The sequence below is a fragment of the Oryzias latipes genome, chromosome 8 (genome assembly GCF_002234675.1).
Source record: "Oryzias latipes chromosome 8, ASM223467v1".
Classification (NCBI taxonomy): Eukaryota; Metazoa; Chordata; class Actinopteri; order Beloniformes; family Adrianichthyidae; genus Oryzias; species Oryzias latipes.
In genome coordinates this window covers 26080412-26224590 of record NC_019866.2, presented here as the reverse complement: position 1 = coordinate 26224590, position 144179 = coordinate 26080412, and the positions used below count along the sequence as shown (strand labels likewise).

General features: G+C 42.6%; 1 protein-coding gene and 2 long non-coding RNA genes across 5 annotated transcripts; all 3 read left to right on the top strand.

Moving 5' to 3' along the window:
- Window positions 1-29074: 29074 nt before the first annotated feature.
- Window positions 29075-30506, top strand: LOC111947717. The gene is made up of 3 exons (XR_002873611.1): window positions 29075-29127; window positions 29773-29829; window positions 30238-30506. It is a non-coding gene; the product is annotated as an uncharacterized LOC111947717 (long non-coding RNA).
- Window positions 30507-42321: 11815 nt separating this feature from the next.
- Window positions 42322-44621, top strand: LOC111947716. Its single transcript, XR_002873610.1, has 3 exons — window positions 42322-42508; window positions 42840-42935; window positions 44292-44621. It is a non-coding gene; the product is annotated as an uncharacterized LOC111947716 (long non-coding RNA).
- Window positions 44622-55072: 10451 nt separating this feature from the next.
- On the top strand, window positions 55073-129107 carry LOC101156875 (neuronal-specific septin-3). Of its 3 annotated transcripts, XM_011473071.3 has the most exons (11): window positions 55073-55291; window positions 77710-79161; window positions 102491-102838; window positions 106398-106526; window positions 108695-108776; window positions 109567-109704; window positions 115453-115570; window positions 116166-116261; window positions 116366-116462; window positions 116726-116777; window positions 127945-129107. In XM_011473071.3, exons 1-11 carry the CDS (start codon window positions 55240-55242, stop codon window positions 128105-128107), a joined length of 2727 nt encoding a protein of 908 aa, XP_011471373.1. In that variant the 5' UTR covers window positions 55073-55239; the 3' UTR covers window positions 128108-129107. The 3 variants fall into 3 exon arrangements, with proteins under 3 accessions (XP_011471373.1, XP_011471374.1, XP_004086483.2); XM_011473072.3 differs by lacking the exons at window positions 55073-55291; window positions 77710-79161 and adding an exon at window positions 88696-88808; XM_004086435.4 differs by lacking the exons at window positions 55073-55291; window positions 77710-79161 and adding an exon at window positions 93094-93247.
- Window positions 129108-144179: the final 15072 nt, after the last annotated feature.

The window sequence follows — 144179 nt, the reverse complement described above, 5'->3', positions numbered from 1 at the left end:
TTTTTTTTTTGTTCAATTCTTCCTCCTTTCCCTTTCTTAACCCCCTTAGCACCCATGAATCATTGTAAGGCTTGGTAGCCAAATGGTAATGGTAACCACCTTTCATGCAGGCATCCAGGGTTCGAATCTGGACTAGGCAGACTGATGGTTGGAGTTTGAATTCCTCTTCACTTGTTTCACTGTTCATTCAATATTAAAACATTTTTTTTTGTTGTTATTTGTTTGTTTTCCCCTTTTTCTTCAGTACAGCAGGCCAGTGCAATCAAAATACAAACGTATTTCTGCAAACCCCAACCCTAACCCAACCCTAACCCCTAACCCTAACCCTAACCCTAACCCTAACCCATCGGGGGCATATTGAGCTCCTAAAAGCAAAAAGATTGACTTTGGAGCGCCTGCTGGATTCTAAAGTTCAGGGGGCATTGGTTCGGTCCCGGTTTCAGGATGTTTCTGAAATGGATGCTCCCTCTAGCTTCTTTTTTGGTCTGGAGAAGAAGCATGGACAGATGAAGGTGATGCACTCCTTGTTGTCCGACACCGGAGAGGAGCTGCCTGGACCTGACCAGATCAGACAGAGGGCTGTGGACTTTTATTCCTCACTCTACACCAGTGAGTGTGATGGTGATGACAGCCTGTTGGATGAGTTCTGCAGTGGATTGCCTCATGTCGCCGAGGAGATGCACTCTCAGTTGGACTGGCCTCTCCAGCTTCTTGAACTGTCCGCTGCCCTTCGGAGCATGAAGGCCCCGAAGGCTCCTGGGATCGATGGCCTCACTGTGGAGTTTTACAAAGCTTTCTGGGACATCTTTGCTCCTGACATCTTGGAGGTTTTCAATGACTGTTTGCTCTCTGGTGCTCTGCCGACGTCCTGTCGCAGAGCTGTTGTTGCTCTCCTGCCAAAGAAAGGGAACCTCCAAGAAATTAAGAATTGGCGACCCATTTCTCTGCTGTGCGTAGACTGCAAAATTTTATCCAGGACCTTCTCCAACAGGCTTAGGGATGCTAAGGAGCAGATCATCCACCGGGACCAGACCTACTGTGTCCGAGGTAGACTCATGGTCGATAATGTCTTTTTAATTCGAGATGTTTTGGAGGTCTCTGAGCTTTTGGGCATACGAACAGGTCTGATTTCTCTTGACCAGGAAAAGGCTTTTGACCGCGTTGAACACAGCTTCCTTTGAAAAGTTATGGAGAAGTTTGGGTTCTGCGCTGGTTTCATTGCCAAAATCAGAGTATTTTACGCCGAGGCTGAGAGTGTGCTGAAGGTGAACGCCGGTATGAGTGCTCCTTTTAGAGTGGGTCGGGGCATACGGCAGGGCTGTGCTCTGTCTGGCATGCTCTATGCTCTCTCCCTGGAGCCCCTCCTCCATAAGATCTGTGCAAGTATTGAGGGTTTGTGTTTGCCTGGTTTCCAGAGGAACATTGTTTTATCAGCTTATGCTGATGATGTGATTGTTTTTGTTCAAAATCAGGCAGATGTGAATGTTTTGGTAGATGCAATACATGCCTTTTCTAAATTGTCATCTGCCAGGGTTAACTGGCACAAGACTGCGGGCCTTGCAGTGGGAAAGTGGCAGGATGCTCTCCAGACTCTCCCATCCAATGTGACATGGAAGAAGGATGGTTTGAAGTACCTGGGAGTTTTTCTTGGTAGTCCTGTCACTGTAAAAAAGAACTGGGAGGATGTTGTCCATAAACTGGAGCGGAAGATGAACATATGGCGATGGCTGCTCCCCCAGATGTCTTTTAGGGGGAGAGTTTTGGTCATCAATAACCTTGTTGCTTCCCTGCTTTGTCACAGGCTGATGTGTTTCGACCCCCCTTCCGGGTTACTGTCTCAGATTCAGTCCAAACTGGTCAATTTCTTCTGGGACAGTCTACACTGGGTGTCAAGTGTATTTGTAAACTGCGTGCTCCCACACTTGCAAAGGGACAGGACTGGACCAAGGATTTCACTCTTTCCAAGTCTTTTATTAGCAACAGTAGTAGTAGTTGGCAGTAGGTGGTAGTAGTAGGAAGTAGGAAGTAGTGGGGGTAGGAAGTAGGTGAAAACCCTTTAAAAAATCAAAACAAAACCTTTAAACAATCAATAAACAGTTCAGCATATTTAAATAAAACATAAGGTAAACCAGGTAAATCAATTAAAATGAAATCTAAACCAACAATTTGTAACCAAGAAAATTAAACCAACAACTCAGTTGTAAATTGTAGGAAACTTAAATACAATTTATCTCAACTTAAGTAGATTATTTTACCAATAATTATCTTTTTCCAGGTTAACAAATATATATAATTTCAATACAAACATTTGTAGGACATTTTACAACATTTAATTATTTTTTCTTTTAATCCAAGACAACAATGTGACATAATAAAGTCCAGCTTACCAGTAGCCCTTTATAGTCCAAGTCCCACTCACGCAGTGGTTTGGGTTTAGCGTCCAAGTTCATAGAAACTGCCGTCATCCAGCTCAGTTCTTTCACACAGCGCGGTGAAACGCTGTTTTAAGCGTTCCCAGCTTCCGCGCTGATTGCCTTCATTCAGTTCAGCTGGTAACGGCGCGCGTGTATTGTCCTCTGTGCTGAGCGCCCGCAGGCTGCTGCGCGTGTGTGAGGTGCTGCGCGTTCATGTGAGGCGCTGCGCACTCCAGGTCACAGCGAGGCATGGTAGCCATAACTCTCACGCTGAATGGCGCCCAGGACTGTCTGACTGTCGACAAGATGAAACCACTCCTTGACGTCGATTCTGCAGTGTCTCTGGAAATAGTTCTTCAGTCGAGCTGCAAAGACTGCTCCACATATCTCTGCTTTAACAGGATCACCTTTGTGGTCAAGAGGGGTCAGCTTGGCTTTGGACTCTACCAGTCTCACAACGACACCATCGCTGCAGCTCCAACGAAGGTACATCACAGCACCATATGCGTGTTCGCTGCCATCTGAAAAGGTAATGCCAGTTGGTTGTGCGCATGGATCTAATGGAGTCAGGGAGCGAGTGAATTGAAGTTGGCTCAGGACAGCATATTCTTCGAGCAGTTTTATGGCGTCTTCTCTGAGTTCTTTGGATAAGGCAGCATCCCAGGTGTCTTCTTCTAAAGAGTACTTTGCTTTTGCTTCCTGAAAGGGGTCCAAGGGGGTCATATAGTCCAGAGACTTGGCTCAGTAGTTGTCTTCTTGTCAGCGGATCTGGAGTTTGGTTTCTTACTTCTTCCTTAAGCAGGTCTTGGCCGAGGCGCATCTTTTTCTTCTTTTTAGAGAAGTTTACTGCAGCCATAACAAGGAGTTTGTCGTCTATTGTGTAGCCTAGGCCAAGGGCTTTGTTGTCATCTTTGGTGAGCTGGTTCGGCAGGATCATAACCTCTGGGTGCTCTGTCTTCTCATCTCTGGGCTACCTCCCACTTTGACCTGAATAGACCCAAGGCTTCATGTAGAACCCGCCTGCTCTCAGGATGCGTTCGATGTTAGACGTGAGGAGGTTTAGATGGTCAAGGTTGTTGTGAGAAGTTAAGATGTCATCCACATATGCATCTTCTTCAAGCACACGTCTTTCGTCTTTTAGGTGACTGAATGGAGGTAGGTTGGCAGTCTCTCACATGGCAACCTGGGCGATGCAACCGGCAGGTTTATCCCCGATGTTTACCCTAGTGATAGCATAGTCTTCTATCTCAGAATCTTCCGTGTCACGCCAGAGAAATCGATGCAGATGGACCTCTCTCTCCTCCAACCAGACAGAGTTGTACATCACAACAACCACCGCCAGCTCATCACAACAACCACCGCCAGCTAAGGACCCAACCGCAGAACCACAACAACAACCACCAGATTTGGCCCCAGAAATACCACCATCTGACCAGCTGTGGGCGCCCCCTGCTACATCTACTCCCAGTGAAGACTCACTTTCCTTTTCGTCCCCCCCACTTTCACCATGGCCCTACCTAGCCATTTTGATAGCCTCATTAAGTCAGGAATTAAGATGGCTCCCCTAACACCTGTGAGCCTCACACCACAAAGGAGCTCTCCTACTCCTCCAGCGCCCCCTCCTTATCCTTCACCCAAAGTCCCTCCAACACGTCCTTCATCCAAAGCCCCTCCAACACGCCCCCTCCGTCGTTCACCCAAATCCCGTCCAGCTCCCGCTCCTCCTGGTCCATCACCCAAACTACCCTCAACTCGACCTCCCCTGTGCGCCTCTAGACGTGCTATCCCCCAGAGCTAGGATGAAACGGGCCCCCAGTGTCCTAGGAAAGGTTATGTCAAACTGGGGCCCTGTGATGAACAGCTTCCTTCTGGTGCTATACCTGTAGTTGCACCACGTAGAATGCAAAAAAGGGCAGTTGGACTGTCCAATCAAAGAAATCTAGTTGATATCCCTTGCAAGAAGGTTTTGACCAGTCCCAAGGAAACTAATCTCAAACTTGCTGCACTCAATGTCAGATCTTTATGCAACAAATCATTTTAATCAATAATCTTATATCTTCTTTTAATCTTGATTTTATGTTTTTAACTGAAACATAAATCGAATCAACTCCCCCCAACTACAAACATGTATCGGAAATACGAGAAAATAAAAAGGGTGGAGGCGTTTCTGCACTGTTTAGAGATAATATTGCAACCCGCAGACTATCATTTGGTGTGTTTTCATCATTTGAGTATGTGTCCTTTAAGATTGAGTTAAAACAAACTCCTCCCTTACTCTGCATAGTCATGTACAAACCTCCTCAGCACAGCCAAAGTTTCATTGATGATTTCACTGAAATGCCCTCAGTTGTGTGCACAGACTTTGATGGTCTAGTCATTACAGGTGATTTTAATGTTCATGTTGATAATGTCAATGACAGAAATGCAAAAGAGCTCAATGCTGTCCTTGAAACCTTTGATCTGATTCAGCATGTAAGTTGCCCCACCCACAGCAGAGGGCACACTCTGGACCTGCTCATCACAAAGGGGGTTAATATTTACAATGTCAGTGTGGTTAATGTCGCCCTCTCTGATCATTTCTGTGTATTCTTTGACCTGTCTGTTGCTCCCAAACCACCGCCTGGCCCTGCAGTTGTCCAAAGGAGACAAATAAATGAGAGCACTAGGGCACAGTTTGTAGAAATGATAAACCCTGAAAATGCCTCTGGTGCCAATGTTGATGAAATGCTGAATTCTGTTACTTCTAGCATCTTGAATGTTCTGGATGCCATTGCCCCTATGAAGGTTAAATTGAGAAAACATAGACAGAAAGCTCCCTGGAGGAACGATGATCTAGTCAGGGCACAGAAACAACAGTGCCGCAGAGCTGAGCGAAAGTGGCGCAAGTCAAAACTCCAGGTTCATTATGAAATGTATAAGGGGGAGTTGTACGCTTACAACCAGATCTTATGCAGAACAAGGGAAAGGTACTTCTCTGAAATCATTGGAAGTTGCAGCAGCAACTCTCGTGTCCTGTTCACAACAGTAAACAGATTAACTAACCCTCCAACCCAGCTACCAATAGAACTGGTTTGCACACCCAAATGTAATGAGTTTGCTGTATTTTTAATGACAAGGTTCACGGCATTAAAAAAGCCATCAACTCCACAACACATATAACTATCGAACGGCCACCTACTCACTCTAAGCTGACTCACTTTGTACCTGTCACTGACCAAACTGTCCAAGAGACCATCGCCCGTCTGAGCCCGTCTACATGCTGCCTTGATGTGTTACCCACTAGATTTCTAAAGTCTGTCCTGAACAGTGTGTTGCCATCAATTACTCAAATAGTTAACATGTCTCTTCAATCTGGAATATTCCCAGAGGCCTTAAAAACTGCAGTCATTAAACCTCTCCTGAAGAAAAGCGGTCTTGATCCCACTGTACTGAATAATTACAGACCTATCTCTAATCTGCCATTTTTAGGAAAAGTCCTTGAAAAAGTTGTCTACCAACAGCTCACTGATTTTCTCTTATTAAACAATTCATTTGATGTTTTCCAGTCAGGTTTTAGACCCCATCATAGCACAGAAACTGCTCTTATCAAGGTAACCAACGACATCCGCCTGAACACTGATGATGGCAAAGTCACTGTCTTAATCCTGCTAGACCTGAGTGCTGCCTTTGATACTGTTGATCATGGGATCCTTTTGCACAGACTCCAAGACTGGGTTGGCATCTCTGGATCTGCCCTAAGTTGGCTCAAGTCTTATCTGGAAGACAGGAAATACTTTGTTGAAATTGGGAGTTGTGTCTCAGACTACATGGCCTTGACTTGTGGTGTGCCCCAGGGATCGATCCTGGGACCCCTTCTGTTCAACCTCTAGATGCTGCCACTAGGGCAGTTAATACGCAGTAATAACATATCTTATCACAACTATGCAGATGATACTCAGATCTATGTGTCACTGACAACAGGTGAATATGGGCCGGTGGATTCACTCAGCCAATGCCTCCAACAGATCAGTGTGTGAATGCAGAACAACTTTCTCCAGCTAAACTCAAACAAGACCGAAGTTATTATTTTTGGCCCACAGAAACAAAGAGAAAGTGTCAGCAGCTACCTTCATTCTCTGTCTCTTAAACCCTCAAATCAAGTCAGAAATCTAGGGGTAATTATGGACACTGACCTGAACTTTAACCACCATATCAAGTCAGTAACATCAGCGGCATTTTATCATCTGAAAAACATTGCCAAAATCAAAAACATAGTGTCAAAGCCAGACCTGGAGATACTTATTCATGCATTTGTCTCCAGTAGGTTAGACTACTGTAACGGCCTGCTCACCGGCCTCTCCAAACGAGCTGTAAAACAGCTTCAGTACATCCAGAATGCTGCTGCTCGAGTCCTGACCAGAACCAGGAAGTATGATCACATTAGTCCTGTGCTCAGGTCTCTGCACTGGCTCCCTGTACCTCAAAGAATAGACTTCAAAGCAGCTCTGCTTGTGTACAAGTCTCTCCATGGCCGAGCACCAAAGTACATCTCTGACATGTTAGTGCCATATGAACCATCTCGTACTCTGAGGACTTCAGGGGCCGGGCTCCTGTTGATTCCCAGAGTCAGAACTAAACAAGGGGAATCAGCGTTTCAATATTCTGCAGCTAAAATCTGGAACAGCCTCCCTGAAGTCGTAAGACAGGCCTCTTCTGTGTTCATGTTCAAATCTAGACTTAAAACATTTCTGTTTAGCCGTGTATATGACTGAAAGGTCCTATCTGCACTTTTCTTTCCTTTCCTTCCTTTATTTTTAAATCAATTTTCAATTTTTTTTTCTTTTAAAGTAAATTTAACGTTGATTATTTCTATGATGTAATGTGATTTTAATGCATTTTCTGTTTTGTGAAGCACCTTGAATTACTTTGTGTACGAATTGTGCTATACAAATAAACTTGCCTTGCCTTGCCTTGCCTTACCTTACGGATGTCACCAAGCGCAGCAAAGACCCCAGCACGAAACCTCAGCAGGACGGCTCTTGTTGGATTCAGGACGTCTGGACCTTTGATCAGCATGTCGTTCAGGCTGAGACCTCTGTACTTCTGACTACTGTTCCACACCAATCTCACTGGGGTGGAGACAGAGTGTGGGTTTGGTGCAATTAAGTGGCTGACATACCACACTGGCCCAGTCCAGCTCTGTAGAAGTTTTTTGGACAGCTTCACTGCAGCTTTACGAACGATCATTTCGTGAACTTGTGAAGTGTAGGCTGTCTTCCACTCAGATTCTTTTGACAGTTGTTTCTCTGTCCTGAGGAAAGTTGCTTCTACTGCTCTTCTGTTGTTCGGCAGAGATCCGGCTCTTCGGTCCACAGATACTTTGCGTGCCAGTGTGGTTCAGGGCTGTGTTCATCTCCGGTCACATAAGTCAGGCCATTTTTTATGATTTTTACTGCTCTTCTGTTGTTCGGCAGAGATTCCGGCTCTTCGGTCCACGGATACTTTGCGTTCATGTGAGGCGCTGCGCACTCCAGGTCACAGCGAGGCAACCACCTCCGCTGATCAGCGTGACACTGGGTGCCACAGGGAGTGTTATTTCTTCCCAGGGAGGAGGGGGGACAGGGCCTAGTGCACCTGGCCAGCAGAACTGCCACCTTCAGGATCCAGTTCCTGCAACGTTTTTTGACTGGGCAGACAGATTTTAATGTGGAGGGAACTGGATGGCTGCATCTTGAGGCGTGTGAATGCTGGATGATGCTCTGATTTTAATGGACACCAAATTTTTTTAGATGTACGTGGGTTGCCTCCTTTTTATCAGGGTGTTTTCTCTCTCTCTCTCTCTAAACCCCCCCTCTGGTCATTTTTCCTTTTCCTAACCCTTGTCCCTACCCTTCCACACCACATCACACATAACAATGAACTGGATCGGATTGTTCTGTTCCATTACACCCATACGACATTCTTACAGATTTTTTTTCTTTACACCACACTAGTTTCTGTCTACCAGACTCACGGGATTTATCCCTTTGCACCTCACTTTTGATAGTCTACCGAACTGCTCTTCCGTTTCTCATCTCATAACATCTTTCTAATTCCCCCCCCTTTTTTCCCCTCCCATTCTTTTATTTCCCTTAAATTACCCTTAGTATGCTCCTTATTCTGCTGGATATCCTGTTTTCAACCCTAGTTTTACAAGGAACAAACAGCACGAACTTCTCACAGATGTGACTACTCTAAAACCTTAGACCTCACCACACTTAGTTTCACCATTTCTTATCCACTTGGTACTTGTATGATGTCCGTTGTCTCGACTGAATAGAAGTGAGTGTGCCCCCCCCCCCTCCTTTCTATGTCTCAAGGCCGCAAGGCTGACATGGCTGGGCTCGAGTTTCGCTTCGCAAAACTCTCGCAAAACATCTAACCCTAACCCTACCCTAACCGTAACCCTTAACCCTAACCCTAACCCAGAATCCCTCGACCTAACCCTAACCCTAACCTAACCCTAACACTACACACCCCGCCCAGTTATTTACAGTTAAACCCTGGTCTATACATGTTAGCCTTACATGAAATAACAAAATTAACATTAATCGATCTAACTATAAGGTAATCAACACAGCTTCAAGCAGACAGCTGCTGGAACCCTCAAAAAGAAAATAGATTTTTTTTTTTCATTCCAGACTTATTTTCATGACGTCAGCAGTAAAGTTTGGTCTGTTTACGACCTCAGACAAGAATTCTCTGAGCAGTAGTTATTTCAAACCGTTTTTATCCAGGAACTCCTCTGCTGCCTGTGCGCTCCTGAAGGACCGCTCCGCTCCTTTAAGGCTGAAGCAGAGCATGGTGGGGTAGCGCATGAAGAACCGGACCCCTCCCTTGATCAGGCGCTGGCACGTTCCGTTAATCTTCTGTCGGGTTTCACGCACCTGAGCCGAGAAGTCCAGACGAATGTAGATCCTGCTGCCTTTGCAAATGATCTCTCCTTTCTTCCTGGCCGCTGTAAGGATCCGCTGTTTGTCAGTGAAGTTATGCAGCTTGATGATGACGGGTCTGCAGCGGTCCTCCTTTGGCGGGTCGAGTGCGCAGTGCGCCCTGTCCAACTATATAACTCCGCGCTTGGTCTCCATCCCTAGAACCTCTGGGAGCCAGGATTCGAAGAATGTCACCGTAGATTGTCCCTCAGAGCCCTCTTTCAGACCGATTATCCTGATGTTTTCCCTGTGGCTGATGGCTCTCCCCATCGTCACACCGGTCCATCAGAGTTTTCACTTTCTGCTGGAGTTCACTGACTTGGTTCTCCAGGGATGTAATACGGTCTTCATCTTCAGAAATCCGGTTCTCTGATTTGGTTATCCTCCTGGTGTTGTCAGCTATACGACCATTCAGTCTGTCCAGGGTAGATCGCAGATCCAGGAATTTCTCCTCCATCAAATCGCCGATCCTCTCTGTCACAGTTTGGGCGATGGAGGCTGCAGTGCTGCTTTCCAAGCTAGCATTTAAGCTAGCTGGCTGCGGCAGCGACGATTTGGACTCAGAGCGACTTTTCTTCGACATTTTTTGTATCAAATATAGATTGTTCAGGTTGAAAAAAGGTTTAGAAAATGGAAATGTAAAAGATTTCCGGGATTTAAAAAAAAAGCAGGTTAAATTTGAACTTGTGGCGTGAGGCTGGAAACGTATGTCCTCTCCCTCAAATAGCATCACATGACCCCCCACTCATGTTATTTTTAAAAAACAAAAATTGAAAACCATGTTTGGCCTCACTTTTGGAGTCCATGCATTGCTCCTTCCCCACTAAAAGCTCTATGATCTGTTGGAAAAGTCTTCCTTATTTTCGTTTAGTTTAACAAGTATCTCCCTCTCAATGGAAAAACACGTCCCTACTCTGTTTTTACTGCAACAGTGTAGCTACAAAGTAGTTGTCATCTCAGCCCTGCCCCCTGCTGGTTTAGGCTCGCCTGATCTGAAGCCTTTTCTGTGGGCATATAGAAGGCTTTGACCGCATGTGTCTGTTAAAATTGAGTTCTGCAGTTAGCGCTCCTGAACGTCAGAGTTTCTGCTCCGTATACGATTGCTCAACATTCAAATTCTGCGATTTTAACCTCAGAAACTGTGGAAGACGTGTTGAGTTAACTGAAAATGCATCTTGAACACAGATCAGTGGAAAATATTTACTTAATTTACTTTTTTTTTTTTTTCGTTTTTCTTTTTAACTTGTCCTGTCCAACAGCTAGGCAGACAGATGAGAGCTGAGGGCCTCTTGTGTTGGACATATTTTACTTTAACAAGAGGGGTTATTAATCTTCAGACAAACCAAAGGTATGTCTGAATAAACCCCTTTTGTAATTGAGGCCAAACTTTATTAATTCCAATCATGTTTGAAAATCTTTGGTGTTGGACCGGACGGAAAAGGAAAGAGGGGAAGAAGACAAAGGGACGTTAGAGAGGGGGGGGGGTAGGAGGGTGATAATAGGAGGGGAAGGGGGGTAAGACCATGAAACAGCATAAAGCAACAAGTTTACTGGTTGTTAATCATTATGGTAAGGTTTAAATGTAGTTCAAAAAGGGCGGGGCCTATCCACACACACTCGAATATTATCAACACACCTGCTAGCTGCAAAAATGCAAAAATGTCCACCTGTCGACATGTACACAAAACAGATAGTGTTCCAACACATACTTATGCCTTAAAACCAACTAGTGTGAAATATTTCAGTCATTCAATCATGCAAACTGTTAGTGCAAAGGTGAGCTAACACCTGTGCTCAGGTGAGTGTTTATGTTCTTCTAAAATGGATGGTGGAACGTGACAAGAAGGAGGGAGAGTGCCCAGCCATCCCCACCCCAAGACCCCCACCGCAGCAGCAGCGGCAGCCGAAATCCCCCCAACGCCACACGGGAACCGGCAGGGAACAACCGCCGTCCCGGCGACCAAGCCCGCCACCCAGGCCAGGGCCAGCAGGACCGCCGCAAGGCCCTGGCCCGCCACCCAGGCCAGGGCCAGCAGGACCGCCGCAAGGCCCCCAGAGCCAGAGAGCAGGGAGGCACGGAGGGAAAGAGAGCGCCGCCCCAGCCCAACCAGGAGAGCAGCCCCTCCGCCGCGCCGGGAGCGCCCAACGCAGGGCCCCACCGGAGAAGGACGCCCACAGCCCCAGACGAGCACCCCACCACCACCCAGGAGTTCCGGGCATCCCCTCCCCCTACCCCAGGTACGAGCCAGGACCCCCCAAGGGAGACCCGCTCCGCACTCCAGGCAGCCATCCGCCCGGCCCACGGTTGGTCCAGAGAGGAGCAAGGCAGGGGCCCGCTGTGGAGGAACCCCGGGGAAAAAAGAGGGCCCACAAGGGGTGTTATAAATATGGCCCGACCAGGCTCGGCCATGTTGGAAGTTTGGCGGGGCCCAGCGCTCAGGGGCAAGGACCAGGACCCACCCCCCAGGGACACGAACACCCCCGGCTCAGGTGTAATATGAACCCCCCCACCATGCGGAGAGAGCACAGCCGGGCCCAGGGAGCCAGCACCCAAGGGACACGGCCGCCATCGCCAAGGGGCCCACACCCCCCACCAGGGAAGGGGTAGGGGACAGATGGACCCAGGTCCCACCTTCCTTGCAAAATGTGTGTGCGTGTATGTGTGTTTGAAAGGGTGTGTGTGTGCATGTGTGTGTGTTTATGTTGGAATGTATATATTGAAGGGGGAGGGGTGTGTGTACTTAGGGGGGTGCAGTTAAAATTGGCGAGTAGGGCACTAAGGGGACATCTCCTGATTACTCACAGTGATGTCCCCTCACCCTCCCCACCAAGGGGCCCTAAATGTCTAAGGTGCGGTTAAAATTGGCGGGTAGGGTGCTAGGAGGACATCCGCTGCTTGCTGGCAGTGATGTCCAAGCACCCCCCCTACCAAGGACCCTACATGTCTAAGGTGCAAATAAAACCAAAAGAGGGGGGGCCCACTCCATACGGCAACCATAGGAGGGGGGCCACTGCCAAGTAGCCCACCCCCAAGGCGCATCGCAGGCTAGACCCCCCCACCCCCTCACCCTAATATGAGGTTATATGAGGAAGGGGGTAAGTTGGGGACAGCTGGTAGACTGTCCTCCGGTGGTCAAACAGCTGTCCCCCAGCCCCCCCCCCCCCCCCCCCCAGCAAAGGGGCCAGGGCCACCCAGCCCAGGGGCCCCACCCCCGGAGGCGCCGACACCCCAGGACCACCAGCACCACCCACCCCACACAGAGAGAGAGGAGCCAAAAAGCGTCGCCCCCCCCCGGAGCCAGCCCAGGCCCCCACCCCCAAACGCCGGCCCTAGAAGAGCTCTGGTCAGGCCTCGACGGGACCGAGGCAGCCAACCGGCCGGGGAAACCGCCGATGGCCTCAGCGGAGACCCCGACCCGTCAACCCCCCCTGCCCCATATACCCCTGACCCGTACCAATAGTGCCCCCCCCCTCCCCCAGAATGCCCCCCCACAGGACAGGGCCGACAAGACCCCCCCCCCACCCCACCCCAGACCCCGCAGCCGAAGCGGATGACACCCAGAGCGACCGGGAGCCCCAAGAGGGCTGTCCCGTCCCGCCCCAGAGCCAGGGAAGGGCCGATCCCAGCCCCAGGTGTAGATGGACAGCCCATCCGGCGCCGCTGGGCCCCCCCCGAGCAGGGCCCCCCGCCAACCCCCCCAGCACAGGCAAAGGGACCACCCCCCCAAGCCAAGCCAGACCACCACCCCACCCCCCCACCACGCACCCCCACACCCAAGCCCAGAGGACAACGCAGCACCCCAGCCCGCCCCACCCAGGCGCCGGACCCGACCCCCCGACCAACAGAGCCCCCACCACCCCCCGCCAGGCACCGGAGGCCCCGACCCCCACCCCAGCCCACGGCAGAAGGGCAAGGAGCAACGACGACCAGGCCCCCCCTCCCCCTAAGTCATGGAGTTAGCTATGGGAGACCAAAGAGACCGAATTCTTTCAAAGTTACTTGAACTTTGGGCTGACATTTTTTCCAAGCTGATATGATCAAGCAGCAGATTTCTGTGTTGACTTATATTTATATTTTTCCTGCTTTTACAATTTATTAAAATAGTTTTTTTTAGCAATGCAAAGAGTTATGAAAATGATAGAGCCTAATCCTCCTTCTACATCGATGGCACTCATGTCACCAAGCACACAAAGTGACGATGAAGCTGTGATTGAAGCCTTAAGCCAGACTGATAGATCGGCACATACCTGCTGCCAGAGAGCCTGGACAGGCGTGCAGAACCATAGTGCATGCATGTAATTGTCGGGCAGATTACCGTCACAGTGCTGACAAATGTCTGTGTTGCTGAGACCCATCTTGTCCAGTGTAGTAAATTCTGTGTAGAGTTTTCAAATGGATTAGCTGCAGATTTGGACTTTTTGTCAGTTTAAAGGTGTTTCGACAAAGTTCTGACCAAAAGCTTTCATCTGTGCTGATGCTCAAATCCGCATCCCATTTTGTTGTCGGAAGTGAAATATTATTATCTAAATTACATAAAAGTTTGTATATTTTGGAGAGAGTTTTATTCATTGAGAAATTGATCAGAGTGGTAACTACATCTGGTAGCTTTAAATCGTTGTCTCTGTATTTAAACTTTTTAGTAATAATTGATTTAAGTTGCTGATATTCCAAGAAGTTATTTATTCCATGTTTGTCTTGAAGTTCCTGGGGAGTTATGAATCTTCTATCAATAATTATGTGCTCTAGTTGTTTTATGCCCCCTGCTTGCCAAGCTGAGAAGTGGATAATTTTTTTGTTTATGAGGATGTCTGGGTTGTTCCAGATGGGTGTCATTTTGCACGGTTGAATTGATAATTTTGATATTTTGAGAAATTCCCACCAGGCTGTTAAAGTGGCATTTATATTAATACTTTTGAAACAATCCTGTTTTTTAACTGTTTGGCTAATAAATGGAAGATCTGACAGGTTGATCTTTCCACATAACGCCTGTTCCAAGTCTAACCATGAGTTGGTTTCTGGATTATTTTTTAACCATTTTAAGATGTATTGTAATCTATTTGCAAGAAAGTAATTGTGGAAGTTAGGTAATTCTAATCCTCCACAGCTTTTTGCAGATTTTAAAGTTTTTAGACTAATTCTTGCAGGTTTATTGTTCCATAAAAAGCTTGATATGGATGAGTCTAATGTTTTGAACCATTTTAATGGCGGTTGTGTGGGAATCATTGAGAAGAGATAATTAACTTTGGGTACGATTTTCATTTTTACCGTGGCTACCTTGCCCATAAGGGACAGAGGCAGGTTGGTCCAGCGTGTTAGATCGTCCTGTATGTTTTTCAGTAATGGGGTGTAGTTTAGCTGCACCAGTTCTGATATTTTGGGGGAAAAATTGATACCTAGATATTTGATATTTCCTGATTTAACTGGTATTGTGAGTCTTTGCTCCGCATTATTGTTCAGTGGTAATAAAACAGACTTATTCCAATTAATGGAATAGTCTGATATAGAGGAGAATTCATTAATGATTGTTGCCGTTTCATTTACAGAATGTAAATTACTTAAAAACAGTAATATGTCATCTGCATAGAGACTAATTTTATGATGGCTGTGTTTGGTTTTAATTCATTTAATGCTCTCATTCTGTCTTATTGCTGCAGCTAGAGGCTCAATAAATATAGCAAAAAGAGAAGGAGAGAGTGGGCAACCCTGTCTGGTTCCTCTTCCAAGAAAAAACCTGTTGGAAGTCTGTTTATTAGTTCTAACTGATGCATTGGGGTTGTGGTATAATATTTTGATCCAATTGATGAATGATTCTCCAAACCCAAACTTATGGAGGGCAGCAATAAGGAACTTCCAATTTACTCTATCAAAGGCTTTTTCAGCATCCAGTGATAGTATAGTCATTTCCTGTTTTTTGATGGTGGCAAAGTCTATTATGTTAACGAGTCTGCGGACATTATCATCCGAGTGTCTGCCTTTGATGAATCCAGTTTGATCAAAGTCAATTATGTGAGGAGTGACTTTTTCTATTCTCTGTGCTAGTGCTTTGCAGATAATTTTTACATCTGCATTAATTAAAGAAATGGGGCGATAGCTTGAAGGACTAGTGGGGTCTTTGTCTGGTTTTAGAAGAAGGATAATGTTGGCGGAGTTCATGTTAGGTGGTAGAGATTGGCTTTCATTGATAAATTTTACCGTTTTATAAAATGTTGGTGCCAGTTGTTCCCAGAATTCCTTATAAAACTCTGCAGGAAAGCCGTCAGGCCCTGGTGCTTTACCATTAGGCATAAGTAACAGAGCTTCATGAAGCTCAGACAACGAGAGCGGAGTGTCTAAATTTGTGATTTGATCTTCGTTTAACCTGGGCAGGCTTACATTGTTGAGAAATGTGTTGATGCTTTGTTCTGATGGATTGATCTGTGGAGTGTATAAGTTTTGATAAAAGTCTTTAAACGCATTATTATTTTTTCCGGGTCATGGGTGACATTCCCTGTTTGGTCCATAATAGAAGTGATTGTTGATTTTTCTTTATTAATTTTAAGCTGATTAGCTAGAAATTTGCCTGATTTATTTGAGTTTTCATATCTTTCCAGTCGAAGCCTTTGTATCTGGAATTGTGTTTGTTTATTGATGATGTCATTTAACTGCAGTAACGCCCAGTATGTGTTCCTGTGCAGAAGTAGCATAAGCAGTCTCCAGGGTTTTGATTTTTTTTTCTAGTTCCAATAAATCTGCTTTCTCTTTGCGTTTTTTATGCGTTGAATAAGAGATGATTTTCCCTCTCATGACTGCTTTTGCTGTTTCCCAAAGAACACTTGGTGATATTTCAGAAGTATTGTTGAATTCTAAGAAGGTTGCCCACTCTTTTTTAAAGAATTCAATAAATTCCTGGTCTTTTAACAGAGATGCATTAAACCTCCAGATTGAATCCGAGGGTGTGGGTACTTCCCTTGAAATAGTAACAGAAACTGGTGCATGGTCACTGATAATAATTGGATGAATGTTGGAACTTTTAATTTCTTTCAAAAGGGAGTTACTGACTAATAAATAATCTAAACGAGAGTGTGAATGGTGAACTGGAGAAAAAAAGGTGAACCCCTTAGCGTTTGGATGACATGAGCGCCAAGCGTCGCAGAGACCCAGATCATTCATGTACTGCTGTAGGATACATGCAGACCGCCATGTACGCTGGTTTGCTGCTGTGCTGAGTCTGTCAAGTTCAGGGTCCAAAACAAGGTTGAAGTCTCCTCCTATAATGATTGTGGAGTCAGAGTGAACTGAGAGTGAGGTGAAGAATCTGTGAAAGAAGGAAGAGTCGTCAACATTCGGGCCATAGATACTGGCTATGCAAAAGTCCTTATTCTGAATGGATATATTAATGATTACAAATCTGCCTTCTGGGTCAGTAACTGTATCCTTATGAGTAAATGTAACATTTTTATTAATCAAAACTGCAACCCCTCTTTGTTTGGAGTTGAAACCGGCAGAATACATAACTGGATACTGGGAACAGCACAGGAGATGACCAGCTGATAAAGATAAATGGGTTTCCTGCAGTAAAGCTATATCTGCTTTAAGATCATCCAGGTGATTTAACACTTTCAATCTCTTTGGCCCAGAACCAAGTCCACGCACATTCCAGCTAACGATGTTAAGACTGTTCATAGCTGTTCTAGCCGGGAGAGTGCAAGGCTAAATAGTGCGTGTGCCCGTCCGTGTGCGCGTGCACGCTGTGCGTTCCTGCTACACTGACAAGCGCTGTGCGTTGTGGGTGAACGTGTCTTGGCTGTGAGTTGCATGTTGCGTGCATCCTGTGTGAGCCCAAGTGAGGTTTTTGCAGTTTATCAACGTATGTGTGCGGGATCGCGTGTGCATGCTCTTATGCGCGCTAGTATGCGCGCTCGTTCCGTGCATAAATAAATACTCACCGTGGTTGCGTTGACTTAACCTGATTCACATATGAGGACATGGGAAGGGGGGGGGACAAGAGAAAAGAGAGAGGAAAAGAGAAAGAAAAAAAAACAAAAACAACGAAACAACAACAGAAACATGAATGTGAGAGAAAGAAAAGACAGTTTTCCTGAGAGGTGTGGATTATTGATGATCTGATTATTTCCTATTCAATTAAAAAAGTTTGCGGGTTTCTTCTGGGCAGCGCAGATGTCAGTGCGCCTCTGAAAGCCTTCAGCACAGCCAGGGTGTTACCTCTGGGTCCCGGAACAGCTTGCCGTTCACAAAAAGTTTATCAACCGCAACCACCGCGCGGGCTCCAGCAGACAGGTGCTTCCTCCTCAGCGGGAAGAGGATTTTCCGCCGGCGGAGGATCTCGCCTGGAAACTGATCATTCACGCTATAATGTGTGCCTTTCAGTTCTCGTCCTCTGCTTTTTACCAGCTCCTTTTCTTTGTAATGTTCAAATTTAGCAACAATAGGACGGGGACGCTGATTGTCCGGCCTTTTTCCTCCGAGCCGGTGAACCCTGTGAAAGGAGATCTTCTGGACCTCTTCCTTGGGGAGCTTCAGGTGGACCTCTATGAAGGACTTAACAATGTTCTCCGGGACTTCTCCTGCCTCTTCTGGAATCCCTGCGATCACAAGATTGTCCCTCATGCTCCTCGCCTGAAGATCCAGGAGGGTTTCTTTGATGGATCGGTTTTCCTCAGAAAGACGGGCGGTGTCGTTACCCAGGGTCTTCACGGTCTCTCTGAGGGCCTGGTTCTCCGCTGCGAGCTCCTGCACCTGATGTTGGCTGAACTCCAGAGACTCTCGCAGACCTTGGAATTCCTTATGGAGGATCTCCAGCAGATTTAAACGACAATCAAGGCTGGAGAGCTTTTTATCAATTGAATCCAGGATATCACTCATGTTGCTGCCTGGGGAGGAGGCAGCCCCCGGGGAGTCTTCGGGACGGTTGCGTTTGGTGGACGGAGTGGCGGTGTTGGATTTCCTCATGAGGCAGGTATTGAAACACTCGTCGATGTAATTCTCCAGATCCTCCAGGTCCTCCAGGTCATCCAGGCTGGCAAATGCTTGACAAACTTTTTCAGATTTTTATTTTTTAACTTTCTGGATTATTTAAATATGGCGGTGTAATGAAATAAATCAAAAATGTTTGTTCACAACTTACGCGCCGCCAAGTAAACTCACCACACTCCTCTCGTCGGCTCTCGCGATACTACAGCATCACGTCCACTACAGCATCACGTCTACTACAGCATCACGTCATTTACTTTTTTCTATTTTATCACGATCATGACAGCTGAGGCTGTGCCTCACTTGCCTTATCTGACCGCACGTCACTGATTGGTACCTAATATGTAAATATAACACAGAACTGATCATTTCCAATACTGGTTAAGCAGTGAGGGGGACAAACAGTTCTACCATCTGGATAGAATTAAAAACGCTGGTGACAGTGTTGAGAGAAGGACAGAGATGCATCTAAATATCTAAGTAGGCCTGCACAATAAATCGCAAATTTATCGTTATCGCAATATCAAGCTGTGCAATATGCATATTGCAAAAGAGGGCAGAATTCGCAATAGATGGTTAGCTTAAATATGCTAAAACAATCTTATGGATGCTTGAAGTATTTCACGAATCAAACAAATCCCTGTATGTATTTGAACAATCGAATGGACTCGGTTATTTCATAGACCAATCGGATGGAGCCCTTTTATGTTAGATGTTTGTCTACTATGTAGATGTCCTTTGGAGTCTAATGTTTAAACTCTTGCATTGAAATGGAAATCATGTCTTTGGTTGTTTTGCTATGTGTTCATATACTACAAGTTATATCGTCATCGCAATATTAATCACTAATAACGCATATCGCAAGTTTTCGTCTTATCGTGCAGCCCTATATCTAAGTAGCAAAAAGTTGTTTGATTGTGAGATATTCATTTTTGTGAAACAATAGCAACCAGCTGTAAAAAATATTAGCAGAACTATTATGACGACTACTGTCGGTTTATGGCAGAGATATAATGCCAGATCGGTACCTCAGCTTTCAGATTGATCAAGAGATTGAGCTGTAACCTCATCTGGTGGAACGTCAATCTCCATCTCCCCATGGCACAAGAAATTGTAGCACCATGTTTTAAGGAAGTTTGGTGCAGGGCCTCCTTGGGCCAAACTCAACTCCACTCAACTCAACTCATTTTTATTTATATAGCACTTTCAATCAACAGCAGCCGATACAAAGTGCTGAACACGAGAAATGAAGAAAACAAACACTAAAACATCTTAAAACAGAAGATTAACAACCCTCTCGGGGCCCCCGGTCGCTCTGGGTGTCACCCGCTTCGGCTGCGGGGTCTGGGGTGGGGTGGGGTGGGGGGCTTGTCGGCCCTGTCCTGTGGGGGGGCGTTCTGGGGGGGAGGGGGGGCCCATTATTAGTACGGGTCGGGGGGGCTAGCGGGTCGGGGTCTCCGCTGAGGCAATCAGTGGTTGCCTCGGCCGGTTGGCCTCCTCGGTCCCGTCGAGGCCTGACCAGAGCTCTTCTAGGGCCGGCGTCTGGGGGTGGGGGCCTGGGCTTGCTCCGGGGGGGGGCGACGCTTTCTGGCTCCTCTCTCTCTGTGTGGGGTGGGTGGTGCCGGGCCTGGGGTGTCGGCGCCTCCGGGGGTGGGCCCCTGGGCTGGGTGGCCCTGGCCCCTTTGCTGGGGGTGGGCTGGGGGACGGCTGTTTGACCACCGGGGGACAGTCTACCAGCTGTCCCCAACTTACCCCCTTCCTTATATAACCTCATATTAGGGTGAGGGGGTGGGGGGTTTAGCCTGCGATGCGCCTTGGGGGGGGGCTACTTGGGAGTGGCCCCCCTCCTATGGTTGCCGTATGGAGTGGGCCCCCCCTCTTTCGGTTTTATTTGCACCTTAGACACGTAGGGTCCTTGGTAGGGGGGGTGCTTGGACATCACTGCCAGCAAGCAGCAGATGTCCTCCTGGCACCCTACCCGCCAATTTTAACCGCACCTTAGACATTTAGGGCCCCTTGGTGTGGAGGGTGAGGGGACATCACTGTGAGTAATCAGGAGATGTCCCCTTAGTGCCCTACTCGCCAATTTTAACTGCACCCCCCTTAGTACACACACCCCTCCCCCTTCAATATATACATTCAAACATAAACACACACACATGCACACAAACACCCTCTCAAACACCCATACACGCACACACAGTTTACAAGGAAGGTGGGACCTGGGTCCATCTGTCCCCTACCCCGTCCCTGGTGGGGGGTGCGGGCCCCTTGGCGATGGCGGCCGTGTCCCTTGGGTGCCGGCTCCCTGGGCCCGGCGGTGCTCTCTCCGCACGGTGGGGGGGTTCATATTACACCTGAGCCGGGGGTGTTCGTGTCCCTGGGGGGTGGGTCCTGGTCCTTGCCCCTGGGCGCTGGGCCCCGCCAAACTTCCAACATGGCCGAGCCTGGTCGGGCCATATTTATAACATCCCTTATGGGCCGCCCTTTTTTCCCCGGGGTTCCCCCCTCCTGGGCGGGGGCGGCGGGCCCCTGCCTTGCTCCTACCTGGACCAACCGTGGGCCGGGTGGGTGGCTGCCTGGAGTGCGGAGCGGGTCTCCCTTGGGGGGTCCTGGCTCGTACCTGGGGTCGGGGCGGGGGGATGCCCGGAACTCCTGGGTGGTGGTGGGGTGCTCGTCTGGGGCTGTGGGCGTCCCTCTCCGGTGGGGCCCTGCGTTGGGCTCTTCCGGCGCGGCGGGGGGCTGCTTTCCTGGCTGGGCTGGGGCGGCGCTCTCTTTCCCTCTGCGCCTCCCTGCTCTCTGGCTCTGGGGGCCTCGCGGCGGTCCTGCTGGCCCTGGCCTGGGTGGCGGTCTTGGTCGCCCGGGGGGCGGTTGTTCCCTGCCTGTTCCCGTGTGGGGCTGGGGGAATTCCGGCTGCCGCTGCTGCTGCGGCGGGGGTATGGGTGTGGGGGTGGCTGGGCGCTCCTCCTCCTTCTTTTCACATTCCACCATCCATTTTAGAAGAACATAAACACTCACCTGAGCACAGGTGTTAGCTCACCTTTGCACTAATAGTTTGCATGATTGAATGAATGAAAGATTTCACACTAGTTGGTTTAAAGGCATAAGTATGCGTTCGTGAACACTATCTGTTTTGTGTGCATGTTGACATGTGGACATTTCTGCGGCTAGCAGGTGTGTTGATAATATTTGAGTGTGTGTGAACAGGCCCCGCCCTTTTTGTACTACATTTGAACCGTACCGTAACGATAAACAACCAGTAAACCTGCCTGCTCTATGCTGCTTCATGGTCTTACCCCCCTTCCCCTCCTATTATCACCCTCCTACCCCCCCCCTCTCTCTAACGTCCCTCTCTCTTGTTCCCCTCTTTCCTTTTCCGTCCGGTCCAACACCAAAGATTTTCAAACATGATTGAAATTAATAAAGTTTGGCCTCAATTACAAAAGGGGTTTATTCAGACATACCTTTGGTTTGTCTGAAGATGAATAACCCCTCTTGTTAGAATAAAATATGTCCAACACAAGAGGCCCTCAGCTCTCATCTGTTTGCCTAGCTGTTGGACAGGACAAGTTAAAAAAAAAAAAAAAAAAAAAAAAAAAAACAGAAGATTAAATATAGAGAGATAAAAACAATAAAATCAGTACAGCAACACAGCAATAACAGAAGTTTCATGTTGAATTAAAAGCCAGAGCATAAAAATGGGTTTTCAGGCAGGTTTTAAAAATGGGCAGTGATGGAGCTTCTCTTATGGACAGTGGCAGAGAGTTCCAAAGCTTTGGAGCAGCGACAGCAAAAGCTCTGTCCCCTCTGAGCTTCATCTGGACCTCGGTACCTCCAGAAGCAGCTGATCAGCTGATCTGAGGCACCGGGCTGGCGAGTAAGGAGAGAGAAGTTCAGAGAGGTACAGCGGGGCAAGATCATCTAAACATTTAAAAACAAATAAAAGAATCTTAAAGTGAACTCTAAAATGCACAGGCAGCCAGTGGAGCGAAGCTAAAATTGGCGTGATGTGATCTCTCTTACGTCCTTCAACCAGAAGACGGGCAGCAGCACTTTCAACACGTAGACATGAGAGAGACGACTGGCTGAGTCCAACATACAGAGAATTACAGTAATCCAGCCAGGACGTGATGAACACGTGGATCACTGTTTCAAAATGTGCAGCTGTTAAAAAAGGTTTTACCTTAGCAAGTTGGCGAAGATGAAAAAAGCTTGACTTCACCACTGAGCTTATCTGCTGATCCAGTTTAAAATGACTGTCTAGTTTAAAACCCAGATTAGAAAAAAAAATTTTAAAAAGTTAGTCAAGGGACCCAAATCACCTTGGGAAGGTTCACTAAAATCACTTGGTCCAAAAAAATAGAACTTCTGTTTTATTTTCATTAAAACTGAAAAAAGCTAAGGTTAAACCAGTTCTTAATGTCCTGAAGACATGACAGGAGCTGCTTCATGGAGAGATCATCTTTTTTTAACGGCAGATAGATCTGGCTGTCATCTGCGTACAAATAAAAAGAAATGCCGTTACTCAAGATTGACCCTAAGGGTAACAGATACAGAGAGAACAAGAGTGGCCCTAGAACCGATCCTTGTGGAACCCCATAAGAAACCAGAGTTGTGGTAGATTCAAAACCACCCAAGCTGACACACATGGCTCTTTCTGCCAGGTAAGATTTAAACCAGTCCAGTGCTGTACCATGGATCCCCACAGAGTTCTGGAGCCTAGATATTAAAATATTGTGGTCTACAGTGTCAAATGCTGCTGTTAAATCCAGCAGAACCAGGACGACATAGTCTCCATCATCATTTGCCAGTAGAATGTCATTGCTGACTCTTAGTAATGCTGACTCTGTACTGTGCAAGGGCCTAAAATCAGACTGGAAGACTTCAAGAATTTGATGTTGGATTAGGAAGTCCTCTACCTGCGAGTAGACCACTTTCTCCAGGAGTTTAGAGATGTAGGGCATCTTGGAGATGGGTCTAACATTACCCAACACAGTACTATCCAGGCTGGGTTTTTTAAGTAGAGGCTGGACTGTTGCATGTTTAAAAACAGCAGGGACTACACCCGCAGCCAGACTGCTGTTGATGATTGAAAGGACCATCTGTGCTATGGTTGGGAAAACCTCCTTGAAAAAGTTGGGAGAGATGCAATCTAGGGGAGAACCTAATGGTTTTCTTTGACTGACCAACTCATTTAAGAATTGAAGAGACACTGGCTCAAAGTCTTTGAAATAGGCTGAGCAACAAAGATAAGTTGAAGGGTCAGAAGAAGGGAGAATAATGCCAGCCCTTATGTTCGAAACCTTAACATTAAAAAATTCTAGAAACATATTGCACAGGTCGGGTGAAGCTTCAAGAGACTCTGCCTGTGGAACACTCAGAACAGAATCCTTTTTTTTTTTTTTTCATTCATTTTCTGTAATGCTTTGTCCCTTTCGGGGTCACGGGGCTGCCGGAGCCTATCCCGGCTACTTGGGCGTAGGCAGGGGATGCCCTGGACAGGTTGCCAGTCTATCGCAGGGTAGAACATCCACAATCACACACCCATGCACTCTCACACTCACACCTATGGACAATTTAGAGTTGCCAATTAACCTATGAAGCATGTTTTTGGACGGTGGGAGGAAGCCGGAGATCCCGGAGAAAACCCACGCATACACGGGGAGAACATGCAAACTCCACACAGAAAGGTCCCCCATTGATGTATTTTTCATGTCCCCCAGCCGGGACTTGAACCAGGGGCCTTCTTGCTGTGAGGCAAGAGCGCTAACCACTGCGCCACCGTGCAGCCCAGAACAGAATCCATCATTTTAAAAAGCACCTGTGGGTTGTGCTGATTAGAAATAATAATATTGGCCAAGTACCCTTGTTTTAGCCTGTTTTACAGTGTCTTGATAAAAATTCCAAATGTTCTTAAGGATGTGTAGAGAGATCTGTAATTTATCCTTCTTCCAGTGACTTTCCGCTTTTCTACAGGCCCTCGGAGCTGCCCGGGCTCTCTACTTGAACCAGGGTTCAGGTTTAGAACGAGGCTCTAGTATCTTTAGAGGAGCCACAGATTCCAGGATGTCACTGCAGGAGGAATGAAACCAGGAACTGAGCTCCAAAACATCAGCAGCAGAGGAGGGAGCAGTGAGCTGGTTAAAAGCAGAGGAAAATTCACCAGCAGTGGAAGGGTTAAAAATCCTGCGGCGCTGAAGAGGAGCGGTAGATTTAACTGCAGCATGAAAAAGTTCAGCTTCAAACACCACAGGCATGTGGTCTAAAATAGCTAAGTCACAGATCTCCATATTAAAAACAGGCAATCCATAAGTCAAGTCAAGTCAACTTTATTTATAAAGCGCTTTTAAAACAGCAGAAGCTGACCAAAGTGCTGAACAATGCAGAATAAAAACAAAACAACAAACTAAAACAAACAGAATAAAATCAATAAAAATCGATACATTAAATAAAAATAAATAAAACCAATAAAAAAAATAAAAAGAATAAATAAATAAAACCAATAAAAACATCAACTCACACTGAGTTAAAAGCCAGGGAGAAAAGGTGAGTTTTTAACTTGGATTTAAAATCATTCAGAGAACGGGCCCGCCTAACCTGCATAGGGAGTGCATTCCACAAGCTGGGGCCAGCAACGGCAAATGCTCTACCCTCTCTGAGTTTCTGCTGTGTCCTTGGCACATCTAGGAGCAGCTGGTCAGCTGATCTAAGTGAGCGGGAAGGGGAATGCAGATGTAGCAGCTCAGAGAGGTAGGGCGGAGCCAGACCATTTAAAGACTTAAAAACAAATAAAAGAATTTTAAAACAAACTCTAAAATGGACAGGCAGCCAGTGGAGAGAGGCCAGAACTGGTGTGATATGCTCTCTCTTCCACATTCCAGTTAACAAGTGTGCAGCAGCGTTCTGCACCAGCTGGAGACGGGACAAGAATGAGTGAGGGGCACCAAAGTAAAGATAGTTACAGTAATCCAGCAGAGTTGTAACAAAGGCGTGGATTACTGTCTCAAAGTGCTTCTTGATAAGAACGATTTGACTTTAGCCAGCTGCCTTAACTGAAAGAAGCTGGATTTCACCACCGAACTGATCTGCTTGTCCAAATTAAAACCAGTGTCAATCTTCACTCCTAAGTTTGTGACAGTAGATTTCACTGATTGAGTGAGAGAACCCAGAGCTATAGGGTGTGACTCACTGTTGCCACTGGGACCAAAGACAATCACCTCAGTCTTTTCCTCACTGAGGTGGGGAAAATCAAGAGCCATCCAGATTTTCAATTCCTCCAAGCACTCAATTAAAGGGAAGATGGAGGGGGCATCCTTCTTTGTTATTGGCACGTATATCTGGGTATCGTCCGCATAGCAATGAAATCACAGTTATGCTTTCTAAGAAAGGAACCCAGGGGGAGTAAGTAAAGGGAGAAAAGCAGAGGCCCAAGGACTGACCCCTGCGGGACCCCATACAGTAAAGGAGCAGAGGAAGATTGAACATTATTGAGGTTTACACAAAATGTTCTATCTTCTAGATATGACCTGAACCACTGCAGAGCAGTGCCACGGATGCCTACAAGTTGCTGTAACCGGGAGATCAAGATGTTGTGATCCAGTATGTCGAAGGCAGCCGTAACATCTAGTAGTACCAGAATCACATGGTCTCCAGCATCTGTAGCTAAGAGGATGTCGTTAAACAATCTGAGCAGAGCTGACTCGGTGCTGTGTAGAGATTTGAAGCCAGACTGGAAAACCTCAAGGTTGCCATTTTCATCTAAAAAATCCTTCAATTGGACATACACAATTGTTTCCAGAATCTTCGAGAGGAAAGGGAGTTTGGAAATGGGCCTAAAATTGGACAGCACAGAGGGATCCAGGTTAGGCTTCTTGATCAATGGCTGTACTGTAGTATGTTTGCAGTTTCTAGGAAACACACCAGAGGAAATGCTGCCGTTTACAACAGCAAGAACTGCAGGTCCCAGAGTAGTGATAACCTCTTTAAATAATCCGGGTGGAACCGCATCAGAGGGGGAACCTGGGGGCTTCAGGTGTTTCACAGTCTCATATAAAACTGACAGAGTCACTGGTTCAAACTGGTCAAAGGTTACAGGGCAAGACACAACAACTCAAACTCAAACTCAAACTTTATTTATTTATATAACGCCTTTCATTTTGGTTAAAAACACAAAGCGCTTAACATAAAAACAGATAAAACAGTCATAAAAAGTGAAAGTTATTAAAAACAGAAAACAAAGGACAATCACACAAAGAAGGTACCCCTCCCTCACCACCCCCCGCCCCACCCCCACCCCCACCCACCCAGTTACCCCAGTAGAACTGTGAACAGAAAAAGAACTGCAGTTGAAGAAGGTCTGGCTTGGTACTGCTGCGAGGAAACGATATCATGGGGATCCATTCATTCCAAGGCCCAGCCGGACCACAGGGGCCATTACCGCAGCGCCCGCCCAACACAGGGCAGCCCAGGGCCCCATCCATGGCTATTAGACCACAGAGTGGGACCCCAGCCCGTCCAACCAGAACGGGCACCACAGCAACGGAACGCCCTACAGGTCAAGCTGGTGGTGCCCAAGAACGATGGATCCCCCAGAGGAAACACTGGAGTAAAAAACATCAGAATAAAAAATAAAAATGATCATAAAATAACAACAATAAAAATAGAAAAAGATAAAAAATAAAATAAGATATAAGAATGTTAGTAATTAAAAAATAAAAAAAATAAAAACGTCAGTGATTAAAACATAACCTAAGAATCATGTTAGGTTTGGAGTTGCTGGACCCAAAAAGGCAGACGAGGACTTGGTTTGATTTGAGTTTTATTGTAGGATGAAACAGATGAAGTTGGGCGTTGGATTCTTGGTGTTGGTCTTGGTTCTTTTGGGTTTTTGTCCTTTGGAGGAGGATTCAGAGTTTCTTGCGAAATTTTGATCTGGAGGCTTGGGTTCTTGCGGCTTCGGTTCTGGTGGCTTTGGAGTGGACGTTGGCTTTGGCGTTGGCTTGGGCGTCGGCTTGGCTTGGTGTGGGCTGTGGGCGTTAGCTTTGGCTTGACTTGGCTTGGCTTGGCTTTGGATTTGGCTTGGGTTTCGGCGTAGGTTTTAGCGTAGACTTCGGCTTTGGCCTTGGCGAGGGCTTTGGCGTAGGCTTCAGTTTGGCTTTGGCTTGGATCGGCGAGTCCTTCGTTAGGGCAGACGAACCGACAATGGCTGGAGGGCCAGATGGACTAAATAGGGTCCCTGATTGGATGTTGAACAGGTGTGCGAGACCGGATCATCACGCAGGTGTGCGGGGACGACCCCGACGCCTGACAAATCATTGGTAAAATAACAATAAAAAGAATTGCATATTAGAAACAAAGATAATAATAGTCCTTACAAGAAAATAAATAATTAAATATGTAAATAAATACCTCAATTAATAAATAGATGAATAATAAAAGACATAAGGAATGATCAAAGTCATATAAAAGCCAGACTAAAAAGGTGGGTCTTGAGCCTCTTCTTAAAAACCTCTACAGTCTCTGCGGCCCTGAGGTTCTCTGGCAGGCTGTTCCACAGGCGAGGACCATAATGGCAGAACGAAGCCTCACCATGTGTCTTGGTCCTTACCCATGGCCGGCCCTCCCTATACGTGAATTACGCAGCCGCGTAGGGCCCCCGTCACCAGCAGGGCCCCGAAGTGGCGACAAAAATTAAATTAAAAAAGACCCAAATCTGGCAACCCATTTCATAGAACTTCCTTACCAACGTGTGCTCTGAATGTTGTGCAAAAGAAAGTTGCCTGCACTTTAATGATCCCCCCTGTCAGCACACATGAACCAATTTGGCAACCCAAATAATGACGTTACACCATTTAGCAACGATTGGTCAACATAATTGCATCTGAGTCTGGCACGGTGTGCATTTACGAGCGCATTTTGTTTCAATAAAGTTGGGGAAAAGAAAAAAAAACAGCACATTTTGTCACGCTGATCAAAGCGACAACAAGAAAACGTCATGCCTCAGAGACTTTATCCACCACCAGGAGCTAAAAAAAGATAAAGAACTTCAACATCCATAACAAGGTAAGTTTGGAGGATGTTGGGGCTTTATTTTTACATTATCCAGCATTTCTGTGCAGCTGCGCAATTTACGTAAAATACGAAGCGATCTGAGGTGAAGTTTGCACATAAACGACCCCCTTTGTCGTAATTTCCCATGGAAAACTCGAAAATAATTTTGATACCCAAGTTTCCAAGATGAGGTTGGACATGACCTTCTAAAACGGCGGAAAGTAAAGAAAAGTAAATAATGACAACTATATGGTGGCTGAAAAATGTTTTAACTCACGTTATCGTTTTGTTTCATTGTTTTGCTAACACATATTTAGTGCGTTCTGCATTCTCCGGTTTATTACAGCATAAAAACTGCTGTTTATCTGTTATAGACAGGTAGTCAGGTAGTCTGAGTTTTACAACAATGAGTGTGTCATAAATCTTGCATCGGCATGAAATATGGAGAATAAAAACTACCAAATACATAGGAAATAAAGGTTCTCATCTATAAATGACAAACAAAATAAATGTACTAATTTTAAAATTATGAACATACAAAATAATACAAAAAGAAGTGTATAAAAGGCTTATATTTCCACTTATTCTCAAATTAGTGTTCACGTTTTATTATTTATAAGTAGGTACATTTATTTCTTATTTGTATTTTGCAGTTTTGATTCTACATAATGATGATGTTTTGCACAGTTCCGTCTCAGCCGACAGTTTCTTCTGCTCTCAAAAAGCATCAAAAGTATTGGAGGTGGGGATGGCTGGGCACTCTCCCTCCTTCTTTTCACGTTCCACCATCCATTTTAGAAGAACATAAACACTCACCTGAGCACAGGTGTTAGCTCAACAGACTGAATGACTGAAATATTTCACACTAGTTGGTTTTAAGGCATAAGTATGCGTGTGAACACTATCTGTTTTGTGTACATGTCGACAGGTGGACATTTTTGCAACTAACAGGTGTGTTTATAACATTTGAGTGTGTGTGTGGACAGGCTCCGCCCTTTTTTTTTGTTTTTTTTTACATTTGAACCTTACCATAATGATTAACAACCAGTAAACTTGCTGCTTTATGCTGCTTCATGGTCTTATCCCCCTTCCCCTCCTATTATCACCCCCTACCCCCCCTCTCTCTAACGTCCCTCTCTCTTCTTCCCCTCTTTCCTTTTCCGTCCGGTCCAACACCAAAGATTTTCAGACATGTTTGAAATTAATAAAGTTTGGCCTCAATTACAAAAGGGGTTTATTCAGACATACCTTTGGTTTGTCTGAAGATTAATAACCCCTCTTGTTAAAGTAAAATATGTCCAACCCAAGAGGCCCTCAGCTCTCATCTGTCTGCCTAGCTGTTGGACAGGACAAGTTAAAAAAAAAAAAAAAAAAAAAAGTATTGGAGGTGGTGCAGCGTCCACATCCCAAGATGTTCCTGACTTCACTGAAGATTTCATCTCAGGTAATTTTAAAAGCATGTAAAGTAATAAAAAAACAGTGTCTGCATAAACCCTTTTTTTCATAAACAGCAGCTGAAGAGTATGGAGCTCCAAACTGTTCATAATTAAATTAATGAAATATGACCTTATGCAAATATACAATCAAACAATAAACCTCTCATAAATATATCAAAAGATCATGAAATTGTGAAAAACCTGCACACAGATTTTAAATGAGCCACTAAAGTATTATTAGTATTCTGCTAAAGATATTTTATTAGCTTTATCATTGATTATTGTATAATAATAATTCTTGTTTTTTAGCTGCAGAAGAAACTGCTGTCACCACATCTACTGTTGAAAGGGGAAACATTTGACTGTTTGACTTTTCACTGTTTGCTTTTATTGAAGTTCTGTCTTTTATGTTCCAGGGGCTCCAAGAGAGGCGTATATGGAAGAGGAGCCGACTGGATCCAAAATTCCACCTACCTCAAATCCAGTTGGTCCAGCTGAATGTCTAACCACACTCTCTGATCCAGTAAGAATGGATTTGGTGCAAAGAGGTCCTTTTCAGTCTGAGAAAGACTCTGACTTTCCAAACTCCCCCTCATTGAGCTGTTGTTTTCTTTATGTTGTATTGTTTTATTGTCATTTGATTTGCTATTAAGTTGCTGTTTTTAATAAGTTGGAGTTTTGTGAATGTCATTTGTTGACTGCCTAATAATACATTAAAAAATATATATCTATATATCTATATACATTTTTCATTGATTTTTTTTCTTTGCATTTAAAATTTGTTTGGCACCACTTAATGTGCATCCAACATCCAGGCAATATACTGTATTCAATTATTTGGCAGCAACCATAATTCACAAATGTATTAATAGAGATATCTCATTTATATTACAACAACAGTTGCGTATTTTGGTGCTGCTGACCAGTTAGAGGGCCCACAAATTAAATTTCGCTTAGGGCCCCCAGAAGACCAGGGCCGGCCCTGTCCTTACCTTAGGGACAACTAAGAGGCCAGTGCCAGAGGACCTCAGGGTCCGCGAGGGTTCGTATTTTAAAATAATATCATTTAAATAAGAGGGCCCAAGACCATCCACTGCTTCATCCCCCTTTGAAACAGGTTTTCCCTCGTTACCGAGATGTTAAATGTCATGGAAGCATCCACCCTATTTTCAAGTGCGACGAGGATGTCTGATACACTAAAACAGCCACATAAAACCATTTTTTATAACATGGGTTCAATTAAACATCACAGACGGAGATGGATGTCCATCATTTTATCTTCATGTAACAAAGTTCATTCCACTGCATACCTGCTGTATTGTCCATGCATGTCTTTGCAAACTTCAACTTTTTCTGTGATGTTACTGTAAGAAAAATTGAGACAAAAGAAAAAGGGTTACAACTTGTTTTATTAAAAAAAAACTTTTTCCCTGCCTATGAGGAAAATCACTGTTGTTACCTCTCCCCACAAACATTTGCGTGTGCACATATTTCCTCCTTGGTAAAAGGTTGACAACACAGTGAACAAGCAACCTATGAAAATAATGAGTCTAAGTTATAATCACTTAGTACTTAATTGTTGCACTTGTAGCACTTATGTCAAATAAATATAATAATGGTACTTTATAATGTGTACTGTGGTGTGCTCACCTTACTCTCCAAAACTTGTGTCGGCATTTCTAGTGGGATCTGTAACAGTTGTTTGTATAAAACATAATTCAACACTACTTACTAATCAAACTTCCTTGTAATTTAGCTTGTACCATACAAATGTTTGTAATGGACAAATGTAACTTTTTGTTTGGTGTCTATTTTATCTATCTGACAGAGAAAACCCAAAGAGTGGGAGACAAGCACAATTTCAGGTGCTAAAGAAATTAGAGGAAAGCATTTGCAATATCAACTGTGACATCTATTTGCAAGAACCAAAAGAAATGAACAATTCTAGACTTCACGAAATCAACAATTATAATTATATATTTTTTTAATTATTAACTCACCACATCATCATCCTCATCAATATTGGTTTCCTCTGCAGGTACTGTCTGTACAAATTAACATAAGATAGTGGAATAAGACAAAAAGAATTGGACAGTGCCTTAACTTGAATGCACGCCTAATGATTCTAGATGATGTATTAGACAAGGTTCTGCCAAAGCAGCGCGGATTGAATACAATTCAAAAGTAAAAAATATATGGTTTTAAATGAAGGTAGATGCCTTCCTTGTTGACTTAATGGTCACTGGGCCTCACTTCAAGGGTAAGATATTTTGGCCAGGTTCAACAAGAGGAGTAGGGGCTATCTACTGACCCATTACAGAGAACATATCTATTAGCTGGTCCAAAAACCTTTTGGTGTTTCACACAAGGAACTAGAGGAAGGTTTAGGAAAAAAGACATGGAAATCTCTGCTAAGAATGCTGCTCTATTGACTTGAAGTGGGACAATGACTATAACATAGGACATGTTCGTATAGTGATACAAACCAACATCAAAAGAAAGGCTTGATTTCACATTGTATATTTTACCCTGAAAGCCATTCCTCATAATTGCTGTTGATGCTGCAGTCCTTGACATGCAGCCCCAGGAGTTGCAGTGGCACATAGCTCAGACATGGGCAGCGGAGTGGTGTCAAGAGTGTGCTGGATAGGCATAATATACAGCCAAGACTTTCCTGTCTTGGTAATGCTGGTCCCAGAGTACCCCTCATCGTCAGGTGGCACAAGGATAAGTTTCCATTGGCCTAATCCTCCTGTTTCCATCAACATTAAAAATCATCAGCTCTTTGTTCAGAGAAAAATTCTCAAACACACCTTCTTCAGTAACAAAATCAATTCAGACTGAGATACATTTAAAAAGAAACAACAAAGTTTTACCCATGGCTTTGTAAAGCATCCATGCCCTTTCGAGTTCACTCATTTTGGGGTACACCTCACACAGAATGTCTGCGATCCTTGGGTGCCTGTAATAAACATTTTAATCAAACATCCCCCCCCCTGCACCTAAATCCACTTTTTTTAGTAGTTTGATGTGAGGTAACGTACCAGCTTATGGCCAGCATCCTCAGGAATATTAATAGCCCCTTTTCCCAACCCAGCCTGTAAGAGCATGAGCTCCTCTGAGGGTTTAGGACTTTTTTCCGAGGCACTCGGCAGTAGGCAGAACTGGACAGAGGACGTTTTACTGCAGAGCCTTTTATTGGTCATCCTTAACTTGGGTCTTGCATTGGTCCTGTGTTTAAATAACCCGGGGTAACTTCTAAAATAATTTGGGGGTTGGGGGGGGGGGGGGGGGATTAAAGATGTGTCATCTGTACAACCAAACTTATCTCTTACTTACCACTTATCTCTCTAACAATAATAATAGTAATAGTAATGTGGCACTGTAATTTAAAGCACAAACCTGATTTACCTTCAGTTACATTTACTCACTCGTTTCGTAATTAATTTATTTTAAGTTTATTTATACAGCACTACTAACAACCTCAGTTGCCTAAAGAGCTGTACAACATATAAACAAGAGAAATAAGCAATAACACAAGCAGATCTATCTTAATGAGAATTAGATAGACATATCTTTTGACTAACAACAACCGAACCTGGCCACGCTTTGCTGCACAGTGCTGCCTGAAGGCCCCTGCGTAGGTACTGTCAAAGACATCTGTTGAGATGGTCTCTCTGATGTCTCAGGCCTGGAGTCCCTAGCTGCCTGTGCTGCCCCTCAACTTAATGAATAATACATTGAGCATTAACATCATCAACTCAGTAATCCAAAAGTCTTGCTGTTAAGTTAATCAGGGATGTTTCTCATCAACAGCTCACCTACAGTCGCATTAATCATTGGTATAAAAAACTTTCAATTGCTTTTGATACTTACTTGATGGTGGATTATTCAAGGATCTTCTAAGCATTTGTAGCAAACTAATTGCAGCGCTGCGCAAGTCATCCTAAAGAAATTCAGTGAAATTAATAAATGCACTGGCAGACAACAGTGACTGAAATGTAGATCTATATTCCTTCATTACGGTTATAACCTTTACCTCTTTCGGGTCTGTCATTTCTGGGAAGATAAGCAGGAAATTAAAAGTTAAGTGAGTCACCAATAACTAACAAGCATATAACAAGCATATAACTGAATAAACATACAAAAAGGGCAAAAATAATAAACAGTGAAATAGGACTGGGCGATATGGTCTAAAAAAAAAAAATCTTTGATTTCCGACCCCCCCGACCCCCCCCCCCCCCCCACTTAAGGAAAGCAATAAGTACAAACGGCGGACAACTTAAAGCAAATTTTGCTTTTATTTAATCAAACGCAAGACAAATGTAACCCCCATTTCTGGGATGAATTATAAAGTAATAACACACACTTGGAATCAAAGATTTTTCTTCTTGTTCCCTTTTGGACTTGTCTTGTTTTATATAATTTTGTCTTGTTTTTGTCTTATTGTGTTATTCTACACATCACAAATAAGAAGGCTACTTACTTAATGTCCCAGCTGTGTTTTAAGTCATACTTTGTCGTCTAGACTAAAAGCAGACAAACATTCACTGTGAGAGAAGCACCATTTTCTAAAGGATCATCAATACAGCTCATATCTGGGGTCTAAGGTTTTAAATCAATTAATAAACCCGTCTTCTACACGGGGAAGATGATGAAGCAGTGGGAGTCGCAGTCAGACACCCCCACCCCCCGCCTCCGAACACAAAATACGCGGTACAAGTAATGATTACAACGCAGTATTCTTTATCAACAAATAACAGTAACATCTATCTAAATAATGAACTAACTATATAGGCGTTGTAGAATGAGTATGTGTGTGTAATTTTTAGGCAATGTTGCAGCGTGGGGTCTCTTGCTCCTCGTCTGTGGCAGTAAACCCAGACCAGTTCCAAACAACAGACGATTTTATTCCTTTCTTGGGAACAAACTTCCCACTCTCACTGGTAGCCATGTTGTTGCTTGTTATTTCGTGTGTGCTATAATGTTGTTTGTCGCTTGCGACACCGCCGTGTGAAACCAACGCTACGGAAGCTCTGGGAAGCCATAAATGCAACATTACACAAAAACTTCATTTATTCTTTTTGAAAAAAATTTAGAATTAATTCATTCAATCGATTTATCGCCCAGGCCTACAATGATTTGAAACCAAATTTAAAGCTATTGATTAAAAATCAAGCAGTAAAAAGAAAGATTCGTTTGATACTACATCATGAGATGCTGCTAGATTGTTAGCATTTGTTAATAACATGCTAATACACGCTTCCTGTATGTTGAGTTGCGTAGCAGCTCTGTCTCGGGTTAACTGAAGTGTACATGTATATTTAATAAAGTAATTTCACATGAGAAAAACGTACAGTACAAAAAAAACGCTGGACTTTCTTACCTTGTTCCTTGTTCCTTCCTTATGGCAATTTGTTTACGTTTTCACCCACGTTTTTCTTTCAAAGCCTCAGGAAAATGAAAGTCCCGCCCCGCGTGGCTTGCCGTTTTTGAAATGCAAATTTCGGCCAATCAGATTGACCAGAAAGGTTTCCGCCCCAAGTGACAAAAACGCCCCTTAACACTGAGCATAAATCCAGGTGAAATAGGAACTGACCACGCGGGATCCCCACTCTTTCAGGATTGCAGCCATGCAGTTTAGAATGGCGCCTGCGCGATTATAAGGTTCGCTCACTCAGTTCCTAAATATGCCCGCTCAGTTGTTTTTACGCCCTTTCACTTAATGCCAGAGATGTAATCCCATACGACTCCGTCTCTCTGGCTGAGTGAACACCGTGAGCACATACACACACACACCCACACAGGTTGGTGCATGTGTCCACGTCATAATCAAAACTCTTCTGTTGTGAAACCATAGTTTCTTACAATTCACCCTTCATTTTAGGGCTGCACGATATGAGGAAAACTTGCGATATGAGGGATTAATATTGCGATAACGATATCATTTGCGGTATATAAACAAATAGTGAAACAACCAAAAACATCACTCCCATTTTATTGCAACAGTTTAAGAATTGTACTCCAAATGACCCTCGTTGACATAGGATGGAACATCTAACATAAAAGGGCTCCATCTGATTGGTCAACAACGCTAAAGAATCTATCCGTTTGGTCAAATGCATAAAGGGATTTATTCGATTCGTTAAATTATTTAAGCTGCCATAAGATTGTTTTAGCACATTTAAGGTAACCATTTATTGCAATTTTTGCTGTGTTTTGCGATATGCATATTGCACAGCCTGATCTTGCGATAACGATAAATTTGCGGTATATTGTGCAGGCCTACTTCATTTCTACAGTTTAGTCCTCGGGTGCACATACAAGCATGCACATATAAGCGCTAACTGACGGCAGCCCAGCAGCAGCGGTGTCTTAGCCACGCCCCCTTCACTGACAGCCAACCCGGGGATTTGTTTGTTCTGTTTATATATTGTTGTCAGTCTTTGAAACAGCTGTTCCTAATTTATCTTGTTTTTGTTTCTTGGTTTTTTCTTTGTATAGTTTAAGGGGAATTATTTGTGGTTGAAGTAAATGTGATGAAGGATAATAGTGAAATGTATTGAATTCAATTCAATTTGTTTGTATAGCCCAAAACAGTCGTCTCGATGGGCTTCGAAGTAAACATGAACTCAAAAGGATCATGAATACAAAGAGTTCAATAGGAAAATACTAAAATGAACTAACAAACTGACTAAGCTATACTGGCATCCCTGCCCTTAGACCCCCCTTCGCGGTAAGGAAAAACTCCCAAAAAACCGGATTCCGGAAAAAACGAAGAAACCTCAGGGGTGCCCACATGAAGGAAGGATCCTCCCCCAGGACGGACAGGCGATTTACCAGAACTCTTAGAGAAGAATTAACTTATCTAAATCTACTACTACATATATAAAGTCCAGCAGACGAGCTTCATCCAGCCGTGGTTGGGGGGACAGTCAAAGGCGCGAGTCGAGCCGGAGACAGGAACCACAGCCAGGTGAAGGAGCAGGGGCAAAGGCGAGGTAAACGGTCAGGAACAGGAGCACGGATGAGCCAACTGGAGTCTGGAAGCACTCCCCAGGAGGGGAGAGGGAAAGAGTGACAATACATGAATCGCACTGCACCAAACAGCGGCATGGAAAACTAAATGATGAATTATGATCAAGAATAGAGGAGAGGAAGGGTAGAAGGAAATGTGGAATATTTCATGAGAATAATTTTCTTTATATTTTTTTTCTGAGTAGAGTGCCTAATTAGGTGGGAGTGGCAAAAGAAGTACATAAGAAGGTGCCTCACTCTCACAATGGCAGAGGAAGCCTCACTCTCATCATGGCAGATGGACTGAGAGTTTGAGAGATACATGGGCAGAAGGAGTGCCAGACTGAAGCGAACACAAGGAAGGTGAATTGTTCTGGAACCAGAATAATTTATGTTGTTTTTGCCCTCATCCCTGCTTTAAGTTTTTTTTTCGGAGCCAGATAAGAGGAAGCCAACGCTCCACCCAAAGAGAAGAGAGCCCTCCTCCCATTCAAACCAGCACCTCTATCATTAAGGGCAGAGGGTACCACACAGTCACCCCTGCCACTCTTTCCAAACTGCGATCCAGCGTACAGTCCCGACTAGCTATTGAACCTGCAGAACAGACGACAACTTCTGAAATGCAGGTATGTGCTCCATCGCGACATGGAAACACCACAATTCACGAAATGGCACCTGCACATTAATCAGAAGACTGTCATTGTGGGAGACTCCAACATCAGCCGCCTTCCACCTTGGAAGGTTGGGAAGGGTGGGAACGTACAAATGGACAGTTTCCTGGAGCCAGAGCATCACGATCCTCGTCCCTCACGTCAGCTTTTCACCTCACCTTTCACAGGAGGAAAAATCCTTCCTTATCCATCTCAATCAGCATATCCAGGAACAGATTACATCCCTCCATTTAGTGGCATCTTTGAGACCCAAACTGACAACATCCGCTGGACTGCAGTAACAGCCAAGAGGTTGCTGGAGCACTGGGGTTCCTGGTTAAACTAACACTTCCCCTAAACCTGTCACAGAGGGAGGGGAAAAATGGATTTATTAACCTATGTGATACTTTTGTACTTTCTTTAACACAGCTCTCCCTGCTGAGCAGAGGTCTTACCTTCATCCCATCCAAATGAATCGGTTAGTTCAAAAGGGGCCCAAGTCCAAGAGGTTTGTTTTTCCAGGAAATGCTTTTAAATGCATAGCTTAAAGGGAGGTTGCACCAAATGATTAATACTTTACCCAGATTTAGCACCAGTTCATAGCTTACAAATGCTATAATATAAAGCACCGCACTTTTGTAATTTCAGAGGACTAGCAAACTGAAGTCTCTGGACTTGGGCCCTTCTTGAATTAAACAGGGGTGCTGCCATATTGGATAACTAGTGCTGCCATCTATGGGATAAAGCTAAACCCATGCAACAGAGGCCCAAGTCCAGGAATTTTGCACTTCATGCATTTTAAACGTCAAGCAGTACATTACAACAAGCAATACATTACAACAAGCAATACATTACAACGGACTTGGAACTTTTTTTTCACATCATTAGACAGCTTTTCCCTTGAAGACCATAGAAGATATAATGTGGACTTGGGCCCCTTTTGAACTAACTGATTCAAATGTAACAGTAAGAATTTGATCCTTCTATCCAGACATGACTTAAAGGAATACCACCGTAGGATTAAATTAATCATTCACTATTAGGACAAGGACATCATCCAACCTCAGCCATTCACGCAGAAATCTGATTGGACACCCTCTTCTGCTACTCTTCCCCCACAAATTAACTCCTTAATTGACCAGGATATTTACTATTTTGAAAATGATTTTAAAATTATTCATAACGCACCAAAATTGAGCGGGATGAAGCTAGAGCTTTAAAAGAATTGGCCCAAAATAAAGACATAGTGATTAAACCAGCCGATAAGGGCAGTTTAACAGTAATTATGGATAAAACAGATTATTTACATGAAGGTTACAGACAGTTAAATGATGTGACTTATTATCGTAAACTCAATAAACCCATTTATCTAGACACATTAGTAGATAAAATTATTAATAATTTACTGAAAAATAAATGTATTAATCGAAAAGAAAAAACTTACCTCCAGGGCACTTTGCAACTGAGGCCCAGACGTTTTTACATGTTACCAAAAATGCATGTGGCCCCCGAAATTGACAATTCCATTTAAAATTCCTCCAGGCAGACCCATCGTTTCAGACTGGGAAAGTGAGACTTATTACTCAGCTGAATATTTGGACTTCTTTCTAAACCCACTATCCAACAAACATGACAGTTACCTTAAAGATAAGTATGATTTCATTGAAAAAAATTAAACAGCTAGCAATCCCAACAGATTCCTTACTCTTTACTATGGATATTGATAGTTTATATACAAAGATTGATCACAAAGAGGGAATAGACAGTATTAAGAGAATTTTTCAAAAATATCCTGACAAAGGGTGATCGTATAAAGAACTGTTCGTATTATTACAAATTACTCTGAACAGAAATGATTTTGAATTTAATGGGGAATTTTTTGTTCAAATTAAGGGCACAGCTATGGGTAAAAAAATTGCACCTGCCTGTGCCAAAATATTCATGGCAGAGTGGGAATCCTCTCCATTACAGAAATGTGCTTTTAAGCCGCTCTGTTATTACAGGTACCTCGATGACATCTGGGGCGTGTGGACTCACTCTCAGCAGAAGTTTGGAGTTTTCCTGAGGACTCTCAACAGTCACAACCCTTCCATCAAACTCAAGCAAACATGCCACGCCTCCTCAGTTGATTTTTTAGACACAACCACATTTAAAGGAAGTAATTTCCACATCACACACAAATTAGATATTGAGGTATATTTTAAACCCACTGACACACATGCCCTGCTATACAAGACCAGTTTTCGTCCCAAACACACATTTGCAGGCCTGGTTAAATCCCAGCTGCTCCGATTCCACAGAATCTGCCCCCAACAGTCAGACTTTCAGAAGGCCACCAAAATTCTTTTTTCTTCATTGTACACAAGGGGCTATTCTCACTCCTTTTTACGAAAATGCTTCTTGTCATTTCAACAAATTAAAGCAATAGATTTATCCCCCCTTTTACCTATAATCATAACATATTCTGCAGCCACGTGCAAGATGGTGAGACTCATCAGGAAAATCTCCAGGATCTGGTTCAGAACCAGGGACTGCTCAAGGAGCATAGATTTCTACCAGCCTACAGAAGAAATAAAAATCTCAGGGACATCCTAGTTAGAGCCAAGCTTCCTCCCCTTACACAATTTAAATCTAGAGCACTCAATTCTTTTTTCAAACATTTGGATTGGATATGCAGCCACCACAACAAAAATGTGTTTCCGTCTCTATACAGAGGGAGCCCTCAATCTAACCCTAAACCTTACCTGGTCCAACATTTCATCTCGCATGGATGGGATTCAGTTAGAGCAACAGTCATGCAGACTAATCCCAGATGGTCAACCCCAGAGAGAAGGAGACATGAGAGAATTCAGATTTCTAAATTAGACATTCTATCCTAGAAGTCTGAATGAGAAAAAAACATCATTGTTCTCATGATTGATGCTTAAGCGTTCTTCCTCCCTTCGTCCAGCAGAGGGAGATGCTAGACATTCCTTCTGCAACACCATATTGTCTAACCCTCTCTAATTTCTTTGTCCAGCAGAGGGAGACTAAGAATTGCCATAATCCATCTCAATATGGCCTTACCCTAAAGGTTTCTGGCCCTGACCCTAACCGTCTTTAACTTGAGGGCCCTAACCCTAATTAGATTGTGAGAACCTGGGGTCAACACAAAGAAATAAAATGACTGGTTCTATATTGCTCGGAGGGGAGAGCGAGATCTGGGTGGGGACAGAAATGGCCTGTGCACATGAGGGCTCCAGGCATACAGCGTGGAGCTCTCGCCCTAACCCTAACACCTAACCCCTAACCCTTCAACCGACATCCTACCACAACCCCTAACCCTAACCATTTTGACCGTTTAAAAAAAATGTATTTTACGTTTTTGAGTGTTCAACCCGCGTTGCAGATACAATATGGTCCTTGCAGTCAGTGACTGCTGCTGCGGACCATAATAAACCATTCACATTGGTTCCTGAAGTGCTGGCATGATACCACACATATTGAGCACAAAGGTTGGCATGCCCAGGTGAGTTAGAAAAATAACTGTACACTGTAAACACGAAAAGTCCATTGAGCTCAAAAGTTTTATAATCTCTGAACTCAAAAGTAACAAACAAGTTGAGTCAGCTTAAAACCTATAAGCCGATTCAAATTTGCCACAGTTATATCTTTATTGGACTAAAACATTTTGAGTAAATGAAACCTTGGAGTCAAAACTTATGAGTAATGAGACGTGTTGACGTCATAACGTACGCCCATGAACGTGAACTCAGCCACAGAAGTCTTCAAGATGGCGGAGGTCTGATGCGAGTGGCAGCTGGAACAAGTTGATAACTCACATACGTCTAGGTAAGTCGTATTATTTTATTTTTTATTTATGACTTTCGCCTCTGTATGATATATTTGTTGCTTCTTTTGATGTTCCTTCTAGTATATCCTTTTTATTCATGACGTGCTCCACGAGTTTGTATCTTCGAATATTTGTTCTGAATTAAACAATTGTGTATGTTTTGCAGTATCATGTCATCAGAGAATTATTGCTTGTGGTTAAAAGAAGTTATTAGGGCAAAATTTCAAGTTTTATGTTTACCGAGTTGGTTGGCGCACATTTTAAATTATCTAACCGTTACTCCTTGCTAACCGTTACTACAAGCTAACCGCTAGCTCTGGCAGAGCGGCTGCCACAGCCAGATATACGAGTCAGTGGGAATTGCCTTTTTTTCTACTACTTTTTACCACAGGCTCTGTGATTTGGTAATCGTTATGTTTTTGTGTAACTTGTATTTCACGTAGTAACCTAATAAATGCAAATGTGGGCTAAGCTAGCTGCCTCACGCTAACGTGTTCTCGTATCTTCTTTCAGTGAACCAGCGGTGCGTTTGAAAAATAAGAGCGGAGGTAAGTTTTGATTGTAATTAACATGGTTGCAATATTTAAGACACGAGCAGCTCCCAGTCCAATGAATCCTCTGGCTATGGAGAACATTTGACCTTATTGACAAATTAAATTAATTATAAATAAGTAAAAATGTTCAAGCTACCTTAATGCTATGTAGCAGTTATAACTTTGTCCTGAATTGGGCTCGAGTTAAAGTACTAAATGTATCATATAGTTTGCTTAATACTCAAAAACTGTATTTTGGCCCATGGTTTGGTTGTGATTTGTGTTTCACAATGTCAAATATTTTAATATAACTGTTTTGTCTCTTCCTAAAACATCCTCTGAAATATTCTAGCTAATGCACAAACATTAATATGCATCCTAGATTACATATTGTGGACAGAGTACTGAGGCTATTGTAAAATGCAGCAGTTTTTTCAAGCTACCACTAGCTTGAAAAAGCTTTAAATTGTGTTTAACATTTTAATTTTTTTTTGTAGATGTGAGCTGAGTTTCATCGCATCACAAATGTCAACCTGTGAAAATAGCTTTATTTTGACCTGGACAGACAGACGCCACGGATGCTGATCTTGTTGAGACAGAAGGCAGCACGAACCGGAAGGCTCTATGCGACATTCTTCACCTCTATGATAAACAGGTGAGGTGTAACTGCATGGCATAATCCAGATTATGCATTAGTATAGCTAAAAGAAGGGGCTGACTTGGATCGGTTCATATTAATCATTGAGTGTTTCTAATTCAGTGACTGACTGTAAATGTTTACTTCACTGGAGAAACAAACATCAACGTTGATCCCAATGCATTTGTAAATATGAATGTAATGTCATCTTATGTTTATTGTATTTTTTGAAATAACTGTACAATTTTAAGATAATTAAAAAGACTAGATGAACTGAACTGAGCCAGACCAAAGGGTGCAGTCATTTGAAATATGTTTGCCATATTAATTTGTATTTGTCTCTGTGCAGCAAGAACAGACTGCTGATGTCAAAGGTACTCCTGTCCTGTACTGGCTTCCCATATACAAACGTGAGGAGGACCCACAGTTCTTCAAAGTTTGGAATGTAAGTACTTTATGATGGATAATGTTTTATTCACTAAATAGTACCAGTGACAGTGTGCTGGTTAATACTCCAGCGGTGTGGGTAATACAACTTAACCAGAAAGTCATGCCAAAGCAATGTTATGTGACAAAGCACATACTCTCCTAAAATATTGCACTCCAGCTCATCTGTGCTCCTGTACCTGACCGTGGACCTCGCCTCTGACTCGTCTGGGGCCCACAGCCGTCCCCTATTTCATCTGGATGACGCCAATCTGCTGGAATTTAAAAATGCAGTTGTTGAACTAGAAAATGTAATTCTTCTCTAATAGTTCTGGTACATCGCCTGTCCGTCCTGGGGGAGGAGTCTTTGTTTGTTTTTTTTAAGGAGTTTTTCCTAACTCTGTAAGAGGGTCTAACGGCAGGGATGCCCAGTTTAGTTTAGTCTGTTTAATTTAGTTTAGCCAATGCCTAATGTATTATGATTTCATTTTCTTGTACAATTGCCGGTATGAAGCCCATGGAGACGACTTTTGTTGTGACATTGGACTATATAAATAAAATTGAACTGAATCTCTGCTCTTAAGTTGCATTGGCAAGAAGGTGACATTCTTTCCAGCAGTTTGTGTCATTTTTATGGAGATGTTCTGAGCTGTAGTTGAAAAACTGCCCCATAACAAAGACACAACCTGGTGGAGAGTAACGAGTGCTAACTGTGAGAGCATGACATCAGGAAAGAGTTCCAGAGGGTGAATAGTAGGTAAGAACCTGGGGCGGATGGAATTCCTGGACGTGTCCTGAAAGGTACTGACCATCTAGCACAAGCTGAGAGTTATGTTGGTGAAACTGGTTAGGTGGAGGGAGGGGTTGGGTTTGGGTGAATAAATGTGATCCTGTTTTCAGGTTGTCATGTTAAAAAAGCTTTTTATTTTTTTGTGTACAGTGCCTTATGGAATGATGAAGACTCTTATACAAATAGTCTTATTTTGATTTCATTTGATTTCGTATTATATAAGCTCTGTTCTTCCTAGTCCTTTCCAAGCAATAAATCAAGCTCTACATGACTTTAGTTAATGATCACTGTATTTAATTAAGGAAATGTGATTTAAGTGGCTTTTATGTTTTGTTTTATTTTCTGTCTTTTTAATCCATGCATTTAATCATTTCTGTAATGAGTTTGATAAATATCTGTAAATTATTTATTGCTTTGACTACAATCCTTGAAATCATTAATTTAAATCAACTTTAATAATTTTCCTGATGTGTAATTTCTTTCTTCTCTTAAAATGTCAATTTCAGGTTGTAGTTTTTGCATAAAGTTTTCTTCCCTCAAACGATCAAGTGTCTTTAATACTACACTGTTTTTTTTTCTATGCAGATTAAAGAGTCACCAGAGGCAGACATCAGCAACACCTCTGTTGGCATTCTGACCGTCAGCAACAACAATACAAGTTCAGTGCATTTCTGTCCGCTCAGTACAGCAGTTGTGGTGGAAGATGAGCTTGTGGTAGGCGACATTCCTAAATGGGTATTTTTTTTAGCGCTAATGTTTGTAGGGAAAGGGCAGCCTAAGAAAATGCAGTTTTATGTGGGAAAAGTGTAAAAAAAAATGCTGATACACAATTTTTGCTTTTCTTGAAATGTAAGAATGCTCTTTTTTATAAAGTTGTATAAGGAAATGGTGTAAAAAAGATTGGTGCTCATTTTTTTGCTTCACGTGAAGACTGATGTATTTTTTTATGGCTTTTGCACTTTTTTTTTACACAAATTGTGCAGTGTTTTACATTTTCTAGTACCACAAGTTGTTATAATGTACTTGTGTAAGGTGGTTTAAAAATAAACTTGCAATTACAATTCTGCCTCAGTTTTTCTTTTGTAAGAATGGCCCTGACTAAGAAGGACAAATAAGACTAGTTTAGACTGATTAATTTTGAGATGAGATATATTAAAGTTTTTTAGTTAATTAGCTAATGTATTAAGGTTCAATAAAATCAAAATATTCTAGTTCAGTAAAGTAAGAATCTTTATGTTAGTTAAATAAAAAGTTATAGTTTATTTTTAGTTAAATTGTTTTATTTTATTCAACTCAAAGATTTTAAGTTCAAATAACTTATACTTTTTAACTAAGATAACTGAAAAATTATTATGTAATCTGTTTCCTCAAAAATTTTGAGTTCACTGAACTTATTCGGGTTTACAGTGTAGAATGAATGTTAATAAAAGATTGTTATTATACACAATTTTAGAAATTATGTTTTTTTTATTAACATTAAAAATGCTGGTAAGAACATGTTTTTCTGTTGCAAGGCATTATTATTAATAATGTGAACGCAGCATGAGAATAACGATCATTTTTGTAAAACTGAAGAAGAAATTGCAGCAGTGTGATAAAGGAGCCAATAGCATCATATTCTTCAGCCTTTTATGGCAAATAACATCCTTGTATATGATAATATACTACCTTGGGTACACAAAAGAATGATATTTTATGAAATATGAGTTCTTTTCAAGGCCAATTTTCCTACCCAAAAGTAAAACGACTAGATCTCTGAGGCTCCGCCTTTCACTCCTTGTGGGTCGTCCATTTCATGACATCATCCTAGAGTCGGCCTCAGCAGCGTGTCTGCGTTTCTCCCACGAAACAAACATCATCTGAACTTTTACTAAGATGGATGTGCAGATTGTTTATTGAAAATTAAATCGTTTAGCCGCTAGCTCCATAGAGAAAGTGGGAGTGTCTGATAGCCTGGGGCGGGGCTGGCAGCACAGACTCTTCGTGGAAAGGGCGGTTCTCACTTGTCTACATCAGTGTTTTTCAATCTTTTTGAGCCAAAGCACACTTTATCCTTGACAAAACTCCCGAGGCACACCAGCATCCAAAAATTGAAAAAAGGAGAAACACTATAGTCTGTATTGATGTACAGCCCCTCCACAATCTCACATGCTTTTATGTGATAATTGTGGCAGAAAAAGCTGGAAGTTGCAGCTGTTTTTTCTAAAAGTTGTAATAAAAGTTAAGTAAGTTTTTAGTAATAATTTTCAACTAAATTATTTGAAATTTTACCCTGCTAGTTATTTTTCCTTCATTTTATTAACATGCAATTTTATGTAACCTAACAAAAAACAAATCCATTATTTCTGAATAATGACACATATTTTTTTAGATTTATTTCAATGTTAGTGTAAAGACAACTGTAATTTTTGAAAAATATGATCACAATGTTTGATAAATTTTACACAAAAAAACTAACATCATATTTATGTTTATTGTAGCTGCACAAAAAGTGAACATGTTGAAGTTTTATTCGTTTTTCTTTTGTCTTAATCAGAGATGATAGAACAATTTTTTTTTATTTCTTTTTAGATGATTAAATTGTTTCAATTTAGTTCAATTGTGTCTGTTGGCCACTTCACCTTAATCCTGTTTCTTAAATGTTGTTCTTACTTCTTCTTAAGTTTAACATCTAAAATAACCCAGACGTTATTAGAAAAGTGTTTCAGTTAGAAAGATGACTTGGACCAAACTCTGGAATTTTTGGCTGTTGATAAACACAAACCTTGAAGGAGAACTAAACTGTTGACCTCTGAACTCTGATTTCATCAAGAAGATTGAAAAACTGACTCATTGTGCGCTGAGATGCTGTCACTTTAACCCAATGCATCATGGGAGATGTAGTGATGTCAGACAGACTCTCTTCTCTGAGCTTCATTGTTTTGTTCACTTGTTCCACGGTCTGACACCGGATTCTGTGGAAAGCTACACAGCTAAAGACGAGCTTTAGCTGGTATTTTTGTTTGAACTGAGCGACTTTATCAGCAGAATTAAGAACAAGGAAGTGAAGACTTTAACCACTTATGATTGGTCAGACTGATGACGTGTGATTAGGGGTCCAAGAATGATTGGTGGAGACAGTTAAAGGGGGGGGACTTTGCCGAAAACATTGCTGTAGCTGCGGCTAACTCGCGGTACTGTCAATGTATCAAAACTGTCTTTTTTTTTTTTTTTTTTTTTTTTTTTTTTTTTTTTTTTTAACTTGTCCTGTCCAACAGCTAGGCAAACAGATGAGAGCTGAGGGCCTCTTGTGTTGGACATATTTTATTTTAACAAGAGGGGTTATTCATCTTCAGACAAACCAAAGGTATGTCTGAATAAACCCCTTTTGTAATTGAGGCCAAACTTTATTAATTTCAATCATGTTTGAAAATCTTTGGTGTTGGACCGGACGGAAAAGGAAAGAGGGGAAGAAGAGAGAGGGACGTTAGAGAGAGGGGGGGGTAGGAGGGTGATAATAGGAGGGGAAGGGGGGTAAGACCATGAAGCAGCATAGAGCAGGCAGGTTTACTGGTTGTTTATCGTTACGGTACGGTTCAAATGTAGTACAAAAAGGGCGGGGCCTGTTCACACACACTCAAATATTATCAACACACCTGCTAGCCGCAAAAATGTCCACATGTCAACATGCACACAAAACAGATAGTGTTCACAAACGCATACCTATGCCTTTAAACCAACTAGTGTGAAATCTTTCATTCAATCATGCAAACTATTAGTGCAAAGGTGAGCTAACACCTGTGCTCAGGTGAGTGTTTATGTTCTTCTAAAATGGATGGTGGAATGTGAAAAGAAGGAGGAGGAGCGCCCAGCCACCCCCACACCCATACCCCCGCCGCAGCAGCAGCGGCAGCCGGAGCCCCCCCAACGCCACACGGGAACAGGCAGGGAACAACCGCCCCCCGGGCGACCAAGACCGCCACCCAGGCCAGGGCCAGCAGGACCGCCGCGAGGCCCCCAGAGCCAGAGAGCAGGGAGGCGCAGAGGGAAAGAGAGCGCCGCCCCAGCCCAGCCAGGAAAGCAGCCCCCCGCCGCGCCGGAAGAGCCCAACGCAGGGCCCCACCGGAGAGGGACGCCCACAGCCCCAGACGAGCACCCCACCACCACCCAGGAGTTCCGGGCATCCCCCCGCCCCGACCCCAGGTACGAGCCAGGACCCCCCAAGGGAGACCCGCTCCGCACTCCAGGCAGCCACCCACCCGGCCCACGGTTGGTCCAGGTAGGAGCAAGGCAGGGGCCCGCCGCCCCCGCCCAGGAGGGGGGAACCCCGGGGAAAAAAGGGCGGCCCACAAGGGATGTTATAAATATGGCCCGACCAGGCTCGGCCATGTTGGAAGTTTGGCGGGGCCCAGCGTCCAGGGGCAAGGACCAGGACCCACCCCCCAGGGACACGAACACCCCCGGCTCAGGTGTAATATGAACCCCCCCACCGTGCGGAGAGAGCACCGCCGGGCCCAGGGAGCCGGCACCCAAGGGACACGGCCGCCATCGCCAAGAGGCCCGCACCCCCCACCAGGGAAGGGGTAGGGGACAGATGGACCCAGGTCCCACCTTCCTTGTAAAATGTGTGTGCGTGTATGGGTGTTTGAGAGGGTGTTTGTGTGCATGTGTGTGTGTTTATGTTTGAATGTATATATTGAAGGGGGAGGGGTGTGTGTACTAAGGGGGGTGCAGTTAAAATTGGCGAGTAGGGCACTAAGGGGACATCTCCTGATTACTCACAGTGATGTCCCCTCACCCTCCACACCAAGGGGCCCTAAATGTCTAAGGTGCGGTTAAAATTGGCGGGTAGGGTGCCAGGAGGACATCTGCTGCTTGCTTGCAGTGATGTCCAAGCACCCCCCCTACCAAGGACCCTACATGTCTAAGGTGCAAATAAAACCGAAAGAGGGGGGGCCCACTCCATACGGCAACCATAGGAGGGGGGCCACTCCCAAGTAGCCCCCCCCCCAAGGCGCATCGCAGGCTAGACCCCCCACCCCCTCACCCTAATATGAGGTTATATAAGGAAGGGGGTAAGTTGGGGACAGCTGGTAGACTGTCCCCCGGTGGTCAAACAGCCGTCCCCCAGCCCACCCCCAGCAAAGGGGCCAGGGCCACCCAGCCCAGGGGCCCACCCCCGGAGGCGCCGACACCCCAGGCCCGGCACCACCCACCCCACACAGAGAGAGAGGAGCCAGAAAGCGTTGCCCCCCCCCGGAGCAAGCCCAGGCCCCCACCCCCAGACGCCGGCCCTAGAAGAGCTCTGGTCAGGCCTCGACGGGACCGAGGAGGCCAACCGGCCGAGGCAACCACTGATTGCCTCAGCGGAGACCCCGACCCGCTAGCCCCCCCCGACCCGTACTAATAATGGGCCCCCCCTCCCCCCCAGAACGCCCCCCCACAGGACAGGGCCGACAAGCCCCCCACCCCACCCCACCCCAGACCCCGCAGCCGAAGCGGGTGACACCCAGAGCGACCGGGGGCCCCGAGAGGGTTGTCCCGTCCCGTCCCAGAGCCAGGGAAGGGCTGATCCCAGCCCCAGGTGCAGATGGGCAGCCCATCCGGCGCCGCTGGGCCCCCCCACCCGAGCAGGGCCCCCCGCCAACCCCCCCCAGCACAGGCAAAGGGACCACCCCCCCAAGCCAAGCCAGACCACCACCCCACCCCCCCACCACGCACCCCCACACCCAAGCCCAGAGGACCACGCAGCGCCACAGCCCGCCCCACCCAGGCACCGGACCCGACCCCCCGACCAACGGAGCCCCCCACCGCCCCCGCCAGGCACCGGAAGCCCCGACCCCCACCCCAAACCACGGCAGAAGGGCAAGGAGCAGCGACGACCAAACCCTCCACCCCCTAAGTCATGGAGTCAACCACAGGAGACCAGAGAGACTGAATTCTTTCAAAGTTACTTGAGCTTTGGGCTGACATTTTTTCCAAGCTGATATGATCAAACAGCAGATTTCTGTGTTGACTTATGTTTATATTTTTCTTGTTTTTCCAATTTATTAAAATAGTTTTTTTGGCAATACAAAGAGTTATGAAAATGATAGATGCTAATCCTTCTTCTATATCGATGGCACTCATGTCACCAAGCACACAAAGTGACGATGAAGCTGTGATTGAAACCTTAAGCCAGACTGATAAATCGGCACATACCTGCTGCCAGAGAGCCTGGACAGGCGTGCAGAACCACAGTGCGTGCATGTAGCTGTCGGGTAGATTATTATCACAGTGCTCGCAAATGTCTGAGTTACTGAGACCCATCTTGAACATCCTCTGTCCAGTGTAGTAAATTCTGTGAAGAGTTTTGAGATGGATTAGCTGCAGATTTGGACTTTTTGTCAGTTTAAAGGTGTTTAGACAAAGTTCTGACCAGAAGCTTTCATCTGTGCTGATGCTCAAGTCTGCATCCCATTTTTTTGTTGGAAGGGCAATATTGTTATCTAAATTACATAAAAGTTTGTAAATTTTGGAGAGAGTTCTATTCATTGAAAAATTAATCAGAGTGGTAACTACATCTGGTAGCTTTAAATCGTCGTCTTTAATTTTATACTTTTTAGTAATACTTGATTTAAGTTGCTGATATTCCAAGAAGTTATTTATTCCATGTTTGTCTTGAAGTTCCTGGGGGGTTATGAATCTTCTATCAATAATTACGTGCTCTAGTTGTTTTATGCCCCCTGCTTGCCAAGCTGGGAAGTGAATCATTTTTTTGTTAATAAGGATGTCCGGGTTGTTCCAGATGGGTGTCATTTTGCACGGTTGAATTGATGATTTTGATATTTTGAGAAATTCCCACCAGGCTGTTAAGGTGGCATTTATATTAATGCTTTTGAAACAATCCTGTTTTTTAACTGTTTGGCTAATAAATGGTAGCTGTGACAGGTTGATCTTTCCACATAACACCTGTTCCAAGTCTAACCATGAGTTGGTTTCTGGATTATTTTTTAACCATTTTAAGATATATTGTAATCTATTTGCAAGAAAGTATTTGTGGAAATTAGGTAGTTCTAATCCTCCACAGCTTTTTGCAGATTTTAAAGTTTTTAGACTAATTCTTGCAGGTTTGTTGTTCCATAAAAAGCTTGATATGGATGAGTCTAATGTTTTGAACCATTTTAATGGCGGTTGTGTGGGAATCATTGAGAAGAGATAATTAACTTTGGGTAAGATTTTCATTTTAACCGTGGCTACCTTGCCCATAAGTGACAAAGGCAGGTTGGTCCAGCGTGTTAGATCGTCCTGTATGCTTTTCAGTAATGGGGTGTGGTTTAGCTGCACCAGTTCTGATAGTTTGGGGGAAAAGTAGATACCCAGATATTTGATATTTCCTGTTTTAACTGGAATTGTGAGTCTTTGTTCCATATTCCTGTTGAGTGGTAATAAAACAGACTTATTCCAATTAATGGAATAGTCTGATATGGAGGAGAATTCATTTATGATCATTGCTGTTTCATTTACAGAATGTAAATTCCTTAAAAACAGTAATATGTCATCCGCATAAAGACTAATTTTATGATGGCTGTGTTTGGTTTTTATTCCTATAATGCTCTCATTCTGTCTTATTGCTGCAGCTAAAGGCTCAATGAATATAGCAAAAAGAGAAGGAGAGAGTGGGCAGCCCTGTCTGGTTCCTCTTCCAAGAAAAAAACTGTTTGAAGTCTGTTTATTAGTTCTAACTGATGCATTGGGGTTGTGATATAATATTTTGATCCAATTGATGAATGCTTCTCCAAAACCAAACTTATGGAGGGCAGCAATAAGGAACTTCCAATTAACTCTGTCAAAGGCTTTTTCAGCATCCAGCGATAGTACCGTCATTTCCTGGTTTTTAATGGTGGCAAAGTCTATTATATTAACTAGTCTACGGACATTATCATCCGAGTGTCTGCCTTTGATGAATCCAGTCTGGTCGAAGTGAATTATGTGAGGAGTGATTTTTTCTATTCTCTGTGCTAGTGCTTTGCAGATAATTTTTACATCTGCATTGATTAGAGAAATAGGGCGATAGCTTGAAGGACTAGTGGGATCTTTGTCTGGTTTTAGAAGAAGAATTATGTTGGCTGAGTTCATGTTAGGTGGCATTGATTGGCTCTCATTAATAGATGTGACAGTTTTATAAAATGTTGGTGCCAGTTGTTCCCAGAATTCTTTATAAAACTCAGCAGGAAAGCCGTCAGGCCCTGGTGCTTTACTATTAGGCATAAGTAACAGAGCTTCATGAAGTTCAGACGGCGAGAGCGGAGAGTCTAAGTTTGTGATTTGATCCTCATTTAGCCTGGGTAGGTTTACATTATTAAGAAATGAGTCAATACTTTGCTCTGACGGATTGATCTGCGGTGTGTACAGGTTTTTATAAAAGTTTTCAAATTCGTTATTAATTTTGACCGGGTCATGGGTGACATTTCCTGTTTGGTCCATAATAGAGGTGATTGATGATTTTTCTCTGTTAATTTTAAGCTGATTAGCCAGAAATTTGCCAGATTTATTAGAGTTTTCAAATCTTTCAAGTCGTATCAAAACTGTCTTTAATAGAATCAAATAAACACAAAGAAAATAGTATTTTATGATTTCATATTCCTAACTACTCAGTGTTTTATCATGGCCTGTTTGGATGAACACAGATATCCTGGTAAACGTTTTAAGATCACTGAATGGGTTATTTCCTACAGCACACCTGACCATCTCCCACGACACACTAGTGTGCGGCAGTACACCGATTGAAAAACCCTGGGCTACATCATCTCTTGAGCACCACTCGTTTTGGTGGGTTGGGAGGGGCTGGTGCTCAGAGAGCAGGTTTTTAGAGTAATACTCAGATGTGTGGATGGATCAGAAAAACGCTTTGGGGTTTCTTTTGGTGAAGAATGAACATTATAATGTACAACTGAGCAGGGGCGAACCTACCCAATTTCATAGGGGGATGCGGCCACAGTGATACCAACAGACTGAACAAGCTGATCAGAAAGGTGGGTTCTGTCATTTTTTGCAAATGGGAAACTTTTGAAGCAGTGATGGAGAGCTGAACAAGCTCTTGTCCATCATGGACAATCCAAACCCTCCTCTCCACCCTGTTCTGGACAAACAGTGGAGCTCCTTCTCTAGGAGACTCAGACAGCTCCTCTCCAAAACTGTCCGATACCAGAAAGCCTTCCTACTAACACTGTACAATAATTCACAGGGCAGCGGATAACCTTTGCACATTTTCTCTTTTGCACATTTTTCTTTTTTGCTCATCTTTGCTGGTACTGTCTGTAAATAGCTCTTTAAATTATACCACCTTATTTGTTTACATTCATGTTACATTTTTTGTTTTTTACATTCTATTTTCTCTTATGTCTACTATTCTTCTTTTACTGCAACAGTGACAAACAAATTTCCCACGTGTGGGATCAATAAAGTCTTTCTGATTCTGCAGTTTTATTTTTACCTACCTCTCTGTGGAAAGTAAAACCTACACAGCAAAAAAAAGTGTCTGCACTGAACAGTGAGAGGCTCTCATTTCACTCTATGCGCGTGTGATGCGAATTGTACATGTGTATACTGACAATAAATGCATTCTATTCTATTTTATTTGTTTGATTTATGATTTAAATCCAACAAAGGAGCTTAGAATTTATGTTAAGTCCTTGCTGTGTTCCCTTTTGTACTGATGCTGCACTTTGGTTATTTATTTATTGGGTATTTTTTGGTGAATTGAACTGAGTGCCTGTTGTTGATGCTCCAAATGTATTTTCGTTGTTCCACTGACAATGACAAATAAATCTCTTGAACTATGTGGCTGCATGGTGGGGCAGTGGGTAGTGCTCTTGCCTCTCAGCAAGAAGGTCCCTGGTTCAAGTCCTGGCTGGGGGACCTGAACCCCCTCTCTGGGGACTCTGGCTTCCTCCCACTGCCCAAAAATATGCTTCATAGGTTCAGTGGTGACTCTAAATTGTCCCTAGGTGTTTATGTGATTGTGGTCCCGTGACAGACAGATCTGGATGTCCCTTGCCTTTGACCACAAGTGGCTAGGATAGGCTCCAGCAGCCCCATGACCCCAGAAAGGAACAAACAGATTTAGAAAATGAATAATGATTTATTTATTGATGGGGGACTTGCAGGATCTCTGCAGCCCGTTGATGAAGACATCGGTGTCCCTGAAGCTGTCAACTTCAATCCTTTCTTCCTCCATGAAACCAAGATCTCTAAGTCTGTGTGACGCTTCTCTCAGAGGAGGAGCATTTTTTGGCATTTTCAACGTTCTAATGCTAATATAACAGACTATTTTTATTCCTTGTTGTTTTGTGTGGAAACGAGATGTTTCATCTGGAGGAGGCAGCGCAGGTAACACTGTTTTAAATACCCTTTGGTGATCCGTGTGACAAATGGACTTCTGGGTATGTGAATGATCAGGATAGAATTAAGTAGCAGTCCTCTTCACCCAAATGTGTCTCTGAGCTCCTTATTTTACATATGGAACTCTGCATTAGCCAGACTAAGAATAATTTGGTTTTAAGGTTGCCAAAAAGTTCAGAATTTCTTTGTTTTTTAAACCTATCCAGTAACTGGAGTAACTGGAGCCTGGTCCAATTACCAGGTATACAGTCAAGTTAGTCTCCTTTGACTTCAATGTAAGAAATATGTAACTTTACATCAGAAATAAACAAACTTGGTAGAGCAGGGCGATATGGCCAAAAAATGAAATCTCAGATTTTTTCAATCCACATTAGATTCCATTTTAATCAAACTTTTTCTACTTTTTTTTATTAAGCTTCACAAAACGCTCCACATCTTTTATCTATGGGCATGGCTCTGGTAAACAGACATCTTTGGTGTTTTTTCTTAGTAATTCATGACTTTTTTCTCATAAATGTGTGTTTAAAGTTGTAAATTTATTAATTTTTAACACGTAAATTTACAGGAAAAAAGACATCTATTTAGCTTATGACTTTTCAAGTCATAAATATTGAACTTTATTTGTCTAATTTAACAGTTATGACTTTTTCTTGTGAATTAGGACTTTAAATAAATGTTTTGTTTGTAAACTGGCTCTAAATCTCCGTCGTTATAATACACAGCTCCAAAAATGGATATAGCGTTGTCCAGGCCCTTGAAGCCTAAATGAACGCAGCCGGAGCAGAAACAGGAGTAACAGTCAGACTGTCCACCTGTAGAGGAGGCGTGGCCTCAGCCTGACAACAACCACCTCTTTGTTAGCAACAGAACATCTCTGTCTGACATGACAGAGGGGTTTGTGTGTACGAGACAGGTGAGGGGTGTTGGGGCTCCAGGTACCTTACTTGGCCCCACCCCCTGCAGCTACAGGCTCCGCGGGGAGGGGAGTGGCCAGTCAGAGCCGCGCGCGCACCAACACCTCACAGTCCTTCGTGGTCATCTTGACAAAAGTTGAGCGTTTCTCTGAGGGAACTAGTCTGTTTCCAGACGTTTTCCCAGCATTCGTCCGTTCTCCAGAGAGTGGTAAAGCTCTTCCTACAGCTCACTGAGGCGAAGGAGCGGCGCAGGCAGCATGTCGGACACCCCGAACGAGCACCTCGCAGGGATTTTGTCCGATTTTGAAGGTATGACTGTCTGCGGTGAAGCCGCAAAAAAGTGTTGACTACAAATCTGTAAAGAGCTCCACTAGAGAAACTGGAAACGTTCTTTCATTATTTTCAACCTCTTTAATTATTGGGGGGAAAGGAGCCCACCAGTCCCAAAACAAGCGATTCCGTAAAATGAAGTTTTTTTTATCTGGGATTATTAATTATACAATCGGTTAACACTGAATTCATTATATCTTTTTATTTTTGAAACCATCGTGAAAACATGCGCTTGTGTGCGCTCTTGTGTGTGTTTCCATGTGCTAGCGTGCATGTTTGCGTGTGCATTTGTGTGTGTTAGTGTGAACTAGTGTGTGCATTGGTGTGTGTAATGGGTTGACTGCATCTGCGGGGACAGTAAACTGACCTTCATGAGTCTCATCTGGCCCCATTGACTGTAAATGAGACCTGGACAGAGTGGCCCCGCCCCCTGGCGTTCCAAACCGGAAGTACCTGCTGGCTCCAAGAAGTAATTCTATTGTTCAGAATAATTAGAATTGTTCAGATTTACTGAAAATTCATTTTTTTGTATTGACCCGACTCGTCTTAACAAGTCCGTTCTGTCTGACATTGGTCAATGGTCGTAAACGGGTAATACGCGGAACAGCTTAGCGTAGCATCATAGCATGATGGCATAAGTGTCTAACAACACCGCTACCTCCAAATCAACACTTTTTAGTAAACATTGTGTCGCTGCTGTGAGTCCAACAGGTTCATCCTCCAGCTCTGATTGGATCTTGGTAAAAATCGTCACGTTGCACTGATTCAACGCTACACAGAAGAAAACTAACAAAAGTGACGGGCGATGTGTTGCGTTTAAGTGTTGTTTCTGCTTGTGAACCACATGTGTGCACAGTGGAGGAGGAGGAACAAAACCAGCCCGTTAGCGGATACTTCTGATGTAGGGGAATGTAAAAGCTCACCTGAACTGCTGTTCACCTCAGGCAAAAACTGCTGTGTCTCTGCAGCCCAGCAACCACCACTAAAGGCCTTTCAGCTGAATCAACTCTTTCCATTTCCTATAATGAACCCACACAGCAAGCAAAGGTGAACAGGAAGTTTCCATTCGTTTCTGTAATGTATATTCAAACTCAGGAGAAACTTCTATGGAAGCATTTGTGTAGCATAATTAAAAATAAAAGTCAAAACCAGAAATGCTTTTTCATTTTCAAAATGAAGCTGCACTTTTGACTCAAAATCAAAATTAAAAAGCAATCCTTCAGAAAAGCTTTTTCATTTCGACTTAAAAATCGCTTATTCTGTATCATAATTAAAAGGAAATGCAAAAAGAGGGGATTGCATTTTCTTTTTCACATCCACCCTGCGAAAACTGTCGCATAATTCAATTCGACTTAGCATTTCCAGACGGGAGGCGGGGCGATGACGTCAGTGCTATCTCCGTGTGTCCGGTTGATCAGAGACACATGCTAGGAGCAGTGCGGCCAGGCTAGTAGCCTTGTGTTAGCGGCAGAGGAGAGGGCTTTGCGACGGTTGTGCTGTCCTGATGATTGTACACAGCTTCTCGGGACTATGTAGCAGCACTTCCGCCTTCGCGATCATCGAAACTTTCCCCGGGACTAGCCTCTAGACCAGGGATGGGCAAACTGTGGCTCGTGGCCTGGATCCGGCCCGCGTCCATGTTTGGTCTGTCCCGCTGAACAATATCAGAGACCCTTTTTTTTTTTTATTATCACACAGAATAAGCGATTTTTAAGTATAAAATGAAAAAGCATTTTGGCGGATTGCTTTTTCATTTTAATTTTGAGTCAAAAAATGCAGCTTCACTTTGAAAATGAAAAAGCATTCCTGGTTTTGACTTTTATTTTTAACTATACTACACAAATGCTTCCATAAACTTCAGCTTCAGACTCATTCAAAAATACATTTTGGCCCCAAACACATACATTTTTATAAGAATCTTGTCAAATTGGCTCCACACTGTACTTCAGGTGTTTTTGTTTTTTTTTATCAGTAAAATTGTTCCAGTGTTTCAGCATAGTTGTTACCATTGACTCTATATAGAAGTATGAAAGATGGCATTTCATGACTATTTTTTTTTTGTATTGTTTTATCATGTCAAAGAGCACAGTGGTCAGAAATAAAACTAGCCGTAGAGTTTCTATGGCTGTGGTGCAGAGGTAGAGCAGTCAACCTCTGATTAGAAGGTGACAGTTTCAATTTCCACCATGCCTGCCCATATTTCAAGACAAACTGGCCTACGTTGGTTCTGTTGGTCGGCCACCATCAGTCTGTATATGTTTACACAGTGGAATCAGACTTTTGACTGTAAGTAGCTTCTGGCTTTATTGAGGTTAGAAAAGTCCTAAATAACCATATAACATTCTTCAAATGAAAGATGATTTTTTTTTTACTTTTATCTAGTGTAGTGCATCAGTTAGTTATGTAGTGGAATGCTGAGATTATTAAAAGAAACAAGGAGCAACATTTTTAACAGGGACTTCAGTTGAGGCTCCTTTAACCTGCAGACACATTTAAACACCAATGGAGTTGGATGAAGACTGATGAAGACTCTGTTTAAGCTGTTCAACTTTATTTTTTTTCCATTAACAAGGCACTTTTTTTTGTTTAGTACTAAGAGAGTGTCATTGTTCTTGGTATGTCTTCAGGTTGTAATGTTTTCACCCGAGTACTAGTTTACAACTAAAAGCTCATTCATGTAAACTGTATTGTCTTTGATCAGTACCATACATTTTTTAAACATTATTTGGGACAGCTAAGCCTGCCTTATCTTTTGTTAAAGAATAAACAAACAAATGCACATTTTACATTAAGGGAAATGATTTGCACATTGGGACATGTATATTACAAAAAAGTTATTGACACACAAATAGCCAACAGCAAAAGAAAAGAGAACTTATAGACAAAAACCTAAATAACTGTAGTCATAGTTCAACTCTAAAATGTCTGTTGTGGTTATTTAAAATGACACTGCTTATTGGATAAGTTCTGAAAGAAATGACATTAGAAGTATTTTGTTAACAAAGTGAAAACATTCCCTTTTTTAAACTAAATTTAGATTTGAAATCAATGACTCGCGTAAGAATTGTTTAATTGAAAGCCACTAAACCTAAGCTGTTGTGAAGTGTCCTAAATCCATTCATCTGTGTATTTTGGTTACTTATCTGGGGGACAAAGATTCTCAGACATTCCTCTCTTGAGCCACTTTCTCCTGCTCATCTAAGGGGACAGTGAGCCATCCCAGGGCAGAATAGAGATATGATCTCATCATGGAGTCTAGGTCTTCCCCAAGGCCTCCCCTTTGTGAAGCATGTCCAGAGAAGCTGCTCTGAAAGGCCAGCAGACACATTCAACCATACCACCTGTAGATGGTCCTTCCAGAGCTCATCACCATCAGTGGACATTCAAACAAAATCAGCTAGTAAATTACAGGTTTCCTTTTTTGTAAAAGCTTTATTTATTTACTTCTTCACTTGGAGCTTGTGTTTTTTCTATCTGCTGTACAACTGGACTACTAGATTCACTAGCCTATTTGAAAATAGAACAAAATAAAATACAAATATACATAAGGTGAATAAAGTTTTGTATAAATGACAAGAGGGGTTATTTCAAATACACACATTGTGTGTCAAATGTTTCATAACCCCTGTTGTAACAGTAAAACATGTCCAACACCAGAGATTTTCAGCTCTCATCTGTTTGCTCAGCTGTTGGACAGGACAAGTAAAAAAAATGAAAATAGGAGTAACTGGAGCCTGGTCCAATTACCAGGTATACAGTCAAGTTAGTCTCCTTTGACTTCAATGTAAAAAATATGTAACTTTACATCAGAAATAAACAAACTTGGTAGAGCGGGGCGATATGGCCAAAAAATGAAATCTCGGATTTTTTCAATCCACATTAGATTATCCATTTTAATCAAACTTTTTCTACCTGCTTTTACTTTCTTTAACCCAAATTATAAATAATGGAATATATTTAACAAAAGCTATTTTATTTTAACATCTTCTTTGGATTATGTGATTAGCTGTCCGTTGGTCCGATGACGTGTCAGATAGTGATTGGTCTGGACAAATTACTATACCACGATAGAAGAAAATATTATGCGGTCCGTTGTACACAAACAGAGCTCAGACACAGAGCGAGATTATCTTCTAAATGTGCTTTTTATTACTGTTGTGATTATTATTAAGTGCATTGCAGCTGAACGGACTGAGGTCAGAACCCTTCTCCGGACCGAACACAATAACAAAGCGCCTTCCCTGCCTGCAAACACGTAGCTACGAGACTCCAGCTGTTCTGCTCAGAGACCTGTTAGCTCGTGTGGAGCAGCAGGTTCATTCTAACAGCCACAGATCTTTTTACAAAGTGGGTTGTGGAAAAATCTCTAGAAACACTACAAAGAATAATGTCAGACACACTTATGAGGGGAAAGAACTTTGGGTTACAGAAGGAAATGTGAAATGAAAATATGTAGAGCCCGAGCAGATCTCCACGCTACGTAGTTTGTCCAAGTAGGGCCACCGTAGTGTGACGTCATCCTCAGTGGAAAGGACCCCGAACAGTATTGCAGGCCGAATTGTTATGGTACCTACATTGGCTCTGTAATGTTACAAAGGCACTTTTAATAAAGTTCCATATAAAGTGCCTCTTATTATATTTATAAAATACAGTTTTTAAAAACGTTCTATGAATTCAATTTGTTGCATTTATCCGCCACGTCGTAAAGGTCCGCTTCTTGAAAATATAGTCTGACTTTTAACTGTGATCCATGTAGGCGACACATGGAACAGCCCATTAGCATAGCATAAAAGCATTTAGCATCGAAGCATCCATGTCTAAGGATACTGCCATCCAACCGATTTATCCTTCAGTTCTTTCTGAATACCTGTTAAAAATCCTCACATGTTCCGCTGCTTCAGCAGCTGAAACTGAAGCTGCAGGGAGGGAACTGGCACAGGTTGCTGGGGTGGAAGACACTTCTTGCGGCGCTTGCGATAGTTTTTTTTTTTCCTTAGCCTCGCTGAAGTAGCTAGTGTTAGCTCGCTGCTGTTTTCACATCTGTGCTTTTTGAGAGACTGGCAGACTGACTTGACTCCGAACAACGGAAACCAAACTTGATGGGTCTCGATTACTGCCACACAGTTAAACTCACAGCTTCTATCAGGAAGTGCTTTGAAATGGTAGTTAGGGATTACATCATGTCCACTCTCCATCATTAGTCTGGTTCCAGCTGGCATACCATGCTAAACGGTCTACTGCAATTCTATTTCCACTGCTGTCCACCTGAGCTTGGAACACCTGGAGAAATGAAACACACAGGTGGAAATCCTTTTCATGGAATTTAGCTCAGCTTTTAATGCAATAATTCCCTTTGACCTGGTGTCAAATTGGGCCACCTGTGTCTAAACTGGGGCTTAACACCCCCTTGTGTAAGGCTGCTAGACCTCCTCACCAACAAAACGCAACATTTCTCAGTTGGTCACAACATTTCTAGTCTTTTCACTCACCACATTGGTTCACCGTAGGGTTGAGGCTTGAGCCCCTTGCTGTTTATAGTTTACATGGATGACCCATGACTGCTGCCCCAGGTTTACCTTTAACCACATCCTGCAGACAATACAACAGTAGTATACCTCATTTACAACAACAATCAACTGGCTTATAGGGAGGAGGTGCAGCAGCTGACGGACTGTGGTAAAGTGAACAACCTGGTCTCTACACTTGGAAAAATGGCGCCGACACAGGAGCATGGCAGCCGGTCAGCTGCTGAATGGAATGAATGCAATGGACGCAGGAAGTACGTAAATAATGACATTAACCTCCAGAGACTGGTTTATTCAAGAACTGAACTTCTGGCTCTAAAGAAAAACGGTGCTGGATTGAAACGTAACATTCCTCCTGAAGTAAAAAAGCGGGACAGGGGCACCCGTGCCGGAGCAAAACTAAAAGTGAGAGCTAAAGCCAAATGGGAACGTCAGCGAAAATACAAGCCTCCGATTCCATCAGTGATCATGGGGAATGTAAATTCACTGTCCAACAAGTCTGATGAACTCTTTGCACTGGTGAGGAGCCAACAAACCTACCGGGAGAGCTGCCTAATCATGCTAACGGAGACTTGGCTAACAGCAAACATACCAGACTACACTGTGGATTTACCCGGCTTCTCCACGGTGCGTGCGGACAGAAACACTGCAGCGTGTGGCAAGAGCAAAGGTGGTGGCCTCATATTGTACATAAACAATAGGTGGTGCAACCCCAGACACTTCACAGTAAGGACAACAATCTGCTCCAAAGATTGTGAGCTGCTAGCTGTTAGCATCCGGCCTTATTACCTACCCCGGGAGTTTACGCATGTCCTGGCCCTCTGTGTTTACATCCCACCAGGAGCGCACGTGGAGACGGCGCTGGAGACTGTGGTCACGGCAGTAACGGACCTCCAATCCCGACATCCCCAGGCAGTCGTGGTGATTTCAGGGTACTTTAATCACATCAATCTGGACTCATCACTGCCATCCATGTGTCAATACGTGGATTGTGCTACACGCGGAAACAACACAATAGACCTACTCTATGCCAACATCGAGGAGGCATACAAAGCCACGCCCCTTCCCCCTCTCGGCAAATCGGATCACATACTGATCGCTCTACAACCCAGGTACACACCCCTGGTGAAGAGAGAGCCTCCATCAACCAGAATAGTAAGGAGGTGGACACCAGGGGCCTCATCTATCAAACTTTGCGTAGGATTTGCGTCAGAAGTGGCGTACGGATGAAACATAGGATGTGCGTACGCACAGAAATATTCGGAGTTATAAAACCGTGCGCACGCACATCCTACGCATCTTTCCCTTAATAAATCACAACCAATTCTAAATGCTGCGCAGCTTTTGCGGCCTCATGACACGCCTATAGTTGCCCATAAATAGTCCGTGAAATGCCCACAAATGAATATTCATTGATTGCGAAACCATGCCAAACACGGAGAGAAAATCAAAAAAACGTAACTTCACTCAATGTGAAGTAGAAGTTATCGTTGGCGAGGTGGAAAAGAGGAGAAAAGTGTTGTTTGGAGGGCACAGTGTGGGCATTACTAATGCCAAAAAGGCACGTGAGCGGCAGACGGCGGCAGACGCTGTAAATGCTGCAGCCTCACAACCTCGGACCGTGGCCGAAATAAAAAAGAAAAGGTCGGACATCAAAATCAAGGCAAAAAAACGTCTAGCGCTGACACCCCCCCCCCCCCCCACACACACACACACACACCCGTGTCTGCCACGGGTGTGTGTGTGGGGGGGAGGAGGAGGACACCGGAGCTGACCCCTCCTGATGAGAGACTGGCGGCAATAATTGGGGAATCTCTTTTAAGTGGAGTGGTGACTGAGGCGCAGGGGGACACCAACGCGCCAGATGCACCGGGTGACCCCCCCCCAAAAGCCCGCAGAGGAAGTCGGAACCGGCTCATAAGCCACTCGTCCTCGTTTGCCAACAAGTCTCCTTGCTGTCTAAAGATGCGTTCACTCCGAATTCTTCCATTTGCCACATCTTCTAAGAGCACAAGATCAGCCATTGTGCGTCATTACGCATTGTGATGGGGCATTTTATTTCCCTCCATTTAATTACATCTGACAAGCTACAGATGTCGGTAATAATCGACGTGGAAATGGGAAATTGATCAGCGCAAATTTAATTTCTTGTTGCTTTCTGAATGGTCGAGACATACGCCATACATTGTTTCATCAAAAATTAAACAAACTAAAGGCATATGCATGAATACCATAATTCTGTAGCTTATGAAGAAATGTTTTAATATGAAAACAACTTTCCCTAGTGGACAATTAATGCATCTCTCTCTATCTATCCATCTGTCTGTCTAATTGCACCTATATCTGCTCCGCCAGACGGACACATTGACGGGAATGTCAGTTTTGTACATTATTTCGTTCTGTTAAATATATTATTTATGAGGATGAATTGCACAACATGCCAATATTGCAGAAAATATTTCACTTTTCTTTTTGCAAATATGTGTTCATTTGAATTTCTGTTGTAATTTTCGTTTGATTTTTTTTTTTGTTTGTTTCACTGCTGATCGGTCCAACGGGTGTTCGTGTAGGCTGTTAATTGTAAGACTTGCTTTGTGAAGTCTTCATGTTATTTCTGAGAGGCAGTATTGTCATTTTCACTTTCACGTGTTTCTTCCATCTGCCGACGGCGTCGCCGTTTCTCATTTCACCCGTTTTTGTGCGTACGCCTGGGTTAGAGCTTGCGTGAAGGACCGCACATTTTCCCGTCAAGTTTGCTTTTTATAAATCTCAACTAGGGTTGTGCCGATGGACGATATCATCGTCCATCGTGATGAGTGACTGACATCCCGATGGAGAGACCACCATCGTGATGCCACGCCCCCGCCACGTTGCGCGTCGACACCATAAGCCGCGGTTACATGTACAAAATATCTTGATGGGATCAATGGTCAGATTAGAATCCAACCGTGTAAATGGGCCCAGAAAAATGTTTTCAGAATATAAAAACGGTCACTAAGGTCACACTTTCGGTCGGAATAAATCATTCGCACATGCGCAGTAGGGTTTGAAAAACGGAAGGATATAAACTCCGCCGAGCGGCTTTTTTTTTTTCAAACTTTATTGTATGTAACAATTCAATACAAAACATTGTTAAACAGCGCCGAGCGGCTATATACATTGACATGTCAGCTCGGTAATATATGAGACGATCTTCTAAACGTGCCTTTAATAATGTTACGGTTATTATGAAACACCTGTTCGCTCATCATTTGAATTTTAATCCGTGTGGTCAGTGCTTTTTCTGAACGAAGCCAGGATTAGCAGTATGCTAACACGGGCTAACAACATTAGCTTTGGGTGGCCCTGCATCCTGTGAATAACATCAGCCTTTATTTAGTCGGGACACGACTGGAAACACAAATCCACGTGATTGTTTGAATGTTTTCTAAGGACTGAGCGACATTTCTGCTTTGAAGCTCAAACCGCTGTGTGTGCTGACGATCCGAGCTGTGCTCAGACACACACTTTTAGACCCGGTTCTGAGTTCGGTAGGTAGTACCCCTAGAGCTGCGGGACGGATCGCAGTCTTAAATCTCCCACACATACCGCTCATGTACCCCCCCCCCCCCTTCCCATCAAAAACAAAGCTGTAAGTCCGCACTCCCCCGGAAGTGCGGGAGCGGACTACTTCTTTTCTAATTTGTTTGTTACTTTTTTTGTTAAAGTCACTTCCCTCAGTTTATACTGGATCATCGCGGATTAGTCATTAGTTGGGAAATAAAATGAAAAAAGCAAAAAAAACAAATAGCAGTTATATAAGAACGAAAAATGTAAAAATACCCCCCCCCCCCCCCCCAACGGCCAATTTAAGGGACATCGCCCAACCCTAATCTCAACTATTGCGTAGAGAGTGGCGTACGCCTTCTTTTGTGCGTACGCAACGTTTATAAATGAGGCCCCAGAGGCGGAGGAGGAGCTTAGAGACTGTTTTGACAGCACAGACTGGAGCGTGCTACTGGACCACCACGGTGAGGACATCGAGCAGGCGTCACAGTGTCTGACAGACTATATCCATTTCTGTTTGGATATTGTGATGCCCACAAAGACAGTGCGCTGTTATGCTAACAACAAGCCTTGGATCACCAGAGAGACGAAGGAGGTCCTCAACAGGAAAAAGAGAGCCTACAAAGAAAAGAATCTGGAAAAGAAAAAAGCTGTGCAAGCTGAGTTGAGGTGCTGTCTGAGAAGCTCTAGAGAAAACTACAAAGCTAAGATAGAGGGGAAACTGAGAGCAAACAACATAAAAGAAGTGTGGGATGGAATGAAAACAATCACAGGGTGTAAAAAGGGGCTGCATCTGGAGGAGACAGTGTGGAGCGAACCAATGATCTAAATGATCATTTTAATAGGTTTAATTCATCCGCACAACCCACACCTACCTCATCCTGTGCCCCACTATTCCCTCCTCATCCTACAAATGAACCTGCACTGGTGGAATCAGCTCTCCCTCATTACACCTCACTTACTGAACATCAGGTAAGAAGAGAGCTGAAGAAACTGAAGACCAGGAAAGCAGCAGGCCCAGATGGGTTGTGCCCCAGGCTCCTGAAGACATGCGCAGATGAGCTGGGAGGTCCTCTCCAGCATCTCTTTAACCTGAGCCTGCGCCTAGGTAAAATACCGACACTCTGGAAGACCTCATGCATCGTTCCTCTGCCCAAGGTCAAGCAGCCGAGGGACAATAAAGACTACAGACCAATGGCACTGACCTCTCACATAATGAAAACCATGGAGAGGTTAGTGCTGCAGATGCTGAAGCCCCAGGTGCAACATGCCCAGGATCCATTGCAGTTTGCGTATCGGGAGAAGGTGGGAGTGGAGGATGCCGTTCTGTGTCTCCTCCACCGCACGTTGTCTTACCTTGATGAAGGGGGGTGTGCAGTGAGAATGTTGTTTTTTGATTTCTCCAGTGCATTTGACACAATCCAACCCCCAATCCTGCAGGAAAAACTTAGGAGTATGTCAGTGGAGCCATACTTAATATCCTGGATCATGGACTACCTCATGAACAGACCCCAGTTTGTCAGGATGGGGGCCAGCCATTCAAGAACACTCTGCAGCAGTGTGGGAGTACCTCAAGGCACAGTTCTTTCTCCGATGTTGTTTGCTCTGTACACGACCGACTTCCAACACAACACGGAGGCTTGCCACATCCAAAAATTCTCGGATGATACCGTCATTGTGGCCTGCATTAGGGAGGACAAGGAGGTGGAGTACAGGCAGCTGGTGCAGGATTTTGTTCTTTGGTCCAAGCAGAACCAGCTCCAGCTGAACATCAGGAAAACCAAAGAACTCATTCTGGACTTCAGAAGACAACCCCCTCTCTCCCAGCCAATATGCATAGACGGTGACCTGGTGGAGACAGTCACGTCTTATAAATACCTGGGAGTGGTGCTGGACAGGAAACTGGACTGGAACGAGAACACCACCCAGCTCAACAAAAAATGTCAATCCAGGATGTACTTCCTGCGAAGGCTGGCCTCTTTTAACGTCTCCACCAAGCTTCTCAGTATGTTTTATCAAACAGTGATTGAAAGTGCTCTGCTGTACGCTGTAGTGTGCTGGTGCGGCACAAGCAAGAGAAACCTGACCAGACTTAACAAGATCATCAGGAGGGCTAGCTCTGTTGTGGGACTGAAGCTGGCCACAGTGGAGGAGGTGGCTGAACAACGAACACTGTCCAGACTTCAGGCAATTATGGACAATGTTACACACCCTCTGCATGAGGCCTTCAGTGAAAGGAAGAGCAGCTTCAGCAGCAGACTTTTATCACAACGCTGCACCACAGACAGACTTAGAAAGTCCTTTGTCCCACGAGCCATCAGACTGCACAACACTCTGTGTTGAGAGCTTTTACTCTTGCTTCTGATTTTGATTAAGCTGAATTTCTTGGAAACTTGACATTTTTTTAGGAATTGTTCATACTTGCTTTTACTCTTTTTATCTTTTTATATTTTTATCTATTTATTGTGTTTTTATCTGTTTTAGGAATGATTGGGCTTTTAAGAATGGGCAGCTGGCCACTTAAAATTTCCTTCGGGATTATTGAAGTCTATCTATCTATCTATCTATCTATCTTGACACCACCTTCCTGGTGAAGAAGACCCAACAGCACCTGCACTTCCTGTACCGACTGAAAATGGCTTCATTTCCCCCCACCAACCCTCTGCACGTTCTATAGAGACCATCAAGAACCTGCTTATACGTTTCATCCCCATCTGGTCTGGTAGCTGCAGGGCCTCAGACTGAAAGTTGCTGCAGAGAAGAGTGAAGGTCACATATCCAGGACATAGCACACAAGAGCTGTTTGCCCATGGTCCAACAGATCATGTCAGACCCTCCCCCCAATCATGGACTGTTCACCTGGCTGAAATCTAGAAAAAAGTTCAGTAACTTTTGGTGATGAACGATCAGATTTAGAAAGGGCCACTTCCTCTGGGCCATCAGACTGCTTAACAACAAAATGTTATAAATCTCTGCAACATTAACACAATTTTACATGAATGTGTACTATTTCAATGCAGAGTATATACATGTGTTTGGGGTAGCGATTCTATAGGTTATTTATATAAATTATACACTTTGTACCAACTCCTACTACTCATGGAGCCAAGCAATGACATTTCATTGCCAAATTCTTTGCTGTTTTTTTACTTGCTGCTCAGTTTGTGTGCTATGACAATAAAATAGGTCTAAGAAACCCAAACATAACTGTACTTTATGGATTATAAATCGCAGTTTTTGTTTTCATAGTTTGCTGGGAGTATGACTTGCACTATACTCAGGCGCGACACATAAGTGATTTTTTTTTTTTTTAATAAACAGGGTCAGAAATTGTTGAACTCCCACTAACAACTACTAGAGGGTTCTGTGGGCTACTGACAGAAATGCAGAAGAAGAATTCTGATTAGTGAGTTGGTTCAAAACAAGTACAGAGGAGAATCAGATTGTTCTCCTGAACTGTAAGAATATTTTTCCCTCATTTTATTGTTTCTATTTTTTCCCTCCTTGTACTAATGAGGGACAGCAAGTCATTTAAATGGATTGCAGAGAGATGGAAGTACTGCTGAAACGCAGCATTATGCTGGGCTTGGCTGAGTTTTTTCTTTGGCTACGAAATTGCAACTTATATTCCAGTGCAACTCACATGATGTTTTTCTGTGTTATCCTTTTTTTTGCTGTTGGGACTTAATAAAATTAGCTTATAGTTTTAAAAGATATATGTTTTTTGGCACTGCAGGAACCCCGTCTCCTCCAAATATGGAGCTATTAGGGTCATTGTAACCCATCTAAGGCTTTAGTCAGCACATTTCCTTTCTGAAGTGGATAAACCTTGTTAATGGTTTGAAAACTCATCTGACTTTGGATAAACTCGAACATTTTAAGCATATTTTGATATTTGAAACAGGACTTTAATGTATGACTGACAGTTAAGAACAAAAAAAGAAAATGATCAAAGCTAAAAACATAAATGAACTTTTACATCAATTTTTTTGGGTGAAAAAGTATGTTTTTGTAAAGAGGGAAAAGGTTATGTAGTGGTATAAAAAGAAGAAAATGTAAGATGTTGATGCTTTTTCTCAAAATGATCCATTCACAAGTTTGGTGTGTGTACAGCCTCTGAGCTCACTGAGTCACAACTGTGCTGAAAATGAAATCTGCAGCTGTGATACTTTTGCTTGCTACCAGTAGATTTTGGTTCTCCAGAGGTTCAAGCACAGGAAAACAGACAAGTTGCTGGAAAAACTAATGAGGATTCTCTCTTGTCCTTTAAATGCTTACACGGGTACAAGTTCTATTAAAAATCAGAACCTAAACGACTGTTTTCTGAAGTTTGGATGAACTTTTGCTCTAGTCAGTTCATTCCTCATTTCCTCTGATCTGCTGAAGACTCTGCTTGGTCTTTTCTGTGGAGGCTTACTTTCTTACATGTTGGCCAGCGCCTTTAATAGCTCTTATAAATGTGTTTCAGTATCTTTATTCTGCCTTTTATACGAAGAGATGAAATCTTCCTAAGTTGAACTCCTGTAGAGATAAACCATGATAATTCACTCATGATGATCTTGATGTCCTCTTGGAAACAACAAGCCTTTGCATGATTGAAAGGTGCTGCAGTCATGAATCTGCATCAGCTGACAAGAAATGACTGAGCCCGCGGAAACAGAGATAGCAGTGTTTCCTTTCTCCGACCAGATGATCTGAAAACTTCAGAGGGAAACAAAATATCTGAGGAGACTGATGATAATTTTAGACGAAGAACTCTTCTGAATGATCTATATCTGGACAAATGGTAGGAACTGTAATTGTAAATAGGGATAGTCAAACCATCTATAAACTCAGGTTTAGGGAAAACATATGTGTTTGGTTTAATCTGGTTGGACTAACACCTGTGCATCTTAAGGAAACCTGTTATCACTATGTCAAGATGGAACATGGCTCTAGGCAGCTCAAAGATTGAACTTTGGATTAATGGAAAGAGGGTCATCAGCCTCACCCTGTCCCAGAGCGATGTGAACATTAGTTTATGAGTAATGGGTAAGGCCGCGCTCCCAAAATCCAGTGCAGGTTGTGCTGCTGCCTATCTGCGTCTCCCAGTACCTTGAAAATACAGGGTTGTAGTCAGGAAAAACTCTGCCAAACCACCTGTGCGAATAACTGAGCTGTTGTAACCCCCAACGCGTTAAGCCGAAAGGTGAAAAACATTAAATATAAATATGGATCATAATTCATCTGAAAGGTCAATAGATACTAGAAAATACTTTCTCACATAACTTACTGTGATAAATTTCCAAATTTATTTTAAAATGAACATTTTGTAACTTGTACCTTTTTTTAAACGGTCTCTTTATTAAATGCTAACCTTTTACTTTTACTTTGTCAATCAATAAAAGCAGGTGGAGCCTTAATGCTTATCTATTGATCTTTTGAGATTGACTGTCTGGCATATTTACTCTCGACTGTTTTAGCAGAATTTATCATTAAGAATGTTTGTGAAATGACTGAAAAGAGCCCTTGTAAGAGTTTCTTCCAGTGTGCAAAACTCAGCAGTAATGACAGATCTTGTTTTATGAAACTTTGAACTAGTATGTTTAGGGATTCACCTTTTGCTCTTTCTGAAGTCAGTCAACCTCACTCTTAAAATGTAATGCATGAAAATGCTGTTTCATCGGCGTACGTGATCATCTTCAGAGACATGTTATTTTCAGTATTACAACATGAAACATGGATGTCTGGAATGTCTCTTCCAGATGTGTTCTCCAGATGTGCTGACTTATATATACACACTTTAATAATCAGAGTTTAAACATAAAAGACTTTTGATGGATGCAGAACAAGGAACGATCTGTAGCTGCTTCTAAATGTTTGACAATCTGCATGTTGTAGAAATCAGTGTATGTGGGGGTCGATGTGTTGAACCATGAAACCTAATGGCATGTGGGGGGGACAAGCCCAGACTCAGCAACCCTTTAGGCTGGGCCCTCTGGGGTCTTACTGTTAACCAGTTCACCGGTCACTAATGTCACAATGGTTATCCAATTAGTGAAAGCAATAAGGCCAGTATTTAAGCTGCTGCTGTTCCTGCTGTGTGAACGTTGTGGGTAACACATACACACACGCGTCAAAAAACAACAAAAACTAACCAGCTTCTTCTTCTTTTTTCCATCTGCTGCTCTAATATCTAATGCATCTAATAATGCATTTAATAAAGAAAAACCCTAACCTTCTCCTCTGCATCCTCCTCATTCACCGTCTTGTCCTCATTTACCACATCCATGAACCTCCACTCTGGTTTTCCTCATGGCCAGAGGTGTCCAAACTTTTTCCAAAGAGTTACAGACTTGAGGTTGAAGCATAAGGGCATGTATGTAGGGGTAACCAGGTGAGAAGCATGAACTTGATTGTGCCGTTGGTGGACAGGGGGGAAAAAAGGACAAAAAGGATGAGTAGGAGCTGCATGGTGGAGGAACATGGCAGGGTTTGCCCCAGTCCTCTGTCAGCTAGATTCAGTTTTCAGGCCATGAAGGTGGCTGCAAGTGTTACAGGTGACCAGCAGGGAAAACCACACCCTGCTGATTTATTCAGTCAGGAGACGTCTTTCTGGGGCATTTGTCACAACTCAAAAACTAAAGACTGATTTTATTCATTGTGGAAGATATTTCACTGAAGCTCTTGTTTTAATTTCCTGATGCTGTTAAAGCTCAAGTTCTGGCAAACTACCGTTTTAGTCTTTAAACCATTCATTCAGTAGAAAATTTAACCTTTACTATGCTCACTACGTGTCTTTTAAGATCGTCTTGCATTACAAAAAAAATGTAGATCACTGTTGTGCTATTATGGACTATCGTAGAAGACAGATCAGAATGTTATTTTCAAAAAAATCTTCGTAGAGGAAATGGTTGTTGATTTGTGTGATTAAACACACAGCAGTCCAAATACCCTCTCATTTTAGCAAGTACTTAGTTAAAGCCCCACTTTGATCATCTTCTGATCTGTTTCCAGTGTTCCAAGTGGTCTTTTAATGATAATGCTGTTTTTAGTCAAAATCCCAAAATCTCTGTCGTTTTCTAGGACATAGTTTCTGCGGAGCAGCTAAAGTTCATTAGAAATTCACCTCTGAGTTGTGGGCGTGACTGTTTACACTCTCTCCAGCTAGCTTACAGCCCCTCAACCCCCCAACCTAACATTAGTGTAGCAACTAAAACAGCAGCAACATCAGATCCATCCATCCGTCCGGTTCTGATCCAGATTCCAGCTTAGACCAGGAAAACAGAGACGTTCTGTTGGTCTGCAGGTGGAGGATCAGGAAGGGGCGGAGCTTGGAGACTTTGGCCCCGCCCACTGTGGCACTTACGTGACTGATCCAAGCTTTTTCCAGTGTCACTTTTTTCCTCTGTTCCTGATTCACAATGATTTGAACAAAGAAATACTCAGAAACATAATTTTGAACCTGGTTATGTCTCAAACCTGGCTTCAGTGTAAAAGTGGGAAACCATGTTAACTAGCTAGAATATGTCATCAGCTCTTAGCTCTTTAGCTCCCACAGTACAACACTATTGACCTGTCCTTATCCAAAGCCTAAATAACTTTCTAAGCTTTTGTGTGGATCTGTTTTCCGGATTAAATCTATGTGTTCCTTTTTAACAAGTTTAAAATATGGGTTTTCACGTTAGTCTTTGTTTTATTGTAAAATAATTGTCAAATCTACTAGTCCCTTAATGTATTTTATTTTAACAGTGCTACAATGGAGAAAACAAAAGCTAAATTTATTGTCTTTCTTTAAACCTGTCATGTCCAGCACCTGAGCTAACAGACCAGAGCTGAAGGCCTGGTGTGTTGGACAGATGTTACTGTTTCAATAAGAGTTATGAATCTCCTGACGCATTAGGTTAATATTTGAATAAACTCATTTTGGATTTAAGGCGGAATTTATTTTTATCTCACTCTTGAAGTCCTTCCAATGCAGATGCTTTTTTTCTCTTTATCTCTTGTTTATGAAGATAAAATTTCATCATGTTGTAAATTTGTATGGGGTTGTTTACAAACACCTGAAACTCTAATCACATTGTGTGTGTGTGTGGGGGGGGGTTATTTCACATGGAGCATTAGATATGTAAAACGATAATAAAAATCATAAAATCTTAAAAAACAATAATATAACCGCTTGTGTTTTGCTGTAGGTCTGTGTGCATAAGAACATGCTCAAGCTCGACAGTACTCGTAAAACATATTAACTTTAGCTACGTGTGTTAAAAGGGAAAACTAATACTGGTACTTGAAATTCATTTTGAGTGATGGCTTCACACAAATATGCCATATAGTCATTTCTGGTAGACTGTGCAAAAACTCAGCTATTTAGCAAATGAGGTGTGGCTTATAGAACACCATATGTATTTGCAGTTGTATAATTTGCAGGTTTTAAATCAGGTGCCGACTAACACGACTTTACACAGAAATGTCCATTGATGTTGTTTCAGGGAGAAGACAACAAAAAATCGCACAGCAAATTCTTCTTGCAAAGATTGTTGAGGCTTCACATATCGTTAATCCAGCATTGCAATGTCTTGAGCTGCTAAATGAAATAAGTGCTGAGGGGAAATTGCTCATGCTAATGAAAGGTGACTTTAATTCTGAGTCTCTATTTTCACCTTTTTATCCATTGTCAGGTTTTGGATGGTTGTTTTTATGCAGTCTGTTCCTCTCTTTCATCTCCTTTGCCCTATTTCAACCCTCCAGACTGCTGGCTGCTGTTTTCTGGGACATCTGATATTGAGAGTCATGACCTCCACCTGTACTCCATCTTTGACTCGTCCTGTGTCTGCATTATTGTCCATCATCAGCGTAGAGGCAGACTGCACTGCAGTTAATTTGTCATTTTAATACAAATTTTCATTAAACAACTTCAATTTTCCACTATGGTCTGTGTTAACAGCACATTTTTGTTGGCAGTTTGGTTTATGCTGTTTGATGCAGAAACATTTGTTGTACAGTATAACTGACGCCACAGGTTCGTAGAATGGCTACCTGGCATGTTTTGGGATCCCAGCACCTCGGCAAGCTGGCCTGACGTAGCGTTTTCAGAAAACATGTTAAAGGAAAAAAGGTTTTCAAAGTCCTTAGTCTTGGTTAGTAATTTGTATTTCCCCCCTAAATATATAAAAATATGAATGCACCCCAACCATTCCTCCACTCACAACCCTGCAGGTGAGACGAGGTGCAGCAGTGTCATAATTACTTTGCCAGCAATTGACAGATTTTCCGCAATTACCTGATACCACGGCTCCTTGTCTTTTGCAAGAGGGCAGGTTCCTACCTGCAGTACCACCCCCCCCCCCACCCACCCCCCAGCACACAGACATTTTTTCAGACTGCCTGGAGCCAAGAGAAGCTATTGGCCAATAGTTGTGCAGTTATGTGTGTGATTTAAAGCTCACCTGCCACCATTCATTACTGTTGTTAACATAACCCTCATGAGTCTGACATTAAGTAACTTCCCCAGCATTGAGCACTGGATTCTCAGTACACCTGGAAAGCAGCACTTTCTCATGAAACTGTCTGAGTTACATTTCTCTTTGCAAAAGGGCAGTGACGTACTCAGTGGTAAAAGCTGTTCAGATTTTTAATAATAATAAAAACCTTTATTTATATAGCACCTTTCAAGATAAAAATCCCAAAGTGCTTCACAGTGAAACACAGAATAAAAAAGAATTATGAAAAAGCTATTTTAAAAAGATATGTTTTATGCTGCTTTTTAAAAGAAAACACTGGGTCTACAGATCTGAGGCTAAGAGGAAGGGAGTTCCAGAGGGATGGAGCCACTGCTGCAAAGACTCTGTCTCCATATATAGACTTCTGATCAAAATCTTAAAAGCAGTTAATAAATTAAATGAATTTGCATTTGAATCAGGTTCTAAACAGAGCTCAAAGAAAGAAGAAATGGGATCAAGAAGCCACACATTTTGAGCAGACTGTTCAAATAAAATACCTGTTACATCCTCAAAACAGAAGGGTCCAAACAGAACGTTCAGTAATGAGTAGCTCTCAGATTCTTGTTGATCACCTCAAAAACTCGTTCTGACATGCTTGATGTGAGTGTTTCTAAAAGGCTAATGGGAAGGTTGTGCTAAGTAGTGAAGATAGCTTCATGAAAGACATCTACTGTCTGGAATTGATGTCCATTTTTATAAGTTTCCCATACCATCCATCCTCAAATGCTCTCAATTGGATTTAAATAAGGAGATTGTGAAGAAACTGGATTCTCTAGAAAGGACTGTATTAAATTTTAGGTTCGTACCCCGTCAGTTTCTTGCACACAGAAATAAATGAATAACGACTCAGAGATAGTTACTTATCTTTTGTGGAGGTTTTACTTCGTACAAATACGAAGGGGACAGACAGATGAACATGGTGCATTCAAAGTCCAAACCAACGAGCTCAGAGATGGGATTGGTATATAAACCCTGCATTTGCATATTCAGAAGATCGTCCGATAGACCCTGTGTGAAAATCACGCCCACAGGTTACTGCTGGAGAGAAGCTCCAAGGCTAAAGTAAAGATAACTCTGAGGCCTCCTCAGCAGATCACACATGCACAGAAAAAAGGAGTATGAGAATAAACTGTGAGGAAAATAGCTTGGCTGTGCTGTCTTCAAATGTTTCAAATGAAATTTTGAGATGACAATACATGCTCAGTGAATTAAGTTTAAACCATTAGTGTAATAAAAGTTAAAGGCAGTTTCTAACTATTCTTCACAGAGATCATGCAGGATGTTCCAAAAGAGTGACGTTTTCCCCTGAAAAAAGTCCTATGTCAAGCGGGTGTCGCCTGCAGCATTGTCCTGTTGAAAAACCCTGTCATCACCACACAGGCGGGGCCCTCTGTCATGAGAGAGGCCCCTCCAACATCTCCACATAGCCAGCTGCGGTTTGACGCTCCTGCACAACCTGAAGCTCAATTGTTTTATTGAAGGAAACAGTACCCCAGACCATGATGGCTCCTCCTCCTTTTTGCTGTGTAGAAAACATTTCAGGTGGGATCTCTTTGTCATACCAGTAACGTTGAAAGCCAGTAGAACCATCATGGTTACTTTTTTCTCATCAGAGAAGATCCTAGTATTAGGTTTTGGGGGTGTCATCTGGGCTTAGTTCTTAAAGTTAAAAGACGTTTCACCTCTTATCCGAGAGGCTTTGTCAATTTTGCCTTTTGCCGTTCCAGTACTCACCTATGGTCATGAGCTCTGGGTCGTGACCCAAAGAACGAGGTCCTGAATACAAGCGGCTGAAATGAGCTTCCTCCGTAGGGTGGCTGAGCGCTCCCTTAGAGATAGGGTGAGAAGCTCGGTCACCGTAGAGAGCTCGGAGTAGAACCGCTTCTCCTCCACATCGAAAGGAGCCAGTTGAGGTGGCTCGGGCATCTGATATGGATGCCTCCTGGATGTCTTCCTGGGGTTACGGGCATGTCCCACTGGGCGGAGCTCCCGGAGAAGACCCAGGACACGCTGGAGAGACGATGTCTCTTGGCTGGCTTAGGAACACCTCATTGTTCCCGCAGAAGAGCTAGAGGAAGTGGCTGAGGCAAAGGGAGTCTGGTCATCTTTGCTTAGACTGCTGCCCCCACGACCAGGTCCTAGATGAGCAGAAGATGGATGGATGGATGGATGGATGGTCTTTTTGATTTTGACCAGCAGTGTATATATTCAAAATATGTTTTTAGCAAGTATGTTACAGCTGCTAAATCTAAGAATTAAATTTTCTTCATTGGCACATATTTTTTAACAAATCTTGACCGCTTACTAATAGTAAGTTGTAGTAAGAGAAAAAGGAAAAATCAAAACACAAAGAATAGCATTTTTACTTAAATAACACAATTTAGAATCCTAAAAAAGAGTTCATTAGATGCATTTCCATCAAACATATGCGCAGAACTTTATCAAAATTCTAGAAATGTTGAAACAACACAATTTGGCAATTACACTATTTTCATGAAATCATATTTATGTGAATAAACGCACACCAACTCTCGTGATGTCATTTGAAAAAGATTGTGACATATGTGACCAATACTTTGATTGAAAGCGGATACATTCACATTTCCGCCGTCAAAGGAGACGTCAGCGTCTTCTTCAGGCTGTGGAATGGCGAGCTCCTTACACGTGGGTGGGGCTATAGATGAAACTGTTTTAGGAATGCTGGTTGGTGATTTTACAGGGGAGCTGTGAATCCAACAATACCACATGACACACTCAACTTTGGTAAATGGTAAATGGCGTATACTTACAGTCACAGACCCATTCACCCAGTCACACACACATTCACACAAACATTCACACACTGGTGGCCACTACGCTGCCAAACACAGGTGCCCGCCTACCACCAGAGGCAAGGTGGGGTTCAGTGTCTTGCCCAAGAACACTTCGACTCATGGGCGTGCATGGTGGGAATCGAACCTGCAACCTTACGATCATGGGTCGACCGCCCTACCGCTGCACCACGGCCGCTCTCAACTTTGATGAGCTGTGTGACACTGTGAGACCTCTGGTGGCTCCAAAGGCCACCAGTTCCGCACATCCCCATCCGGTTGTTGGTCACAGGACTCATTTAATTTGAAAAAAAGTGTTTCCACTGCAGTTTTGCATAATATGACCAAACGCGTCTAAAACCACCTCCTCCAAGTGCTAAAACTTTTATTGATAGATGTCTTTTTTGAAATTGTTGTTTCCATTGGGCAAATTTCTTATCCCAAATTCAATTTGTGCAATTTCATAGTTAATGGAGACCCAACTACAGACAGCAATGTGTAGTTTTTTCCTTTTTACAGAGTTTAAGTTGGTAACAGAAATGACATAAGCTACACATGTAAGGAGGAGAAATATAACCAGTCACTGTTTGAATTAGAAAGTTGGGAACTGAAAACTGTTCTAAAATATTTGCTGGGTGAGCATGGCATCGTGTGTTGTGAGGAACTGCATTGCTTAATCATAAATGACGCTCAATGGACAAGCCAATTTTCTTCTTCTTCTGGATTGTGTTCAGTCCTCAGAGCTTTTTATGGGCAAAAGAACCTCCAAAATAAGCACACCTCCACAGGTAGAGTTGCTCGAACTGTGGACATTTTCAAGGCGGTTTGGTTCCCTTCAGTGTGGTTCTCTCCTGAGGACTGTGTGTGAAAGCAAACCGGTGTGATCATCCTAAACACTGCTACTGAAAGATTTGCTGCTTGAGCTTTTAATAGACTAAGCCAATGCTTTTTTAATGCAGTGCCTGTTTTAGAACTGTGCCAGAGTACGCTTGCTACTACTACTAATTGATATTCATTCTTTTTTGTTTACACAGCATTAAAGAGATCCTTTGATGATGAAGTAGTGGAGGACACACAGTACATCTCTACACCTTCTCCTGCCTCTTCCCCCAAATCTTCCTCTTCCTGCAATTTCTTCCTTCATCACAACAAAGTCGGTGAAGAAAAATGCCATTCTACTCCTTTTTCCCTCAACAACAACATCATGACTCCTGCTCCCCACTCCCACATCCGCCTGGGTTACAGTTCCAGCTCTGTGCTCAAAACTTGCAGTGTTGGTGGCAGTTTTTCCTTCAATCGAGGTACCATGGCCAAGCCAGTCATTCTGAACAACGGCTCTTCTGTGACCAGAGCCGCTTCGTTTCAAAACAAGCTAAACCCAACTACATGCTCACGGGAGGGCAGTGACAATGACGACCTTCACAGCTCTTCGTCCAGTCTGGAGTACTTTTGTGAGGGAAGGCCTGTCAACCGACCGGTGTTTTACCAGTGCCCCTCATCTCAAAGGGAGTCCCATGGACCCCATCAACTCCAACAACACCTTGAATCAAATAAATTGAAGATTTCCTCCCATGGAAGTGTTTTAAAGTTTGACCCACAAGGTGGTATTTTGAATGTTAAGGAGAATCTGGACAAGAGCCTTGGGTTTGCATCATTCCAAGACTTCCAAAGTGCAAAGGAAGGAGTAGGATTGTTGCGAATGCACACAGATGTTAATGGAACAAGGCATGTTGATGATAGTGCCAACTGGAGTGGTCATCTGAGTAACGCCAATGCCTTTGGAGAAGGTGGTTTTAAAAAAACTGGTCAACATGTTACCCAGGTACTTAAGTCTTCACTGCCAAAGCCCAAAGAAATTCCACGGCTCAACAAGTTCCCATTGGATTTGGACAAGTTAGTTAGCAGCAAACCAACAGCTTCTCCACCCACTGAATCGGAAAACATGAACTTAAGTACCTCAGCAAGTCCACCACAAAGGCTCTGTGCCCCCCAGAACCACCCTTGTGACTCCTCTACAGCAACCAGGCCTGCAGCCTCTCTCAGTAGTCTGGACTGTTCCCTTTACAGACAACACAGCCTTTTGTCTCTATCCTCCCAGTGTTCTCCAATTCCTTGGCAGGGAGCTTCACCTGTCCCAGAGATGAGGGGCTCTACTGAACCCCTTTTTTCACCTCATTGCTTTCAAATGGGTTTTCCATCAGCTTTTCAGGCTGCCCCCAGTATGCATAGTCCTTCAAACTCTTCCGTCACCTCCAGCCCCACAGTTGCTGGCTCTTTGGAAGAAGGTGGCAGTGAAGCAACAAATGGTGTTGACTTGATCTTACAGAGGATTGCTTCTTTTTCCTGGCCTGTCATCACTGATAGCATGGTTAAAACACAGACACCTGCCCAAAGCAATGGGGATTTACCTTCTCAATTTCTGGGTTCCACTGGAAACAAACCTATGGCTACATACCCATGGAAGGAGGGAAAATTCAACTGTAGAGGTAAGATCTATGTCCTCATTTTAGACAGTGCTGGTCAGCATCACATCCTTGCAGGTTATTGAATAATACAAACATATTGGGGGGAAAATCAAACCTTTGTGGAAAAAAAGCTTTCTCCCATCCTCCTTGATGAAGTTCGAGACAGACTCCATTATGTTGTATTTATGGCTACTCTCTACACACACAGCAGTTCTTAATGAACAGTGTTTTGCTGCATCATGCATTTGGTGTCAACAACAGCTTTCCTGCATGCTGTACAAATATTTACCCCTGTTTCTCCAGCACAAAGCTCTTAACTATGATTTCTTTTCTCCATTGTTATCTGCTGACACTTGTTATGTTTCACATTCTCCAATTTTCTTAATCATTCATTTACTGTAACTGGACAGACATACCAAGTGTCCACAAGCTCCATTACAGAAGCTGATGCAGATTCAAAGATAAACACTGAATTTGATTTGTGGATCTTTTGTAAACTGTAAAAAAAGGTTTCTTCTAATAAAAAATTTAAGGGTGCTATGAATATTTAATTTAAAGGGATATGATGTTAAAAAAAATTATGTTTTCAGGTTTAACTCTGGAACACTTTTACTATTAAAAGTTACACCATCACTTTTGCCGGGCAATTTTTCCCCAACATAATTTACCCAACAAAAAGTACTTGTCATAAAAAATTGATCAAAACATGACAAAACGTGATAAATTAGAGTGTTTTGTATTTTCAACTGTGGTATGTGTAACAAAATCAACAAGAAAAACATAGGAAATTCCTAAAAACATGCTGAAAATTAAGAATTTGAGAATAAAAAGTTCCTAAAAAAATAACCAAATGATCCTAGAAACTTGGTCTGTGGTCCACCCATTCCTGAGACATGTGAAACTTCCCTGGTAAGGCCACATATTGAAATTCATGTAAATAGTTTTGTTCGGGTGAAAATCACCTGGCTATAGTGCTCTAGGGTTAGAAATAATGAATGGCAGCTTTCTTCACTAAAGAACGTATTTGATATAGGCTCAAATGGTTGAAATTGAAAGCACAAACAATAATTAAAGTGCTTTGATGGATGTTCATGTTAGAGAAAAAAAGCATGCTCTGCTGTTGAAGTCAAGCTGCCGGATTCTTGTTTTTTGTTCAGCAGCTTTTTAGTTGGTGCTGCAAATTACAGGCTGTTATGGAGTAATTGATGTTTATACTTTGATTATCGTCGTGCTATATCCTGTGCTTTGCTCTAATTGTTTGCTTCCCATTAAACATTCGCCTCCGGTTCTAACGCTCTCCTCACCCTTATGCAAGTCAGATGTTATGCATGTCAAAAAAACAGCAGTTTGGACAGAAATATCTTGTCCTATTTTGAAATGAATCAGGTTCGGTAATTTATGACTTGGAAATATTCAAAAATGTTCGCTGACTTCTTGCTGTTTAACAGTTTCTTAGTCCTCACTTTTTTCCTTCTATGAGAAGTTTACTTTTGATTGATTGATTTGGTTATTTTTAGCATTAATTGTAGACGATACAAGAAGAAGTCAAACAAATGTATCAAACTTATTACAGAAATAATGAAATGCATTAATTAAACAAGAAAACAAACAATTCAGAGACATTGCGTATTTAATTTGTTTTTTTCAGACACTGGGTCGTCATCAGGTGGTGGTGTGTGACGTCTTTAAAAAACAGCTGATTGTGACCATGAACAGGGATGAGGGAGCCTTCCTGCTCCCCCACACCTGGAGCAACATCCTCCAGCAAAAAACGGACATTAAGGGGCGGAGTCACTTGTCAAAGTTTGACAGGTGACTCCGCCTCAGTCACAATCAGCTGTTTTTTAAAGACGTCACACACCACCACCTGATGACGACCCTGATGAAGGTGGAAGACATTCCACCGAAACATGTCGGTACGTGTTACATTACAAAACAAACCAGTGTCTGATAAAAGACAAACTAAATACGCAGTATAATTTTATAGACACAATGAACCTCTTTGAATCATTAATTCAGAGACACACTTGATCCCAAAAAATATAGTGATCATAAACTAAAGTCATGTAGAGCTTCATTTATTGCTTGAAAAGGTGTGGGAAGAAGTACATTTATATACCGTAATTTCCGGATTATAAGACGCTGCTGTTGTCACACGCTTTCAACCCTGCGGCTTATTCAATGATGCGGCTAATTTATGCATTTTTTCTAACGGCCGCTAGAGGTGCTCGAGCAGAAATGGTAAGCATGAGACTGGGAGACTACAGTATGTGTGAGACGCAAGTTCAATGTGATTTCCCACTCAATTGGCCGTGCTAAAAAGCTGTCCCACTGTCTCAGAGAGGAGGAGGCAAATTGGGAGGCTGAATATGTAATCGTATTTTCGGCATCAAGCCTAATCATTTTGTCACACCCACGAGCAGCCAAACAGCATGGATGTCACTTCTGCTCTAAGACCTCTCACTCATGGTGCAACAAAAAGAAAGACCCATGCTCAGCCCTATTTTGGCCGCATCCCACAATCCCTTGCTGCCTACAGACCCAACATGCACGTGACCACCACTACAATATGACGCAGCTTTCAGGTTAAAAGCAATCGTTAAAAGCAGTGTGAAACAATCCACCGTCACCAAAGGGTTTGGAAAAGCCAGTCTGCTGCGTGATAGAGAGGACGGCGCTAGCTCAGGAATGAATTTGCCTCAGGATAAGATTGACACTGACAACAAAGGAGATCCTGAGAGAATGTGCTGAAAAATATCTTGCGCTATTCCAATCCCGCACTGAGGAGGAAGACTTCCATGGTTTCAGTGCACAGGAGGAAGATGAAGAAAGCTCTGTGACTTTTACGTTCATGTTTTTTTAACCAGCCTGTTAGTGCTGTGTTACGGTGTGTCACTGTTGTGGAAGATAAACTCCCGGCGCTTGCACCGGCAGCGCTTTCCTCTGTGCGGCACGCCTATAAGTTACTGCTGGACTGCTGGAAAATTTTGAAAACCCTGTCTGTGTACCGTATTTTTTTGTTATTATCTCATGTGTTGAACTTTTCCTGCGATTACTTTTTTTTCTTTCTTTCCTCTCCGCTGAAGGCGGATCTTCCTTCGGTTGTTCACTTCCCCATTCAGACCCTCAGAGCCTCCAGAGTGGGTTAATAAAGAATCATTCATCTTCTTCTGGGGGAAACCTTCTTTTATTACAGTTCTCTTTCACTCTGTATGACAAACATAAACACATATGAGGTGCCGTGTAGGACATTATTCAGAATTAGCATTCATAAACACATATGAAATCTCTCACACACACTAGTGAAATGCTTGTATACATACAACTGAAAATATATTCATTCACATACACATGTGAAATCTCTCACATACACGTGAAAATGCTCTCACATACACATGTGAAAATGCTCTCACACACACTATCGAAAATGCTCTCACACACATTACTGAAAATGCTCTCACACACACTACTGAAAATGCTCTCACACACACAACTGAAAATGCTCTCACACACAGTACCAAAATCCTCTCACACATACTACTGAAAATTTCGATAGAAACGGAAGGCATTTCAGTAGAAACGGAAGTTGGTTGATTATCGCGAGATTTAACGGCAGTCAAAAGCGTTGCTATGGTGATGTGTATCGGCAGCCTGCACTAGAAATTTCCCAGAAGTCTCTACGAAAAACCAGTGTGGATCGATGTAGAGGGCTGCATTGGGCGTGATTGGGCGGTTCGAATTGTGCTGCGGGCGGGAGCGGGCGGCAGAAAAAAAACCCCGCGGGAATCATCATGAATCATGAATATATATTAGCGGACCACGTTAGGCTTTGCGGCTTTTGGAGTCTTATGTACTGAAGCTCCGTGAAAGCACCAGGTAGAGACGCCTAATGGCCACTGTCATCTAACCTGTTGTTGGGGGTGTGCAACGCCCCGCCCCGCCTCATAGAAATTGTGTTCTTTAAAGCCTGATACCGCGGTCGCGTGTGGGCGGAGCTACCAGCTAGAGGTTATGGTCTGATCGCTGCATGGAGTGATGTCTGCATCAATGCATGGTAGACACTGAGAATAGGGAGATCAGGTTTATTATTTTGAAGAGTTCTACTTGGTAATCATGTTTCCATGTTTGAGTTCATAAAATCATCCCACGGAAAGTCTCTGCTTCAACTCCCGCAGGGAAAGCTGCGTCTGAATCTGACGCCCGCGTTTTCATCTCTCTGACAGGGTTTGAAGCCAAAGCCCCTCCCCCGCCTCTTTACCTGCTTCTCCTCTCTACCTGTTCACCTGTTCACATCCTCTGCAGCTGAGAGTTATTTTTCCCCGCACTCCCAGTGTATTCCACAGAGAGATAGTTGGGGCAGCAGAAGGATGAAAGAGCTGTGACTCTATCTGGCAACACTGCGCTGGATGAGGAAGGAAGGAGAAGTTTTCCTGGCAGGGACATGATGTCAATTGATAAAGCAGAAAAGAACCTCAAACGAGCTTCATCGTGAGACACGCATGGTGTTCAGATCTGCGTGCCGATGCCCAACTGAGGCCAGGACAGCAAAAACGGGAAATGGCTGAAGCTAAAAAAAAAAGTATTTTTCCATCAGGAAAAAAATAATTCATAGATTTTCAGCTCTGTTGAACCATTACAATGTTTTTTTTTACTTTGACCTGCATCTTTACCAGCTGGTTTAGCGCGCTTCAGGCCGTCTGTCTGCGCGCGGACACACGCACACTTTTAACCGAACAGGATTTGTGAAAATATATTTAATAATTAAGTTGCACATTACACAAAGGAGGAATGCATGAAAAGATGAGGCTGGAGGAGGGACATGAATCTCTTTAATAATATCAATACCAATACCTGTTTTTTTTTCCTGCGGGGCGAGGGACGATACAAAATGATTTCACGAAAAATGGTTGAATTATTGCCATGAACACGGACAGATTCATATTCAAAGCCATTTTTAGTAAGGTGTGAGAAAACTACAGAAGAAAATGCCTCCTCGCAAGAGCCAGTTAATCGTTCAGCGGCATAAAAACAAAAAATAAATATTGCCATGAATAAATAACTTGGGGGTTTATTTATGAACAAATACATTAAATCAACACCAAAGTGTTTGTAATTTAATTATTTATAAATCAGCCACGTTTTCCATGATCAGAACAGAGCAGTCTTTGTAAAATGTCCATATTTATTGTGTTTTTACTCTGACAAATAGGTGTCATTCTCTGCGTTAAATAGGAGTAGTTCGCCTCCAGACCAGGTGGTGGCGGTAATGCGCCAATTTGTTTTCGTGTCAAGCACCTTATGAACAACACCAGAAAGAAAAAAGTAGTAAGCATGGGTGTCCAAATTGCTTTTAAAATTCAGAGAACTATATAGAGAACTATATAGTGCTGCACTATATAGGGTTTTTGTAATTAGGGATTAGGGCAGGAATTCGGACACAGGTTCGTTTCCACTGAAATGCCTTCCGTCGACCAACTTCGTTTCTAATAAAGTTTAAAAAAAACTGTCTCTACTGAAATGCCTTCCGTCGTTTCTATTGAAAATTTCAGTAGTATGTGCTGTGTAAGTATTTTGGTAGTGTGTGTGAGAGCATTTTCAGTAGTGTGTGTGAGAGCATTTTCACATGTGTATGTGAGAGCATTTTCAGTAGTGTGTGTGAGAGCATTTTCACATGTGTGTGTGAGAGCATTTTCACATGTGTGTGTGAGAGCATTTTCAGTAGTGTGTGTGAGAGCATTTTCGATAGTGTGTGTGAGAGCATTTTCGATAGTGTGTGTGAGAGCATTTTCACATGTGTATGTGAGAGATTTCACACGTGTATGTGAATGAATATATTTTCAGTTGTATGTATACAAGCATTTCACTAGTGTGTGTGAGAGATTTCACATGTGTTTATGAATTCTAATTCTGAATAATGTCCTACACGGCACCTCATAAACACACCCCCAACACACTTTCGCTGCTCTCCCTCTCCCTCACTCCCTCTCGTGCTGCAGCGCGCTCTCCCCTCCTCCGTCTTACACACGCGCGCGGTTTCAGCACATACACATCCTCATTTTACAACACGTTTAAATGTGTCACGTGCGGCTTATGTATGTACTAAAGGGTTTATCCTTTAAAAATTTAATGGGTGAGGCTTGTAATCAGGTGCGCTCCATAGCCCGGAAATTACGGTAATCCCACCCCTACCGTGTTCATTTATTTTATAGTTTTACATAGTTTCCATAATCCGGTTCTGATCCTATCTTTTCAAGTAACAGAATCCAGTGCTTATTGATGATTGATTATCCTCAGAAAAACATTCATTCAGGATTTCATTAAACTGTAACATGAATCACACACCATGTAACAGACATGTAATACTCACTGACTGTAATCAGAATACATTTTCATATTAATCCAGATATCATTGCTACACATTGCAGATCACGTTTTCAAGTAACAAAATCAAGTAATTATCCTCAAAAATAATTCCTACATCTTTTCAATAAACATTAAGATTCATACTTTTAGGAATGGATATCTAATTAATATTACAACAGTTACAAAAATAGTAATATTTTGAGTAAAGAAATAGTGGGGCGGGGGGTGGTCACAGCTCATGAAGTAAATGAAGGAAACACCCATTTTTAACTTTTTAACCTCCACTCTGCTCACTTTCCTTCCTGTTGGACAAGACTGAAAGCGTTTCCTGCCCAGTTGTTTATTTCAAGGCCCTCAAATGTGTTTCCTGTCCCAGATAACAACTGTCGGTTTCAGTCTGAACACTCACAGAACAGACAGAAGAACAGCTGACATACTGCATATCCACAGAAGATCAGTACATACGTATCTCATGGTATGCCCCGCTCACAGAGCAATACAGGGGGCCCAAATCCAAAACTCACTTCAGGTCGCGTGATAAGATAAACATTTATTGAACACAGTAAACCTAAACTATAAAACTTTAAATCATAACTCTTTTGAACACACATTTGAATAAGAACAGTATATTTTTTCGGGATAAACCAACTTAAACCTTAAATAATTTATACTATTTTTCTCTCCATAAAAATATAACCTGTCAAAATTATACAAGTTAGAAATAAAGTAAACATAAAAACATTTACATTTCTTTACACTTATGTCATTTTATATCAAATTTTTTTTTTTTTTTTACATTTCCCAGTAGATTTGGTTCTACATAAGAATATCCTGTCAGAATTATACAAATTCAAAATATGAACCGCAGAATAAGGTAACAAAAAAGCCTGGAAAAATGTATTGTTTTCAGAAAAATCAAATCATTCCATTTTCTTTGCCCTCGTGTCATTTGATCAGAGCTGGATGCCTGGCATCAGTTTTTGGCATCAAATTGGTTTGTGTTTGGTGTGAGGTTCTGTGCTGTGGACATTGTCAGGATGGACTGCAGGTGATCATCAGTGAGACGACTCCTGTCTGCTGTTTTGTCAGTCTTCATCACCGAGAAGAGCTTCTCACACAGAGATATGCAACCGAACATCCACAAGGTTGGAGCTGCATGTAAACAGAGATGGAGCATTTCTGCAGGAATGGAGAGAATAAACTGTTCAGGTCATGCAGTGTCTGACTTTGCATGCAGTGTCGTACTTTAATAGCGCTGTCTTAGATTAAATTCTTTAATAACAGCCACCTCAGCACACCACAAATGAGACACGTGGGTTTGACAGTAATGTCAGTAAACATATGCTCCCATCTACCTCCCATGTTTTCTGAATCAACGTTTCTCTTCAGCATCATGAGGGCTAGCTCCACAAGAACTTTCAGCATCACAAACTAGACTTGATTGATGCGGGAGGTGTTTGGCAAGGCAGCAGAAGTGCTGCATTATGGGATTTGCAGTTAATGTGTTACCAGCACTGCATACCCCTGGGCCATAAATTAAAATAACAAAATGATCTCACGGGCCGGATATCATAACATGCCGGGCTGGATGTGGCCCGTGGGCCTTGCGTTTGACACGTGTGTTCTAGACTGTTGATCCTGTAGGAAATATGTTAAGAAACATCAAGAACTGCTAATGTGTTGTGTAGTTTGGACACTTTTCGAAATGCTTGAGCACTTTTAAACACCCTTTTCTTTAATAAAATGCTTCTGTGATACATTTATCTTCTTCCGTTCTGTCCCTTACGGGGTCACGGGGCTATCCACTTACAGGCGAGGGCAGGGGACACCCTGGACAGGTCGCCAGTCTGTCGCATATCACACACCCATTCATTCTCACACTCACACCTATGGACAATTTAATAGAAAATTGCACAATTTGAAACTTAGTTTTCTTCTCTTGGGGGTGTTTAGGGGTCTGAAACAATCTATTTAAAGTTGATGTGATGGCTGTGGTGTAGAATTAAAACTGTCAACATTGATGGTTACAGGTTGGCTCCTGTGTTAAGCAGTGAAGCTGCAATCATTTTGTGAATGTGTGTGTGTGAATGGGGCTGTGGTTAGGGGTTAACCCTAACCAAGGGACAGGAGTGAAGTATGCACTATTTGCCACGTGCTTCAGTTTGGGATCCCAGGCCTTCTGGATGTGCTTGAGCTCTTAGGCTGCATTTTGATGTGAAGAATATTCTTTTGAAAAAGTATCTTGAAGGTTACAGGACTGCTATGTGGTTATTGTATCGCTCTGTTGTGGTGAAGAGAGGGCTGAGCCAGAAAGCAAAGCTCTCAATTTAACAGTCGCCTCAGTCACCTGGAGAGATCTCGGAGCAGAGCCACTGCTCCTCCACATCCAGGGGAGCCAGTTGAGGTGGCTCAGGTATCTGAATCGGATCCCTGATGGACGCCTCCCTGGGGAGGTGTTCCGGACATGTCCCACTGGATGGAGGCTCCGGGGAAGACCCAGGACACACTGGAGAGACTATGTCTCTCAGCTGGTCTGGGAATGTCTCAGGGTCCCCCCAGAGGAGCTGGAGGAAGCGGCGGGAGACAGGAAAGTCTGAGCACCTTTGCTTAGGCTGCTGCCCCCGTGACCCGGTCCCGGATGAGCAGAAGAGGATGGATGGATGGATGGATGGATGGATGGATGGATGGATGGATGGATGGATGGATGGATGGATTGAAGGATGGAAGTTTTAGTTTTAGGTTTTAAAGCAATCAGGTTAGATGTCAGGGGAAGAGCTTTTGCTGGGGACCAAAGTTTGCTTACCGACCTGAGCACATCCAGTACATTTCAGATCATACTCACTTTCAGATATTAAGAGAATAGAGCAACTGTAATGACTAAGCTGGGCCGTACCACAAAAAGATCTACAAACGCCTCCAAATCAAGCCTGAAGACATGGAGCATGTCAGCGCATGGGAACTGGAAAAACCACAGTTCAATCTGCTGGTCATTTTTCCAACTGAGAAACTCACTGGTGTTCCTGATCGATAGGTATGGTTCTGCTGCCCCCTCATGCCCTCCCTTCACAGATAGACATAACCTGATTATGTTTTGTCATTTTGTGTTTTGTTAACTAATATTTGATTTAGCTGACTATGACGGTTTGTTTGTGATCTTCAGACTGAAACTGTGGGGAATTTAGCAGGAACCAACTAAAAAAGCATTTCCTCCACAAAACAGGAAGTGCATGATAGCTTGAGACAGCCTTCACATAGACTTCCTGCTCTGGGGTGCATATGTGCAGACAGCTGCATCTTCTCCTTAGGTAAAGATCCCCTCTCTTCTTCCTCACCGTGTTTGTGTTTCCTTGTGTCTGGTTGGTTTTGTCTCCTCGCTATGTCAGACCTGTGGACCTCCGGCCTTCTCTCTGTCCATTATGCTTCGTGGATCATGCTTGTGCTTTTTCTGTTGCTACAGGAGTCATTCCGACCGAACACAACGGTGTTGTCTTTATCATCGAGCTATTTCATCTGCTTTTTTACAACTTTCTTCATTCTTGCTCAAGGCCGTCATCAAGAGACAAAAGCAATGCAGTTCTGCAGAAAACATTTGAACTCTGCTGTGTTTTGGTTTGACTGCAGCTGGTTAGGCTCCAGAGAGCTGAGCAGACAAAACGGGGTTAGAAAATAGATGCATTGCTTTGACGCATCAAAATTGATTCAATTTTTGTTTCAGATCAAATTCTGAAGACATCCATCCTTCCATATTCCAAACCAGCCTTAACCCTTTTCAGGGTCATTGGGTTGCTGGAGCCTATCCCAGCTACTGTTGGGTGGAGGGTTCACTCTGGACAGCTCACATGTTCATTGCAGGTCATTCTAACGGGAATAATAAGAAATGCCACGCTGGAATAGTTGCTGTAGTTTGTTAAATAATGAATGAAAGGACTTGCTGTACTTCATGTACATGTAAAAGTGTTAAGATGTGTTTTAATTAGCCATAATTAGCTGAATTTTGTTTTAAAATTCAACATTTAAATTCAGAAATACTTTCAGAGAATCTAATTCAATACGAACAGCTTTATCCCCCAAGGGCAATTCTTTTTAAGGTGCAGACAATAGCTTTGAAAAAATGTACATCATGTAGATGCATTAAAAAAAATATAACACTGTAATACATGGAGTAGAGGTTAGTAAAGCTGTAGAAGATAAAAAATAGTCATATTGATGTTTTACATTTAGAGATGAGATGAAAAAGCCTCAGATAATAGAGGATGGTCCATCTGGGTTCAGATACAGTTTGACGCTTAAACAAAAAATGTTAATTCAGGTAAAGAAGCCTTTAACAACTAAAGTTACTGTAATTATAACACATTACTAAAATGTTGTCAATCCTAAATCCTTTAGCCTGCTAATGTTTACCATCACACCTTTATGTACTGTGTAATGGACCATGCAGAGCACGCCACTTTTCTTTTAAAAATGCCAAGAAAAGTTATAGTAATAACGTTACATCAATCTAACATTGTGTTCATTTATTTTGATTTTGTGTGCTTTAGTTTGATGTATTTGAAAGTTTGTGTTGTTTTTTTTAATTTGAGTTTTTAATTTGAGTTGCTTTTGTTCTAAATTTTCCTTTTATTTGCACGGTTTCAGTTGGTTTTGTTTAGTACGGTACCTAGAAAGTGCAACACATTTAAGAAAACTTGCCTGTTATTTTGCAAAGACTTGATGAAGCCGCGCCTGCAGGACTGATGGTCTCTACTGCATCCTGGTGTTCGGAGTCGGTACTGGTTCACATTTCCATCATAAGGAAATCAAACCTTACCCTGAACTTCATGGACAACACCAGTGCTGCAGGGAGAACATTGTACGGTATAAACAGACAACAGTCTGAAGAGCTGAGGTGACGGCATCTCTGCTACAGGAGTCAAACAGGAAGATTTAAATCATCACTGACAGGTTTACAGTAAACCCTTGTTTTTCGCGGGGGTTACGTTCCAAAAAGAACCCGTGATAGGCAAAATCTGTGAAGTAGAAACCTTGATTTTTTTTTTTTACAATAATAATTGTTTTATATCTATTAAATACTCTTTATACATTGAAAAGAAAGAACAAACCATTTTACAGGCTCAAGCATTTGTTTCACAAATAAAAGTACTTTAGAAACGTTTTTTTCTACAAATAACTTCTGTACTGTCAAATAATAATTTGAATCATCAATATGAAGGCTTCAAATCGCGGAGATTAGCCCCGCCCACCACCACCCGAGTATTGGATTAAACGGGAGAAAATTTAAAAAACAATTATGAAAAAAATAAAAAGTACAGTGGGAAAAATAGTGACTCAGCTGTATTTCACTGCTCTACAGACTGAGCCGCTGCATCCTGACTCCGCTCTGCAGTGTTTTCTTCTTGAAGCCCGCGGTGCAGCTGTGTTTGTTCAGGACAAGAACATAGTGATTGACAGCTGTTGTCGCTCTTTTTTCTATGGGTTTTAGAGAAACTCCAAATTGCAAGATGATTTGCACATATGTAATGTACTTATTAAACTGCAACGTTATTGACGCACAGGAAGAAGCGGAGTGACTTTTCAGCCAATCAAAATGCAGAACACAATGCACGATGCAAATCCGTGAAGTAGCGAAACCGTGAAAAGTAATCCGCGTTTTAGCGAGGGATCACTGTACCTGGTTTCTTTTGAGGAAACACGTTTAATGTTTGGAACCGTCTGACACTGTTTTAAAGCTGAACTTCTGTACAAACTTCTGTACGGTTTTTTAAGTTCTGTAAGTCTCCGTTGATGTTTTGGATGAAGAGATGTTTGCAGCATGAGCTGTGTCGGTTACAGAGTAAAGCTGGGGTGTTGAGCACCTCGCTGTGATTTAGATCCGCCCTCAGCCGCCATGTGACCTAACCAGGAAGCATGTCTGAGGTTTGGGTCACGCGTGTCTTCCTGTCACATTAATCTGTCTCACTTGACGGCTTTTTTCTTTACACGTCTGCATCTTCAAACTTCACCATTCATACTTCCAGTTTCTTTTGTGTTTTAGAAATGAAGCTGGTGTATTCAGACTTTCTCAGGGTCGTTGTTGTTTCTCTGATTAGCTTAACACTCGTCCCAGGGCTTAACCACAGCACATTACTTCTGCGGTGAAAAAGAGCAGTATTCTGTTAAACAGGTGAGATAAGAGAGAAGGTCATAATGTCAGGATACCAGTTTGATCTGTTTTTCATAAATACACAACAGAAAATATGTGAGATGATGACAAAATGTTCATTAAGTCCAAAAAAAAGGAGCCAAAGTAAAGTGCTGGTAATTTGAATCAACAACAGAATCCCCCCCTCATTCTGCGTTCACACTGAATGCGGTTCGTGCATGAAATCCGTATCACCCCTGTTTCACTGTGCGGCAAATTTTTCTACATGCCGCCAGTCCAAAAAGGTGTTCATAGCTTGACACCCTGGCTGCTTGTGGGAGGAGCCACTACCAGATGTTTCTGGCCTGATCGCTACATGGAGCGGTGTCTGTGTTTGACCCGGATGATGTTTAGAGATTATTGTTAGAGTTATTGTCTCAATGAGAAAAAAAAAACATAAAGTTCAGGAGACCCGAGCAGGCTGCTTACGCCATGCCACAGCGGCTCTCTGTCTGCTTGCCAGGTAGCCTGTGGAGGGCCGGCATAGCGAGCACGGTCGCTTTCACAGACTGTCCAGGCTGTACCGGCCTAAGCCCAACAGTAGCGGGGACGGGCTCCAGCAACACCACTGCCCAAATACAGCGCTTTAAAAAAAATGGATGGAAGTTCAGGAGAACTGTTGGATCGATCCACCATGTTGGATTGGATATGTCTACCTACTGATCGAGTCACTGAAAATGTCCCAAAGCTGAGTCCCTGATTGGTTGACGCGACGCAGCGACCTCCCCAATGTTCAAATATTTGAACTCTGGCCGCGCCGCTCAAATTGCGCTTTCACCAGACCTTCGTGGCGCACCTGTGGCTCAAATTGCACCGCAGGACCTCAGAATGCATCCGTACCATTGTCTTGACATTGAAAGTGCCTCTGCCGCGTGAATGGGGTTCAGTGTGAACACAGCTTTATCAAAAAAACACAATGACTTGCAGATAAACTCCAAAATCCACAGCATTTATCAGTTGGCGCATAGGAGGGGATTTTTGTACATAGTCAATATTCAAAGCATTTATGTTGCTTTCTTTAGCACATCTTTATTAGCACATCCTTTTTACATTAGAGTAATAAGGAATAATAATTGTAATAAAAATCTCCAACTCTTTTAGTTATTAATCCCTTAGCAACTACAGCTTCTCCATCACTGCTGCTTAACAAACAAACAGCAGAATTATTGTCCATCTCTGAGATTTTAAACACAGTGTCACAACAGCACTGTTCATCACCTTTTATGCAAATATCTGCCAGTGGAGACAGCCTTTAGACTGAAAGGACTGAAGGCCGGTGGCAAAGCAGCTTAGAGGGTGTGGGACTGCAGCTTGTCCTGTGGGGGCGCTCTCTCTCTCTTTCTCGGGGATTAGTAGAAGCTCCTTGGGTTCATCTGCATGTGAATAGATCCCACCACCCCCCGACCCTCCTTGTGCCTCAGCCTTTCTTCCCTTTGCCGCTGCCATCAGGGTGAAGCGCATAGAGGGAGATAGACGAACAGGGGGGGTTCTACTGTGCAGGTGGGTGTGTTTAGCGTTCAGGTCGTCCTAACAGGAGTTTCTCTGCTGCTTGGGGGATAACAACAGGTAGGAACTTTTCTCTGGCTTTAATTTATTTCCTTTTTAAGGATTTTATTGGGGGGGGGACTTGGGTCAAACCAATGAAAGGCTAAGACTGGCTCACTGTTTCAGCCGGGATGGGGGTGGGGAAACTGTGAGGCCTCCAAACTTTAATCAAATGACCCCCACTGAGTCAATGCAGTCTGTTGTGCTTGAAGCGATGCTTTAGTTTTTGCCATTTGTTAAGTAGATGAGGGCCTGGCAGTCATTACTGGATTCTGGAACTTTCTGCTCCTCATTCCCATTCTCATCCAAAACTTTTATCCGTAAGAGTTTGGCTTCTTCCTCAGAGTCAAACCAAACATTAGAAATGCAGTCCTTCAAAGAATGAGAGCAGCTCAATGTAAAGAAAAGACTTCCAAGGACCCCAGGTGGATTCAGGCCTAACCTGTCTGCTGTTCTTTCAAATTAAAAGGTTTTGATCCTGAACACGCGGCGAGGAGAGCCGACCTGTGCTGCAGTCACTTGCTCTGGTGAAGTCATCTGACCCCGCCCCCATTATTTTAGTCTGCCAAAAAGATTCCACCCTCAGCGTGAAAATATGCAGAGAAGCTCACACATCAGAGCTTTGATATTTAGGTCAATCACACGCTGAACTTCACTTGCATCTGGACATGTTGGAAAATATATACATTTCATGTGAATTTTTTCATTCTGTAGGTTTTAATGTACAACAAGGTAAACTGAGTCAAGCTAACGAAATAACATTGGATTTTTTTACAACTTTACGCCTCCTTCTTTCTGTGAAGATTTTCTATTTGACTAAAAGCAGCAGATATTCATAGATGAGATTGTCATTTCATAACTGAATTTCCATCAAACAAAAGAAAAACAAAAGTGAGATAATAAATGGAGGAAAGCAGATTTGCAGTAAAAATAACTTCTATTTATAAATAGAAGTTATTTGTAATATTATCTTTTCTCCATATGAGTATTTATACTCGTATGGAGACAAGATAATATTAATATGAAGCTCATTGAGTAAAGGCCCTACACACTGGGACGAATATTCGCCAGCCGTTTTTCGCCACGTTTTTTGTGTTCACACACAGGCGATTTTCGCTGACGATGAGCCGAGCGAACATGCAATTTCATTCCCTGACATTAGATGGCGCTTAATGTAAACAGAAATACTCCTGTACACAAGGTGGCGCTGCGCAACTTTATGCTTCTTAAAGTCGCTTTTCACTCAGAAGAAGAGAGCAAGTATTTACGCGCTTGTCAGAATCAAACAAAGAAAACATGAATATTTCAAGCACCAGTAGCTCCAACTGGTTCTTGGTTCGGGGATATTTTAGAATGTCCGTCATTATTTCTTCGCGGCAGTGTAGACGCTACTCGGCGTCTATCTTCTTCGCTGGTATGTGTGCTCAGCAAGGCAGTTTTGTGTTTGAGCGCCCCCAAGTTGTGTTTTACTGTAACTTCAGAAGCTCCAGACACGTGTGCAAAAGCGCCATTCTCATTGGTCGAATAGATTTCGACGCGACGCGTCGAAAAAAAAAAAACGAACCCGAGGCGTTTTTTTTTTTTGACGCTTTGACGCGTGGCGTTTTTTCGCGTTGGTGTGCACACTCTCATTGGTGCCCTTTGTTTAGTCACGAGGCGTTAAACTTCAATTCGTCCCGGTGTGTACGGGCCTTAAGTCTGTCTCCACTTTCTGCCATCCATCTGTTTACACTCTCTCCCTCTAGCTTACAGCCCCTCACAACCCCAACCTAACATTAGCAGTGCAACCAAAATGGTATTAACATCAGATCTGTCCAGTCGTACAGTTTAGATCCAGATTCCAGCTCAGACCAGGAAAACAAAGACGTTCATAGATCGATTGGTCTACAAGGTGGATGATCACAAAGGGGCGGAGCTGGGAGCTGGTGACCCGCTGTCTGTAGTTTTTACTTAACAACCACCAGCTTTTTTTTCCCATTTGCTCCTGATTTACAACAATTTGGAGAGAAAAAATGCAATATTGATTTTAATTCTTTTAGATATCCTTATAGAAATGCCACAAGAACATGTTAAAAATGCCCAAAACACCATAATTATTGGAGTGGGTCTTAAACATGTGCAGAACGGCATTAGAGTGCACGTTAATGGCGTGCACGGATTAAGGTTAAACAGCAGAGTCACTTCTAGCTAATCCTTTTACAGCATTCACATTAACACACATGCACGCCTTATTCCTGCTTTAGAAAAGGAACAAAACACACAGCGACACACAAGTTCCAGTTTTACAACAGACACAAAAATACAACCAATTTCCCTTTGAGTCACTGGTTATACACATTATCAAATCAATAAAAATGTAAAAATATATCCCTTAAATCGATCTGCATAAAATACAAACAACATGTGCACATAAAATTAAAACACAAATCTAGTTTTAGAAACAAAAAGAAAAATTCTGAGAAATGAATTAAGATAATCCTGAGAGGAAACACTAGGAAATACAGAATATATATTTATATAAAAAAAGTTTGATATAAGATTAGAAATTTACAATGAAATGCAAATGTAACTAAATGCAAATGTAAACTAATAGTGTCAACTGAATAATTGAAACGTAAAACTATGTTAACATTAATTTCTAATATTAAGATTTAGTCTGACTTTTAAATACTAATTTTACGGTTAAAAGTTAAGTCAATAATTCAATTCACTTTGTGAAAAAAATAAGAAAAGATTATCCTGAAAGTGGCCTTTAGATTTGACCAACAAATGAGGATCTGAGACTAGTGCTCAGTGTAGAAAGAATGTTTTTGAAATGTGGTTATTTTTATATCCTTGAAACAGCTTTGCCTCCACCACAATGCTTGCTGAAAAAAACTGATGTATGACCGCAGTTGGTAAACTTTTGTCAGTATGAACATGCTAGCTTTAACACGATGTGTCATACACGCCTTACAGTTCTGCAGTTATTATTACTGGCTTTTCATAGGAAAAGCAGGTAAAACCATATAACAATAATAATAATAATGAATTTTATTTATATGGCGCCTTTCTAGACACCCAAGGTCGCCTTACAGATAGAGAACAATAAAATACAGTTAAAAGAAAGACACATTAGTTAAAAACAAACAAGACATTGTAATCATAAAATTAATTAGGGTGGGTATGCTTTTCTGAAGAGGGGGGTTTTCAGATTTTTAGCAAACTGTGGGAGTGAGTTCATGTTCCGCAGACCTGGGGGAAGTGAGTTCCAGAGCTGGGGGGCAGAGCGGCTGAATGCTCTGCCCCCCATAGTGACGAGCCGAGCGGTGGGTGTAGCAAGCTGGAGTGAAGAGGCAGACCTAAGGGAGCGGGTGGGAATGGCAACATGGATAAGGTCAGACAGATATGGGGGGGCGAGGTTATGGAAGGCTTTGTAGGTCAAGATAAGGATTTTATAGTTAATCCGGAAAGACACTGGTAGCCAGTGGAGTTTTTGTAGAACAGGTGCGATATGCATAGTTGAGGGGGTTTGTGTTATGATCCGGGCAGCAGAGTTTTGGAGCAGTTGTAGTTTGTGAATAGTTTTGTAAGGGAGTCCGGATAAAAGGGAGTTGCAGTAGTCCAGACGAGAGGTGATGAGACTGTGGACTAGAATGGCCGTGGAGTGAGGACTGAGAGAGGGGCGGAGACGGCGGATGTTTCGGAGGTGGAAACAGGCCGTCCGGGTGATGCTATTTATGTGGGCAGTAAAGGAGAGAGTGCTGTCAAGGATGACACCCAGACTCTTAACCTGTGGGGAGGGAAGGATGGAGCAGTTATCGAAGGAAATGGAGAAGTTAGGGAGTTTATTTAGGGTGGTCTTTGTTCCTACGATGAGGAGTTCAGTTATATATATAAAACAAGATAGATATGACTCACATGATTGGATGTGACATTCATGTCAGAACTGCAGTTTAATCGCAGCTCTTGTTATTTTTATAAAGCAGCAATTTAGGGTTTTCACCAGAACCTGAGTCACAGCTTCAGCTCTGTGATGACTGACGGAATTGGCTGTACTTGTTTGTTGCAGTTGGAGCTACTGTAGCATCTGTTTACACAGCAGATCTAGAAATGCTTACACTGATGTCACTGCGTCAGTGTGATTCCTGTGAAGCTCTGAGCTCAGTAATCTGCAGCTTTTCTGCCAGGAAGCGACTCCTCCCCTCCACCCACTGCCAGACTTCAGAAGTTAGACAGCTTTATTAGTGCAGCAGCTTTCACAAACAAGCAATTCAGAAAGCTTTACAACATAAAGAGCTTTTGATGCAAATAAAACTACCCTAAAATAATACAAGAAGAAATAAAAAGAGAAATATAACTAGAAAGTTGGATCAGGGTGGCTGTGATGGAGCGGTCGGTCAACCTCTTATTGGAATATTGCAGGTTCAATCCCCACCCTGCCCGCCCATGTGTCCATGTGTCCTTGGGCAAGACACTGAACCCCGACTTGGCGCCAGTGTTCGGCAGCGGAGCCGCCATCAGTGTGTGAATGAGTGAATGGGACTGTGACTGTTAAGCACTTTGGGCCTTTGAGGAAGGTAGAAAAATGCTATACAAGTACACGCTATTTACCTGCAAAAATTCTAGTGTGAATACTTTATGCTGAATCTGGTCGTTGAAGCTGTTTGCCTAATCTTCTGAAGGGATTTCTCTGAAATGCGATAGCTAATTCCATAATGCTAAAGTTGCAGAAGGATCTGCATTCTTCTTTTTATTTATTTATTTATTTATTTATTTTAACTTGTCCTGTCCAACAGTTAGGCAGACAGATGAGAGCTGAGGGCCTCTTGTGTTGGACATATTTTACTTTAAAAAGAGGGGTTATTAATCTTCAGACAAACCAAAGGTATGTCTGAACAAACCCCTTTTGTAATTGAGGCCAAACTTCATTCATTTAAATCATATTTGAAAATCTTTTGTGTTGGACCGGACGGAAAAGGAAAGAAGGGAAGAAGAGAGAGGGATGTCAGAGAGAGGGGGGATAGGAGGGTGATTATAGAAAGAGGGGGTAAAACCATGAAGCAGCATAAAGCAACAAGGTTCTGGATGGTTATAATCATTACAGTGAGGTTCAGATGTAATACAGGTCTATAAGGGCGGGGCCTGTCCACACACACTCAAATGTTACAAACATACCTGCTAGCTCCAAAAATGTTCACATGTCTACATGTACACAATACAAATATCGTTCACACACGCATACTTATGCCTTCAAACCAACTAGAGTGAAATATTTCATTCAGTCATGCAAACTATTACTGCAAAGGTGAGCTAACACCTGTGCTCAAATGAGTGTTTATGTTCTTCTAAAATGGATGGTGGAATGTAAAATGAAGGAGGGAGAGTGACCAGCCACCCCCACACCCAGACCCCCGCCGCAGCAGCAGCGGCAGCCAGAACCCCCCAACACCTGCACCGCAGCAGATAGAGAACAACCGCCCCCCCGGCGATCACATCCGCCACCCGGGCCAGGGTCAGCAGGACCGCCATGGGGGCCCCCAGAGCCAGAGAGCAGGGAGGCATGGGGGGACAGAGAGTGCAGCTCTAGCCCAACCAGGAGAGCAGCCCCCCCTGAATTTTTCCTAAGAAGCTACATTAGATGGACTGCTGAAGCTCTTAGCATAAAGTGCTGAAAGATAAATTATTGAAGGTGTTTGCTTCAAATGTTAAAGAGGTCTACTTAAAATATTGAACCTTTTGCTGAAAGTCCTGAAGCTATATTAGAATTCAGAGGTCCAGATTTTGTTTGGATGGATGGAATTAAAGTGGTGCAAGGGGGTGGCAGGTTCACCAGTACTTCACTTATTTACTCTTTATTTTTAAACCAGGGGTTACATGGTAGTACATAAATGATAGTCATGGAGGGAAATCAAAGTGAAGAGTTGTTTATAATTGGGAAAAATTGAGGAAGATCTGATGAGAATGAAGGGACTTAGAGCCGCTCAGCAGAATAAAGAAGGTTCCACTTTCACCCACATGGAAATGTTAGATTGCCAAATAAGAAAACCAACAATCCTGTCGTCCTGAAAAAAACACAACATAAATTTTGAGAGTTCAGAATTATTTGATTCCCTCAGACACAGTAGCATTTCATGGACCTTTGTGCCACTTTGTCCGGCTCCCTCCTCCTGTCAGAGAGCATATCAGTGCGGATGCTTCTTCCGTGTTGGTGGTGAGTTTTTGCTAGGGATGTAGGAAAAAAATTGATTCTGCAATATACCGCAATATTTCATTTGATGATACTTGTATCGATTCATAATGCTGTCAGGATGATATTTAGGTAATTATTTCTGAGTGTCCGTCAGAGACAGACTCTTGTTTTCCACTTAAACCTCCGACCGCTAGTTTGCAGCCACGCCCACTGAGCCTCTTTGAGCAGCTCTACACGCACAAATAAAACTACATGGTGTCAGCGAGAAGCAGCTTGTTCTGCTGTTCTGACACATGAACTACTTAGTTTTTACTTGGGATGGGGGCCGAACAGAAACTCTGTGCCATGTTGCTGCCAGTTGTGCCAATTTGTGTTTTTTTTTAAATTTATTGTTGAATCACCATTCAGTCTCCTGAACCGTTTAGAAGTACTGTCGCTACATTAAGCAATTTTGAAAATAAACCGCACTTTATTTCCTTAATCATACTTTTAGAAGATTATTGGTTAAGGCACATTCATTCCATTTTTTTCTTATACTGAAAAATATTTTGTTGTGGAAATCAGACAATGTTCAATGTTCCCTTTAGATATGTTAAGTTACCAAAATAAAAGCACAATGAATTTTCTTGGGTAAAATAAACTTGCAAATGAGATACAGTTGCAGTGCTTAACATTGTGATGATTAAATAAAATGAATTTTACCATTTTATTACAATGAAAGACATCCAAATGATGGACTACACCCCATCATTTGGACTACACCCCATCATGTGTGACTGGCCACTGGACTTTCTGACTGGCAGGCCTCAGTCTGTCAGAATAGGGAACAGGACCTCAGCCAGCATCATCACACCACAGTGCTGTGTTCTCAGCCCCATCCTCTACACCCTGTTGACCCACGACTGTGTGGCCTCTCATAAGGACACAATCATCCTGAAGTTTGCTGATGACACCGCCGTGTTAGGATGCATCACTGGAGGGGACAAAGGAGCCTACAGAAGGGAGGTGGCCAGTCTGTTGGCATGGTATGAGGACATCAACCTCACCCTCAACAAAGACAAGACAAAGGAGATGATAGTGGACACGAGGAAGGAGAGGAGGAACCCTCATAAGCCGCTGCTTATCAGGGTGGATGTGGAGAGGGTGAGCAGCCTCAAATATCTGGGGGTCCACCTCAGCCAGGACCTCACCTGGACACTAAACACGTCACAGCTGGTGAAGAAAGCTCATCAGCGGCTGTGCTTCCTGAGGAGGTTCTGCATGTCCCCAAAGATCCTCAGCAACTTCTACAGCTGCATGGTTGAGTCAATCCTGACCAGCTGCATCACAGTGTGGTACGGCATCTCTACTGCCATGGACCGCAAACGCCTGCAGAGAGCGGTGAAGACTGCGTCCAAAATCACCAGTACTCCTCTACCCTCACGGCAGAGCACCTACAAGCGTAGGATCCGTAGGAGAGCTGCCTCCATCATCAAGGGTTTGTTCTCTCTCCTCCCCTCGGGACGGAGGTACAGGAGTGTGAAGTGCAGCACCACCAGACTCAGGAACTCTTTCTTCCTCTCTGCCATCAGACTTCTTAACAGCTGACAGGAGTCTGAAACAACTGCACCTTTGCACATCCTCATTGTTTATAATTATTGTTCTTGCACATTTACCTCATGTAAGTCTCTGTGCACAATTAAACTCAGCTTTATTTGCACAACATCTGTTTTGTATATATTTTTAGCCATTTACTGATGCATAGTTATATTTTATTTAGGTTGTATGTGAATTTCCGTTATCCTGTATATATCTTACTCCTATCATAGTGATAAATGTAGGTATATATGCGTTCCCCCATGAGTGCTTATATACCAGCTCTTTTACCAGCTAATTCAGAATTGACAAAGCCGTTTGGATAAGAGGTGAAACGTCTTCTAACTTTAAAAACTAAGTCCAGATGACAGCCCCTAAACCTACTACTATAATGGAATCAACCTGGATGAATGACAGTCTTCATAGACATCCTACTCCTATTTTTATTTTATTTTATTTTATTTTAATTAACCTTGGCATTAAGAGCAGACAGCAATGTAAGAATTTCATTGTACAGAGAAACCCGTTTCTTCACTGTGAATATGACAATAAACCCTTTGAATCTTGAATCTTTGAATCTGTATTAATGTTCAGGTAGAGTTTTTTCTAAGTCATACTCTTAAAAAAGAAAGGAAAATGTGTTCCAGTACTACATTGGGATACATATCGTATCGTGGGACGCGTTTCGTATCGCCTGACCCTTGCAGATACACACTCCTACTTTTTAGCGCTATCATCTACAGAGGAGAGTTTGCCTGTGATTGCCTATTAAAATTATACAAATCTAAAGAGAATGGAGGCTTGTTGAAGTTCACAGACCTGCCTGCTCTCCATGAACCCTCAACCTAATTAGTGGATGGTTACCCTGAATCACCAACTAGCCAAGTAGCCTCTGTGTTAGGAAAGAGCTGACACAGTAGGTTCATTTATCAAAGCATTGATGCTGTTTGAAAAGCAGGTTTTACCAGATGCAACATCTAGCTGAAGCACAGAAATCAGGCAGCTGAGCAGAAAACATGAAATTCCACATCTTCAAGAACACAACATGCATAAACCATTATCACAACACAAGGGTGGGTTTCTTCTGGTTCTATCAGTCTTTTGCTGAAAATCATTTTAAAGGCAATAGAAATTTAAATTCACAAATGAGTTACATTTATACCAAAATAAGTTGTCATGTTTGGTATATGGTTTATAGACATGACAGAAAAGAGTACAGGTTGATGGATAAAACGAGGACAGTTAAACCTGCTGACATTTCCAAGCTTGTTTGTTTTTTCCTGTGTTAGTCTCTAGTCTTATTCCTGTGCTTTTAGACAAAAGCAGAAACATCCAATTTGTCTGAAAAGAGCTGGATGACTCTTCTGTTCAAACAGCTTTTGTTTTTCTGTTTCATCTATAGTCAGTTGTGTTGTGTTGTGTTGTGTTGTGTTGTGTTGTGTTGTGTGGGTGTTTGTGAAAGTAGTTTGTTGGTGGTTTGCTTTTAGCGACGTTCAATAAACCTCGTCTTTTCACAGGAACGGCTGCAGGGTTGGAGACAGACTCGTTCACCTCAATGGAGGACAGAGAGGAGGAGGATGCTGGCATCATGACAGAAAACATAAAAGAGGAGAGCAAAGCAGACCAAAGCTTGCAGGAGGACAGATTGGAGGCTCATGCCAAGACAGAAGAGAATGAAAGCAAAGAGGAGGCCGAACAGGTGGAGGCAGACTTGAAGGTGCAGCTTTGCGAGTCTTTCCCAGGCCTTCAGACGGGCCTCATCCGGAGCGCCGACCTGTTCGGTTATGTGGGCATCGAGTCAGTCCTGGACCAGATGAGGCGCAAGACCGTAAAGGCTGGTTTTGAGTTCAACATCATGGTGGTTGGTGAGTAACACTCAAACATGAAGAAAGAGAAATTCTGAAGGGATCCAGAGGTCATCCACTCCTGAAGCCTGTCCTCAGTCTCCTGCGGGAATCTGCCTTCCCTCAAAGTTTCCCCTAAAACACCATCATTTAAACGGAAAACCTTTTTCAGAAACTTTCAACTCTGCTTTCCAAGTGACATGTCTCCTGCACAGAGGTGTACAGTAACAAGTCTGTTTACTCTGTTACATTTACTGGAGTAAATTTTGTAAAGATTGTTCCTCTCAGAATACTTTCACAACTCTATTCTTTTTTAATGGGAAGACATTCTTCATCACAAATTTATGCTAAAGTCCACTGAAAGCCTACTTCTTACGAAAAAGACAAGGAGTTGTTATTTTTCACACAAAAAATGTAAGCTTTCATTTCAACATCTGAAAGACCTGAACGTATACCAGTGGGGATTTCTTTAAGACTGCAAGGGAAGCTCGTCTTCCCTTATAATGTCACAAAATTATTGGTCAAATATGTACTATTGTATTGACATTTTATTGACTAAAAATGCGTTAGAAAACGTTCATTTGAAAGACAAGTTCGTTCAGAATCAGTTACATATAGCAGGTCGACTAACTCCATTTCCTTCTCATACATTCCTGCAGCGTCAGTGCATTTCCCTATGGAAGCCCGGCGTCCATTGACTTCAATGGGGCTGCTTTGAACGTTTTTTTTCAGCACTTTGAAACTAGACGGTCATTGGATAAACGCTGCGATTATGTCCCACGGACGCTCAGCGTCGCTGGGGGTGAATGGGGAGTGGGCTGGCCCAGACTCCGAGCTTCTGCGTGATGATTGGAGGGTCTGTAGAAAGACTGCATCTCCTTTTGACTGACAGCGATTCTGTACTTTAAGGAATCACTGAAGCTATTCTCAGTCCCATCGCGGATTTCTCAAGTTCAGTCAAAATAAAAACTGCTGCAACCTATTTCTTTGAAATTTGCTTGGCGAAATTGCTTGATTTTCATCATACATTTCACACAATTATACACCACATTCCTTGTTTCAGTTTTACGGAGTTTAATATATTTTTTTAGATCGTTCATTCTTCATTCATTCCTTCATTCATTCATTTATATAACATTAGTAGGCTAGGCTAGCATCGTGGTTGAAACTGCAGACAGTGCTAATTTTCTTGACCTGATTTTGGATTACCATTTGAAAGTGTTCCTTACGAGGAAAAACTTAGAATTAAACAGCAGGGCAGATCAACACCTAAGATTGATTTAGTGCAAAAGATAGGGAAAAATAACAGGTCCCTTCAGGTCTCCTGGTATGACAAAGTTAGCTGGCTGACTGGAAGTGCTGTGACATAAATGTACTGCTGGCCATGCCTCTTGATGAATCCATCTCACAGATGTGTTGTTTGGTCAAAGGTGGGATTTGGAGATCTGTCTAACTTTGACAGGGCATATAAAAGACACGAAAAGAGCAATGAACATGTGAGTGCATGTGCAGGATTAAGTTGCATGGGCAGGATCAGAGCTTCCCCTCTCTGACAGACCAGTAGCCGCCAATGATGTATACACTGACAAATAAAAAATGATAATAATAATCTTTATTAGAAGGTGTACTTTTTGCCTATGCTATAATATATTTTTATAATATTATTATTTAAAAAAAGCTACTCTTACTTTAGTACATTTTTGGAAACTCTACCCAGCTGCAGAAACACATCTGCCCAGTCAAGATAATACCTCCATATATTCTTATCACCCAACATAAAAAGAAAGAAAGAAAGCCAGCTCTGGGTACATGTAGGCTAAAATACTTGTGTGCATGGGACCTTGGCTCAGGCTAGGACAAACATGACTGTTGTGTATCAATACACATGAATTGTTGATCATGTTTGACTTTTATAGCCATCTGATCAGGGTTTCCACTGTTTTTAAATGATGGGTCACCAGGGATCTAAGTGAAAGTAGTTGTGGGATGGAAGACTTCAAAGTGGATTCTGTTGTGGAGTCAGAGTCCTGAAGTGAATGTGGACTGAAGTTCTGTTTTCTGGAGAAGAGGAGCAGCGTTTCACAGCATTTAGTTACACTACAGGTTAAGGGCGAAAGTGTCTTTGTAGTGTTTGAAGAACAAATAAGATTCTGGGAGGAAGTGGTTATGAAAGCTGAATCTGCATGTTCCTTCCTGTGCATGCATGAGAGCATAAACACTTCTCTGTTATTTAACTGACAAGGTTTCTTAAAGCTGGTTTACTTCAAACAACAGTATTTTCATTTGTTATGGAAAACACATTTGATTGCTTTGTTGCAGAAAAAAAATCTTGCTGCTTTTTGCCAAAATTAACTAAACAAACAGCAGTAATGCAACAATTCTCATTCTTTTTTTTAAAACAAAATTAATAGATTTTTTTGGATACATGAATCATATTTACAAAATGTAGATGTAAGGAGGAGACCTGAGGAGACTCAGGTCCTTCAATGTTTGCAGCAGGATGCTCTACATGTTCTACCAGTCTGTCATGGCAAGCACCATCTTCTTTGCTGCAGTGTGCTGGGGTGCTGGCTTAAAAGCAAAGGACGCCAACAGACTGAACAAACTCATTAGGAAAGCAGGGTCTGTCATTGGCCTCAAGCCTGCCAAGCTGGAAGAGGTGGTTGGGGACAGACTACTGGCTAAACTGGGGACCATCATGGACAATCCCTCCCATCCCCTCTTCAGGGAGGTGGACAACCTGAGAAGCAGTTTCAGTGGCAGGATCATACACCCTCGCTGTGCCAGAGAACGATACAGGAAGTCATTCCTGCCATCAGCCATTAGACTCCACAACTCATCTGGCAGACTCGGATGTACATAAAAATTCTAGTCACAGACTACACTTTTCAAATTGTATTTTACTCAATTTTTGTCCTGTTCTACTCTCTTTATTTTTTGTGTCTGTGTTTGTCTTTACCCCCCCCCCCCCTTTTCCTTAGTGCTGCTACTGCAACTAAATTTCCCTTCGGGGATTAATAAAGTTCTTCTTGAATCTTGAATCTTGAATGTAAAGCCCCATCATATCAGAGATAAGCTGCATGGACATTTCAATGTTTAAAATTAGCTGGAGATGGGCTTAGCAAACAGTTGAAGTGATGGGTCAGTTGTTAGTGATGATTGCAGCTGTAGCCGCAGTGAGGGCGGCCGCGGTGCAGCGGTAGGGCGTGTGACCCATGATCATAAGATTGCAGGTTCGATTCCCACCTCGCACGCCCATGTGGTGAAGTGTCTTTGGGCAAGACACTGAACTCCACCTTGCCTCTGGTGGGAGGTTGGCGCCAGTGTTCAGCAGCAGAACCGCCACCAGTGTGTGAGTGTGTGTGTGCATGGGTGAATGGGACTGTGACTGTAAAGCGCTTTGGGCCTTCGAAAGAGGGTAGAAAGCGCTATATGTGTAAACACCATTTACCATGTCACCACGGCAACGCTGCATCCAGGTAAAAGTGTGCATGCAGATCTTTCTCCTTTAACAATGACCTGTGGTTAAAAGCACCTGCGTGTGTCCTAGTCATTAACCAGCATCCACATGGTTCTGCAGGTCAGAGCGGTCTGGGAAAGTCTACACTGGTCAACACTTTGTTCAAGTCCAAAGTCAGCCGAAAGTCCTGCACCCCCAACTACGAAGAGAAGATCTCCAAAACAGTCCGGCTCCATGCTGTCAGTCATGGTGAGGACACACCTTCACACACACCTGGGTTTTAGCCACTGAGAGTGACGGGGTCTCTTCAAAACCTCGCCTTAGTGTGAACCCCCCCTTCACCGGCAGTGAGCTGAGGATATTTTCAGACACAGCTTACACTTCCTGTTTTCATGTCAGTTTCCCTTCATTACTCGTCTCATGACAGGAATCAGATCAAACAGGTCATCTTTGGAAAACCAGACTGCATGCTTTTAGAGAACCTCTTCTGTCAGACAGTAACGTCTTTCTCCTAATACATGGATAGAACCTTCTGTCACATGAAAGGAGTAAATCTGCTCTGCTTTAGTTTAGAATCAAATTTGCTAGTTTAAAAAAAGCTATGAAATGAAATATGATGATGGAATCCATCAGCTGTGAACTGTGTTTCATGATTGTGATTATCCTGAGGATAATGGAGGATTCATCTACAGACGATGTGAATCTAGGACAGCTACAGGTTTTAGGAATCCTAAGCTGCAGACAGGGCTGTGGTTTTTATGTTTCAGTTATCCCACAGAAAAACTGGCTATGCACTTATGGAAAGATAGATATTTATGCTATAATGCTTTTGCTTCAAAATTAAGTTACTACATTCGCTTAGATTCATGTAAAATGTCAGAAAATCTAAAAATGTTATTTTAAAACAAATTCATTCATTCATTCATTCATTTTCTGTACCGCTTTGTCCCTTTCGGGGTCACGGGGCTGCCGGAGCCTATCCCGGCTACTTGGGCGTAGGCAGGGGATGCCCTGGACAGGTCGCCAGTCTGTAAAACAAATATTTTTTGTAATTACTGGCTCAGAAATATGAGGTTGGATTGCCAGCCCTCATTCATTGTACCTTTTACATTTGACTCTCTGCTAAACATCAGTGCTGGTGGACTTTACACATCCTTAAAAATCTGGTTAATCCTTTTTTCGCATGAATGCATGCCTGATGAAAGAGATGCAACTGCTTCATGGGTGAAAAGTTCTTGCATCCTGCGTTTTTCTCTTGGCTCATCATGGGGAATATTTTGTGTAGCTGTTTGTTAGCGTGCTGCACAGTGTCGCAGTGGTTAGAGTTCTTGCCTCATAGCAAGAAGGCCCCCTAGTTCAAGTCCCGGCTGAGGGACCTGAAACAGAACATCAATGGAGGACCTTTCTGTATGGAGTTAGCATGTTCTCCCCGTGCATGCGTGGGTTTTCTCCGGGGTCTCCGGCTTCCTCCCACTGTCCAAAAACATGCTTCACAGGTTAATTGGCAACTCTAAATTGTCCCAAGGTGTGAGTGTGAGAGTGAATGGGTGTGTGATTGTGGCCCTGCGACAGACTGGCGAACTGGCCAAGGTGTACCCTGCCTTCACCCACAAGTGGCCGGGATAGGCTCCAGCAGCCCCGTGACCCCGGAAGGGATAAAACGGAAGAAGATGAATGAATGAATGAATGAATGAACGTTTGTTAGCGTTCCGCTCAGCTCACACACATGCCTTCCTTTCAACTTCTGCTCATCCTTAACTCACCTCCAGATTCTGCCACGCCCAACAGGAAACACTAAGCAGCAGTAGCTCCAAGGGCTTCATGAAATTAACATCCTTCACTACAAAAAGCACTGCATTTCCCATGACTCCCATGACTACAATACACCCTGGAAAATCCCAAGTTCCCTTTCAAAGTCAAACCTGTGGCCTCTTTCCCTGCTGTAAACCTGCATCACACTTGTCATCCCGTCTTTTTATACAACATTAACCCTAACCCAGCTGCAGGGACAGGAGAGCAGAGGGTCCGACCTTCACATGTTACCTTCCAATATTTTAGATGATGGCAACAAAAACGAAAACGGAGAGCTCAGCGAAAGGTTCAATAAGGAGCGCCCAGCATGCACACAGACAGGTTCCTGGAGTTGATGTCAGAAGTGCTGAGCACATCGACCGTTTATATAAGGATGTGAACTTGTAACCCGCTGGTCACCAGACGGACCCACTGACTTACAGCCCTCGTCTCAAACATACCACCCTTTGTCTGTTTTGGAGGGGTATGACACGCCCATGCTGGTAGGTTTTAGGGTCCTGCTCATCAATGAAACAAAGAGTGTTAGAGCGAAAGGACAGATTTAGTTTGATTTAGTTATTTATGTCTAACTCTGAAAGCCTGCATCTATGTGCTCTGCCCCGCAGTGATAGAAGAGAAGGGCGTGAAGATGAAGCTGACTGTGATTGACACACCAGGATTTGGAGACCAGATCAACAACCAGAACTGGTGGGTTTAACAGGACTCTTTTGAGGCCCTTTAATTGGAATGAGTACACGTTAAATCGTTTACCGAGGATCTTTTGGAGGGCAAGTTTGGTGCCAGCAGCCACGGTAATTCCAGCTCCAATTGCTGCAGTTAAAAAGCTTGTTGGATCTCTGGATCGAGCTGGTGGTCCGCCAAAAGGGGAGCTACCGCCTGTCCCCTGCCTCTTGGCGCCCCCTTGATGATCTTAGCCGAGTGTCCCGCGGGGTCCGAAGCGTGAGCCCTGATGAAAAACATTTGACGCTCCATTAGGAGAGCAGCTGGTTTCAGTTCAGGTCTAAGTTAATGCTTGGATGGTCACTATGCACTCTAATGTCTAGAGTTGAACTCTTTAACTCAACAATGTTCCCCTCAGATTATAATGGGGGTATTGAAGGTATAATGGGGTATTGAAAGTATCATTTGAGAAAAGACAAAAAAGTCAAAGAGAGCTGCTGCAGGCTAACTTTAGATGAGGTCCAAAAGTCTTTGGTTGACAGAGAGGATCCAGACTGAGCTTTATTTCTGATCTGCTTGTGTCATGAAGCCATGGCCAGACTGTTGACGTTTTATTAATGGATGTCTTGAAGCATCACTCAAGATGTAGGCAAGAGACCGGACTTTGTCCCCTATTAAGGTTTATGCATTTAAAGCATGTCTTCATGAAATTTGAGAAATAATGACAAAATTATGCTTTAAAAAATACTAATAATTCTGACACTTGGAATGTTTTTGACTGCAAAGCAGTGAATGACTGTCTGTTTCTTGTCTCCAGCTGGGAGCCCATAGTGAAGTATGTGAACGAGCAGTATGAAAAGTACCTGAGAGAGGAGCTGAATGTCAACCGCAAGAGGAGAATACCAGACAGCAGAGTCCACTGCTGCATTTATTTCCTCCCTGCTAGCGGGCACAGGTGAGCACCTTCAAAACTTCCACAACAGTCCGCGCTCGACGGTGAAGGCAGCTGCAGCGCTCAGACCGGTCCAATGCAGCTTGAGTTGTGTTCTCATGCCTGTACCTGCTGATTTAAACATGTTACAGCCCTGAAATCTCACTCTTATCTACATGTTGAATGACCTTCATTTGTATGTAGAAAAGCATCATTCCTCTATGCACAAAAAGGAAAACAGGAGTTACAAAACAAATATCTCTCCCACAAACCCAGATTGACTGGGGCACAAAGGCCTTCTAGTTAGACATGACTTTACTGTAACACTCGACCTTCTTTATGTATAATATACACTTGATGTTTTTCCTCCGATCTTAGTTCTTCAGTGCTGTTTCTGTCAAAGCTGTTAATTTTTTTTTTTTTTACTCATTCTTTTTAAATCCTTTCCCGTTTATTCGGGTGAAAGTAGATTTTTGTTTATACCGGTACTATATCAAATTACGTTAACGTCAATTCTTTTAAAACCAGTAAATACTGATTAGGGGTGTAACAATTAAACAATAAATTGATTTATTTAACCAAACCAATCTGTCTGAGGCAAGCTGTTAATAGAATCAAGTTTATTAAACTAAGGTAAAACCGACCAATCACAGCGGACATCACACATGTGATGTCATGAACACGGATCAGTCCATCATTCCAGTCCAATGTGTGGACAGACTTTGAATAAAGTCATGTGACCATCCAGTGTCTAGAATGTTCTAAGAATGTTCCCTTTGGATTCTTTGGATGTGGAAAAACAACAGAGGTGAACTTTAGGAAACTAACATGTGAATGGATTTGACATTCATTCTAGTTTACTTGTTGGTTTGGACACAGATTTCATTAACTTGATGATCTGGAAGAAATCCAAGAATCTGGAAAACTGTTCAGGAGCAGGAATTTCTGTCTGGAAGTTTGGATGAAGAGGATCTGGATCCACTTTAGGACAGAGGATCTGGATCAACTTTAGGGCAGAGGATCTGGATCCACTTTAGGTTCAGAGATCCAGATCCAATCGGATCGTTCAAAATGAACCAAAATTAACTATGGATTGGATCATCAGCCACAAATTATGATATGAATTATGTTCAAATGAATGGTTACAGCAGTTATACAGTTAAATGCTGTTGAGAATAAATCTTGACTGTATATAAAAATGTAGACAAGTCTTTGTGGGAAAAATATTTGAATTGATTATTGTTCTAAAGAACTTGATAAATGCAGAAAATGCACCTCCTCCTTTCTCATTTTCTTCTTCTCTACTAATTCCAGCTTGCTCATCTTCATCCTCACCTGCAATCTTCTTCCTGAAAAATCTTCCTTGCATTGTTCTTTTTTCAATGACTTTTTCCAAATATACATTTTTTTTTTTTGCTGCATGTTTCACTTCTACCATTGCATTGGGTTTTATCTTGAACTGTCAATCACAATTGTGTTCAGAAAACTTTAGGAATCATTTATTGTGTTGCCTACTTGACTATGAATTGAGTGAACAAATCAAACGTATCCTGCATTACAGATTTAGAGGATAACATAAAAGGAGAGAGGGATGTAAATCACAATGTCACAATACATAGTGATGATAAGACACTAAAAACCCCAGAGATGCTAAAATGAGGAGATAAAGTGCTGCCATGTTCACAGTAGCTGCTTTTGGATGTGTGTAAAACCAGCAAAGACCAAAGACACAGCTGATCTCCTTCCAGCTGACACAGCGTACCACACCCATATCTTATATTGGTACCAGGAACAGGGCCATACCGGCTTACTTTCAGCTCTGGATATGCTATAATTGTGTGTGAGTTCAGAGGATGACACTCATGGCTCAGTTGCATCACAGATGAGTGGGGGGGGTGGGGGGGGGGGGGGGGGGGGGGGGCTTGACCGAGGTTGCGTGCATCATGTGTTCTGGGGTTAGATGATGTCAACAGGCCACACTTTCACTTTTGGTGTGGGTGTCAGTGTCGGTAGAAACGACTGAAGTCCTGGCTGACGTGTAGTCAGTGGTTTACCAAAGAAAACTGCAGATGAAGCATGCTGTGATTAAACATGCTCAATAAGTGTAAGTCGTTTTCTACTTCAAGTTTTATCCAGGTAACTTTGGCTGTATTCAGACTGGAGACTCTGGTTCTCTTTTAGTGAACCAGAACACATTTTCAGTCTGAATGCACCCATCCGGATGCTGGTCCAGGACCAGGAACCGCTGTTTGACCCATCTTTCGAGGTGGTGTGGGTTCGTTTCAAATTGGACTGAGCTTCAGCTCGCTCTAAGTTTCTTTAGTCTGAATACAATCCGTCCTTGGAGCGGAACAACTGAAACAAAATGGCCACTGTAGCCAGGAATTATGGGATGTAAACAGAGTAGCGGAGCAACAATAAGACACAGCAACTCATTGAAATTTAATCGGATGGATGAAGGCTCATTAAAACAACTTTTTCATCCACATTGCTTCTCACTGTTTACCCGACAATCTATACATCATAAACACTCATCGCTGTACCTTCTTAGCTGTCGTCTCCTCTGTAACCGTCCTGCAGCGCGTCTCCACCGTACTAAAGTAAAATGTATTGAACTTGATGTTGATACAGACGTTCAGAATTGATCAGTTAAATATAAAGTTTGAATCGGTGATCTATCCCGACAAGGACTGCAAAGACCAGGTCTTCCATAATTTCTGCCTGTAGTTGCTTTGCCCCACCATCGTAATTCCTGACCAGTGAGTGAAGAGATCTTTAGTCATGTGGTTTTCTTTAAAAGCTATGGTTCAAAACAGAAATGTCTGCAGGTGACGCAAGGTTCAGGACTTGATCCGGACCAATTAAGCAGACTCTGTCTGGACCAACATACTTTTCCAGTCTCAATACACTCTCAAATAACCTCAAGGGAAACTAGAAGCTGAATGAACCCAATTTTCAGATTCTTCAAAGTTTCTCTAAGTCAGGGTTGTGCAACCTAGGGCCGTAGAGGGAGTTTCAACAATACACACTTGATATGTCGTCCGTTTGTATCCTTTGAATCTGAAAAAAAAATCTTGTTTGAGTGATCATCTCTTCACGCAATGATCCTTTTTCCCCTATGGCATTATTACCCCGCCCACCTATACCTTATAAATACTGCCACTTTTCTACATCTGCCTACATCAACGGGCGATTTAAATTAATTAGCACTGTAGGAAAAAAAAGGTTTGCCATAGTGACATGAAAACGTTGTAATATTGATTCTGTATTTTTGAAACTGCTGCCAGTAAAATGGCAGGTGGTGGGAAGTTAGTGTCTGTGGATGTAACATGAGCGTGTGTGGGAAAAGCCATACGGGATCCATGAGCTGCAGACATTTATGACTTCACAGCTGTCTTGTTGGTCAATTTCTGGCCTTGCAGCGGCTGATATTTATGAAGTTCAGTTTGTTAAATATATGAGATGGTGAGCTGGTTCTGGACTTCAGGAGGTCCCCCATATCACACTCACCGGTGAACATCCAGTGTTCAGACATTGAGATTGTGGACACTTTTTGATACTTGGATGTTCACCTCAACAACAGACTAGACTAGTCCAACAACACCCTTGAAGTCTGAACACAGGACTGGCAGAAAAAGTAAATTATCAGCAAAGATGAATGTGTTTATTATAGTTCCATATGCAGAACTTAAAAAAAAAAAAAAACGTTCAAAAAAAAAAAAGTGCAGTGATGAGGCCACCACCATGGTGATGCGGTTATCGTCACACCCCTAAATGTACATTAATATCATTAAACAAACAAAAAAAAGTAAAAACATTTCATATTACATACATATTACATACAACAAAAGCACCATCACACAATGAGCTTATGAAGCTCCCAGGTTCTGTCTCATAATGTAACAAAACAGGAAAAAACCAAACTATACTTTTTTCATGTTAATGGTTGTGAAGTTCTTAGAAATATTGATGGTATTTTGTATTGCTGTAGGTATGACATACCTTAAATGCAGTACTTTTGGTTTCAAACAAACATAGGTGCAATACTATTTCAGTCAGACAACTCTTGCAGAAGAATATTTATTTCACAACATCTTTAGATTTTCACATCTTTTGGTTGGCATTCACAATTAGATTCACAACTTCGGTTTGGCATAAGGCTCCGTTCAATTTCTTGAGATAATTCTTTTTCCTTACACTTTCGGGTAACAAAAACCCCCGTAACGGAGCCCACAGGTGGAAGCCGGGGAGGAGGGAGGGGCAAAGAATGAACGCTGAAGGTAAGTGAGAATGAACAATTGTACACCTGACTTAAATAGGACGCTAAGCAGGTGAGTTAATTGACTGACCCGCCCTAGGGGAGTAACCTGTAATTCTGCAGAGTATCTGCCCGAAATGCGACAAGTCGCTATTTCAACTTTTTCCTGGTGCAATATTGTTCTAAAAGTATTTTTTTTTGTTAATGCCCAAATCTGTTTTGAAAAGCTATTTGACCTGCTGTTAGTGACTAAAATGTTATTTCAGATCTATTTGAAAATGTTTTTAATGTTTTTTTGTATTAGAGTTCACAGTATACTGTAGTTGGTGATGGCACAGTTTTTAAGGAGAACATTTAGAATCGCTCTTTACTATAAACTCTTTTCTATACTCTTTTCTATAAACAGTCCCGACCCCTGCTCTAGGTGGTTGTAGCTGTGGTCAGAGGAGATCTCCTGCAGAAGGATGAAAGTTTCTTCATGAAATTTAATCTGATTCATTCCATCTTACAAAATAGTATCTTCGTTGTGTCTTTAGTTCAGTCTGTGGTCCAGGGTAACATAAAGGTGTTTCTTACTCCTCCACTATGTATCTTCTTCTCTCCTTTGAAAATAGGGTTTGACTGCACCTCCTAAAAACCACAATCATCTCCGTTTCTGCACACAAAGTGGTCGTCCATTTCTCTGTTCTCAGTCCTTTGTCCATCTCTGATAAATCCATCATCTGTAATCTGAGTCTTTCTGGAGATTTTATTGTCTGACTTGACTGAAAGTCGGAGATGATCATTGTGAAAAAGAAGGGTCAGAGTACAGTCCCCTATGGTACTCCAATGCTGCTGATCACACAAACAAATGATGGTCTGTTTGTCAGATAGTTCTTAAGGCACTGATCTGTACCTTATATTACCCTATATTATTCATTTATTAATATTAATGTTAAGCATTTATGCACTAAAAAAGTTCAAAGACAATTCACAGAAACACAAACACACCTACGCAAACACACACACACACACACACACCAGATCTACCTGAGGCTGCAGGTTGGTAAGCCAAAGTTCCGGAAAGATTGAATGAAAAATGTTGTGTACTACATCTGCAAGGCCGATTTTCACATTTGCACATATACTGCATGTCCTAAAAATTGTTTTGTTTAAAATATTATAGAAAATTAATTAAGTGGAATTTATGAGAGGTTGTTTCATCATGCACGATAGAGTTTAGATTTGAAATTCAATCAGGTTGCTTATGTCAGGGCTTTGTTGTGGTGGGAAACTTTTGACCCCCTGGACAAGGGGGGCTGAAAGTATGAAACAAAGGTTTTGTAGAAACCTAAATAACAAAAGCTTACATTTATAACCATAGGTGTCTCCCAGACCTCACGAGCACATCTAGGACATGTATCCATGTTAACCTTCTAGGTTTTATTGACCAACCTGAGCCTGAAAAAGGTTTTCATTTTTTACAAGGCGTTTTTGTGTAACTTACTAATCAGTTGCTACTTTGCTGTTTCCAGTTTACGCCCCATCGACGTTGAATTCATGAAAAGGCTGGGTAAAATTGTGAGCATCGTGCCAGTCATCGCCAAAGCAGACACCCTGACTTTGGAGGAGCGGCAGGAGTTCAAAGAGAGGGTTAGCATCATAGCTGCAATGCTGAGGATGAAGAAGAAAGAGCTAAATGGCATCAGTGTGTTCAGCACTGAGACAGAAAACAACGGCAGGGATGTTTATGGTGCAGCATCTGTCCCAGATGCAAAGTTGGTAAAGTTGGCCTTGAAAATGATAGACTGTCACAATGACCCTCTGTATTTACAGTGTGACAAAAAAGTATTCAGTCAGCCAACAATTGTGCAAGTTCTCCCTCTTAAAAAGATGAGAGACCTGTAATTTTCATCATAAGTAAACCTCAACTATTAGAGACAAAATAATTTACAAAGAAATTCTTTAAAAATCACACAATGTGATTTTCTGAATTGTTTTTCTCATTTTGTCCTTCATAGTTGAGTTATACCTATGATGAAAATTACAGGCCTCCCTCATCTTTTTAAGAAGGAGAACTTGCACAATTGGTGGCTAACGGAATTCTTTTTTGCCTCATTGGATAACGTAGACCAAAGATCACGTGGTTTGTACCTGCTGATGATGTGGAATATGTGTAAAACGTTTTTCAGCACTTTCTTTCTTGGAGAAATCAGAAATGAAAAACCTTCTCCAATCAATCTTTCAGATAAGACAGGATCTGGAAGCCAATGGCATCCATGTTTACCCCCAGAGAGAGCTGGATGAGGATCCAGAGGACCGCATCCTCAATGACCGAATCAGGGTATGAAATGTGACTTATGCTGAGCGACCCCCATCCAGCTCACAGGGGGAAGCCCATCCACAGAATGGTTAAGTTCAGTCAGACCTGCTCTTTTCTCTATGCAGGACAGCATTCCCTTCGCTGTGGTGGGAACTGACAAAGAGCACCAGGTGAATGGACACAAGGTGCTTGGCCGGAAGACAAAGTGGGGGATCATTGAAGGTGAGCTCTGCTCTGAGCATTCAGCTGAAATAGTAAGTCCGAAGGGTATTCCCGAATTCTGGGGGAAAAACATCAACCTTTTCAATAAAAGCTACATTTCCTTCTATAGAAACATGATTTTTCCTGAACTGATGTACTCTTGACTGTCACAGACCACATAGATTCAGAGAATTCTTCCATATTCTGCAGTCGCACACTTTGTATTGTCTGAACAAAAAGTTCTGTTTGTTTCATCGTATAAAAGCTTTTTTTTCTGTCTGCAGTGGAAAACGTGGCCCACTGTGAGTTTGCCAACCTGAGGGATTTGCTCATCAGGTGAGATCTTCAAATGGGAGCAGGACTTTCTGCTCCATTCTGCAGTCACTCAGCTGGATTCTGCCTCAGTTCCTGCAGATCTTATGAAAATGGAAACTTTTGTCGATTTACGTCTCTTTTTTGCACCCCTAGACCTGTAGGTGACAGTCTGCCAGCGATTAGGCTTTTTGGATGCTTCTCCCTAGTTTCTGATTTCTCCACTGTGAAGCTAATCTCAGGAATAGCTTTAAGCATCATGATTGTCAGAGTTGAACTTTGTACCTTTGACAGTTAACTGATTGAATGACATCATAATACAAACAGAGAAACATCCACTCACTTTTTAAACCCACTCAGAGTTTTCCTTGTTTTGACCCCTTGAACCTTGTGCACTGCACTGGAAGTCCGTTAGCCCTGTTCAAGTGAAATATGCTCCTTGCATGTCCCTTGCGTGCAGCCTTATGCATGAAACATCTCATGGATGCGCTGGGACGCATCATCAGTGATGTATCCTGAGATCATGGGGTGTTTCGGGTCTCACAACATCATACACCCTCACCCAGGCGACCCAGCTGGGGTTGATTAGACCCCAACTTGCGTCCCAGTAGCTGACCACAGATCAGCCCTCTTAATCCACAGCCACCTCGTAGCCTTCTCTGTGGCTTCGCTTTGAATGGCCCTCTTCAATTTTCAATTCAATTCAATTTTATTTGTATAGCCCAAAATCACAACAACAGTCGTCTCGATGGGCTTCGAAGTGAAACATGAACTCAAAAGGATCATGAATACAAAGAGTTCAATAGGAAAATACTAAAATGAACTAACAAACTGACTAAGCTATACTGGACATCCCTGCCCTTAGACCCCCCTTGCGGTAAGGAAAAACGCCCAAAAAAACGGATTCCGGAAAAACGAAGAAACCTCAGGGGTGCCCACATGAAGGAGGGATCCTCCCCCAGGACGGACAGCCGATTTACCAGAACTCAAAGAGAAGAATTTACTTATCTAAATCTACAACTACACATTTAAAGTCCAGCAGATGAGCTTCATCCAGCCGTGGTTGGGGGGACAGTCAGGGGCGCGAGTCGAGCCGGAGACAGGAACCACAGCCAGGTGTAGGAGCAGGAGCAGAGACGAGGTACTCGGTCAGGTACAGAGCAGAGACGAGCCAGAGATGAGCCAGAGGCAGGATCCACAGCCAGGTGTAGGAGCGCGAGCAAAGGCGAGGTAAACGGTCAGGAACTGGAGCACGGATGAACCAACTGGAGTCTGGAAGCACTCCCACTCCCCAGGAGGGGAGAGGAAAAGAGGGAATATACATGAATCGCACTGTACCAGGCAGAGGCATGGAGAACTAAATGATGAATTATGGTCAAGAATAGAGGAGAGGAAGGGTAGAAGTAAAAAAGGAAAGAGGACAGAACCCCAGAGCACCATAGTTACCCCAGCTTCAACTTCTAGCAGCCTTTTAAAAGAAATAGTTATTAAGTTTAATTTAAACACGTTAACATTAAGTTAAATAATCTCTGAATACTAACTAGTCTGACAATAATCCTGTCCACAGAGGAATGTTTTAAGTCTAACTTTGAATGTAGAAACTGAGTCGGCCTCTCTTACATGAGCTGGGAGTTTATTCCATCAAACAGGGGCTTGGTGGCTAAACGCTCTACCTCCAACCGTACTTTTACTAATTCTAGGAACCACAAGCAGTCCTGCATTTAGTGAGTGAAGTGTTCTGATTGGATGGTAAGGGACTATGAGGTCCTTAATATAGGACGGGGCCAGTCCATGTAAGGCCTTATAGGTTAACAGGAGGATCTTGAACTGGATTCTATAATCAACTGGGATCCAGTGAAGTGAAACTAACACAGGAGTGATGTGGTCTCTTCTGCTAGTTCCAGCTAACAATCTAGCTGCTGCGTTCTGAACAAGCTGGAGACTTCTTAAGGAACTCTTAGGACACGCTGCTAACAAGGAGTTACAGTAATCCAGCCTCGACGGAACAAATGCATGGATGAGTTTTTCAGCATCACTCTTAGAAAGTATATTTCTGATCTTAGCAATATTCCGCAGGTGAAAAAAGGCAGTTCTACACGCCTGAGATATGTGAGCCTTAAATGATAAATCCTGGTCAAATAAAACCCCAAGGTTTCTAACTGTGGAAATGGGGGCTATACTTATGCCATCCAGGGAGACTATCTGAGCAGACAGAGCATCTCTGAGGTTTTTAGGACCTAGTATAATGACCTCAGTTTTTTCTGGGTTCAAGAGGAGGTCATTAATTGTCATCCAGGTCTTGATGTCTCTGATGCAGGCGTTCAGTTTCTCTATATTGTCATTCTGGTCAGGTTTCATGGATAAATACAACTGCGTATCGTCGGCATAACAATGAAAATTAATGCTGTTTTTCCTGATTATGTTTCCTAGGGGTAGCATATAAAGCATAAACAGGATGGGTCCTAAGACTGAGCCCTGTGGGTCTCCATAGTTGACTCGAGTGCACTGAGAGGAATGTCCATTTACATTAACGAACTGATACCTATCGGACAGATAGGATTTAAACCACTGGAGAGCAGATCCTCTGATCCCTGTTTCCTGCTCTAGTCTATGGAGTAAAATACCGTGGTCGATAGTGTCAAAGGCTGCACTGAGGTCCAATAGGACCAGAATAGAAAGTAGTCCCTTTTCTGAGGCCAATAACAAGTCATTAGAGACTCTAACTAGTGCAGTTTCCGTACTGTGGTGGGGTCTAAACCCCGACTGAAAGTCTTCAAAGTGGCTGTTGTCCTGTAGGTGGCAGTAAAGCTGCTTAACTACAACTCTTTCTAGGATTTTAGAAATAAAGGGCAGGTTTGATATCGGTCTATAGTTGGCCAAGATGCTAGGATCCAAACTGGGCTTTTTCATAAGAGGTTTAAAAACTGCATATTTAAAAGACTGTGGCACGTAACCCGTTTCCAGAGAGGCATTTATCATTGTTAATATGGGATCATTAATTAGGGGAAAAGTTTCTTTAAAAAGTCTAGTGGGAATTGGGTCTAACAGACAAGTTGAGGATTTGGTGGACGTAATAATTGATGTTATTTCCGCTTCATCCACAGCAGTGAAGCAGTCTAATGTTACAGAGGTTTCTATGGATGCCTCCATTTCTACCGCTTCAGCCTGTTCTGGGCTGATAGTAGGAATAACTTGATTTAACTTATGTCTAATATTTGAGATTTTACTATCGAAAAATGTAAGAAAATCATCAGAGCTGAGAGAAACAGGAACATGTGGTTCTACTGAGCTCTGACTGCGAGTTAATTTAGCAATAGTGCTAAAAAGAAATCTTGGATTATTTCCATTCTCTGATATTAAGGTTGAATAGTACTGGCTTCTAGCTCTACGCAGAGCTTTTTTATAATTTAATAGGCTATGTTTCCAGATATCCAGAGACTGCTCTGAACCGGAGCGGCGCCATTCTCTTCCCAACTTACGGGTTTCTTGTTTAAGAGAACGAGTTTCAGCGTTAAACCACGGTGCTACTCGGTTTTGTCTGACGAACTTAGGTTTCAAGGGGGCAACAACATGGAGTGTACTCCTGAGGGCTTGTAAGGCATCATTAACAAAGTGGTCATTTATACTAGGACTGATACTATGGGAGCTGGTCTCAGAGTATTTTCTCAGAATATCACTAAGTACTGGCTGAACTGTGTGTTTAAACTCAGACACAGAACGGTCAGTTAAGGTTCTTCTAAGCTGTTTCTTATTCACTGGTGCAGAAGGATGTTCCAGTGTAAACTGGAAGGTAATCATAGAGTGATCAGAAATGATGGGGTTAAGAGGAAGGACACTCAGCTGGTTGATCTCTATCCCATGGGTTAGAACAAGGTCCAGGGTGTGCTTATGACAGTGAGTGGGTTCATTCACACTTTGGGTGAAACCAACATCATCTAATAAAGCTGCAAAAGCCTTTCCTAGGCAGTCACTGGGGTCATCAACATGAATATTAAAATCCCCTAATATTATAATTTGATCAGAATGTAAGACAATAGTCGATAGGAAGTCAGAAAACTCAGTTAAAAATTCTGAATATGGGCCGGGGGGGCGATAAATAATTATGAGTAACACAGGTTTTCGAGTTTTCCTGTTTGGGTGACTTAAAGACAATATGATGCTTTCAAATGAATTATAAGCATTTTTAACTTTAGGGCTGAGAAGTAAGCTAGACTGTGATATTACTGCCAAACCACCTCCTTTCCCTGAAATCCTGGATGTCTGATAGTTAGCATAAGTGGGGGGGGGTTGCTTCATTCAATCTAACAAAGTCATCCTGTTGGAGCCAAGTTTCTGTTAAGGCTAAAAGACTGAGGTTGTTATCAGTAATTAACTCGTTGACTAAGAGGGACTTGGAGGAAATGGATCGAATGTTTAATAAACTGCATTTAATTACATCATAATTCTGCTTGTGAGAACTGCTGTCTGTCACTTTAAGGTTTCTATGACGCGCTCCTTTCATTTGTCTTTCAGCACATAAGCTAAAGCTCGGACCTGCTTGACTTTCCCTGCATGGGTTTTGCACCGGCACTAACCCTAAGGGAGGCTCAGAGGAGCGTTTTACACTGCTGCTCTGCGCCCGGGTCTCGTCTCTGGATTGTCAGGTTGACAGACTAAGGCTAGCAGAAATGTTTCTAGAAAGAAGAGCGGCACCGTCCCGAGTGGGATGGACGCCGTCTCTCCGCATGAGACCGGGCTTCCCCCAAAACGCACTCCAGTTATCCACAAAACCAACGCCGTTTTCTGGGCACCATCTAGAAAGCCAGCGGTTAAATGATGAAAAGCGGCTGTACATTTCATCACTGACTAAGTTTGGCAGGGGACCAGAGAAAATTACAGTGTCGGACATCGTCTTAGCCAGTTTACACACCGAAGCTAAGTTTAACTTAACCACCTCTGATTGTCTCCGTCGGGCATCATTACCGCCTGCGTGAATCACGACTCGACGGAACCTGGACTTCCTCTGAGCTAACATCCTAAGGTTCCCCTCGATGTCACTAACTCTGGCCCCCGGATAACACCTGACTGTAGCCGCTGGGAGCTCCACGTTTCTAACTTCAGAAGAGCCTATAACCAGAGTTGAGTGTTCAGCGGGTGTGTCGTTGAGGGGGGAGAACCTATTACTAACGTGGAGTCTAGGGTGCTCTAAGTTTTTGCGTTTAGCACTATGTTTCCTCCCAACCGGTGCAAACCCCTGACTGTCTCCCGGCTGTTGGGAGGGCGCTGGGGTGCTAACTAAGTTAGCCCTGGTAGCGCGGCCCGCGCTACGAGTAACGACCTGGCTAGCCGGCTTAGCTTCCACTGTGCGGAGCCGCGCTTCTAACTGCTCCAGCCTGGCCTCCAAGTCTTACACAAGACTACACTTAACACACCTACCGCTATCTTCACTAAAGGAGGCAGGATCATCACTAAACATATGGCACATGGGGCAGGAGAGAGGAGGAGAGGCGGAAAGAGTGGTGGCCATGCTAGGTTCTAAGCTAAGGCTAGCGGTGTTTAGGTAAAGAGAAGTGGTTTATTTAGCAAAAATAGAAAGTGAACAGCAAGCGGTTTAACAGTGGTGTATTCGCTAATAAAAGGTACTAGATGTGAATATCAACCCAGATAACCCTTAGAGTAAGAAATAGTAGTCAGGCTAATGCCAAACAAGAGGACAGCAGTCAGACACGACTAGTACTGGGAATAGCTCACCCTCATCTCTTCTTGGCCTCCCTCGTAATGCCTAATCGGCAGAGGACTTTGCAAAGCGAACGTCCCGCAAAGCCTCTACAGCCAACTTTTACAGGCTCATAGAAGATTTTCCAGCCTCTCTCCCTGCACCCCTCAACCAGTTCCTGGTACTTAGCATGTTTCCTCTCATGTGCTTCCTCCATACGCTCTCCCCAGGGCACTGTAAGTTCCAGCATGATCAGATGTTTTGAAACCTCAGAGATTACTATCATGTCTGGGCGGAGATTTGTACTTACAATGTGCTGAAGGAACCTTAGCTGTTTTCTTAGGTCGACCTGCAGCTGCCAGTCCGAAGCTTTGTGGAGGAGGCCTGTTGTTAATTGTGGCTGCGCCTGAGGTTTCTCTCCAGCTTTGATGAAGGAGACTGCCTGCTTTGGAGCACGATGATTTTTCCTGGTTTTAATGGCTGAGGCTGAACTCTTAGCAAGTGCTCTAAGCACCTGGTCGTGGCGCCAGCGGTAGCGGCCATCAGCCAAAGCCCTAGGGCGGCTGCTAAGGAGATGTTCTGAAGAGCCTCTTCCAGAGCAAAGAAGGCAGGATGGTGTTTTGCTCTTCCCCCAGACATGGAGGTTTGCTGGGCTTGGCAGGGCATCATAGACAGCTTGTACCAGCAGACTGACCCGATGGAAGTCTGCCTGCAAGATGTCTGCCCAGGTAATCCTGCACTGCAGTGTACTCTCCCACCTAGTCCATGCTCCCTGCTGCCGAAATCCCGTTGCCCTGCTTACTCGCTCTTCCTCCACGACTTCACGGACCTCTTCCTGGAGTAGACGGTGTCTGTCCTTGCCATGGGCCTGGCTGACCAGAGTCTTTGGGAAGTAGCCCAAACCCGCTCTGCCTGTCGCCACAGTGCCGACCAGTGCCTTTTGTCTCAGGCGTGATTCTGCCTCCTCCACTGCTTTTCCAGCATTCCATTTTCTTCCTGTCCTCTCTTCAGTACCGGCTACTGAAACCTTGCCATCTCTGGAGTCCTTATACTGTAGGACTTCCCTGGTGCATACCACCATAAATTCTTCTGTGAGGCCACTGAAGGGCAATTGTAGGACATTACTTTTCATATACAACGCCGCATTGGTAAGACTATGCGGAAGGCCCAGCCACCTCCGAAGAAAGCCACTGATATTCCTTTCTAGGGACTCTGCTGTTGTCACTGGGACTGCATAGAACAGCAAGGGCTACAAGACTCTGGGCAGGATGGAATGCTGGTAGATCCAAGCTTTAAATCTACCCGGCAGACCAGACTTGTCAGCCTTAGTGAGCCATACTCCAAGTTCTTTGTTGGACTTTTGGATGGCAGCAGAGTTTTTCCGGCTGGAGTCGAAAAACGTCCCCAAACTCTTAACCGGTTGTTCTGTGACGGTTGGGATGACCGTCCCTGAGATGGAAAAACAGAATTTGTAAACCACTTTCCCCCTCTTCAGCACCATGGACCTTGGCTTTGAAGGCTTAAATCTCATCCTTGTCCAGGTGATGAGTCTCTCAAGTCCTTGTAAGATCCACCTGCTCCCTGGGACCAATGACGTTGTGATGTTAAGGTCATCCATATAGGCTCTTTTAGGGGGCTGTCGTACACCTGTCTTGGTTAGGGGCCCTCTGTATTCCACCTCAGCTGCCTTAACCATCATGTTCATGGCAAGAGTGAAAAGGATAACAGAGATAGTACAGCCTGTAATTATTCCTTTCCCAATGCGATGCCAGTCTGATGTCCCTGACCCAGAAGTGACCCGCATCCTGAAATTATTGTAGTAATCCAAGATCAGGTCCTTGATCTTACTGGGAACATTATGGAGGTGTAAGGAGAGCTCGACCAGCTTGTGTGGAATAGACCCATAGGCGTTAGCGAGGTCCAACCACAAAACAGCTAGGTCACCTTTGTTCTCATGGGCCTCTCTGATGAGTTGTGTAACTACACTAGTGTAGCATAGCTGAAAATAATGGTAGTCATCGTTTGGAGTCGGCTCTCAGCATCTCCTTTGGCTGCGGCTTGGATGATGTTGAACACGTCCTTATCAAACTGCAGCCACTCACTCCGTTTACTGGATTGGGGGCACCTTAATCTACTGCTGCGGAACTACTCTGCGGGGTTTGGGAGGCTTGGTACATGGAAGGACTGGGCTCTGTGTGTTGCTTCCTGGCCAGGCTCCTCCTGCGTCTCACCAGGTTCAAGACCTGTGCGTTGCACCTCGCTTTCCCGCTCCAAGCATTTCATTCTGGCCTTAAGGCCATGATGATTCTTGCACAGCTTTCCGCAAATACAGTCCCTAACAAAAGTCTTGTCCCTTATCCATTTTGTAGAAACAAAAGCGTATAACCTCACTTTTAATGAATCCATTGGTTTTAGAAATGTCTCATATGAAAGCTAAAACCCTCCCAAATTATGTTCAATATACTAAAATAAAATTGCTTCACTGAAGAAAGATTGATCATTTAATGAACACAGAAAGGTCACAATTTGGCAAGACAAAAGTTTTGTCGCCTACAGAGTAATGAGAAAATTTAACAAATAATTTACTTCAAAAACAAAAATATGTTGCATAACATCAGTGAATTAAGTAGTGCTACTGTGAGATCCATATTTAATATCTTGCAGACTTCCATGAGCTTCAAGGACAGCATCCATGCGGTTTGACAAAGATTCATACAATTTATCGATGAAGTCATCAGGAATAGCAAAGAAAGCAGTCTTCCATGCCTCATCAAGATTCTTTGGTTTCAGTTCATCAAGATTCTTTGGTTTGGTCTTCCATGCTTCCTCTTTCATTCTACCCCAGACATGCTCAATGATGTTCATGTCTGGTGACTGGTCTGGCCAGTCCTGGAGCACCTTGATCTTCTTTGCCTTGAGGAACTTTGAGGTCGAGATGGAAGTATGCGATGGAGCACCATCCTGCTGCAGAATTTGACCACTTTTATGGTTGGGAATGTAAGAGGTAGCTAATACTTCTTGATATTTTAGGCTATTGATATTGCCTTCCACCCTGCAAATGTTTGGCACACCCCCATACTGGATGTAACCCCAGACCATGATTTTTCCGCCACCAAACTTAACTGTTTTCTGGGTGAATCTTGGGTCCATGCGGGCTCCATTTGGTCTCCTGCAATATTTGCGGCGGCTGTGATGTAATACAACTGAAGACTCATCTGAGAAATCCACCTTCTGCTACTTTTCCAGCTTCCATCCTTTTAGCAGGCTGTGGGCCTTGGCAAATGCCACACGTTTTGTCAATTGCCTTTTGTTTATTGCTGGTTTCTGGGCACTGATTCGACCATGGAGGCCATTTTGAGACAGAATTCTACAAACTGTTCTGGTTGACACAGGGACTTGAGGTGACCAGGCCTGGTGGAGCTCTGCTGCAGTGGAAAAGGGGCTGGCCTTGGATTTTCCAACCAACAAACGGTCCTCCCGAGCATGTGTCTTGCGGGGTCTGCCGGACCTGGGCTTGTCAAAAACCTCAAAAATCTCCAGTCTCTTCAAATCTTTTTCTTATTCTTTGTACTTGACGCAGAGACACATTGAAGGTGTCAGCCACCTCAGCAGTGGATCTGGTCTTCAGCCTCTTGATAATCAACGCTTTGGTCTCAGGGTGAATTACACACCCACTAATTGATTGATCAGTAATTGATCACAGGTGAGGCTGTAATCTAGGATTGGGTGCATCAGATGACAATGCGAGAAAACTTTTGTATTGCCAAAATGTGACCTTTCTATGTTCATTAAATGATCAATCTTTCTTCAGTGAAGCAATTTTATTTTAGTATATTGAATATAATTTGGGAGGGTTTTAGCTTTCATATGAGACATTTCTAAAACCAACGGATTCATTAAAAGTGAGGTTATACGCTTTTGTTTCTACAAAATGGATGAGCGACAAGACTTTTGTCAGGGACTGTACAAATCACGTTCATCCTTTGTCCGTTTGCATGAGTTTTTAACCTTAGGTTCATCTGAATGGAGATCTCATCCTCCCCCCCTCTCGGGATCTCCTGGGGGTATCACTCTATAGGGCTTTCAGTAGCTTGTTTGGGTTCTCTCTCACGAAAGACCACAGGCTGGGGTGCTAACCCATACTGTCTTGGATGCTGTCCTTCCGAGCTGTCAACTGTCTCTCGAGTAGTCCACCAAACTGTTCTTGGTTGTCAACTAGTCTATTCCGCTGGGGTGCTAACTGGGTTAGCCCTGGCAGCGCGGTACGAGTAACGACCTGGCTAGTCGGCTTAGCTTCCACTGTGCGGAGCTTCTAACTGCTCTAGCCTAGCCTAGCCTCCAAGTCTAACACAAGACTACACTTAACACATCTACCACTATCTTCACTAAAGGAGGCAGGATCCTCACTAAACATATGGCACATGGGGCAGGAAAGGGGGGTGAAAGCAGAAGAAGTGGAAGCCATGCTAAGTCCTGAGCTAAGGCTAGTGGTGTTTTAGCTGAGAAGAAGCGGTTTACTTTGCAAACTAAGAAAAATGGACAGCAAGCAGTTGACACAGTAGTGCAGGGGTGGCCAACCCTGGTCCTCAAAAGCCTTAACCCTGCCCGTTTTCCAGCTCTCCCTGGACTGCTTGATGCTGATAACCTAAATCAGGTGTGTTCTGTCAATCAGGATGTGAAATCACTTGAGTCAGCTACTCAACAGCAAGCTGGTGAGGGAGAGCTGGAAAACAGGCAGGGTTGAGGCTTTTGAGGACCAGGTTTAGCCACCCCTGCAGTAGTGTATTCACTAGTATACTAAAGATGCTAAATGTGAATATTAAACCAGATAACAATTAAGTTAAGTTATAGTAATCAGGCTGATGCCAAACAAGAGCAAACAGTCAAGCAACGATCAGTACTGGATTACACTCACCTGCAAATGACATTACAGGATGTCACTGACTGTGTGCCAGTAAGGAGCCAGTGCGCACATCTCACTAATGACTGGAGTTCTGTATAAAGGGTGCCATGCAACGGCCTCCCCCTAACTTCCATTATCCTTACAAATACTTCACCATACACTTACTTCACCATACAATTACTGCACGCATAACTGCACGCATAACTGCACGCATAACAATGCTCCTCATAAGATAAAGCCCCTCCTCTCTACGACCCTCTATGGGCCTGGACAACCCAAACACCCGCAGAACCTGTATGGGTGTTTGTCGCTTAAGCCGCCAATGACAAATGGATGGACACACAAAACACAGAAAACATCTGTACTGATCAAAAGAATGTCACATGTTCTTGTCTGCATGTTGCTCTTTCAGAACAGAAACCAAAGTTACACTGAGCAAAGACCTGTCTGAAATCTGAGCCTGATGCTGAACCTTTAGCAGAACTTTTCCCTGATCAAGTCTTGTAGTCAGCTGTGGGGTTGAAGCTGATGAACCAGTGAAGCTGTTTGTGTTCTGAAAGCTGCATGTGTTGATGTTTCTGCTTCATTTGAAGGTCTCACCTGCAGGACCTGAAGGATGTGGCTCACAATGTGCACTACGAGACTTACAGAGTGCGTCGCCTCAACGAGAGCAACATGAACCTCAGTGAACTGGTTCTGTCCAGCTGGCCTCTCCAAAACAAAATGGATAAATGTGAAACTGAAAGCCACCTCTGACTTTTTCCACCATTACCGCCTCCCAAGGCGTCTGAAGTTCTGGTCGTAAAGAGAAGCACGCTAAAGACTTGAGATAAGATTTTCCAGTATGGGAGCAGTTAGTGGATCCATCATTCTGTCAGTTTTCCTCAAGGTATAAAAGTGTTTAATCGTAGTATGGGGGCTGTCACGTGTTTGCACATGTGTTCTCTGTGGACATGTTAAAATGGTTCCTGCAGCAGAGTTACACCCCCAGGTGACACATTTTTTATGCCAAAAATGTTGATGCTAAAAGCAATGTGACCTAATCTGTGGAATTATCATTTATGAAGTTTGCTGTCATGTTTTTACTTTGAAATCTATAAAACAAGGAAAAAGCCCAACTCATGTTCAGCTGCAACCTGCTTAGCATTCTTTTTTACCTCTTAATAAATGGTATTGTCTGTATTTTACTGATTGCAGAAAATGTCACTGCAGTGATTTTATTGTGGAAATTTGGTGAACTTTTGCATTTTTTCTTCCATTTAACTTTTTTAGCCCCATTTCTAGTCAGACTGCAGGTCTGCACAGATGCTGTTGATGTACTGAACGTGTTTGGTCTCACAATCCTGTTTCTAGCTGTTGAAGTCAACATTAAAGTGCCAAAACAAAAGAGAAATCCTTGTTTTCTCACTTTTGTTTCATTCATGTTTTGAAAAATTGTTTTAAAATGTTTCTGGAAATGCATCCATGTATTTTTGTATTTGAAAAATGCCAAATCTCGATGGAGGCTTTCTGCTCTTTCTTTGCTCTCTTCCAGTTTACCTTTGAGAAGTAGAAACCAGGCATCATCATGGCTGCCCCCAGATCCTTTAGTGATAAGTTAATTTAGTTATTGATCTGTGGAACCTCATTTCTTTTTCTGATCAAGAAAAGCTGCACAGAAAACGAATGAAGAGAGGCGGTGCTCTAATCAGTTTTTAAAGGGTAACATGTCAATGAGCTTCTATCAAAAATTAAATAAGTAGGACCTGCTTCTTGATTTGTTTGTCTCTGTAACATTTAGGAGGTTTTGAAATGAAAAAAAAGAGGACTTTCACAAAAATGTTATAAATTTGTTAAATGAAGAACAGATTTTAACTTATGAATAAGGGAAGACAACATTTTTTCCTAATGTTATTAAATAATTAGGTTACCCTCAGTAAAGATGAAGTACCTGAAAGCTAAAGTTTGACCTTGAGTATGTTTTTATTATTCATTCATGATCAATGAATTAATGTTTTTCTTGTTTCCCTGAAAAAATATCTTTAAACTCGATAAAAGCTTTAGCATTTGACATTTAGAGAACAAAAAACCAAGACTTCACAATCCAAAGTAAAGTGTTTTACAGCGCTATGCACTGTAAAACACTTTGTGATGGTTCTTTATGTAAAGCTGAAATCCTTCAAGCGTTCCTAACATTTGAAATACTAGGAACATGTGAAGGATTTCACACTTTGTTTTCTTTTTTCTGTTAAGAAACGCCATTCTTGACCAAGCCTCTGTGTGTGTGTGTGGGGGGGGGGCTGTACAGTTTTGTCGCCACTAGAAGTCAGTATTGAATTAGAAACCCCAGCCCCAACACACACAACTAACCACAGTATGTTGGTTTTTGTTGATTTTGGGGTCCACAGGACATTTTACCAACAGTCGTTTCATTGAATTTAGTCTTAAGTTAGTTTTATAGCCATTATAGTGTGAGCATGCAGACAGGGAATCAGAGATCTCTCAGTAATCAGTTGTCTCAATGTTTCAAATGGACTGCAGCACATAGAAGGTTCAGCTGTGTGTCAGACCTGTTCAGAACCATCTTCTTCCCATTTGTGCCATATTGATTTTGTCCAGACGTGTCTTTAAAAAGTGATACAGACCTACCTGAAAGGCCAACCTCTCTCTTTCAAAAACAGAAAATCATTTTGTGCTTTATTGTCCAGATTGCCGCTACATGCCAGGTGCCAGTTTTCAGGGAACAGTCTGGGTAGAACTGGAGGACGTTTCTGTGGACAGAGGAGTCTCTCCACCGAAACCTTCAGTCTGACAAACTGATTATAATTGATTTTACTCATAATTGGACATATTTTCACCTGTACAATACCTACATATAATCACATTAAATTAATCGAATGATTGTCATATTGTTTGATTAGTTGAAAGGGAATAGGAATCCTACCCCTATAGAAGTCAAGTAATCAGGTCACTGATGGTTATGTGATACTCTGACATTGTTGCCAAATCACTAAAATGAAAACAGGAAGGATCTGACTGAACTTCTAACTTACCGATGCCCACTTGGAAAACATCAAACCAGACTATATTGATGTGGGCTTAGTTCAGTTTTTCCTCTTTCGGAAATGTTTTGAATACCTTCAGGATTCACAAAATATTGTTGAGCTATTGTGTTTGACACATTTACTAATGTGCAGGTTAAGCTCAGAGAACACGTTTCTTTTTCTTAGTGTTTGAGTGTATTTTTTCTTGTTCTAAATATTTCATTGTCTTTTGTTTCCCTCAACGCCAGCGGGTTAAGAAGTAACATCAAACGAAAAGCTATATTTTTATTTCTTAAGCAGCTGAATGCAGATCTTTGATTTTGTCAGGAATATCATTCTGTTTGTTCTGATCTAAATTTATGGAAACACAGTGGGGGGGGGGGGTGATATATGGTTTTCTCATTACTCTGAAAAATCAGCAGGTATCTTAACCCTGAAACGTAAATATAACGGGAATATTCTGCATACAGAATCTGATGCTAAAGGGTACTTTGTCGGGCAAGTTATCGATTACAATAATAATATAATTATTTTCAATATATACGGCTACAACTTGAACACAGAAAATAAACAACTATTTCTTATAATTGAGAGTACATTGAAAAAATGGCTTCAAAAATATCCTAACTCCGCAATTATTGTGGGGGGAGATATTAACATTACTTAAATTTTTTTTTTAACTTGTCCTGTCCAACAGTTAGGCAGACAGATGAGAGCTGAGGGCCTCTTGTGTTGGACATATTTTACTTTAACAAGAGGGGTTATGAATCTTCAGACAAACCAGAGGTATGTCTGAATAAACCCCTATTGTAATCGAGGCCAAACTGTATTCATTCTGATTGTTTTTGAAAATCTTTTGTGTTGGACCGGACGGAAAAGGAAAGGAGGGGAGAAGAGAGAGGGAGGTTAGAGAGGGGGGAATAGGAGGGTGATCGTAGGAGGGGGGGGGGGGGGTAAAACCATGAAGCGGCATAGAGCAACAAGCTGCTGGGTGTTTATCATTACGGTAAGGTTCAGATGTAATACAAATCTCAAAAGAGCTGGGGCTGTCCACACACACTCAAATGTTATAAACACACCTGTTAGCTGCACAAATGTCCACAAGTCAACATGTCAGCAATACAGATAATGTTCACACATGCACACTTGTGACTTTAAACCAACTAATGTGAAATATTTCATTCAATCACGCAAACTGTTAGTGCAAGCTAACTCCTGTGCTCAGGTGAGTGTTCATGTTCTTCTAAAATGGATGGTGAAATGTGAAAAGAAGGAGGGAGAGTGACCAGCCACCCCCACACCAAGACCCCCACCGCAGCGGCAGCCAGAAGCCCCCAACGCCACACGGCAGCAGGTAGAGAAAAACCGCCCCCCGGGCGATCGCATCCGCCACCCAGGCCAGGGCCAGCAGGACCGCCGCGAGCCCTCCAGAGCCAGAGAGCAGGGAGGCATGGGGGGAAAGAGAGTGCCGCTCCAGCCTAACCAGGAGAGCAGCCCCCCCGCAGCGCCTGGAGGACCCAACGCCGGGCCCCACCCTAGAGGGGCGCCCACAGCCCCAGACGAGCACCCCGTCACCACCCAGGAGTTCTGGGCATCCCCCCGCCCCAACCCCAGGTACGAGCCAGGACCCCCCAAGGGAGACCTGCTCCGCGCTCCAGGCAGCCACCCACCAGGCCAATGGTTGGTCCAGAAAGGTGCAAGACAGGGGCCAGCCACCCCAGGGAGAAGGGGGCCCACAAGGGTTGTTGTAAACGTGGCCCGACCAGGCTCGGCCACTGTTGGAAATTTGGGGAGGCCCAGCACCTGGGGGCAAGGACCAGAACCCACCCCACAGGGACACAGACACCCCCGGCTCAGGTGTGATCCCCGGCTTCTGGCCTTGCCAGAGAGCTCAGGGATCCCCCTCCCCGCGTGAAGAGAGCACCGCCGGGCCCAGGAAACCGGCACCCGGGGGACACGGCCGCCGTTGCCAAGGGCCCCGTGTCCCCTACCAGGGATGGGGTAGGAGACTGATGGTCCAAGGTCCCACCTTCCTTGCGAAATGAGTGTGTGTTTGTGAGGGTGTGTGTGTGTGTCTTTATCTTGGAATGTATTTTTCGAAGGGGGAGGGGTGTGTGTACTGAGGGGGTGCATTTAAAATTGGCGGGTAGGGCACTAAGAGGACATCTGCTGCTTGCTGGCAGTGATGTCCAAGCACCCCCCTAAAAAGGACCCTACATGTCTAAGGTGCAAATAAAAACCAAGAGAGGGGGGTCCCATTCCATGCGGCAACCATGGGAGGGGGACCACTGCCAAGTAGCCCCCCCCCCCCCCCCCCAAGGCGCATCGCAGGCTAAACCCCCCACCCCCTCACCCTAATATGAGATAATATGAGAAAGGGGGTAAATTGGGGACAGCTGGTAGACTGTCCCCAATTTACCCTCCTTTCTCATATCATGGCCCACTTGACCAAGAAAAACTCAGAAATTGCTTTGACATGTCGTATCCTGAAAAAGCAACATAAAATACAAGCCACCTGGACCAGGAATGGAAAAGTGTTCAAAAAACTGAATGGATCACCAGAGCAAGCTAAAGTGGTGGCAGTGAGACAAGTGAAAGACCTGGATCAGTATAAATGAAAAACTCTAAAGTTCTATTTTGTTTAGACTCTACTGACAGAATCAGACTGTGGACTATTCTGTAGAGAGCAGGACTTCATTTTCAGCACAAATGACTGACTCAGTGGTGAGTGAAAACACTTCTAAGTTTGATTATACAGAGCATGGACTTTATGATTTTGATAATGATGTGGATCCAGAGACTCATGTGTTTAAAAAGTTCAAGGATACCTGCAGATATTACTGTGAGGAACAACTCAGTGAAGTTAAAACTGAGGGAAAATTTTCTGTTATTCATTTCAATTGTAGAAGTCTACCAAGAAATTTCGATAAATTTAAAAAAATTTTGGACAAATTTAAAGGAAAATTTAAAGTAATTGCTCTGTCAGAGACATGGATAATTAAAAGGAAGGAAAATAATTTGAAAGTTGAAGGTTATGATTTGTATTTCAATAGCAGAACAAATAGAAACTTTTAAGGAAAATTTAGAAGATATGTTAAGTAATCTAAACCATCATAAACAATTAATAATTTGTGGAGACTTCAACATAGATCTCATAAAACTTGGTTCACATTTACAAACATCTGATTTTTTCGATCCATTAAGGACTGAATCTTTTGATTAAAAAGCCTAGCAGAATAACAACAACTAGTGCAACTTTATTAGACAATATTTTTACCAATATTTTGGAAAGTCAAAGAAATTGTGGGTTAGTAATTAATGACATAAGCGATCACTTGCCTATATTTGCTATATTTGACTTTAAATTGCCAAAAAAGTAAGCAGAAATCCACCAAATATACAAAAGAATAAGGAATGATGAAACTGTGAACGCTTTCAGAAACGATCTCATGAATCAGGACTGGAATGTATACAGATGATGTAAATGGTGCATATGAGGTTTTTCTAAAACGTTATTTAGATCTTTACAATAGACACTGTCCAGAAGTTCTTAGTAGAACTAAATCTAAAAATAACAGAAAACCCGGGATAACAAAGGGCTTAAAGAATGCATGTAAAAAGAAAAAATAACTCTATAAGGACTTTTTAAACTTAAGAACAACAGCAGCTGAAAAAAGTTATAAGATTTATAAAAACAAGTTACAAATGTATTGAGACAAGCTGAGAAGAAATATTATCATAGCATTCTGTATGAAAATAAACATAACACAAAGGCTACGTGGAATATTCTAAATAAAGTCATAGGAAATAAGTCAGGATCAATAGAACTACCTCACTTCTTCCTTAAAGACAATGTGGTCATTAAAAAGCAAGAGGACATGGCAAATGAATTCAATTCATTTTTTGTAAATATAGAACCCAACCAAGCAGAAAAGATGACATACAATATTCAATCAAAAGATGGTAGTAAAACAGAAATTGGATTTCCCAATCTATGTATTTATCTAATGTGACTGAAAATGAAATTTTGACTAAAGCAAACTGAAAAACATGACCTCAAAGGATAGTGATGGGATTGAAATGAAAATAATAAAAATGACAATAGATTGTATTGTAAACCCACTGCATCATATATTTAATCTTTCACTTAAATTGGGAATTTTTCCTGAGAAGATGAAAATAGCTAGTTATTCCTTTTTTTTTAAATGGAGACAGACATACTTTTAATAATTACAGACCAGTAGCATTACTTTCCCAATTTTCAAAAGTTTTGGAAAAGTTGTTTGTTAACAAACTAGACAGCTTTATTGAAAAAAATGAATTACTAAGTGAGAATCAGTTTGGGTTTTGTTCTAATAGGTCTACAGGTTTGGCTATAATGAAAATAGTAGAAGAAATTTCAACAGAAATTGACAAAAAGAAATACACAATAGGAGTTTTCATTGATTTACAGAAGGCTTTTGGCACCAAAGATCATTCTATCCTGATTTCTAAATTATATGAAATATGTTATTATATGTTGTATGATTATATGTTAGAGGAATCGCCCTGAGCTGGATCACCAGTTATTTACAAAACAGACAACAATATGTGCAGTTTGGAGGAAATAATTCTGATCTCATGAATATTATTTGTGGACTTCCACAAGGCTCAAATATAGGACCTAAACTTTTTATTTTAGATATAAATGATATTTGTGATATTTCTAAGTTGTTACAGTTTCTTTTATTTGCTGATGATACTAACTTTTTCTGTTCTGGGAATAATCTGAAAACCTTAGCTAAAAGTATTGAAATGGAAATGATAAAACTCACACTACAATAAACTACAAGAAACTATTTTTGAATCTGACAAAAACAAAGTTTATGGTGTTTGGTAATAAAGATAGACAGAAGTGATTTTGTCCATTGACAACAGAAACATAAAACAGCTGTCTGAATTTAAAATTTTAGGGATTATGTTGGATGACAAATTAACATGGAAATCTCATATATTTTATGTTAAAAATAAAATAGCCAGGAGCCTTTTGCTCTGAACAAATCTAAATATGTTTTACCATGTCATATAATGCACATGTTATATGGCTCTTTGGTTTTACCTTATTTTACATATTGTATTGAAGTGTGGGGAAATACATATGAAACTAATATAAGGCCCTTAATTCTATTACAGAAGAGAGCTATTCGAATTATTCACAAAGCTAATTTTAAAGATCACACAAATGAACTTTTTATTAAGTCAGGCTTATTAAAACTTAAAAATTGAATTGAATTGCAGACCTTATTAGTTATGTTTAAAGCCAGAAACAGAGATTTACCAGAAGACCTACAAAAGCTTTTAACTTTTACCTCAGGAGTTGAAAATCATAGGAGAAAATTTGATTTCAAACAACAGATTGTTGGAACAACACAAAAGCAAAAGTGTTTGTCTATAGCAGGGGTAAAAATGTGGAATTCTCAGGAGAATCAGGTAAAAAGTTGTCAAAATATAATTCAATTGAAACGGATGTATAAAGCTAAACTAATTAGATTGTACAAACTTGATTCTTGAATGGAATGTTTGGAATGTTTGTACTAAATGAATGGACTGTATTTACTGTGTAGTGGAACTGTATATTGTGAAATCTGAGCACAGGTGATGGTGTGAGAAATGTAAATGTGATGTTTAAAAGGGAGCAGACAATTATAAGAATTGTATTCTTCAATTCTGCTCCCTTCTAATCATGAACATGTTCAATATGTAAGAGAAACATGTAAACATTTGAACATCAATTTTCATGAAAGGAACAAATAAATAAATGAAAAATGAAAAATGAAATGAAATGGTCAAACAGCTGTCCCCCAGCCCCCCCCCAGCATAGGGCCCAGGTCCCCCAGCCCCGGGGTCCCATCCCCTGAGGCACAGACACCCCAGGCCCAGCACCACCCACCCCACACAGAGAGAGAGGAGCCAGAAAGCGCCGTCCCCCCCTACTACTTCTGCAAAGTCATTAAAACTCTTTACAACAATGCCCCCTGCTCTATTAAACTTAAACATCACCTGGTTTGATATAAAACGTGGGAATAGACAGGGTTGTCCCATATCTCCATATCTGTTTCTTCTTGGAGCTCAGCTTCTCTGTGACCACATTAAATCCAGTCCATTACGAGGGATCTCCATCGCTGGTAGATCTATTGTCGTAAGTCAGCTCCCGATGATACGACTCTCTTTCTCAAAGACAGCTCACAAATTCCATTAGCAATAAATATAATTAAGTCATTTTCCAAAGCATCTGGTCTTTCATTAAATCTGAAAAAATGTGAACTTCTCCCAATTAAATCTTGTGATTCGGATTCACTCTTTAATATTCCTATAGAGACATCAGTCACATATCTTGGTATAATAATATCAAAAACTGAAAATGATAGAGGTTATACTAACTTTTTTCCAATTATTGATAAAATGAAAAAGAGGTTTAACCTCTGGCTCTTCCATGACCTTTCCATTAAAGGTCATCTCCTCTCCAGAGTCATTTATGCTGCTTAGTCTCTTTATGTCAGCAACATCATTAGCAAAAATGTTGATAAACTGCTATGCGACTTTGTCTGGAAAAGCTGAACTCATCACATAAGGAAATCTGTTCTAATGAATGATTATACTAGTGGGGGTCTGAACTTCCTGGATTTCAAGACCTTAAATATGACTTTTTAAATTAATTGGATAAGAAAGTTTCTGAAAAATCCAAATTGTCTGTGGAACTTCATTCCCAATTGTATTTTCTCCCAGGTTAGTGGCCTCGACTTTTTACTGCTCTGCTCATACAAGCCCATCAAACTGTCTTCATTTCATAAACAGATGTTGCTTGATTAGTCCATGATTAATAAACATAACTTTTCTCCTTTTACTTTTGGAACAATAGATATATTCTTTACAAAAACAAAACTATCTTTATCCAACAGTGGTTTTATAGTAATATCAGACTAGTAAGTCAATTATTTAATCAACAAGGTCAACTTTACACTTACGCCGAATTCCTTCAATTCTACCAGATCCCTGTTTCTATGAAGGACTTTTCAGTTGTTTTTGATGCCGTTTCCCTCAACCTCGCCTATCTTTATAAAGGAACTCCATCTGCTCCCCAACCACAGCTTCACGTGACGGACACTGTTGTCGGAAAACTCTGCTTCTCTGCTTTGACAAATCAAAACAAAACCATCCGAAGACGGTTCCAGCAGGAGCTAAAAACGGAATCCCCGGCTGTGACTTTCTGGACTTCACTTCATGGTCAAATGTGTTGGGAAAAGGTTTGGCTTCTGCCAAACAAATATCTTCTAAACAACAAAGTGAAAGAGGTTTCATTCAAGATCATTCATAGGTTTTATCCAACAAATCAGTATATGCAAAGGCTAAAAAGGGATATTGATAAAAACTGTTCTTTCTGTTCTCAGTCTGAGGAAACGTTGGTGCATTTCTTTTGGACCTGCAAGTCCACTGAAAAAATATGGGACAAATTAACAAACTTGATAAAAGCTCAAATTTATCCACATTTTACTTTAACCTGGAAAAACATCTTATTTGGTTACGTTAATTATGATAAGACATTTTTATCTGAATTTTATTTAATACATTTTCTGATTTTATTAACCAAGTATTATATTCACAAATCTAAATTCAGCAATAAAGCTCCTAATTTTCTTGATTTACTAGCCCAAATTAAATGTTACTTACATTCCATTTCCCCCAGTACAAACAAAAAAGCAATTAAAACTTATCACCTTGCTCAGCTTTATAAATTAATATAAGTTTATTTTTTTGCTTGTATATCCCCTGGCGTTTACTTTGAACATTTGATGTACAGTTTACTGTTCCTTGTTCTTTTGCTGTATGTCACCTTTGTTCTGAATCAATTAAAAAAAAAGAAAAAAAACACCCTCTTCTTTCATTTCTGCGAGCTCTGCGTTCGTCACCCCACCCTCCTCCCGGGTTTCCACTTGTGAGCTCCGTTAGGGGTAGTTTAATACCCAAAGTTTTCTATGGAGATCTTTGTTTTATGTATCTGAACGGAGCTTCATGCCAAACTAAAAGAAATATGGAAATAAATCTTTTTTACTGCAAGAGTTGTCTGACTGAAAATGATATAAAGGTTTCAAATGAAGAACAGATTTTAACTTCCCTGCCCTTGTAGACGCTCCTTCATATGACTTGTAGTGTCATCCCATTCCTAACCCATAGAGTTCAGTCTGATGTGGGTCCACCTTTAGCAGCTCCAACTCTTCTAGAAAGGCTGTCCTCAAGGTTCAGGAGTGTTTCTAGGAATTCTGGACCGTTCCTCCAGAAGGTCATTGGTGAGGTCACACACTGATGTTGGTGGAAAAGGCCTGGATCAGTCTCTGCTCTAATTCCTCCCAAAGGTCTTCTATGGGGTTCAGGTCAGGACTCTGTCCAGTTCATCATCAGACTCTGTCCTCCATGTCTTCATGGACCTTTGACCTTTGGTCACTGCTGCTCAGTCATGGTGGAAGAGGAAGGGGCCGCTCCAAACTGTTCCCTCCAGGTTGGGATCATGGAATTGTCCAGAATGTTTTGGTATCCTGAAGCATTCAGAGTTCCTTTCACTGGAAATAAGGGGCCAGGCCCAAAAAACAAGCCCACACCATAATAGCTCCTCCACCAAACTTTACACTCTGCACAATGGCGTCTCAAATGTACCGTTGTCCTGGCAACCTCCAAACCCAGACTGGTCCATCAGATTTCCAGATGGAAAAGATGCTTTTGATCTCTTCACATAAGAAATGTTCTACATCCATCCATGACTGGGCTGTTGGGTTGTTATTATACCATTTTTAGACATACTGTAGTCTATTAGCAACAAAGTAGTTGTGGAAGTTTGGAAACTCTAAACCACCAAGGTTTTAAACCAATTCTTGGTGGTTTATTTTTCCATTAAAACTTGGATATGGATGTATCTAATTATTTAACCCTTGGCTATCTTAGATGACCCCCCCCCCCCCTTCCATTGACGTGTTCTCCCTACCATGACAAATGTGGATAAAGGTGGAAAGATTTCATGTAATCCATGGACACCAGTGAAGATCACAAATCATTGAAGAAAAAAGGTTCAGTGAGTCTAAATGACCCAACTCCCAACGTTAGTGACTAGGATAGAACAAGGGTTAAAAAATGTTGCAGGTGGTTGCATAGGTCTGTGTTTCCCAATCCTGGTCCTCGGGGCACGCTGTCCTCGTTTTTTCAATCCAACCCTCCTCAAACACACCTGCCTTTGAATACTGCCATCGTCAGGCTTCTGCAGAGCCTGATGATGAGCTGAATCAGGTATGCATAAGCAGAGCAACATGGAAAACATGCAGGACAGTGTTCCTTGAGGACCAGGGTTGGGAAACGTTGACAAGGGTATCATAGAAAACAAGTAGTTAATTTTTAATAGTATTTTCATTGTAACTGAAGCTATTCTGCCCACGGATGATATCGGCAGGTTAACCCATTGCTGTAAAAAGTCATTGTATATTTTTAAGTATAGGTCTGTAGTTTAATTGCATTAAATCTGATAGACTGGATGAGTGACGCCAAAATATTTTGTATTTCCTGTCATTAATGGTATGTTTAAAATTGGCTCCATGTTATCAGTGAGTGGTAATAGAACTGATTTGCTCCAGTTAATAGAGTTCTGAGATTGATGAAATGGTTCCAATAACTGTCCATTGTCTGGATATTGAGAATTATGGGTTTTGAAGAAAGAGCAATACATCATCTGCATACATACTTATTTTGTAATGGATGCATTTTGTCTTAATTCCCTCTATGTCTTCATTCTGTCTTATGGCTTCAGCTAAAGGTTCAATAAATAAGGCAAATAGACAGGAGAACAGTGGACACCCCTGCCTGGTGCCTTTTTGAAGGGCAAACTTGTCAGATGTCTCCTCATTTGTTCTAACAGATGAACTTTGACTGTAATATAGAATTTAAATCAAATAAATGAGTTTCCAAACCGAAATTTATGCAAAACAGCAAAAAGAAACTTCCAATTCACCTTGTCAAATGTTTTTTCAGCATCTAATGAGATTATAATGGTTTTCTGTTTTATCATAGAGGTAAAGTCTATTAAAGGGAATCATGTGGGGAGTTATCCACAATCGTTTCCTAGCAAGAGCTTTAAATATAATTTTAAGATTTGCATTGATCAGAGAGATGGGACAGTAGCTGGAAGGTAGGGTGGGGTCTTTATCTGGCTGCAAAAGAAGAAGAATATTAGCTGAGTTCGTATTAGCTGGTAATGATTTGTGATCTTTAATAAATATAACCATTTTATAGAGAACTGGTGCCAAAAGGTCCCAGAATTCTTTGTAGAACTCTGTAGAAAAGCCGTCCGACCCCAGAGCTTTGTTATTGGGCATCTGCAGCAAAGATTCATGAAGTTCTGCCACAGAGAGAAATAACTCTACGGCTGTGATTTGTTCTTTGTTTAGTTTTGGTAAGTTAACCTTGTCAAGAAATGATTTAATACTCTCTTCTGATGGGTCGATTTGTGACTAGTATAAATTCCTAGAGAAATCTTTACATGTGTTATTTATTTCCTCTGGGCCATGGGTGACATTCCCAGTTTCCTCCCTGACTGAAGAGATTGTGATTTTTTCACTGTTATCTTTTAATTGATTGGCTTAGAATTTACCTGATTTGCTTCTTCAAAATTTTCCAAAGTATTTATGCTTGAAATTGAGTTTTTTATTAATAATATTGTTTAATTCATATTTACATTTACTTAAATCTTCCAGGATGTGTTTATTTCCAGAAGCAGCATCGAGAGCTCTAATTTTATTCTCTAATTTCGACATCCTGACTTCTTCTTTTTTCTTCGTAGGTGAGAAAGGTCTGTTGTACAGGACTATATGTTATCATCCCTAAATAAATACTAAGGCACCGATGAGACACTGTGGCAGGCAAATGAATGGTGACATCTTTTGGGTTTTCAAATGGCCGCCCTCGTTCTTCAGTGTTTAGCTGATAGTCCCATGACACCTCCAGAGGGTTGAGCAGCGAATTCCAGCGTCCCAGGTTCACCCCCATCAGCCACTAGACATTTGGAGGCCCAGGTCAGGTCCTCCTCTTGATCCACTGCCACGTATTAGGTGAGAAAGAGATTATTTTGCCTCTCATTACTGCTTTTGCTATCTTCCAAAGAAAACACAGAACAACTGGAGTATCATTTGTTTCTATGAAGATGTCCCACTCTCTTTTAAAGAAGTTAACGAAGTCTTGATTTTTAAGCAGAGACGTACAAAACCTCCAGCTTTTAAAAGGTAGATTATATATTTTCTTAGAACCAGTAATGGAGACTGGATTGTGATCACTGATAACTATTTGATGTATTTGAGTATCTCTAATGTCTTTCATGAAGGAGTTGCTAACAATCCAGTAGTCTAAACGAGAGTATGAGTAAAGAACTGGAGAGAAAAAGGTGTAACCTTTGGTGTTTTCATTACAGGAGCACCAAGTGTCACAGAGACCCAATTCCTCCATATACTGCCTGAGAGTTCCTGCTGATTGGCAGCTTTGCTGTTTCCCTGCTGAACTGAGTCTGTCCAGTCCAGGATCAGGTTGAAGTCTCATCCTAAAAGAATTATGGAGATAGTGAGCTGACAGTGAGATAAAAAGTATTTGAAGAAAGGAGGGGTCATCAACATTTGGACCATACATACTGGCTATGCAGTTTTTTGTATTTCCAATGATTATGTTTATAATTACATATCTGCCTTCTGGTTCTGACAGGTATGACTAAATGTAACATTTGTATTCATCAGTATAGCATCACCTCTTTGCTTTGAGTTATAGTTGTGTGTGTGTGGGGGGGGGGGGTCTGTTGTTAGTTAAATGGGTCGCTTGCCATAAAACAACATCTGCTGTAAGAACACTCATTCCAAACCTTCAGCCTCTTTCCACCTGCATTCATGGAACAGAAGTGGATTAATAATCCGTTAATAAGTTAGGTGATTGTGTCTGTGCCTGTGACCGGCACCATGTGTGACGCTGTGTGAAAGTGCAGTGTGAATCCTGTGGTCGTCTGTTTACTGTGATGACAGCACTGTGTGTGTCTATGTATATGAGGTGTGAACAGGATGTAGTCTTCCTCTGCAGGTGTGTGTGCAGACACTTATTAGATCCAATGTTGTGATCAGTTTTGAAGGATTTTTTACTCACAACACTTGATCTTACCATCCAGGATGAGGGGTAAAAGAGGGAGAGAGAAGGGAAAGAGAAGCAAAGAGGACAAAAAAACACACAAAGTGAAAAGGAACTCATGGGAGAAAATAGGTTAACTACCTTTAGCTAGACCAGCTGTTTCACATGTATGTTACCTATATACCTACAATGCCTCTATAGTTGAAGCCAAACCAACATATTTATTATTGACATAATGAATTATGAGTGAGATATATTTATTTCACCTGTTTCCAGAGTTCAGATCAGGTGGTGACTCCTTCTCTGTAGAGCCGACCGTCAACATAGAGCCTGTCCAGTTTTTCAGAGTTCTCTCCAGATCCTCTGTGCCTGCTCCACAATCCCTGAGATAACCAAGTTAAGTCTAATGCTTCCAGCCTGAAGGTCTAGCATTGATTTTTTGATCATCTGGTAGTCAGATGAGAAATGCAGCTTGTTCTTTTTAATCTTTTCCTCCTCTCCAAATGCTCGGTTCCCTGTCGTTAATTCTACAACTTGCTGCTGATCAAATTTTAGCGCCTCCTGCAGTGCCAGGAATTCCTTGTGAAGAACCTTCACAAGCGTGCGCCAGCCGTCAAGTGGGAGCAGCTTTTTGTCAATCAACTCCAGGACTTCTCCAAAGCTGCTACCAGGAGATGAGGCAGCTCCCGGCGAGTCGTCCTGGCGTCTACGCTTGGTAGATGGAGTAGCGGCGGCTTGTGTTTTTCCCATGACGACCTGGTCAAAACCCTAATTGATAAAATCCTGGTTCTTCCAGAGCCTGAGATTCGATGATTTACTGTTGGTGATTTTATAAAGTTATTGGATTGATAAAGGGAAACAAAACTTTTATTTTAACAAAGCAATGCCAGTTCTGCAGCACAGCAACCCACGAATTCTTCCTACTTCTTACTCATGTGACATAAGTCCATCGTCACAGAAACATTTGAAGGACAAAGATCTTTTCAACTATCTTGCTTTTGTGATCAACTGTGGAATAACGTCTGTCTACCTATGTCCCAAGTTCCTGTTGTTCCGGTTACCAACTGGTGTCTAGGCCAGACCAGTTGTACAGAATGTTTAGGCTAGTTGACCAGAACTACTCTTACAAATCTGCACTTTTAATGGACGCCTGCAGCCAATCAGAATGGAGTATTCACCTAGACCACGAGATCATAGAAATCTATGGGAATTCCTGTGTGGAATGTGAGAGGGGAGGGGTCACTTGGTCCAGTTCTCATTAACAGTCAATGGGCTCACAGCGTGGCAGGCGAGACTGGCAATCGTAATGGACAATCTGGCAGTAAGAGGATGGACGAACATTCTAATAAAAAGGGGTGTTAATGGGAGAAATGGCTCACAGTTGAGTCTGAGGGGGACTGCATGAGAGGGCAGACCAGAAAGTCCAACTTTCTGCCAAGCTGAGAGGGAGAGGAAAACCACACGGATAATAAGAACGGGGCTTTAACTGTTTTTGGGAAAAATGCTTTGTGCTTGGGCTGTACAGTGGTGCAGTGGTTTGCACTTTCGCCTCACAGAATAAAGGCCTTGGTTCAAATCCCAGCTGGAACCTTTCTGAGTGGAGTTTGCACGTTCTCCCCGTGCATACGTGG

Bases quoted from the DNA above. Each gene is read 5' to 3' on its own strand.
- LOC101156875 (XM_011473071.3), top strand. From the start codon at position 55,240: ATGTCGGACACCCCGAACGAGCACCTCGCAGGGATTTTGTCCGATTTT. The intron at 102,839-106,397 runs GTGAGTAACACT...ATGGTTCTGCAG, and splicing joins GTTCAACATCATGGTGGTTG to GTCAGAGCGGTCTGGGAAAG. The intron at 106,527-108,694 runs GTGAGGACACAC...TCTGCCCCGCAG, and splicing joins GCTCCATGCTGTCAGTCATG to TGATAGAAGAGAAGGGCGTG.